The sequence below is a fragment of the Myotis yumanensis genome, unplaced genomic scaffold (genome assembly GCF_028538775.1).
Source record: "Myotis yumanensis isolate MYYU_CA2020_CCGP unplaced genomic scaffold, mMyoYum1.0.hap1 SCAF_9, whole genome shotgun sequence".
In the NCBI taxonomy this organism is placed as follows: domain Eukaryota; kingdom Metazoa; phylum Chordata; class Mammalia; order Chiroptera; family Vespertilionidae; genus Myotis; species Myotis yumanensis.
The window spans coordinates 82092051-82233142 of NW_027223760.1; the positions used below are offsets into that span (position 1 = coordinate 82092051).

Sequence of the window (141092 nt, forward strand, 5' to 3'; positions counted from 1 at the left end):
GGGTGAGGCCACGAGGGTGGGGCCCTGGTGGTGGGATCAGCGCCCTCAGGAGAAGAGACGCCGGAAAGCCCTCACTGTGCCTCTCTCTGTTGCGTGAGGCGGACGTGCCGGGAGGTGGCTCTCTGCCTCCAGCAGGAGGGCCTCCCAGACCCCGAGGCAGCCGAACCATGACCTTGGAGCTCGCCGCCCCCAGGACTGTGGGAAGTCAGTGTCTGTTGTTGTAGCCACGCAGTCGGCAGTATTTTCTCACGGCCAAGCTGACGACCACGGTCTCCCTCCGAGGGCTCTGTTATCCTAGGCCCGTGTGTCCGTCGCCCAAGAACCTGCACACTCAGCCCCGAACGTCCCCGCCCACCACATCCTCCCGCCACCCAGGGGGCCTGACCACAACCTCCTGCCACCGGCACTTTCCCCGAAGGAGCGAGAGGAAACGGAACAGGACGTGGCCCAGCGCTTTGCTGGGTGGGAGCAGAGGGAAAGCCACGCACTGACAGCCAGGACACTGATGCCCAGTATAATTACCAAAGTAATGCCTGCTCTTCCTAAAAACCCAAACGGCATGGGAAGTCAAAAGGACACGAATAAAAGGAAAGATTCCCTCCTGGCCACGTTATCACCTCACGCTCCACTGCCTCTCTCCACAGGTCTCCAGCATGATGAGCTAACAGGCCAGCTCCAGGCCATTGTCCGGTTGTATCTGTGTGTGTACACATGGGGGTACACACATGTAGGCTTTTTTTTTAAAACAACCGTGTTATTCAGCAACTGGCTTGATTTTATTTAAAACTACATGATGGGGACATATCTCCGTAATATTGCTCATGGATTTCTCCCCTCCTCTCTAACAACGGCGCCGAGTTCCATATCACGATGCTCCAAAACTTATTTAATAATTTCCCTTTGGCCCGGCCGGCATGGCTCGGTGGTTGAGCTTTGACCTATGAACCAGGAGGCCACGGTTCGATTCCCGGTCAGGGCACATGCCCGGGTTGCGGGCTTGATTCCCAGTAGGGGGCGTGTGGGAGGCAGCTGATCCATGATTCTCTCTCATTGATGTTTCTAGCTCTCTCTCCCTCTCCCTTCCTCTCTGAAATCAATAAAAAAATATATTTGAAGAAATAATTTCCCTTTGCATGAACATGAAACATTTCCCTTTTGTTTCTGTATTACAGATAATGGTTCAGTGACCATTCTCACTCCTAAGCATTTGTCTAGTTGTCTGAGTATTGGCTGAGTCAGCTCAGGCTGCCAAGACAAAGCGGCATGGACCGGTGGTTTACCCAGCAGCCCTCATTTCCCATGGATGTGGGGCTGGAGTCCGAGCCCCGGGCCCAGCTCGGCCGGGTCCTGGCGAGAGCTCTCGTCCGGCTGGCAGGGGGCTGCCCTCTTCCTGTGTCCTCCCCATGGAGAGAGAGGGGCTCTGGTCTCTTCCTCTTCTTTTTTTTTTTTTTTTTTTAAAATATATTTTTATTGATCTTTTACAGAGAGGAAGGGAGAGAAACAGAGAGTTAGAAACATCAATGAGAGGGAAACATCGATCAGCTGCCTCCTGTACAGCTCCCACTGGGGATGTGCCCGCAACCCAAGCACATGCCCTTGACCGGAATCGAACCCGGGACCCCTCAGTCCGCAGGCCAACGCTCTATCCACTGAGCCAAACCGGCTTTGGCATCTTCCTCTTCTTATAAGGACTCTAACCCCCCCGGGATCCCAGCTCAGGAGCTCATGGAACCCTAATTCCTCCAAAGCCCCACCTCCTAACACCATCACATGGGGGTTCGGGCTTCGACAAATAAATTTAAGGGGAGGCACGTTCAGTCACTGACAACGTCTTACTAGGCGATGTGTCCCAAGGGAACTGCCATGTCCGAGGCACACGTGTTTAACCGTTTGATTGTCATACAAAAAGTCTGTGCCTCTCCCTAGTCCCCCCGAACGTGTGGCAGAAAGGGGTTCTCACTCAGGTTCACTGGTCTCTTCTCGATAGTGAGTGCGGCCGAACACATAGGTTCTAAGTGTGATTAGTCATTTGCGTTTTCCACGATCTGCCCACTGATACGCTTATAAGGTGTTTAACTTCTTTTATGGATCCAATGGGATTCTTCATATTTTAGGACATTAATAATCCTTGATGTATCTCAAAGTTTATCTCCTAATATGAATTTGGACTTAAAAAAAACAACACACCCGTTTAGTTATTTTTTTTTATAATCCCCCCAAATAACGTTGGCGGCCACATTGCCAATCGTCTCCTCTGAGCCTCTGGAGTTTTGTCATCATCAGCAAAGCCTTCCCATCCTCCCATCCAAAAAAGCTCACGTCCATTTTCCCCCAAGACGCGGATGGTTTTGGTTTTTACGCCGAGATCTTTAGTGCACCTGGGATTGGCTTTGGGGTGCGGTGTGAGATAGAGCTCTCACCCACTTGCAAATGTGTAGGCGTTTTCTCCAGAATCGTGTAACGGAGAGCCTCGCACTCCCCCACTTCCCGGAAACTGTCATTACCGCTCGCTGCATTTCCACGCGCACACGTGTCTGCTCCCACCTTCCCCGCTCTCCCATGAGCGGTTCTCCAGGCCGCCAGCGTGCCGCCAGCTCTCACTGCACCCCGGTTTCACTCAGAGCGCGTCACATCCTCGATGTCATTCAGGCAGAAGGTGGCTGTGGCCCACACGCTTTCCCGCTGTCGTGCACTTTCTGCGTCCCAAGTTCTAAGCCTAAAATGACGAGGTGACACTCTCATCGGGATCGCCTGGACTCTGTGCCGTGATGAAGGGAGAGCTGGTATTTCGACCAGGCCCAGGCTCCGTACCTGTGTGTCTCTGACGTCCTCTCTTCCGCCTCTGCCCAGTGTTCGCTGTTCTTTGCGTCCTGTTCACGCACATTTAAGTGGCTCCCTTGCTGCTCTGTAGTTTCGGTTGCTGTTTTAAACGGGATTCTTCCTCCTGACACCGGCCAGTTAACGATGGGGGGTGCGCAGGAAAGCGACCGACTGCGTTGGTATCCGGCCACCCTGCTGATTTCTGTTTTAACACTTTTTTTGACCCGCTGTTTCAGAGTCCGCACAGTGCTGTGGAGGACCAGAGAGGGAGTACTTTCGGCTTTGCAGGTCCTGGGGTCCCTGCGGCCCCCGCTCAGCTCCCCCCTGGACTGTGAGAGCATCACCCGCACACACAGGGGAGGAGAAGGCAGCTCCAGGCACAAAAGCCAGCTGCTGCCTGGGCTTGACCCGGGCACGGGACGGGGGCTGCTGACTATGCTCTAAGCTACAGACACGGACAGACGACACGTTTCCTTGTCTCCGAAGGAGTGGGCTTTGGAGGGCCGGTGGAAGTGGTACCAGGGACTGGGCGAGAGACCGGAGGGTGGGTGGGGCCGAGACTCCCCTGAGCTCTGCTGCGTCCGCACCGTGGGGTGGGTACGGCCCGGAAGCCCGTGCTCGGGCGCAGGGGGCGTAGCTTCCAGGAATGGGGTACAGGGCATGTTGCTGTTTCCTTTGGACTCAGTTTCCAGGATTTCTGGCTCAGTCCCGGGCGGGGAGAGGTTCGAGGCAGAACCTGCAGGATGCCAGCGTGTGGACATGGCTGTACGCCCCCCCCGCCCCCCCACTGATGGGAGCAGAGGGTGAGCCCCACGGCACCCCTTCCTAAGCGATAAATGCACGCCCACAGGCTCTTGGCGTTTCTTGTTGACCGATTCTGAGACCAGGGCGCCATTCGGATGGGACTGTTTGCTTTTCTACCCAAGTGTTTAACGCAGAGGGAGGACCCTGTGGCCTGGGGGAGGAGCCGGGACCCCACGAAGCCTGGAGAACTGCCTGAGGCCGGCACCGGGGGAACCCAGGCCCAGGCAGGAGGAAACCCATCTCCGGCCCAGGCCCCCCCATCCCCTCCATTCTCAGGAATCTCTCTCCTCCCAGTTAGAGTTACTTTGGCAAGATTTGGCCCCGAAGCAACATTTCTTCCAGCCTCGGCCCCTCCGCACGGAGCTGCAGCCGGAGCGATGGGGGCAGAGGGAGGGGAGCAGGGCTGGTGCCTTTGCCTTGAGGTTGGGATCTTTCTCTCTTTTTAAATATATTTGTATTGATTTTAGAGAGGAAAGGAGGGGGGGGAAGAGAGAGAGAGAGAGAGGGAGGGAGAGAGAGAGAGAGAGAGAGAAACATCCATGATGAGAGGGAATCCTGGTTCGGCTGCCTCCTGCACACACCCTATTGGGGATCGAGCCCGCAACCCGGGCATGTGCCCTTGACCGGAATCGAACCCAGGACCCTTCAGCACTTTGGGGGGTCAGTAGTGAAGTGTCTGAAATGAGATGCTACGGAAGAGTTCCCACCCACAGGAATCACTGGTGGGGGAGGGGGTGCAGCCGTCCAGAAGTGAGGGGGGAGGTGGTGACGGGGCCGCAGTGAGTCCGCCGCACCTGCGCACAGGGCCGCAGGCATTAGTCACCCCCGAGCTGAATCCGGGGGGATCTCACCGACACTCCGCTCGCTTGGGGTCTCAGGAAGCAGACCTGTGGTCACAGAACCCCTCTGGGCTCCGTGGAGCCGGAGAAACTCGAAGGAAATCTGAGGAGAGCTTTCGGGAGGTGTGCACAGGTGTGAAATGACCGTAGAATCTAGCGCTTGTATCAGAGTGCACCGCCCACAGCACGGCACCCGGAGGGACCTCCTCTGAGGGACCCCCACTGAGGGACGCGCGTCCTGATCCCACTCCCACACGGAACCTCCGGGCATTCAGCTGCGACCAGGCCGCTGGGGTGTGGGCGGCGATAGGGAGGGAAGGTCGGGGTGGGGGGTGGAGGGTGGGTTGGGAACTTCCTACGTTCTGCCCCGTTTTGCAGTGTTTCAACCCAACAATGCTCTAAAAATAAAGTTTATTAATGAACTTTAAAAAGTCATCAGGAAAGAACATCTACAGGAGGTCAGATAGGATCAATAACGAATATCAACATTGTTAGCCAGGAATACAGTATTATTCGTATAGGTACTTATGCATAGAGACAATGAGCGGTGTACTCCTAATTGCTAAATACTCGACACAGTCCATGAGTCCTGCTCCCACGTGTAAACCATAGCCCGGGAGGCTTGCGTTCCACGTGTACAAATACTGCATTCCTCTCTCCACACTCACAAGGTTAACAACGTACCGTGTCTGCGCGCCGTACGGCTTCGGCTTGATTCGGAAGGAAGGGACTGCTCAGCTACACTGTCACCTCCAACCCACAGGGTCTCCGTGTTTGTCAGAGATTCTATTATTACACAGCAAGATTATTTTGCAGCCAAATTAGGTGGAAGGTCTTCTATATAAAAAACAAAATTAAATGCATGTAAATGTACCGCCAGGCGATAGGGTGGGGACGCGTAGGCCTTCAGAGAGGACAGCCTTGTGCACCGTGCCTGCCGCAGGGAAGAGAGAAGCCATGCGCATCGCCTGTTTTGACCCCAGAAACAGTTTGTGAAAAGGACATACGACATGTTTCTGAAAGCATGGACCCTCTTGTTTCGATAAAACCCATCCGACGGCTCAGACAGTCCTCCTGACGCCTGCCCTCCGAAGGTGACTGGTGAGCCGAGGTTTTCTCTCGCCCTAGAAGCGAAGGTGGCGGGTGGCTGCAGGGCGGGCCGCGCAGGCGGCAGGCGTGCCCGCTGTCTTTAGCGATCCCACAAGAGAGATGGCGATTTGCCATTCCACTTGTTTTTGCATTCACGGTGGATTCTCATATGTGCCCTGACCCGGGATCAAACGCGAAACCCTGATGTATCAGGATGGCACTCTAACCCACTGAGCCACCGGCCAGGGCTGTGAGGTCTTAGTCTGGGGTAGGTGGTGAGAACGCGCTGTTGACTAAAAGGCCTGGGAGCCCGGCCGGCGTTCCCTCCCCGGTCAGGGCACGTGCCCAGGCTGTGGGCTCCATCCCCCGTGAGGGGCGTGCAGGAGGCAGCCGACCAATGATTCTCCCTCATCATGGATGTTTCTCTCTCTCCCTCTCCCTTCCTCTCTGAAATCAATAAAAACGTATTTTAAAAAACATACCTTACAAAGTTCAGTGCTACATAAGAGGCTAAAATTCCTCAAAAAAGTTACAAAAATAGACGTACATGGAAAGTCCTGCCTGTGTGTGTCTGAGAGCACAGAGGTGTATGGCCCCCGCCCCACGGCAGGCGTGTGGGGGAGGCAGGCTTCCTGATGGGTGGGGTTTACAGCCCCGGGCGAGGGAAGGACCAGATGGTGGCCGTGGCCGTGGCCGAGTGCTCCTCCAAAGGAAGGAAGGCGAGGTGGGCACTGAGGGCACGCCCAGCAGCCCTCGCGGTGCGGCCGCCCACGGGCGGAGGAGCCCGTTTCTAGCTCACGCCTGAGAAAACGCATTTGACTGGGCACCTGCCCCTCTCGGGTCAGTTAGCTGCTGGCGACAAGGACTCGAGGCGTTCGGAGCGGCCAGCAGTGACCCCGTCCCAGGCGTGTCAGGGACTGCACGCTGCCCTGTGGGCTGCCTCCGGGGATCCCGACTGAACGCAGGCAGTTTTATCCGGTCCTGACCTGGGGCGCGGCCCGGACCACCGGCTTGTAGGATCCGGGGTGACCGCAGAGAGGGGGGTTCACCTCTGGCTGCCACTCCAGCCACACGGGGAGCCCTGCGATTTCGGTTAAAGGGGCCTGAGGCCCCGCCCTCTTCCTTTTAAGCTCACGGGGGACTCCAGTGGGCAGTGAGGGTGAGCACCGCGAGTGAGCACAGTCCGACAGCCTTGTAGATGCTACGCACCCCGAGGCCCGTGGCCAGGAGCTCAGAGCGGGGAGACCGTCAGCTGGGGGCCCCATCTCCGTCCCCTAGAACTTTCCTTCACTCCAGGGGTCCCCAAGCAGCGGGGCTCACCAGAATCCCCGGGGAGCTGGGAAAAGGCCTGGGCCGGCTGCACCGGAGACAAAGCCCATCAGGACCTTCCCGGTGGGGACCTGGGAGGTTCCCGGGCAGCCACACGGAACCGGTGCCGGTCCCATCCTAGTCCCGTGTCTGCGGGAGAGGGGGCGGGCACAGCTGGGGCGAGAACTTCCAATAAACACTGAGGCCTGGAGGCTTCATCGGTCTCACTGAGGAGGTGACAGTGTTTCCATAGAGGGCGTTCCAGGGCCGCCTTAGGGGTGGTCTGGGACGGATGTGAGGACTGTGGCCCAGTGCGCATGTCAGCTTCCAACTCTCTGGGCCCCGGAGGCCAGGCGGCGGACAAGGCCACGGCCGGGGCGGGGGGAGGGGGCAGGAGCGGCAGGCCCACCCCCTGCCGGGCGGAGGGCACAGCAAGAGCATAGGAGCATTGACATCTGGCCAACAGGGGCCTCAGACGGAAACCCGTTCCCCCTCCCCCGGGGCGCCCCGCTCTCCAGGCTCGGCCGTGTCCACCAGCCCCTGCACCGCCCGGAACAGACGGGAGAATCACTTCGGGAAAAACACAGCCTGAAGCGACCTGGGCAACTAGGTTTCGTGTAGGAAAGCGGAAACCCCAAGGAGCGAGCACTGGAACCGTTTCTGCGGGTTTATTATGTTACATAAACTATTTCAGTTACAAAAATACGGGGACCTAATGGCTACACGTGACCGGCTGCCGCGCCCTCCCCGCGACTCGGACTGTGACCGTGGCTTCCAGTGCGAATACACGGCCCACTGAATTGCTTACGTTCGAGGTGGATCAACAATGAAGGTGGTTTCGTGGCAATGGCTTAACACGGCAGACGCAATGTTGTGCGGCCGCCTCCCTGATCACTCTCCAATTTCTGGGGGGACGCAACCTCCCCAGTGGAGAGCCCGGGGCAAGGCCAGGGACTCCCAGGCTTAAAGGGGCGGCGGGTGGGCCTGGCTCAGCGGGTCCGCTGGCAGGTGCAGGTGGGGTTCCCTCTGCCTGGAGCACACTTTCCACCTGGTGCCTCGGGCCTTCAGCCTCCCATCTCCTTGCCCAGCCTTCCGGGCCTCCTGGAGGCCCCCCCGGCCCCCTCCCCCGCCCCCAGTGCCGCCACAGGGCGTGGCTGCCGCCTCTCGCCTAGCCTTGGCCCTCCTGCTCTAAGTTTAGCGTCTGGGGGTCCATTCCCTTTGCTCTGTTGTGAATTTCTTGGAACCAGGGATTCTGTCTTACGGATTTCTGCACCGTTAGTACCTCTGCTGGGCTGGCCGCCTCAGGAGTACTTGCGAGGGTGATGGCTCTAACGTGAATGGAGCTTATATTTCCATGGAAACAAATTTTTTTGGTAACAAAACGGTGGGGCCCTGATCCATCTGAGTCACTAAATCTTTCAAAAACGAAAGGACAATTTTGCACGTGCGTGTGGCTGAGCACAGCCCGGGCCAGAGAGGCGGGGGGAATGCGTCTTGCTGGGCTGGGTGGGCGGGTGGGCGCAGCTACGGGTGTGTAACGCACCGGGGAGGCTCACCTCGCACAGGGCGGGGTGTCGGCGCCCCACCTCGCTGGGCTCTCCGAGGAGAGAGACTTTTGTTAAAGAAGGAAAAACATTTTCTCTTCTCCTGCACCTGCAGATGCTGCGAAGGCGTTAGCGTCAACGTCAAACTCACGCCTTCCTATTTGCCACCTGAATCCCACCCTCTCCACCCTATCGTCACTCCCCGTGGGGAAGCGGCAGTGCGAGGCTGTGAGTGGGTGCCTGGGTCTATTCACATGGGGGGGGTCCCCCAAAGGGAAGAACAGAGTACCCTTCGAGTAAAAAACGTTTAAGGTGAAAGAAGGAAGGGTTTTTCTACGAGTAGCCTAAGAGAATCTTTTTGGGGGAGACTCAGCGAGTCTCCAGCACAGCTTCCTCTCCGCAGCCTCCAGATCTGCGCTCTCCCCGACATCCCAAGGCCGGATGGACTTCCTCTGAGAACTTCGCATCTTGATTAAAGGCTTCTGGTCTGAATGCTGCTGACTCGACTGGGAGCCAGCCCGGCCTGCTGGCTGTCCGTCTCCTCCTGCTGACGGGGAAACCGTATCGGGTTCCAAAAGGAATGGAATGGAGAACAAACAGGAAGTCTTAAGGCTGGTCACGGGAAGACGCTGGTCAAGGGATGGAGGGCGAGGACCACGGGGACACGGACAGACAAGCGAGTCCGAGGAGGAGTCTGCCTCGGGTCCTCCCTGGCCAGGAAGGGGGCGAAGTGGCTCATCCTCTCGTACCTGCCACGACGGACGCCGTGCCGTGTACCGTCAGCTGCTGGGGTCAGGGAGGGCGCATGTGACCGGGTCTGGGAGAGCAGAGGCAGAGCCGATGGTCCGCGCAGCTCAGGCTGGCCTTGCTCTTGGTCCCAGGTGGGCCCCTGTCCTCAGGGCAGCGCGAGCTCCGGACGGTCAGGCCTCTTCCTCATCAGAGAAGCCCATTCGGAACCGAGCCAGTACCGACCATGAAAACCCCTGGGCCCCCAGCAGTACCTCCTCAGTGTAGGCAGCGTTTTTCTTTCCGAAGGTACCTCATTGCCGGGTGCGCGTCTGCCCCGGGACAGCATTCTTTCCGGTGCCTTCTGAGGAGCCTCAGAGTGCAACCTGCCAGCGCACACCCGAGCAGGGGCGCCGCCCGATCGAAAGGGGGCCGATCAGACGATCTAAGAAGATCCTTGGGTCCGGCCAGACCGGCCCGGGGTGGGGACAGGAGTGGTGGGGCAGGGCGGGTGGCTGGCAGGCCTGGGAGCTGCGTGGCCGGTCCCGGGGGCTGCAGGCTGGCCTGGCGGCCGTGGCCACCTCCTCGGTCACGCGCCGATGGACTCACTGCTCGGCAGGCCCACCCGCAGGTAGTCTGCGTTCTCGGCCGTGGGCCCCGGGAAGAGGCCGTTGGCCTGGGCCTCCTTGGGCAGGAAGTCCTGCTGGTAGTCGGGGTTGTCCAGGCTGATTTGGTGGCTGCCGTTCGGCGCCCAGTGGGCAGGGCCGTCGGGGGCCCCGTGGACGCCGGAGGGGTGGGTGGTGTTGAGATACTCGGGGTTGCCCACGGCGCTGCTGGGGGGGTTCTGGTAGTGCGGGTCCCGGCCGGGCGCTGGGGTCAGGGGCTGGTTGTGGTAGACGGGGTTCTGGACCGAGCCCGCCGGCCTCTTGGGGACCGACTGGTTGATGTATTCTGCACGGAGAGAAAGCACAGGCCGTCAGCAGCCGTGCGGGCAGGCGCCTCCCTGGCTTCCTCTGACCCGGGAGCCTTCCCCAGGGAATGGGTGACGGGGGCGGGAGCCGGAGACAGCGGGCTTCCTGCAGCTCAAACAGGCAGTGCCCGTTCTGTGCCCCCAGAGCAACGGGCACCCTACCTCCCACCCCCTAGAGCTCTCGGAGGACAGCCTGCCTCGGGGGGTGCAGGCAGGTGGGGGGTGTCTGAGGGTAAAGCTTAGATCAGAAAAGTACATGTTCACAGGCCGAGCATGGAGCCAGGAGAGAAAAAGGGGATTGAATCTGTCACACACACACATGCGCGCTCGCACACACACACACACACACACACAATGCTCACACACACTTACAAACTCTCTCTCACACACACACACACGCACTCACACACACACACACACGCGTGCGTGCGCACACACACGATGCTCACACACACTCACACACATCCCCTTACAAACTCTCTCTCTCACACACACACACACAGACTCTCACACACACACACACACACACACACTCTTTCACATACTCACACTCACACACATACACACACACTCTCACATACTCACACTCATGCACTCACATACATACACACACACCCCCACACTCTCTCACACACGTATGTGTGAGCTGTTTGCTCCAACGCCTGGAACACCTGCCGATTCATTCTAAACACTGAGCTCCGACACCCCTGCCCACGCCCTGGGCTCGGGGGAGACGGCGGGCCACGCTGGGCCCGGCTGTGCGCATCTGCCTCTCCCTTCCTCCCCTGTGCCTGCCAATTTGCCCCGTGTCCACCCTGGGTCCGCCCGAAGGCAGCCCCGGCCTGGGCTGGGGGCTGGGGGCTGAGGCTGCCGTGGCTGCCGAGCCTGAGTGTGCAGCCACTCACCTGGCGCGGGCAGGAAGGTGTCGCTGAGGTTGTCCTCGGTCAGGGCGCCAGTGGGGTCCGAGCAGTACCGCTGCAGGAAGCTGTCTTCCTTGTGGGGGCAGCTCTGCGGGGGGAGGGGAAGGAGGCGGGGTCACGGGAGCCGCGCCCCCGCAGACCTGAGCGCCCCAGTCCCTGAGCTCTGCCCCAGGCAGGCTCTCACCCTCCATCTGGGCGGCCTGAGAGTCTGCGTTTCTAACCGCTCCAGGGTTCCCACGCTGCTGGCCCAGACCTGGGCGGGCGGGAGGCCCGGCACCACCGTCCAGCGGGCCGTCCACCCAGCGGGCCGTCCACCCAGCAGGCCACCTGCAAGGGCAGCCACGGCCTCTGCCCTGCGCTCCTGCATGTGCAGCCTCTAGCCATGTGTGAGCAACTGAGTCCTCAACTGTATTTGGTCTTAATTAATGCACATTTATATGTCAGCCATCCCATGTGGCCAGGGGCTTCCCCCTTGGCAAGTGGGGGTCCAGACCAAGGCTGCCTGGCACCGAGTCTCAGCGCCCCCAGAGGGCTGGGTGCCCCCCAGGGATTCGCTTCCTCGGTCCGGGCAGAGGCCCCGCTTTGCATCTGTCACCAGCTGCCCGGTGACGCCGAGGCTAGTGGTCTGGGAGCCACGACAGAATAGATCTTCCGTGAGTGACAGCTCACGCTGGCCTCGGGGCAGGGGGCAGGGAGCCAGGCAGGGGAGGAGCCACGGGGCAGGGAGGCCAGGGGCCTCCGGGTGAATCTGGGCATTGCCCGGTTTCCTAGCGCAGTGCCCAGGGTGCCACTGAGCTCCGGTTTACTGGGCTCCGTACGTACCCCGTTTCTATCGATGCAAGTCACGGCGGAGTTGTTGCTGGTGGCACTCTGCAAGAGAATCGGAGGAGTTTATGGGACACGTATACGCTCTCCCCCACCTCACCGAATGCCCCCGGAGGGGTTTAAAGGCCACGCTGGGCCTGGCTGTGCGCATCTGCCTCTCCCTCCCTCCACTGTGTCTGCCGATTTGCCCCGTGTCCACCCCTGCGTCCGCCCGACGCGGAGGTACTTAAAGGCGCGTCCTCTCCTCTTGACCCATGAGCTGTAGGAAAACTAGGCCTGTATGTGCCTGACTCCTGGTCCTCAGCGAACCTGAGAAAACTACCATCCCGTGGTCCCTACGCCAAAAAAAAAACGTCAACATGCTGAACCGGTTCTTTCTGCCTTTGGCTTGTCACTCGGCTAAACGCACTTCTTTGTCTCTAAGTGCGTTCCACAAGATGGGCATCCTTTTCTCTAAAATTCAAGTCACTCAGCCCGGCCGGCGTGGCTCAGTGGCTGAGTCTCAGCCTGAGAACCAGGAGGTCATGGTTCGATTCCCGGTCAGGGCACAGGCCCGAGTTGTGGGCTCCTTCCCCACTGCGGGGCGTGCAGAGGCAGCCGATCCAGGATTCTCTCTCATCATGGATGTTTTTCTCTCTCTCTCTCCCTTCCTCTCTGAAATCAATAAAAATATATTAAACAACAAACAAACAAACAAACAAAAACCCAACCCCTCCAACCGGGAGCGTGCGAGCAGTGGCGGCCCTCACCAGGGAGTTGAGCAGCGGCGTGCGGGAGGTGGCGGGGCTGTGGAAGAAGCCCTGCTGGGGGATCAGGTACTCGTCCGCGTCCACCACGTCCTCCATGTCCTCTTCGTCCATCAGCGCGCGGTAGAAGTTGGAGTCCGTGGGGCTGGGCAAGTTCATCCTCTCGTCGCCCTGGGAGGGGGGGGATTGGAGGCCGTGAGCAAGGCCCAGGGGGAGGGCACCCCTCCTGGGCTCCCGAGGTCTAGGAGTCCATGGCTGGCAGACGCCGTGTGTTTACGGGTTAGTCACAGTAAAATCGCCCTGATTCCCTTCCGTGTAGCGACTTCCTCCCTCCCCAGGCCGGGAATTAAAACATCAAAAATTGCCCGCTGGCGTGGCTCGGTGGTTGAGCATCGATCTGTGAACCAGGAGGTCGCAGTTCGATTCCCAGTCAGGGCACAGCCCTGGGTTTCGGGCTCGATCCCCAGTAGCGGGTGTGCAGGAGGCAGCCGATCCATGATTCTCTCTCATCATTGATGTTCCTATCTCTCGCCCTCCCTTCCTCTCTGAAATCACTAAAAATATATTTAAAAAAACATTAAAAATTCCTTGATGCTTAAAAGCCCCCTGAATGAAATGCCAGCGCTTAGGGGGAAGAAGAAAGGCATGAAGCAGCAGTGTTTACGGAGTGCGTATCTGCTACTCGTGGCTGAGGTACTGTTTATAATAATACTAGAGGCCCGGAGCATGAAATTCGTGCGCGGATACGGCCCTTAGGCCTGGCCTGCGATCAGGGCCATCCTCCCTGGCTGCCAGCAGCCAGCCCGTCCCCTGCGGTCACGCCCCGCCCCGCCCCCCCTCCCGTTCCCCATTCACCATCGGAGCCTGCCAGCCGGGGGGGTGGGGGGGGGGGCGGAGAGAGGGACCGAGAGATCAGCCGTTTTGCCCGCTTGCGGCCTGGGGGACGGGGCTGGCACAGGGCAGAGTCTCGGACACGGATGCGAGTTATAGGGACAGAGGTCCGGTACCTGGATGACGAGGTAGCGCTGGGGGTCTCGGGCCATTTTGGAGAATTCACTGATCAACTCTCGGAACTTGGGGCGACTGTCTGCATCTATCATCCAGCCTGGAGGAGGGAGGAGGGAACGGGGTCCAGTGAGAGCCCCAACCATCACCCCCAGGACGGCATTGCTCAGGGGAAGGCTTACGGGGCCTCCCGACAAGCAAGTGCTGCGGAAACCTCCTCCCCCTGTCTCGGCAAACCGGTGCTGACGTGGTCCAAGTCGGACATGTGTGTGCATTGTGTCCTCAGACACGTATGTATCGTGTGTCCCTGATAACAGACATGTATGAATTGGAGAGACGTGTCATCTCTGATCGGCCCGCCGGCTCCTCCGAGGCCAGCACTGCGGCGTGACCCTGGGGGGACCCCTGGGAGCTGCTCTGACTGGGGGCGCCCCATGCCCAAGCTCCCAGGTCCTCACTCCACGTGCCCCTCGTCTGCAGCCACTCAGCAGTCTTGCCAACTGGAAACTGGAGCCCGTGTAGGGGAACTTGGGGACTTTCTCTAAGAACCCAGGGGTCTGGGAAGTCTCCGCCCTGGTGTCCTCATGTGCCCATGGGCTGGGGGGCGGGGGCGGGGCGCGCCGGCAGCAGAGGACACCCCTGTTCCCAGGCTGGTGGCCTTGCTTACAACGACCCCGGCCGATGGACGAGCTGCAGGAGCAGCCGGGAGCTGGCCGCCCTCCTGCCTCCGGGCCTCACATCTACTTCCTACCAGCGGGAGTCAGGCTATTTTTAGGCCAGACTGCCGGTGACCTCGGTCCCAGCTTCCTCGGCCCCCAACAAGGACGTTAAAAATAGACGACCCCAGGCTTGGCGTTCAGAGAGGCATCGATGTTTACATCCCCGCTGCTCCCCGCTCCCCGTTTCCTTCTGGGTAGATGCTCAGCAGCCGGCCGTGTCGCCCTCGGGCCGCTGAGCCTGGGATTCTGCTGCCGTAACAGCGTGACCGGCTCACACACACCCTGGCCCCGGCTCAGATGTTTACCGGCCACCCTGCCGTCAGACCGCACGTAAATCCACGGCTGGAAAGATGGAAATCCAGGCAGGCGTGCTGATTCTACCAGCCTCGTGCGGTTACTCATTCCTGGTCTCTCTGGTCACACACTCCCACCCGGGCGGCCCTTCCCTGGAGCCACTCACGCCAGGGAGCCTGGGTGTCGTGGCTCACGGGGGACTTGGATTTTGTTTATTTGCTCGCAGCCACGGGCAGACGCCGGGCCCCGGGGCTCCGTGAGTCAGGCTCGGCTTCCGGAGGAACGTCCGAGGGGCTGACTGACGGGTGTTTCTGGGCTGGACCGCCTGCTGCAGAGACGGGGGCGGCATTTCTCTGGGGAGCCGAGGGCTCCGCTGTGGGGCTACGGCAGCAACGCCTTCCCAGGCGCAGCTGCGCGAGGGCGGGGTCCCGGCGGTCACTCACACTTGACCATGATCATGTAGACGTCGATGGTGCAGATGGGCGGCTGCGGGAGGCGCTCCCCTTTCTCCAGGATGGTCGAGATCTCACTGGCCGGGATCCCGTCGTAGGGCTTGGACCCAAATGTCATCAGCTCCCACACGGTGACCCCTGCAAGGACAAAGTTGCCGCTTTATGAGTCAGGGACCCCAACGCCTTGTCCTTCGTCATCACTATCGATACGGTTTCTTATGCTTAGAAACCTGTGTTTCTGTGGTCCCGGGCAATGGGCTTGCGTGCTGGGAGCCTCAGTGTACCTCTCTGTAAAGTGGGGTGATGACAGTGTCTGTCGAGGATGTCACGAGGGGCCAGTAACATAACTGAGATGTTCAGACAACACCAGGCAAAGAGCGAGCGGCCAATCAATGGTCAACTTTAGTGACAACAGCCGAGACACCACGGCCACGTGAATGAGTCAATGTCAGTCTGCTCTCGGGCGGGAGGGGCCGCGCAGACGGCCGCCCCCAGCGGCTTGGAGGAGGACACATGGGCTTGCAGCAAGGTTACACACTGGGAGTTTTAATAAAAGAAAAATTAGAGGGTGAGAGAGCAACCAAAGGCCTGGTAGGCACGCATACTGGCATAACCAATGGGCAGGGACACTGGGGCGGTGGGGGCTTGACCTGTGGGTGGGAGTGGCAGGGGAGTCAATGGGGAAAAAGGAGACAGATGTAATACTCTAAACAATAAATATATATATGAAAAATTAGAAACAAAGTCCCCCGTGTTCCTTTGATAAACATGAAAACCCTATACTTGTTGTTTCAAAATTAATCATGACTTAAAAATAATCAGCGCAGTCATTTTCAAACGGGTGTTTTTTTCAGACCATGCCCCAGTTCTGATGGTCTTTTTTTCTTTCTTTTTTTTTTTTTAAAAGCATCTGACTTTTTAAAAATATTGATTTTTAGAGAGAGCAGGAGAGGGAGAAAGGGATAGAAACATCATGGTGAGAGAGAATCATGGATCGGCTGCCTCCTGCACGCCCCACACTGGGGATCGAGCCCGCAACCTGGGCAGGTCCTCTGACTGGGCATCGAACCAGCAACCCCTTGGTGCCTGGGACGATGCTCAACCCCTGAGCCACACCGGCCGGGCCCTGACGGTCTTCCCACGTCCATGCCTGCAAGTCTCTGCTCTGGAAACACACGCACACCCGAGGGAGCTAGTCCTCGCCTGCATAGTGAGCGGTCGCTGCTCCCACAGCTGGGGACAGGTGACACGTCACGAGTCACCCCCACTGAGCAGCGAGCAGCGAGCAGCCCTTCAGCAGCTGGCTGGGTGGCAGGGGAGGCGGAGGGGAGGCGTCCCAGTGGTGAACGCCCCAGCACAGCCCTCTGGGAAAATGCCTGAGTGACACTCTGCTCAGGCAGCCCTTTGTGCAAAGGCCAGGCGGCCAGAAGGTGGAAGGTGAGAGGGGACTGCCCGGGGGGGGGGGGGGGCTGGGGGGGGCAAGTGAGCCGGGGTCCTGATGATGTCTAAGAGCAAGAGCGAGCCCCCTATTCCTACCGTCTTCTCCCAAAGACACTTCCTCATGGTGCATTTCTGCCGCCAGCTCCCCGAGACCACGTTCGCCACCATTCACTCCCAGCCCCAGCCCCAGCCCCAGCCCCAGCCCCAGCCCCAGCCCCTGGGTTAGTCCCTCACCAAACCTCCTTTCTCTACCGGAAACTCTGCCCCCCTCACCCCCGCCCCCACCGCCCGGGGAAACCTCACTTGCTACCTCCCTTTAGTTCACTTCAAAGTCACGCAGGAGGTCGAGTTCAGTCTGGTTTTGCAGATGCAGGCATTTCCCAAGGTCAAGTTCTCTTTCCTTGTCGCCCCCCCCCCCCCCACCCCGTTACCCCCTGGACCAGTTCCCCAGCAGCGGTGGCGTTTAGTGTGGGCGCGTCACGCTTTCTTAGTGTCACTGACAGCGGCGGTATTGCTGTCAGCCGCTGTCCCGGGAGGAAACGCCTGGGTGGTGAGCACAGTGCGGCTCAGCGAGCACTCGGAGCGGCTAAGCCCCGGACAACGCCGCCAACGGGCTCGGGATCCGGCTCGACTCACCGTAGCTCCAGACGTCGCTCTGGTGGGTGTAGATTCGATGTAAGATCGATTCCAGGGCCATCCACTTGATGGGCACCTGGGGACACAGGGACAAGGCGATAAGACAACCGCTGGCTTCCCTCTGCTGAAACCATGCCGCACGCCGCCGGGACAAGTGACGGGGACGAGCGTGGGGAGGCCAGCCCCCAGCCCACCCCACCCCAGGCCCAGGGCTCTCCCAGAGGAGGGGCAGGTTTCACATGGGCTGAGAACAGGGCTGCTCTGGGAGGCCCCGAGCTGGCAGCCCAGGCCTGTGTCTGTGCCCCGTGGTCCCATCCACCCTGTGCTTATGGGGGTTGCTGGGGCCACGCAGGCCGGAGAGGAACGTAAGAGGGTCCGGCGGACCCAGAGCATTCTGAAGGCCTCCCCGCTGGGAGAGCCCCCGGGAGCCCCCGACCGGTCCGAGGAGGGCGCCCAGCGTGCGTCACCGTGACCTCGGGGCTCTGACACGTTCTCGCAGCCGCGTGCCACCCACCAGCGGTGACCCTCCCAGCCGCCTCTGCAGGTGCTTTCCCCTGCGGGGGCCGGACCTAATCCTGGGGACCCGGAGATGGAGCAGAACTCACGGGACTGCTTCCTGTCCTCCGTCAGAAACATCCCTGCTCGTTCTCCCAGCAAATCCTGCCCCCCCAGCCAGGCCCCGGTGTGGCGGTGGCCGCCGCCGCTGTGACGTCACCCGGGACGGCCCGAGAGCGTCCCCCACGCCCGTCAGTCAGTGGCCGGCGGGCCGGCGCCGCGGGTCCCCAGCCAGCGCCTCACCTTGCCGCCCTCCGCGTGGTACTCCTTCTCCTCGGCGCCCAGCAGCTTGGCCAGCCCGAAGTCCGTGATCTTGACGTGCTGCGGCGTCTTCACCAGCACGTTCCTGGCCGCCAGGTCCCGGTGCACCAGGCGCCGCTCCTCCAGGTAGTTCATGCCCTGAGACAGGCCCCGCGGTGAGTGTGACGCGGTGGCTCGGTGACTCCTCCCCACCCCTGGCTGGCGTCTCACTCCCACGCGGACCACGCGGAGGAGCCACGGAGCAGGAGCCGCGCCGCCGGGCCCAGACCTGGCTGCTGGGCGGTGGGCCGGCCAGCAGGACGCCCTCCCGGCGCCGGGCACATCTGTGCACCTGCCACCCTCTCTGTCATTTTATTTATGTTTCTAAGGAACAGCTTGCTTATTTATTTATTTGTTGAGAGAGAGGAAGGGACGAGAGAGAAACATGGATGTGAGAGCACAACACGGATGGGCCGTCTCCTGCATGCCCCCAACTGGGGACCGTGCCCACAATACAGGCATGTGCCCTGACCGGGAATCGAACCCCAAACCTCCTGGTGCACCGGGCGACGCCCAACCAACTGAGCCACACCAGCCAGGGCTCTCTCCCGTGTTTCACATGAAAACCACGTGGCTATTGAATTTGCTTCTACAAGCTCTCCCCACCCCCCCCCCCCCCCCCACCCCCTCACGCCCCCGGCTGCCTCTGGAGCCCTGTGCTGGTCGGAGTCCCTGTTGTAAGAGAGTAGGAAACAGCTGAGAAGCACCTGGTCCCTTCACTGTGCAAACCCAGTAAATGAACTGAGCTCGGCCGCCGGGATCCACGCCGCCCCACCCCTCGGCCTTTAAAGGGCCAGAGCAGCTGGGCTGAGCTGCGATGTGCTGTCTGGAGCCGGCGGGGGGAGGGGAGGGGAGGGCAGCTCCCTGTTCTGCAGCCCGCGGCTCATCGGCGGCGGCGGAGTTTGCATCCGAGATAATTCTGGGACGAGGAGATGAGACCCGAGAGCTTAGATCACACGCTATCCCTCGGTCTGGGTCCCACACGCTGAGGCACCGGGGAGGGCCACCCCGTGCCCAGCAGGGCTACGTTTTAACCAGCCACCGACGACAAGCGCCGCGGTCTTGCTGGCGAGCTCCCAGAACTCCGCGGAGACGCGGGTCCTCTGGGGAGCTCGCTTCCGGCCTCGAGAGCCTGGCTTCCATGTCATCAGCATGTTTATTTTTGTGAATGACTGGGGGCCGGCTGGGCTGCGTTCTGAAACACGGAGGTCCCAGGGACTCTGCCGGCCGGCCTAGACCTCACACAGGAGGGGCCCAGGGCCAGGGGGCCCGCGAGGGGAAGGTTTTCCTGGCGGGGTGGCTGCGGGGGACATTTATAGGCTGTTTTCCCACGGCTGCCGCCTCCCACAGCCCTGGGGAGGAGCCCAGGGTGAGGTACCCCGACGTGGAAAATCCGGGTGCGCACTGACGCGTGGACACGGATGAGGCGGGAAGCAGGACATGGGGCCCGTGGTGCGGGCTCCCCACCGCGGACCCTGCCCTCGGAGGAGGCGGACGGTGTAGGGTGTCTGACTCCAGAGCAGGGGCGTGTGGCACTGACATCGACTGGGGACGGGGACGCTCGCTCGCTGGCCTGTGGGCTCTGCCCTGAGCCGGGGGCCCCTGCGGGTGACGGGCGTGGATCTGGGAGCAAGGTCGCCTGGCGTCCAATCCCCAGTTTGCTACTTGCTAGCCTGAGGCCTTGGCACATTCAACACCCCCTGCCTCAGTTTCCCCACAGTGAAGTGCACGTGGAAAACGAATCCTTTGAACTGAATTGTTTTTTGGAAGCGGGTCCTTATTCAGTTTTATCTCCCAGACGGAGCTAAGCAGGCTGCTGCGTGCGAAGCTGTGGTCAGAGAACGGCGGCCGGACCCAAGTCTCTTCCTGAGGCCCTCGCCCGCGCCCTCCTGAGTGCTCTTCTCATGTCTCAGGCTGCTCCTGGCGACCTACGCTTCCCTCATTTGAATGAAAACTCAACTCTGTGAGCTCTTTTTTAGAAATTGATTTTTCGAGAGAGACATCGCTTTGCTGTTCACTTATCGATGCACTCATTGGTTGATTCTTGTCTGTGCTGTGACCAGGGATCAAACCCGCAACCGGTGCATTGGGATGAAGCTCTAACAGACTGAGCCACAGGCCAGGGCTGTGAGGCCTTAGTCTGGGTTAGGTGATGAGAACGCGCTGTTGTCTAGAAGGCTTGGGAGCCCAGCCCGCGTGGCTCAGTGGTTGAGCATCGACCTATGAACCAGGAGGTCACGGTTCGATTCCCAGTCAGGGCACATGCCCGGGTTGGGGGCTCGACCCCCAGTGCGGGGTGTGCAGGAGGCAGCCGATCCATGATTCTCTCTCATCATTGATGTTTCTCTCTCTCTCCTTTCCTCTCTGAAATCAATGAAAATATATTTTAAAAACAGGAAAGGCTTGGGAAAATGCTAGCTTCATCACCGCCCAGACGGCTTCCTCTCCTGCGGACTGTGCAGTAGGAGATGGGCCCCCAGGGGCAGATGGCCCAGCACGATGCCCTTGGGCTGCAGGGATGGGACTCTTTTGGACAAGAAGGCTGTACACGGTGACTATGCCATGCGGTACATTTCGGGGTTCACCACCTGCCTCACAGAGCCAGGAAGAGTGGGCACGCTCTCCGGCCTGTCCGTGACAGCCCCCGTGGCCTCATGGGCCAGGCGTTCAGGAAACGCTGGCCTCCCTGATGGGCGGGCAGGTGAGGTCTGTGAGTCCCGAGCCCCAGACTTTGGTCTGGAGAACAGAAGCCATTTCCACGCCTGCAGCAAGTGGGAGGGGGGGGGGGCTTCCTTCTGCACCCCCTCCCGCCCCTCCCTCCCTCGCCACTCCTATGATTGTGAAATGATTATTTTTCCTTTCGACTGGGCCATACAATTTTATCTGCTGTCTTGGCGGTTTAGCCGGGACAATAAACTGCCTTCCCGACAATATTTAGGCAGTTTCCCAAGACGGCCCAGCCCGGTGCCAGCGCGGGGCGCCTGCAGCTCAGCCAATCCCGCTGCGCCAAGGCCGAGAGTGTAGGTTCTGGTCAGCCACCAAGTGTTTCTGGGTAGTTTCGCTTCAGACTTGTACAAAGAAAACGGTTTAATCCTTAGATAAATAGTCGCTAACCCCGAGCAAATGTCTCCCTTCCTGGCTGAGGAAACCATTTCCTCCCCCTCCCCCGCGTCCCCCGCCCCCCCAGCCCCCAGACGTGGGTCCCGCCGGCTCCTGGAACACAGCGTCCCTTGGGAATCAGAAAATGAATGTGTCACAGGCGGACAGCTCACAGCGCTTGTGAAAGTCTTCCACACCAAGTGCAGCCAAACAGAGCACAGGAGGCAGGCCGGCCGACTTAAATGCGGGTTGATGCCCTGGCTGGTGTTGCTCAGTGGACTGAAGGGTCCCGGGTTCCATCCCTGGTCAGGGCACAGGCCCGGGTTGCAGGCTCGATCCCCAGTAGGGGGCGTGCAGGAGGCAGCCAATCCATGATTCTCTCTCATCATCGATGTTTCTATCTCTCCCCCGTCCCTTCCTCTCTGAAATCAGTAGAAATATATTTTAAAAACATAGCCGGATGACCTGATGCCCAGCGTGCAGTGGGACAGGCACGACTGGAGGCGGAAGATAATTCATTTTCATCCCAAAGAGCGTGGGGCTCCCACGAGTGGCCACACGTCCCAGGAGAGGAGGGACGGGCAGCGGGCTGTGGGCTCGGGCACGTGCCCTCCGACTGACCTTGGCGATCTGCACACACCAGTTGAGCAGGTACTGGGAGCCGATGTTGTCCTTGTGCTCGCGCACGTAGTCCAGGAGGCAGCCGAAGGGCATGAGCTGCGTGATGAGCTGGACCGTGGAGGTCAGGCAGATGCCCAGCAGGCGGCACACGTGGGGGTTGTCCACGCTGGCCATCACATAGGCTTCCTGCGTGGACGAGAGGCGAGGAGGGCGTCAGACGTGCTCCCACGGGGGCTGAGGGGGAGGCAGGCCGACCCCTCCCAGGTCAAAGAGCGACATGATGTGGAGGGACAAGCTAGCCGGGAGGTGGACGTGTCCGCGGGGCCTTTGATGCATCGCGCTGTGAATGCCTAGGCGCAGCGCGAGGCCGGCACCCCCGGGGGCGCGTTGGGACCCCCTTTGCAGGGCGCCCCAGTGGCAGAGACCTGATGTGCCCAGCCTGGCACTGCCAAGGTCTTCACGAAAGACCTCTGCCTCGAAGCTAAGGAGGCTGCAGTTAAGATGTCAGCAGTGGAGGGACCTGGGGAGCATTATGCTGAGCGAAACAAGCCACTCAGAGAAAGACCAGGGTCCATGGTCTCGCTCATCTGTGGAGTCTCGTGAACCAAGTGAACTGATGAACTAAACAGACCCAGAGACACAGACGCATGGACAGACTGTGGAAGCTCAGAGGGAAGGCAGGTGGGTGGGTGGGAAGCGATGAACCGATGAATTTGTGCGCAAATACGCATCACCCGGACACAGACAGTAGGGGGGGAGGGCCTGGGGTGGGGGGAGTGGCTGGGAGAGGTCAATGGGGAAAGGGGCCAAATGTAATACTTTCAACAATAAAGATAAAAAATTAAAAAATAATAAAACGTCGTCAGGGTTCCCAGGCCCGGATAGGGACTCGCCCACGGATGCTGGGCCCTCGAGGGTGGCTGGCCAGGTGTGAGGCGGCAGGGCCAGCAGGGCTCCCCTGAGCTGGCAGGTGGCCCTGAGTCCCCGCTGTGGTCCTGGGGCCACCTATGCAATGGGGAGCCAGAGACCCTGCCAGGGGCCCGTCCGAGGCTGAGAGGCGCGGCGGGCGTGAAATCTACCGAGAGGCGGACTCGTGGCCGCCGGGATTCCCTGTGAGCAGGGCGGTCTGCGTTGCCCTCGCATGAGTCTCGGACGGGAAGCTGCGCTGCTCTGCGCCGCTCTGCACCCGGCGGCCGCACCCCCTCGGCTGCTGGCTGCCAGGCAGGGGCCTTTGTGGGGCACAGACCGGAGCAGAGACGATGTGAACCGCTGCTTTCTCGGGTGGAGGGAGCTGTTATTTATGACCCTGCACACAACGGGGCCCTCTCTTCTGTCTGCGTGAGCATGCGGGAACCCTGACTTTCACCCATAAATCCTTCCTCTCTTCCTCTAACAGACAAAGGGCGGGGGCTCTTCGTGGGGGACCACAGGGCCTGCAGGAGGCAGCTCAGAGGCGCCTTTGTCCATCTCCGCTGCTCCTGTCGGATGAGGGGCAGCCGGGCGCTCCCTGCAGCAGTGAAGGCACCTGGGCCGCTGGGCATGGGAGGTGGCAGACAGGAGATGGAGGTGGGGGGCCTCCCCCTCCCCGGGCCTCACCTTCCAGTCCCGCCCCCACACCCCTCTGGTCCCCCTCCCTGTTCTGTCAGCCCTCCCTCAGGACCCCCCGCAGCCCTCCCCCCGGCCAGGCCCTCTCCTCCTGTCCCTGGGCTGACTCCTCTGCAGGGGAGCCGCCCCAGACCCCGAATCCGAGTTTGATTCTCCTGGCATCTCATTTTTCCCCGGGGGGACGGGCTGGGCACAGCCTGGGAACTTTCTGTGAGAGACGCCAACTCCTGGCCTCCCAGATGCAGGGAGGCGGGCCCAGCCGTCTGTCTGTCTGTGTGTCGGAACAAGAGCTTCAGGCACTCATGGTGATGGCACTTAGGTATTTGTGTGATTCTGAAGTCTTCCCCACCAGGCTCTCTGAGGAAAGGGCTGTAGGTCAGCTCTGGTACATGCCAGAGCCCCGGTACACGCCAGAGCCCCCGTACACGCCAGAGCCCCCGGTACATGCCAGAGCCCCCGGTACACGCCAGAGCCCCCGGTACATGCCAGAGCCCCGGTACACGCCAGAGCCCCCGGTACATGCCAGAGCCCCGGTACACGCCAGAGCCCCCGGTACATGCCAGAGCCCCCGGTACACGCCAGAGCCCCGGTACACACCCAGAGCTCCCAATACATGCCAGAGCTCCCAGTATAAGCCAGAGCCCCAGGTACACATCCAGAGCTCCCAATACACGCCAGAGCCCCAGGTACACGCCAGAGCCCCCGGTACATGCCAGAGCCCCGGTACACGCCAGAGCCCCCGGTACATGCCAGAGCCCCCGGTACACGCCAGAGCCCCGGTACACACCCAGAGCTCCCAATACATGCCAGAGCTCCCAGTATAAGCCAGAGCCCCAGGTACACATCCAGAGCTCCCAATACACGCCAGAGCCCCAGGTACATGCCAGAGCCCCCGGTACATGCCAGAGCCCCGGTACACGCCAGAGCCCCCGGTACATGCCAGAGCCCCCGGTACACGCCAGAGCCCCGGTACACACCCAGAGCTCCCAATACATGCCAGAGCTCCCAGTATAAGCCAGAGCCCCAGGTACACATCCAGAGCTCCCAATACACGCCAGAGCCCCAGGTACATGCCAGAGCCCCCGGTACACGCCAGAGCCCCCGGTACACGCCAGAGCCCCCGGTACATGCCAGAGCCCCGGTACACGCCAGAGCCCCGGTACACACCCAGAGCTCCAGGTACACACCCAGAGCTCCAGGTACACGCCAGAGCCCCCGGTACACACCCAGAGCTCCCTGTACACACCCAGAGCTCCCTGTACACCCAGAGCTCCCAGTACACACCCAGAGCTCCCTGTACACCCAGAGCTCCCTGTACACACCCAGAGCTCCCTGTACACCCAGAGCTCCCAGTACACACCCAGAGCTCCCAGTACACACCCAGAGCTCCCAGTACACCCAGAGCCCCAGGTACACGCCCAGAGCTCCCAGTACACGTCAGGGCTCCCAGTACATGTCCAGAGCTCCCAGTACACCCAGAGCTCCCAGTACACCCAGAGCCCCAGGTACACACACAGAGCTCCCAGTACACCCAGAGCCCCCAGTACACCCAGAGCTCCCAGTACACCCAGAGCTCCCAGTACACGCCCAGAGCTCCCAGTACATGTCCAGAGCTCCCTGTACACCCAGAGCTCCCAGTACACGCCCAGAGCTCCCCGCACTGGACCCGCTGCCAAGCGCTGATTATTTATTGCTCCCCTGCCCCCCGCCCCCGCCCCATGTGCTCCTGCTGACTCAGCAGTGTGGTCAGCACTTGGCGGGTGCGCCCGGATCTTTCCTCCTTCCTTCATTCCAGCGCAGCCGGCCCTACACCCAGGCACTGAGCCGCCTGGGAAATGCCAGGGCTGCACTGCACGGCAATCACACGAAGCCGAAAGGCAAAGCAGAGCAGCAACCCGCCCCCCCCCAACGTCTCTGCACAAGGATCTCGCTGGGGGCCTTCCCGAGCGAGGCGAGGCTCCCCCCTTTAAGGAGCTGCGGTTCTCTTTTTTGCGCCTACAACCCAGCAGGACGCGTGCCCGTGGCAGACCCGGCACATTCCCACGCCCTCATGGGGGAAGGGCCCGTCACAGGAAGTCAGACCTGCAAGAGGCCTGAGCTCCTTTCCTCCGAGGCCATTTCTGTCTAAAAGGGAATCGAGGCGCCGGGAGGCGAAGAGCCCACCCGAGACCACGGTCCCCGGGCGGGAGCTGGCCCGCGGCGGGCGGCTCTCCGGCCCGTGCCGGCTGCAGGTCCACCCAGAGCTCGGACGGGACGCGGTGCACCGGCACGTCCGCAGATCTGTTTTGCACTCCCTTTCCCTGGCCCGCCCTCAACTTAAGCTGGAAAGTCCACGGAAAAATGAACAGGCCCGTGGCTGCCAAAAGCACAAATCACTCTCTCCCCCGAGTCTGGGAATCGGTACAACCACAACACGGAGGCAGGCAGGCAGGCAGGCAGGCCTCCGGCGGCCCCTGCAGCTCAGGCTCCGGGGGTTTGGAAACATGTTGTCCTCATTTCGAGGGAGAAAAATCCGCGCCCAGCACTGAGCGGCCGTCTGTGGCGGGGCCGGAGGGCCTGGCCGGACCGAGTGAGGATGGGGAGCAGCTCGGCGGGGGCGTCGGGCCACACAGAGCCTGGAGCCCCGCCAGGTTCCGCCCCGTTACAATCTGATGGAGCCACAGAACCAGGTCGCCCCTTCCGCCCCCCCGTCCCCCCTCAGGCACAATGGGGACGCTGCTGGGTCACGTGTCCCGTTCATTGTGCGCACCAGCGAGTGAGCTGTGTTCTTCGCTGTTTGTTCTGGAATCTCGGAGGCACAGGGTGACCCACGGCGAGCACGCCTGGTATTCTACTGCCCCGCCCGCCGGCAGGCGGAGTCCGCACTCGGAGCCGCCAGGACAGGGTCCCGGTCACGTGCAGGGTGTCTCTGAGGCCTGGGGACCTTGAAAGTCTGTTACTTTGTCCCAGTTGCCAAAATGAGTTTTTGGATCCTGCCTTCTTGCTTGAGTTCCCATCGAAGACGATTTCATGCTGAGCTCTGGGAAAAGAGCCCCCCCACCCGGCCCCGCTCTCAACCGCCTTCGGCAGAGCCTGTCTCCCCTTAAGAGTAAGGAGTAGGTGCCCTGGCCCGGCCGAGTGGCTCAGTGGTGGAGCATCGACCTAGGAACCAGGAGCTCACGGTTCAATTCCCGTCAGGGCACAGGCCCGGGTTGTGGGCTCCATCCCCAGGGTGGGGTGTACAGGAGGCAGCCGATCAGTGATTTTCCCTCATCTTTGATATTTCTCTCTCTCTCTCTCCCTCCCTCTCTCTTCCTCTCTGAAATCAATAAAAATATATTTTTTAAAAAAGAATGAAGAGTAGGTGCCCAGCATGTGGCCCGCCGGCCGTGAGTTTGACAGGCTTGATGTACACGCTCCCACGAGCCTTCGAAAGAAGGCACTCGGCCCCAAGGGGCTCTATCGTCTACTTCTCTGTCCCCCGAAAGCACATTTCCTCCAATGTCAGGGCTCTGGGGGCCCTTTCCAGGGAACACCGCTTCCTCCCCAAAGCATAGCTGCTGGCTCCCACCGCCCTCCCTCTGCCTGGTGATATGGCGGGAATTCGCGCTTTAGCATCGTTGTGCGAGACCCACGAGGACGTCCGGAAGGAGGCAGTGACGAGTGAAGGGGACGCATCTCCTCCCTTCCTCCTGGTTCCGCTAACAGGAGCGGACACCACGCTAAAGGGGCTTCACACTGATCTGTGAGCCGTGACGGCAAGAGGTAATTGCCTTTGACGAGTATGTCCTCGTGTGGGGGCTGTCACGGCGCTTATGGAGGCGGCGTCTTAGTTCAGGGGGCGTCTGAACTGGTGGAGGCAGGGGGACCCCTGGAGAACTGAAGTGGAGGGGGGCTGCCCCTGGGGGGTCCCCGCTGGCGTGGCTCACTGAGCATCGTCTGTGGGTCGGAGGCCGAGTGGGGATGTCACCGCCGACCGCTGCCCTTCTTGGCTGAAAGGGGAGCCACACCCCAGAGACGCTGGAGTCGCTTTCCCTGACCGTTAACACTGCATCCCCAACCCGCTGCTGACCCCTCCTCCTCCGTGGGCACACCCAGCCTCAGGCTCACCTGACGAGCTCCGGGAGGCCAGCGTGGCGGGCCCCACAGACTCGGAGGCCAAAGGAACCACACAGGATGCTCTGGTCATGAAAACCCCTGAGCAAGAGCAGGTCCTGGTGGCAGTCACGGCCCCGGCCTGTGGCTCCCCCGGCCAAGGCCCATCTTCCGCCACAGCAGGCTGTCCATCGTCTCTGCGTCTAGGATCACGGGCCCTGGCGATGGAGAGCAATCCTCTCTCCTGGGCCTCTCGGGGCACCATCTCCCCGGGAACACGAGCTCAGAGGAGCCTCACGGCTGTCTTGTTCCCCGAATGCCATCTCTACGGGCTGTGGATTGTTCACCACCCCGAACCCACAGGAGACAAGAAGTATGTGTCCCCTCGTTTCACTCTCGGCTCCAATCCCAGAGATTTCCCGGCTGTGCTTTCTCCCGCCCCCTCACCCACCACCCATGGATGTCACGCACCCTCCTGTGCCTCTCCTTCGACTCCCGGCTATAAAACAAGCTGCAAAACTGCCACTCTCCGCAGCATCTTCCCAATCCTTGGGGATTTCGCTTCCCGGCATTGTCGTCAGTTTGGTTCAAGTTAACTCATAACAATTCTCGGGGCGGGGCGGGGAGGGAGAGGTCTGAACATTTCTTACGTCCACCAAAGCAAAAACATCATAACCTGTGGAACATCCCAAACACTCCTCCATAAAGTAAGCATCCAGAGACGCCGAGGAACACTGCAATTATTTGGGGAGCAAGCGCAGAAGGCGGGCGACCGTGTCTAGAGTCGCCAGCTCATCATACTATAAATTCTAGGCATCTTTCAAACGTCATTTCAAAGGTGGGAGAACTCGATGGAGCAAAGTGACCGTGAATCTCCGAGTCAGAGGGACAGTGGGCTGGATCCCTACCCCCCGCGCGCCCCCCGCCCCTCCCCCCCGCCCCAGGAACCTGAGCACGTCTCTTTGGGCCTCCATTTCTTCATCGACACGGTGCTGGGCATCACCCCTACCCCCGAGTTCGCCAGGGGCGACCGCGTGTAAACCTCGCGAGAGTGAGGCCCACCCTCGGAGGGAGAGGAGAGAATGGCGGAGCTGAGTCCTCCCCTCCTCTCAGGAGAAGGCCTGAGAGGGACGCACGCCAACGAGAGGCAGAGGGAAGGAGACCCTTCGAATGTGGAGATGAAGAGAGTGTCCCACGCCAGCGTGCTGCCCGCCCCGAGAAAGGCGGCCCCTGACCGCCAGGCCCGTGGCAGCGAGAGGGCAGACTCACATCGAGGATTTCCTTGTTGGCCTTCGGAGACGTGGCTTCCCGCAATTCCTTGATGGCCACGGGGATTTTAACCTTCTCGCCCTCCGGGATCCAGAGCCCCTGCGAGAGAGAGAGAGAGAGAGAGAGAGAGAGAGAGAGAGAGAGAGAGCAGGCATGAGCTGGCAGGCCTTACACACGCCACGTGGGGCTTCAGGAGTGACGCCGTCCGGAAGGGCCAGGGACAAGGAGCTCAGCCCTGCACGGCAAGGCCACCGGCGCCGGGAGTCCCCAAGTCTTAGCGGCTCTTTGGCGATCACGGTCCACGGATCAGAGTCGTCGGATAAACACCCTACGTTCGCGCCCATGACACAGTCAGAGTGCGCCGTTGCTCCCACAGCTCTAAGGCACCCGGTCCAGGCCTAACCGAGAGCAGGCTTCACGCAAAGAGGACTAGAGACAGACGATGGAGAGGAGGCTGCTCGGACCGGGGCCTGACTCGGAAGCTGACCTCTAGAGTCAATGCCAACTTCTATAAAATGCGTCTGTGGACACGTCTCACGGGACCACTTATTCGGCGCCGTGATTAGAAAAGATTTCCCCTCGACAACTTGGGGAAAATGCTGGAATTTCCCAAACCCTCAGCAATACAAGGAATAAATGACATACACAGACGACAGCCGAGGACTCTGGCTTCGCTCCCCTGGGAGGCGAGGGGCCGCCAGCCCGAGCCCCCGGAGCGTCTGTGCCGTGTCTGGCATCTCACCTTGTACACGGTGCCGAACGCGCCGGAGCCCAGCACCTTGATCTTTTTGAACTCGGTCTCCTTTAGGATCCTCAGGAGGGCCTGGTTGGGCGCCTCCCCGCTGGGGGTCAGGGGCTCCACGAGCTGTGGGAGACGAGGGTGAGCGACGAGTGACGGGGATGCTGGTCAGCCTCCACGCCCCCCGTGGACCAGGCCTGGTCCTGCCTCAGCCCAGAGAACCTGCCGGCTCGCTCAGGCCACACGGCCACCTGCTCTGAGGGACTTCGTGAAGACACGGGCATCCCTGACCGGAACTGGTCCAGTTCAACAAATGTAACTTCCAGCTCTGTTTCCCTTAGTTGACCGGGGAAGTGTGGGTGAGGAAGCTTTTTATGGGGGGGGGGGGTCATTTTGGTCGCCTGCTGAACCTCCTGACACCCAAGTGCCAGGATGCCCCCAGCTTCCCTGGGGACTCCTCCCGGGGACTCCGGCTTCCGACCCTGCTGGGCACAGATGCCGCGCACGGACTGTCCTGGGGAATGGCAGTGCCGGGAACACACTGTGGGAAGCAGAGCTCGGAGAGGGACAGGTGTGGACAGGGGCGCCTTCCAGTTCCGTCTCCCCACCCACGGGGCCTCCCCAGGACTCAGCAGGCACCGCTCAAAGGCTGGCTCCTGCACGTTACACACGTACTGTCCTCTGTTTTTAAAAAATATTAAAAAAAAAAATATCACCCGAGGGTATTTTTCCATTGATTTTCAGAGAGGGTGGAAGGGAGGAGGAGAGATACACAGAGAGAAACGTGGATATATGGGTTGCTTCCCACATGTGCCCCACCGGGGCTGGGGATCAGCCTGCAACTGAGGTACGTGCCCTTGACTGGGATCGAACCTGGGACCCTTCAGTCCACAGGCCGACGCTCCATCCACTGAACCAACCTGGCCGGGGCCCCAGGTCCTGTCCTTTAAGCAGCCCCCTGGTAGCTGTCACTGTGCACTTACCCAGAAACATGTGTGCTTCCCTGGGTAGATGCCTCCCGTGTAGCTAATGGTCACTGGGCGTTCACACGCTTCCCGGCTTTGCCATCACAGGGAAGGAAGCGCAATGACGCAGTGACATCCTCAAACACAGTCTCAGAGGCCCACGCAGAAGGGCCCTGCCCTCTCCCCTGTGTGTGTGTGTGTGTGTCGGGGGGGGGGGGGTGTCCCCAGGGGCTGGGGCGGCGCAGGGGGGCGCTCTCACCTCCCTCTCCTGCAGCAGCCGGCGCAGCGTGCGCTTGCGGACGATGTGGCGCCGACGCAGACACAGGCCCACCACCAGCGCCACAGTCAGCAGCAGGAAGAGGCCGCCCACGATCCCCATGGCGATGGATGGGATCCAGGGCCTGAAGGAGGTGCACACACGGGGGAAGGTCAGGTTGCTGCCAGACGTCATGGCATCTGCGTTTCACCTACGTCCTGCCTGTGCTGGAACGCTGACGCCACTGAACACGCTCAGAGAGGCGCTGCAGCCGCTGAGGGGGTGGGGCTGAGGGTCCCTGCAGCGTCCTCACTCGTCCCCGCCCCCAACCTGGCTGCATTGCACTTTTCAAACCGAGGTGTTATCTGGATCTCTCCATATAGTGGCTATACTACTATATAATTATTTTATGTTATTTTTTTATAAAGAGGGAAGAGAGAGAGAGAGAGAGAGAGAGAAACACCGATTGGCTGCCTCCTGCATGATCCCCACTGGGGATGGAGCCCACAATCTGGGCATGTGTCCTGACCGGGAATTGAACCGGCAACCCAGCCACCTTTGGTGCATAGCACAACGCCCGACCAACTGGGCCACACGGGGCAGGGCAATGGTTCTATTTCAATCTGTTGATTGAGAAAAGACATTAATTCCAAAAGTAACTCAGACTTCAGTTCTGGTTTCCAAGTGAATTTGCATGTCTCTCAGAGTCTCTCTGTGCGTCGGAAGCAGCGCCCTCCGGTCCGTGAGCCCCGCGCTATCTGCTGGCCTGGCTGGGGGAGGGGCCTGTCAGTGATGCCGAGCCTCCTCGAAGGGCCCTTGGCTTTCCAGATGGCACCACAGCCGCGGAAGTGCTTCGAGTGAGCTCGGAGGGGGCTGTGCAATGAGGGGACCGCACACAGAGACCACCCCTGTCCTAGACCAGGGGTGTCACCTTGGAGCCTCGAACCCCCAGGCGAGGTTGTGCCTGATTCCAGAGAGAGCGAAACTCAAACTCAAACTCTAAAGCTCCCTGGGGAGAGAGCCGTCTGAAGCAGAAGATTCCGAATTTGAATATAAAGTTGTTATTCTTAAGTGTCGGTGCCACTTCAGCTTCCGGCAGACTTCCTCGTTCCAGGTAGAAATGTGAACAAACAGCGAAGATTAACCAGCTGCGGCGTTTGGACGCACAATAATGGGACGTCGTCCTTACGAACTTCTCGTAAGTGGGTCACACGCACTTCGTGAAAGTGACAGTTAACCACACGTTCTGCTTAGAGTACACGAGCCATCCCCCGCGTCCGACCGTCTGCCCACCACTGCCGCCAGAGCTCATGGGTTTCCACGGTTTTGGAGGGAACGTGAGAGAGATATAGGAACGAATCGGTTCCTACAGAGGATGTGTCCCACGTCGAGTCATAACGAGAGCGAGTGAATGGAAAAACTTAAAAGAGTAAACACAACAAAGATCAGTGCCAGGCGGGTGCCTGTGGGGCGAGAGGGACCTCACTGGAGGTGCTGACTGTGGACGAGCAGCAGGAGCTGGCTGTGCCCCGGCCCGGGAAGAGGGAGGGCTGAAGGGACCTTTCTCCCCGCAGCGACCTCCTGTGTGCCCTGACGTTCCCCGGAGAGTAGGAAGGATCCGTGACCATGGCTGATTCTGGGGGGAAGCGTCCGAGGCACTGAGACGGGTTCCGTCGACATGACGGGAACCGCAGGGGCTCCCAGCCCGGCTGGGGTGGCTCAGCCGGTTGGGCGTCGACCGGGATGTCACCAGTTTGATCCCCAGTCAGGGCACAGGCCCGGGTTGCAGGCTTGCTCCCCAGTGGGGGGCATGCAGGAGGCAGCCGATGGATGTTTCTCTCTCCTCGACGTTTCGACAGGTGTCTGTATAAATCCGATTCCTCTCTAGACGTTACTCATCGATTACCCCACTCTTCCCTGCTGAGTCCGAACAGGAAGCCCAGCTCTGCTGGTCCCAGGGCCGCGTTTCAGCAACGACGGCAAAGTGACCAGAACTGAACTGCTGAGGAGGTGGCGCTGAGAAAGATCAGGGAGAAACCCCAAGCTGGAGCTTTGTCACCGAGCAGAAAGGTCATTCGAGCACAGGTCTGTGGCAGGGCCAGCTGGGACAGGTCAGGGAGGGAGGAAGAGAAGCTAGGAGAAGCGAAGGGTCCAACCACACAGGTGTGACCAAAGAAGTCAGAGGAAGGACAGAGGAAGGAGTGCTGGGCATCGAGCACGCACTTCCTGCACCCCTCACGGCAGCACCCCACCAGAGCCCGGAGACGGCGGGGTGGGGGGACCAGCAGGTGCTGGCCCAGAGGGAAGAACCTGGCCAGGCAGAGGGGAGCCAGCAATGCAGGGGGCACTGTCTCTGCCCATATTGTGCTGTGTCATTAGACAACGTGGTCACACTTACCTGTTGGTCGTGCAGCCTTCAAGACCTGGCCCTGTGCAGCTGCAGGGAGCAAAAGAGAAATACGTTTTGATGGTGCTCTTCCTGAGCATGTTCTCTGGAAGAGCTGTTGTGAAGTCATGAGCAAGCCTCTTTTTATTCCATCACCAGGCATCCTCTCTCTTCTCTCTTAGGAAGCCGTGGCCCAGAGGGGTTACCAGTGAGTGAGATGCCCAGGGTCGTGATAACGTAAGTGGCAGAGACTGAGGGTCTGGGACTCATAATCTCTGCTCCTCCCCCGATCCCCCCGACTGAGCACAGTTCCAAGTGGAGAAGGATTAAGTTCCTCTCAAAGCGTTAAAACCGCGATGCGCCTCAATCTGGGGGCGGTGGTTAATCATCTATTCTTACGCCTTTATTCACTCGGCAAATATTTTTGAGTGTCTACTCTGCGACAGGGACTGTCCTAGTGCTGAAAGGCAGAGAGTTTCCCGTCTTGTACCGAAGTGTTTCCACGTATTGCTTTGGCACAGGCACAGCTGTCTCACAGCTGTCTCGAGGGTACAAGAGGGCAGAACAGAACCAGGTCCTGGGTCGTGCTGGTCCAAGGGGGAGTGAGGGGGACGCAGGTGAGCAAGGACACGGGCCTCGGGGGCAGGGGACTGGGTGGCGATGAGGACTGCAGGCCCGAAAGCCGGGAGCAGGAGCTGGCTTCCTCCAGGGCCACACGAGCGAGCGTCACAGGAGGCAGGGACAGCGCTTGCCTTACGGTGACTTCGAGCACCGGGCCCCGGGCACCAATGTAATGTCAACAGGAAAACAGACTATGCCAACTAAACGGGAAAGACAGGCACTTTACGGCCTGGGAGAGGGAAGTGCATTCAAGCGTGGGAAGAGGTCTGGGGGCGCTGTGTGACACGCCCGCTGATGACAGACATTTTCTGTCTCCTCTGAGGGCTCTGTTCTCTGGGGACCTGGCAGGACTATGCGCTCATTCCACCCGTCAGGTCTCTGTGTGGTCAGGAGCTGCGGTATCTCAGCACAGACTCCTTCAGGCTGAGCCCTGGAGACTGAGCGGCCTCCCACCACCACAAGCCCCGCCCACTGTGCCCCGCCCACCCCTCCTCCCACCAAGCCCCGCCCCGCCCACTATTCTCCTCCCACTGTGCCCCGCCCACCACGCTCCTCCCACTAAGCCCCGCCCATGCACTCCTCCCACCACGCCCCTCCCACTGTGCCCCACCCACCACGCCCCTCCCACTGCGCCCCACCCACCACGCCCCTCCCACTGTGCCCCGCCCACCACGCTCCTCCCACTGTGCCCCACCCACCACGCCCCTCTGCCAAAGCCCCTCCCACCGTGCTCCACCCACCATGTCCTACCGCTGTGCTCCGCCCACCGTGACTTGCCCATCAGCCTGTTCTGGCTGCTGCCTTGCCCCTGGGCACTACCTGAAGCCCTGACTCCACCCCAAACCTCCGGGAGTGCCGCCTGGAAATTCTGGAGATATTTCCAATCTGCGAACTTGCAAGATAGGAAAGCTTTTGTTCTGGGCGTTTCCTTTCCCAGGGCCCGAGGGGCACTCACCCGTAGGGGCAGTTGGGGTGGCACAGGTGGCAGACGTGACTGGCGTCCGCGAACTTCCAGACCAGCGTGTTGTTCTCGCCCATGATCCCGGCCGGGCAGGTCTTGACGCAGTGCGGGCCATCGACGTAGTGGGCGCACTGCACGCAGCTGTCGGGGCCCTGCAGCGGGAGAGAGGCCGTCACCGGCGAGAGAGGGCTCTCCCCTTTGCCAAAGGGAAGTAGCCTTTTACTTAAATACATGTCTCGAAAAAAAGCCAAACGGTGTAGCAGTTGTCAGAGTGGAAGGCGAGTTTGTCTGTGGTTGTGCTTGAGCCCTGAGCCCTGTTCACAGTGAGCATAAACCCTGTCTGACCTCGCACACGTGTGCTATGTACAAAACACGAGAGACGGTGCTAGTTAGTTTATTACACGTCACTCACACTCTGAGGGCATCTCTCCTTCCCAACACAACCCTGATGGGCCCGCATGTGCATTTACCCCCGGGCTGGTCGGGCGGACTTGCTCACACGTGGGATTTGTGGTTCAGGGAGGCTCGCGGCAGCCAGACCTGCCCAGCAAATTGCCGGAAACCCACCTCCAGCCAGTCCGTGAGCAGGAGGCGGCGGGTTGAGGGCAATGCCGCTGCCCAGTTAACTGAGCAATGGGCTACCTTCCGCCCTGGGATGCTGAGTTCTCCCTGATACTCTTCACCACATCACTACGTCGCTAGGAAACTGGATTTTAAATAGTTTTCTAGGGCTTTCTTTAAGAATTCTCCAAAAATGATACACTCCTGTTGCGTAAGCACTTGATGATGTTTGAGTAAAACTAAAGCAATGATGACCGACGTCAGAAGTGGGGGACATGGGCTGACCCCGTACCGGGCCCTGCGGGCTTCCCGCTTTGTGGGGACCCGGTTAGGTGTGAGGGTGTGGGCAGGAACGGGGGCTGCCTGGGCCGGCGGGGGTGTGAGGGCTTCAGCTCCGTCGGAGCCCCGCCCCAGCCCAAAGGCGCACGGCCTCTCTCTGGGGCGTGGGCTGGGGCGCTGTCCTCAGCAGCCATGGGGACAGTGGGCCGTGGTGGGGGCGACCGCTGGGAGGCCTTTCCCCGTGGCATGTGGGGGAACGGCACGAAGCGAGCTCCTTACGCGTCCCGTGCAGGTCACGTTCATGGGCTGGGGCAGGCACTCCGGGTGGCACTGGATGCACTCGCCGTTCTCCACGAACTCCCTGGGCTCGCTGCAGGGGGTAGGGGGGAAGGACAGTGGTCAGCGCCTCCCTGGGGACCCGCAGCAGGATGCTGGCGGCTGCAGCTGTGAGCCGGTCTGTCTGAAAAGCCCGGTGACACGAACCACCTCTCTCAGCAGTGCACAGCGGTTCCAGGTAAAAGCCACACACGGCCAGGGTCCCGGGCGACCCTGTCATATAATAACCAGACTCTGACCGAACCCTCTGCCGTCTTCCACCAAAGCCAGCCATAACCCTCACCCAGCACCCACACCTCTCCCGGTTCTCCTAGCGACGCCGTGTGCACGTGTCAGCGAGCGAGCCAGCAAGTGAGAGAGAAAGAGCTCCCGCGGACTCCCCGTGTGAGGGGAGCAGGAGAGGATGGCTGTAGAGACCACAGGGGACGGAGGGAGAGCCCTTCCCCCTGCCATGGTCAGGCCCAAACAGTAAGAATGGAGCCCGGGGCGGGGGGCGGGGGAGAGTGAGGACTTTGCTGGTAATATCGTCACCGCTCCTCCAAGATGCACCATCAACGCAGAGCAAGAGGCTGTGTCCCGATCGAGAACCCAGGGGGGGGTGGCGGAGAAGACTGACATCTGCCTGGTGACGCCCAGAGGGGTTACTAGTGAGTGAGATGCCCAGGGTCGTGATAACGTAAGTGGCAGAGGCTGAGGGTCTGGGACTCATAACCTCTGCTCCTCCCCCCATCCCCCCGACTGAGCACAGTTCCAAGTGGAGAAGGGACTCATAACCTCTGCTCATAACCTCTGTTTTTTCATTAATTTGCCTTAAAAAACTTTTATTTTAGCCCTGGCTGGCGTGGCTCAGTGGTTAGAGTGTCAGCCTGTACACCAGACGGTCACAGGTTCGATTCCCGGTCAAGGGCCTGTGCCTGGGTTGCGGGTCCGATGCCCCCTCTGGTCCCCGGGCCAGTTGGGTACATGTGGGAGGCAACCAATCCAGGTGCCTGTCACGTGGATGTTTTTTTCTCTCTCTCTTCCCCCCCCTCTCTCCCTCCACTCTAAAAATCAATGGAAAAAATACTCTCACTCCTCAAGTGAGGATTAAGAATTTTTATTTTATTTTATATTTTTATTGATCTTTAGAGGGAGAGGAAGGGAGAGGGAGAGAGAAAGAGAGAAACATGGATGTGAGAGCAAAACATGAATCGGCTGCCCCCTGCACGCCCTGGACTGGGGATCGAGTCCACCACCCAGACAGGTGCCCTGACCGGGAACTGAACCAGTGACCTTTCTGTGTAGGGGACGGTGCCCGACCCACTGAGCCACACCAGCCAGGGCAATGACCTTGTCTTTTTAAAGAGAAGTGAAAACTGAAAACATGAGCAGAGGCATCAAGGAGTGGGCCAATAGTTCCTACTCTTTAGCATGCAGATCACTCCGCTAGGGGAGGGCCTGTCAGCTAATGGCTCCTACAGAAATGAACTTGACCTTGTCAACCTGCTCCGGAATATTTCTGGATCCACGCTGTGGCCCCGACAGTGAAATAAGAAGGAAGACTTCCTACAGCCATCCAATTCCAGCAGCTCTTTCCTCTCACAAAATTTCCCTTTTTCTTTAAATTTTTAAAAAACTGTCCCTGCCGCCCGACCAGCGTGGCTCAGGAGCGAGTGTTGACCTATGCTTTGATTCCCGGTCAGGGCACATGCCCGGGTTGTGGGCTCGATCCCCAGTAGGGGGTGTGCAGGAGGCAGCTGATCCATGATTCTCTCTCCTCATTGATGTTTCTCTCTCTCTCTCTCCCTTTCCCTTCCTCTCTGAAATCAATAAAATATATATTTAGAAAACTGCCCCGGCTGAGCTCTATTCTTCAATTTTACTTTCTCATTCAAAGATTGGCATCAATGTCAAGATTCTCACAGCACCGACAGGCTGTAACTGGTATTGATGGTAAGTAAACTCAGCAACCGTTAAATGGCTGTCTACTTCTTTGTCCATGGTCCTATTTAATGCTATTTGCACTGCTCAGTGTTTCTTGAACAGAACACAGAAATTAACCAGGGGATGGCATTTGCGTTAACATAGTCTGACACGCCAGGAACGGTGCACCGAGGGACAGACCGCATGGCCACTGTCTTGGCCAGATGAACCGCTGATGAACGATCTATCTTGGGAACTTTGTGCAGCTTAGAAAAATAGAAAGTATGTCCAGAAAAAGAGACTCGATAAATTATTAGGTTGGATTAAGCCAGAAAAATAGTTTGTCCATTTCCGTGTGTGATGAACAGTTGCTAACAAACAAACAACAAAACAAAGGAAAAGAAACAACCGAGAGACAGGTTCACAGGGACGGCGCTGGCCCTGTCCAGCTGCCCTCCCACGGTCGCAGCGCTCACCCCTCCAGCAGGTTGCACCGCTCCATGCACTCCCGCTCGCGGCTGACGTTCTGGCAGGCCACGCAGTCCCCGGGCGCGGGGCCCCAGCAGCCCTCCAGCGGCGAGCACAGCCGGTTGCAGACTTGGCCTTGGGCCTCTGGGGAGACAGTGGGCACCGCAGTCAGGGGAAGAGGAGAGGGACGGCTGGGACAGCGCCCCCAGTGAGGTGCCGGGGTCTTCCGCTGACGCACACGCCGGGGCCCTGAAAGAAGCCAGGACCCAGAACAGCCCCCCAGAGGCCGACTGTGAGGTGCCTTTTCCCTTCGGGGTGCCCAGGACGCCACACTGGGCCTGGCGGGGTTTGCGGATTAACGTCACAGCGAGGGTGACAGTGGGAAGGTGTGCTGTGCTCGATTCCTTGGGCTAGGGAGGCACCGCGCCCAGGGTCTACACTCGGGATTGCACTTCATTCTCTCCGGAGCAGGACGCTGTGGCAATCGCTACCGCCCCCATGGCGTGGATGAGGACGCCGGAGCCCAGAGATGGGGAGGAAGTGGATGAAGGCCTCGGTGCCTGGAAGGACCGGGGCCAGGATGTGGAGGCAGGTCTGCTTCCAGGGGCTGGCTCTCGGCACAGGGGCCGCCAGCTGCCTGGCTTCACAGGCTGGCGATGGCTCTGACGCAGGTAGGAGACGCCACAGTGAAAGGTTCCTTCCACGGCGTGCACACGGGCGCATGCGTTTGTGTGCATGTGTGTGCATTAGCTAGAGCTATCAGAGACTGAAATGAGCAGGGGGACCGATAGCTAAAATGTAATCTAATCGACACTAAGCTTACTCCTGTGCATTGCAAACAACTGACAGCCCGAATCTCAAGGCCAGCGTCTCCTGCGAAAGGAGGATGCACCAGAAGCGATCCTGCTGGGCGCCAGGTGGCAGCGCCGCCATCGGGAGCACAGGGAGCCCCTCTCTGGCTGCGTCAGGGGGAAGGGAGGCGTTCGCGTGCTCGGGGGTGGCCCTGGGGACGTTCCACGTGAACACTCGGGGAGCAGCGGGCCCGCCCTCCGGCCGCGCGCCACTCACTGCAGACTCCGTTGTCCTTGTTGCCTTGGATCTTGGCTTTCTGACTCGCGGTCCCGAAGAGCTTTCTCCAGTTGATGGTGTCTGCGTAGCACAGGTTGCGGTTCCCCGAGATGATCACGTCCCCGTCACTGATCTCCTTGAGGGAGCGCAGCCCCAGGGACGTGATGTCCTGCAGCCCGACCACGGCGAGAGAGAAGCGGCCGCTGCGCCGGAGAGAAGGGAACCAGCCCCGTGAGACGCACAAAAACACGGCGTCGCTGAGCGACGTATTTGGGTTTCCTGGGCCCTTTTAGATTCACGCCCCCCCCCCCCCCCCCGCCGCCCCCCATGACCATTGGTCCCACTGCGCAAGGTTCGTATTGCAACTTGAAATCTGCAAGTGGCCCGGCCGGCGTGGCTCAGCGGTTGAGGGTCAGCCTGTGAGCCAGGAGGTCACGGTTCGATTCCTGGCCAAGGAAGGGCACACGCCGGGGTTGTGGGCTCCATCCCCAGGAGGGAGCGTGCAGGGGGCAGCCGATCCGTGATTCTCTCTCATCATGGATGTTCCTATCTCTCTCTCCCTCTCCCTCCTCCCTGACATCAATGAAAAACATATTAATAAAAAAAAATCTGCAAGTGTTTCCTTGTGAGTTCCTCCAGGAAAAAGCTAGTTTCCTGGCTGCTGAGTCTCTTCAATCCCAGGGGCGAGCCAGGGGCTGAAGGAAGGTCTCAATGCCATTATTTACTCGCTGCCTGTTTACTCTGCCTGGGCATTGAGGTGTTCTAGCCTCTCAAACATCCAAATAGACTTCAAAAGCCACAGGTTTATTTCCCATCCATCTACCCAGCCATGCAGCCGCTGAACAAACACGTGAGGTGACATGTGTCTAATTCTATGTAGGCCGTGTGTACATTTCCTGCTCTCAGGACGGCGCCCCTTTTTTCTAGTGGGGATACAACCACAGGAGATGCTGTTTCCCCAGCACCTGAGTCTGGTGGTAGTGGGGGCAAAGGGCAGGGGCCCTGAACACGCCTGGGGAAGGCTGCGCAGGAGGGGGCCTCCCGGAAGAGGTGATGCCCGATGGGGCGGACCTGGGAGCAGGTGCACCCAGCACTGTGCCGGTCCATCAGGGCGATGAAGAGCCCTCAGGGGGCCGGTGAAGGGACTCAGGTGGGAGGGCGGGAAGCCCAGGGCCAGCTGGAGAAGCAGGAAAGCAAGAAGGCGTGTGGCAGGTGCGGAGAGCCACAGGCCGCTACAGGGGCAGAAAGGTGGCGGCAGGGAGGCCGGAGAGGGGCCTGGGGAGGGGGCGGGGCTAGAGCACAGAAGACCTGACACCACAGAGGAGCTCGGGGTGTCTGCGATGACGGGGAACCACAGGAAGGAGGTCTGCACTCCCTGTCCCCACGGCCCGTGAGCGTCCTGAATTGCAACCCTTCCTCTGGTCTCCCATCAGCGGTGAACAAGCCGGGCTCCTCCTGGTGGGGGGAGGGGGGTGGTGTCCTAGGTTCTCCATTGTTACTGTTCCCACTGACCGTGGACATTCAGTGTTGCTTTGTGTTGGTTTCAGGTGTCCAGCACGTGGTTAGATAATCGCATACTTGCAGCACCCGCCTGGCACCACCCACCGTTCCAACACCACCGACTCTATTCCCTGTGCTGCACGTTACATCCTTCGATCTCTCCCATCACGAGGACACGTCAGCCCTTGTACACAAAGCCTGCGCGGTCCTTCTCCAGCGTGCCCAGGCCGTGACCGGTAAGGAAAGATGGGGACTGTGATAGACACACCTGCAGGGACTAAGGAGACATAGCAACCAAATGCAAGGTGGGCCCTGGCTGGCGTGCCCAGTGGTTAGAGCACGGGCCCATGCACCGAAGGGTCGTGGGTTCGATTCCCAGTCAAGGGCGCGTGCCGAGGTTGTAGGTTCCATCCCTGGCCTGGGTGGGGACACATGTGAGAGGTAACCAATTGATGTGTCTCTCTCACATTAATGTCTCTCTCTCTCTCTCTTTCCCTCTCTCTCTCTCCCCCCTCCCTCCTTTCTGCTCTCTTAAAAAAAAAATCAATGGAAAAGTCTGACTGGGTGAGGATTAACAACAAAAAAGGCAGGATGAAGACCGGATCAGGCACGGAAACAGAAGGCGTTCACGGAGCAGCCGGCGAGCCCCGAATAATGTGTCGCTTTGTTAACGGCACGGGGACCATGCTGACTTCACTGGGACACCAGCACCGCCCGCGAGATGCCAGCCCAGGAGAGAGAGGGTGGAGGGCAGCAAGGCCCTACAGCATCGCGGCCATACTCTGTGCGTCTTATTTCAAAACACGCCCGGCGGCTGCCGGGCCGACACTCACTGCTGCTTGGTCCGGCCCCGGATGATCTCCAGGTTCCGGAAGGCGTGCAGGTCCGTCCTGTTCTCGGGCCAGGCCTGGATCAGCAGGAACCCTGCGGGCGGGCGGGAGGCAGGGCGCTCAGGAACCGCCTTCCCGGCCGAGGGCGAGAACAGGGTTCCCGGAGCCCGCGGCACGAGCAGGACACGGGGCGCTGGATCCGCTTCCCCTCCCGTCCTCCCGGAGCTGCACCCACGGGTGCCGGTGCCGGCCTCGCCCGCCTGCCTCCCCCCAGCCCTGCCCGCCCCGCCCAGCCCGCCCACCCGTGCTGTCCCGAGGGCGCAGCCCCACCTGTGATCTCCTTCACGGTTTTCAGGTTGTCCAGCTCCCTCGGGTCCAGGGGCGGCGTGTGGGTGAAGGAGTCCCTGGAACAAAAGGGACAAAGGTCACTCCTCACCCCTGCCTGCCTGTGGCGGGAGCAGGGCTGTGGCCAGCGGCCCGCCCGGACTCACCCCTCAGAGGCAGCCCCTGCCCCGACTCACCCCTTGAAGGTGACCCCTTGCCCCCGACTCACCCCTAGAAGGTGGCCCCCGCCCCCCGACTCACCCTTCAGAGGCTCCCCCCTCCACTCACCCCTCAGAGGCAGCCCTGCCCCCTGACTCACCCCTAGAAGGTGGCCCCCGCCCCCCGACTCACCCCTTGAAGGCCACGGGCAGGATGTGCAGGTCCCCGCTGATGGTGGTGCAGTTGCGGAAGTGCCTGATGTTGGTGGCGTTGATGGACAGGGTGTCTCTAAACTTCCCGATCCCGATCCCGTTGCACACTGTGGAGAGAGGGACACGCAATCCTGTTCATGCCTGGGGACCTGAGCAGGCGGGGGGCCCAGGCGGAGGGGCGGGGTGGGAGCAAAGCCATGAGACTGTCACTGCCCAACCAGCGCCCATTCACTCAACACACACTGATGGAGGCCCGGAGCCGCGGCGGGTTCCAGGGACCGAGGTTGGAGAAGGACACGCGGTCGCCGTCCTCACTGGATGATGTCCCCTCCTCAGTGTCTCCCACGGGGACCAGGGCCTAACGGCAGGGGATCCCCTTGCCCTCCTTTGTCAGCGCTGACCTGTGTGGGGCTCCCATTGGTACCCTAACCACACCTCCGCCTTCCTACCACCCTGAGCTGGCTGTGGCCTTGTCTTCCATCTTAGAGAAAACACACACACGGTTTTTTAAATCAAAAAGCAAGATGCAGTCCAGCCAGTGTGGCTCAGTGGTTGAGCATTGACCTATGAACCCAGGAGGTCACGGTTCAATTTCTGGTCAGGGCACATGCCCGGGTTGTGGGCTCCATCCCCAGTGTGGGGCGTGCAGGAGGCAGCTAATTAATGATTCTCTGTCCTCATTGATGTTTCTATCTCTCTCTCCCCCTCTCTCTTCCTCTCTGAAATCAATAAAAAAAAAAATAATAAAAAAGATCAGTGAGTTTGTGCGCGGGGCCCATGGATGCCTCCTGTACAATGATGGCACTTTCGGGGGGTGTGTGTGAAAATTTACAGAATAAAAGACAAAGTAGGGGGTCAGCAGGGATAGGTTGGCCTGGAGGGTACTCCAGGGACAGGACACGGAATAAAGGAAGGAAGGGATTGCTGAGCCGGAGAGAGAGTCACCGGAACCTCTCCCAGTGCCGCCGAGGAACCTGGTGGGGCGGGGGCACCCAGCCCAGGACCGGGGAGGCCGTGTCCCCACGCCGCGCCCACGCGGGCTCCTACCTTTGCGACAAGGCCCTTCGCACTTCTTGCACTTGCGGACGCCGTCTTCCTCCACCTCATGGCTGTCGGAGCTGCAGGCCCGCACGCAGGAGCCGTGGTCGGTCACCACGTAGTTCCCTGTGGCGGGGGGGGGGGGGGGGGGGGGCGAGGCAGGTGTGAACTCGGCGCCAGGTGTCTCTGGGGTCGTGTCCTCCTGAATTGCGGCCGATGACAGGGCCCGTCATCCTCTCATTTTGTTTATTTTAAGGACAAAGAAGGGAAGGCTGCAGACTGAAAAGGGATCGCGCTCAAGAGCTTTCATCGCGTCCCAGGCCCTGATGGTAAACAGATCCTCCTCCCAGGTGGAGCAGATGTGCGGGAGCCGCTCCCCCCAGGCTTAGAGCTCTCTTTCCCGCTCTTTTTTTTTTTAGGTTTTACCTCCAGGACTTATGATCAAAACTTGAATCTTTATTAAAAATATGTGAGCCCAGCTGGTGTGACCCAGAGGTTGAGCGTCGACCTATGAACCAGGAGGTCAGGGTTCTATTCCGGTCAGGGCACAGGCCCGGGTTGTGGGCTCGATCCCCAGTGTGGGGCGTGCAGGAGGCAGCCGGTCCATGATTCTCTCTCATCACTGATGTTTCTCTCTCTCTATCCCTCTCCCTTCCTCTCTGAAATCAGTAAAACTATATTTAAAAAAATACACGAGCCTGAACAACGACTCCGCTCCCCTCAACGCGGCCCCGAGGCTGGGTTTACTCCGGGGCTGTGGCCTGCCTCGCGGCCTGTGCCTGGCGGGGCCTCGGCAGCTGGTCCGGCTCCTCCGTCCTCTCCTGGCCCCTCGCCTCATGGTGCACATGGGGCTCGTGTCCACACAGACGCCATTCTCTCCAGGGGCCTCCGCCTGCTTGGGCCCCAAGCCGACCTCACACACCTCCCGTGCTGCTCCTTCTCCTGGGACGCGCCTGCTGCGTCCGGGGCTCTGTGCTTCCTCTGGGTTGTCACCCCCTCGCTGGCCCTCTCTCAGGACCACGTCTGCCACATCGGGACGAGGACTTCCTCATCCCGTCACTCCCTGCCCGTGGCCATCCCTCCATCCCTGTCATTTTCTTCTGCCCAGAAGGTGAACATTCTCATCCCCGCAACCTGCAGAGCTCTCCTTCTGCCGCTGCTTGTAGACGCTTCTCCTCGCTCCCTCTCCCCTGGGAAGTCAAGGCCGGTCCTAAGCGCGTTAACTAGACAACCCTGTGCTTCCGCGATGCGGCCGGGGCTGCTGTCACCACTTCCTAGAGCAGCGGACCAGTCGCTGCATATGCAAATGAGCAAAACCCAGCGAGGGCAACAAAACAGCAGGTGACAGTGCCCCCAAGGGCCCAGGCCCCCTCTATCCACTGAGCAAAGGCAGCTCTGACACCCCCTGCTGGGGCCTATCACACACCTCCCTCCTGGGTGCAGGAGCCCAGTGGCCTTGGGGTTAGGCTCACCAGACAGCTCACTACCCTGGGCCTCAGTTCCAGGGGCAGCCCAACACCTGCGGCAGCGACCTACCCATCCCCTGCGGCATGACCTACCCTCACCTGACCTACCCTCACCTGCGGCATGACCTACCCTCACCCGCGGCATGACCTACCCTCACCCGCGGCATGACCTACCCTCACCTGCGGCATGACCTACCCTCACCTGACCTACCCTCACCCGCAGCATGACCTGCCCTCACTTGCGGCATGACCTGCCCCGTCACCTGCGGCAGCGACCTACCCAGTCACCTGCGGCAGCGACCTACCCATCCCCTGCGGCATGACCTACCCTCACCTGCGGCAGCGACCTACCCATCCCCTGCGGCATGACCTACCCTCACCTGCGGCATGACCTACCCTCACCTGCGGCATGACCTGCCCTCACCTGCGGCATGACCTACCCTCACCTGCGGCATGACCTACCCTCACCTGCGGCATGACCTATCCATCACCCGCATTCGGATGGGCCCTGGCCACATGCCTGACAATGAGGCACACGCCGATCAGACACTGCCTGAGCCGGGGACTCGGGGATCCCGTAGGAGGCGCAGGGAAACGGATGCTGGAGCCTGAAAGGGCGTGGCAGGCGAGGACTCACGGGGACACTTCTTCACACAGGTGGCGCCGAAGCTGTATTTGCCGTCGGGGTTGACGTCCATCTGGTAGGTGGTGGGGTTGTACAGCATGAGCGGCGGGCAGGTGTCCTTGCAGGTGGCGCCGTCCCGGAACCGGCGGCAGACCTGCGAGAGGCATGGACACGGGACATCGGAGGAGCCGCCTCGCTGCCCCGGACCTCGGACCGGGTCATGTTACATGGGCGACCACCTTGGGCCTAAAGGACACTGCTTCCCAGAGCGCTGTGAGCAGACAGCGAGGGAGCAGAGGCTGACAGTGAGGAACAGTGTTAGCGTCCGTGTCACTATGGCAGCTTTTCTGCCAATAGCAAGCCCTCCTGCTCTGGATGCACAAAACCCATGGCTTGGTCTCCTCCTGGGACACTGGGCTTCTGCCTGAATCAGCGCTTCCCAGATCTCGTTCTCCCTCCCTCCCTCTCTCTCTCTCTCTCTCTGCCTCTCACTTTGAAGCCTTTCATTTTTGCTGGCCGGCGCAGGTGAGCGGAGCAGGCCGTTGGGTTCTGTCCGGAGGCCTCGGTTACGCTCCGGTGCTCGTGTAGAGCGGACGACCCAGCGCCGTGCGCGGCACAGCCGGAGAGACCGTCCTCTCAGGAGCGTGGCTTTTCTGAAACACGTGTCCCGACTGCGAGCCTTATGATCGTGGGGAGAGGAAATGCACGTCTCCTTTAGTGGGCAGAACGACACAGAGCTCGCACGCTGGGCGGGAACCTCGAGGGTGTTCTGCTCACACTCCATTCACGCCGGCTGCCTTTACAGAGGACACTGCGGGTGCGGCTCAGGGGTACTGGCCGCCGCAGGGGCCCTCGCCTGGCAGCGTGCCACCTGCAAGGACCAGGCCAAACGGGGCGCTGCCTCGCAGCTCCCTCCGCTCCCGCTGTCGCTGACTGCAGGGCTCACACCAGCCTGGGGCTCAGGACTTCCAAGGTGCTCACCCTCAGGGGCAGCTGCATGGGCCCCTCACCCCCCGGGCAACACGGATTTCGTTAGGGCTTCCTGCAGTCCCGGGACAGACGGGAGCACCCCAAGACCCCCTGCGTGGGGTGCCGGCAACCTCTGAGCCGTGGTGGGAAGAGCAGAGCCCGCGGGGCCCCGGGCCCCCTCTAAGTCTCTGCGGCTCATTCTCCTTAACGATAAACAACACGCATTTAGTCCTCGGTGCTCGTCCTATGCCTGGGGCCTCGTGCGAACGCCACATGTTCTATGTCCCGTGGACCATTTAACAGAGCGGCACTCTACCCGCCACCGTCAGCCGAGGAGACCGGAGCACAGAGGTCACAGCCGCGGCCCAAGGTCACAGAGGGAGGGGGGAGGCAGGATGATGACAGAGGCTCCGGTCCCAGGAAGGGCGGCGTCCTCGCCCGCTACCACAGACGGTAATCCACACACCGCAGCCACGGAAACCACCCACGGGGGCTGGGTGGGGGGCAGTGCCCGGGAGGCTGGGGGCAGCGGGCCTTACCAGGCAGTCGCTCTCGCGGGGCCCCGTGCAGCCGGCGGCACACTGGTTGTGGCAGCAGTCACTCGGAGACTTGCCCCGGCAGCGGCCGGAGCACTGCTGGGCGCAGATGGTCTTGGTCACTGAAAAGGAGCACAGGTTGGTGAGCCGGGAGCGGGGGGGGGGGCGGGGGGGGGCGGGGGCGCCCCCAGGGACACCCTGGAGCAATCGCACACGGGGGGGGGGGTGCGGGGGTGTGGGGTGTGGGAAGTGATTGGGGAGGGACCTCGTTCAAGCTCCCGGACACCCCCGTTCTGCCAGGCTAAACCCAGTCGTGACCGTTCTGACGGTGCCTCAGTCTCCCTTATTTTTTGTTGTTGCTGCTACTCTTCACCCAAGGATAGTTTTCCATGGATTTTTAGAGAGAGTGGGAGAGACAGAGAGAGAAACATCGATGTGACGATGTGAGAGAGACGCATCAATCGGTTGCCTCCTGCACGCCCCTGACCACGGCTGGGGAGTGAGCCTGCAACTGAGGTACGACGTGCCCTTGACTGGAATCGAACCCAGGACCCTTCAGTGCATGGACTGACGCTCTATCTACTGAGCCACACCAGCCAGGGCTTCCTGCTTGCTTTTAATCACTGGGGAGAACTGACCAGGTGAAGTCTAGACCTCTAGAGCCGCTGAGCCAGTGGTTCCCAACCTTCTGGCCCTTTAATACAGTTCCTCATGTTGTGACCCAACCATACAATTATTTTCGTTGCTACTTCATAACTGTAATGTTGCTACTGTGGTGAATCGTCATGTAAATATCTGATATGCAGGATGGTCTTAGGTGACCCCTGTGAAAGGGTCGTTCGACTGCCAAAGGGGTCGCGACCCACAGGTTGAGAACCGCTGCGCTAAGCCATTAGCCACTCGTTGGAACCGAGCTTCTGGTGGCACCAGCGCACATGCAAGTGACCGAAAAGACAGCCAGGGAGCCGTGTGGAAGGATGTAAGACTAGTCACGGTCAGACGGTCTGTGAAGGACGGACGGCCAGGAGGTAGGTGACAGGTCCCCAGACCCCTGGTCATCGGTGCTCCTACACTCGGAGCCCACAGAAAACCCTCCTGAGAAAGTCGCTCGGACTTCTCGGTAGGTGGGTCCCAGAGCCGGGGGTGGGGGGGTGGGGGGGAGAGGGCAGGCCGATCAGCCTCCTGTTCCCAGGAAGCGCCGCCTGGCACTGCTCCCAGGGGATGACTGGCGCCGGCGGCTGACTTTCGCTCATTTATGGCCGCCTGGCCCACATGCCCACAACAGCCGGCACCGGGTTCCCCGCGGGAGGTTGGCAGGATTGGTGTTCACTGGGCTGCTCACGTCTGGCCTTACGACCAAGAGTGACTTATAGGTCTGGCCGGTGTGGCTCAGTGGTTGAATATCAACCTGTGAACCGGGAGGTCACAGTTCAATTCCTGGGCAGGGCACATGCCTGGGTTGTGGGCTCGATCCCCAGGGTGGGGTGTGCAGGAGGCAGCTGATCAATGATTCTCTTTCATCACTGATATTTCTCTCTCCCTCTCCCTTCCTCTCTGAAATAAGTAAAAACATATTTAAAAAATGGCAGAGGCATTACTGAAAAACAAAAACAAACAAAAGTACTGGCTTTGGGGCCTTCACACAAGTCTGGGGGGCGGAGGCGGCCGCACATTCGCCGCCCCACCCCCCCCCACCCCCACCCGCTCGCTCGGGGACTCACGTTGTTGGCAGTTCTCCTTGCCCGCAGCCCAGCAGCTTCCGCTGGGGCAGCTCGGGTCGCACTTCTGGCCTAGACAGAAACGGGAGAGTTAAACGCCATCTCAGCGAAGGGGCGATGAGAAGAGCGGGCGCCTTCCCCGGCCCAGAGCAGAGCAGCGGCCTAGACCAGTGGTCGGCAAACTGCGGCTCGCGAGCCACATGCGGCTCTTTGGCCCCTTGAGTGTGGCTCTTCCACAAAATACCGACTTCTGAGCATGGGCCACGAAGTTTCAATCGCACTCTATGTGCGCGCCTACACGTGGTATTTTGTGGAAAAGCCACACTCATGGGGCCAAAGAGCCGCATGTGGCTCACGAGCCGCAGTTTGCCAACCACAGGCCTAGACTCGAGGAGTAGCCGCCATGTTCCTGATGCTCTGCTGGCTGGTCTGGCTGGTCTGTGAGCAGGTGACTTACAAGGGAAGTAAGACGGCTGCACCTCGCACACCTCCATGTACACCCAGCCTTGACACGGAGGCAGTGTGGGCGCACGCAGGCCCGGACCCTGGGTTCAGTGAGCTCCGGGCCCTGTTTCACGCGGGCTCAGGCAGGAGCAGCCCCAGCTTCCCCCGCTCTGTTAGGGTCATCTACCCCGGGGGGGCAGGAGGTGGGGGGTGGGGGGTGGGGGGTGCTGGCTGCAGCCTCCCCCTGCCCCTCCTGAGTGACGGATGGTCAGCCCCAGGGAGGCGGGTTTGTAAGTGAAAGCTCCCGGACTCTTAGCCAGAGAGGGGGGCACAGAGTCCTCTCCACAGGGAGATGTCCACCGTGTGTATCGCTCTGTTCATCATCTACAGCCTCAGCTGTTCCCTCGCCAGCTACAGTCTCGAAAGTTTGCAGCTGATCAGTCAGTGCTCGTGGCTTTCACAGGCGACGGACAAGCACCCCACAGTGAGAGGGGCCTGCTCTTGTCAGGGGCGCTGTGTTTGGGTCAGCACCCAGGGATCCCAGGGATCTGAGGACCCTGCGTTCCAGCTGCGGGGAGAGGACCCCGCTGGGGTTCCCGCTGCGGCGAGAGCAGGCTGCTCACCGGCTCTGGTCATAGGACATTGGCCCTGCCGCCGTCTGTCCCTGCAGATCACACCCCCGGGGGCTCAGGTGCCCTGTCCCCCCAGCCAGCAGCAGCTTTGTCTCTGGAAGAACTCAGATCTCAGACAGAAGAGCTGGTCACCACACGACCACGACCCAGGACACCCGCTCCTGTGACTGACAGTTTTCACAGCTGCCCCCAGGGGCGGAGGGCATGAGCGCAATGCACCTGCTGCTTAGAGTCAGGGAGGATGGCCAGGCAGCACCCTGAACGCACAGGGCTGCACCCTGTGAGGGGAGAGGGAGGGACCCAGACAGACAGACTGAGGCAGGAGATCCAGACAGAGAGACGGAGGCAGAGAGATCCAGACAGACAGAAGGAGGCAGGAGATCCAGACAGATAGACGGAGGCAGGAAACCCAGACAGACAGACAGAGGCAGAGAGGCCAAGACAGACAGACGGAGGCAGGAAACCCAGACAGACAGACGGAGGCAGAGAGGCCAAGACAGACAGACGGAGGCAGGAGACCCAGACAGACAGATGGAGGCAGAGAGACCGAGAGAGAAGGAACCAGAGAGAAGAAAGAGCCAAAGTAACACACAAATGTCAAGGGTGATCATCGGTTATTTTTACTTTTATCTCTACCTTATTTTTCAAATTTCTATTATAAGCACGCAGCAGGTTTATAAAAGAAAAATACTTAAGTTGAAAATGCTTAAAGGCTTCTTTCTTTCTCCCCTCCCTCCCTCCCTCCCTCCCTTCCTTCCTTTTTGTTAACCCTCACCGGAGGATATTTTCCCATTGATTTTTAGGGAGAGTAGAAGAGAGAGAGAAAGACAGAGAGAAACATCGATGTGAGAGAGACACATCGATTGGTTGCCTCCTGTACTCGCCCTGGCCAGGACCTGGGCTGGGGAGGAGCCTGCAACCGAGGTACATGTCCTTGGCCAGAATCGAACCCGGGACCCTTTGGTCTGCAGGCTGGCGCTCTATCCACTGAGCCACACCGGCCAGGGCTGAAGGCATCTTCCTGTGACAGAGGAGACAGTGCCGACCGACCGGGGAGCTCACCGCCTGCCTCAGTGCTAGTCTGCCCCCAGCAGCCTCCCGGACGCGGGTCCTTTGCGTCCTGCGCTTTAAGGTGAAGGGACCTGCGCCTTAGCCGGCCTCCCTGCCGCCATCCCGGCCCCGCGTCCTTGCCCGGCCCAGAGCGGAGGCCGATGCGCCCGGCACACTCACAGCCGCTGGGCGGGTGGCTCGGAAAGTCCAGCGACATGTTGCTCACGAAGCTGCTGTCCACGATGTCGTGCCACTGGACGGTCTCCATGTTGCAGAGGGTGGGGTTGTTGTTGAAGCGCACGGCGCCCTGCAGGATTTCTGCGGGAGAGAGGACGGTGAGCCCCGCGCCGCCCCGTCTGAGCCCTCACGCAGTGTGCACGCGTTTCTTTCTTTTTATTTTGTTAACCCTCACCCGAGGATATTTTCCCATTGATTTTTAGAGAGAGTGGAAGGGAGAGGGAAAGACAGAGAGAAACATCGATGTGAGAGAAACATGTCGATTGGTTGCCTCCTGCACATGCCCCGATCAGGGCCCCGGCCGGGGAGGAGCCTGCAACCAAGGTACATGCCCTTGACCGAATCGAACCCGGGACAGTTTGGTCCGCAGGCCGATGCTCTTCCACGCTGCATCCTGCTGGACGGACACCAGCAAGCCAAGGAGACTCCCCGTGGAATTCCATGGCAGCAGGTGGACAATGAGTTGAGGCCCTGTCCGTGTGGCTCAGTGGTTAGATCTGTCATTTAGTAACTGCTACGTTTCATGTCCCTGCCACAGAGTGAGGGCATGACCACTGTTATCTTCAGTTTTTAAAAAACAAACTTCCCATCTCTCCTATCACCTTCCAGCTTCCTGTCAGAGGACCCTCACGCGTGACCAGCCACGGAAATTCAGTCCTCCCCTGTCACACCTTCCTTCCTCGGCCTGACTCAGACAACGTGACCCAGGAAACTGTCTCAAATATGCGTTGATTTTGTTGTTGTTGTTAATCCTCTTCCGAGGACACTTTTTTTTTCATTGATTTTTAGAGAGAGTGGAAGGGAGGGAGGGAGGGGAGAGAGAAAGAGAGAGAGAAACATTGATGTGAGAGAGACACGGTGATTGGTTGCCTCCTGCACACATCCCAACTGGGGTGGGGATTAAACCCACAATCCAGGTACGTTCCCTTGACCGGGAATCATACCTGAGACCCCTTGGTGTGCGGGGGTCTGACCACTGTGCACACCAGCCAGGCACAGGGTTGATTTTTAATGCATGTCCCTTACACCTGAGGCCAAGGTCACAAGACTGGCAGCTTATTCGCTCCCTAGGCACAGAAAGTCTGCTACACTCCCTTCTCCCAGAGCCTTCACCATTTCTAACTCTCCGGATGCTTTTCCGTGAACATGGGATAACCTGGCTACATCTCCCCTTCCCATTGCACCGTGTACCACCTTTTCAGTAACCTCCACCGGCTGTATCTCGCACATGAGTGGCACGGGATACAAGAGAAAAGCAGTTAGTTGCCTACAAGGGAGCGCCCATTCGACTGTCAGCTGATTTCTCAACAGAAACTATGCAGGCTAGAAGGGAGTGGCAAGAAATACTCAAAGTGATGAATAGCAAGAACCTACAACCAAGATTACTCTACCCAGCAAAGCTATCATTTAGAATCGAAGGTTAGATAAAGAGCTTCCCAGACAAGAAAAAGCTAAAGGAGTTCATCACCACCAAACCACTATTCCATGAAATGTTGAAGCGTATTCTTTCATAAGAGGAGGAAGAAGAAAAAAGATAAATATTTGAACAATAAAAACTTATCTATCAACAATTGAATCTAAAAATCAAAATAAAGGAACAAGAAATCTAATAAAGTAAACTGATGAATAAAATAGAATCAGAGGCATGGAAGCATGGAATAGACTGACGCATCTCAGAGGGAAAGAGGGAGGCGTGTGTGAAGAGATTAACCAAAGAAATTGTATGCATATATGCATTAGCTATGGACACAGACAACAGGGTGGCGAAGGCCTGGGGTGGGGCAGGAACCAGTGGAGAGAGGCAATGGTAGGGGGTTGGGAGGGAGACATCTGTAATACTCTCAATAATAAAGATTAAAAAACCCACATTTGTTGTGATGAATAAAGTCTTCCCTGAGTGAAATGAAGAAGGGCCAGGTGGGCTGTGTCCCATTTCTGCGCTAGGGCCCCCGGGCCGGCCGCTCACCCTGTAGGTTCCGCATGGGCAGCTCCCGCAGGCCGGTCTTGTTGGCGCCGTAGTTGGACAGGACGGACAAGGCGTGGGTGTTCTCGAAGAGCATGTTCCCCCGGATGATCTGCAGGTTCTCCAGGGGGATCTTCTCCACCACGTTGAGGGCAATGAGGACGTAGCCGGCCACCTCCTGGATGGTCTGAGGAGACAAATCGTGAAGCTGGCCTATCTCCTTCGAGGAGCTCAAGAGCGTGAGGTCTAACACGGGCCCAGGGAACCAGGACGCCCCTCTGAATGATGCACACGCGTGGTGACAGCCACAGAGCATGTGGGTGACTGCACGGAGGGCGTGGCAGGTGACGGGGGCACAGTCATTCCCACTTCGTGCCCCCTGAGCCCACTGACGGCAGGAAAGGACAACGTGATGACTCAGCAAAATGGTGACTCGCTTCCCTTGGCCTTCAACACACTCAGGTGAAGATGGGAATGGCTTTATTAATTTATCTTGCATCTGTCCTGCCTGCTTGCTCATGGAAAAAAAAAACACAGCAACCCGGAAGGAGGCCAATCACACCCAGAGTTCAACTGCTGGCTCCTGCTGGGTCTCTGGAGCCAAGCGAGAAACATGGGGACACTTGTGAAATGCGGTTAAACTCTTGGCGGCTGGAAATCAACCGTGGCGGGAGTGTTTACACCAAGGCAATGGGCAGATGCTACAAAGCAAGGCTTTTCAAAAAGTAAGAGCCAGTTCCCAGGGTGCCACGGCGGAAGCCACGGCGACAAGATACCTCTCGGTGTCTATGATGACCGTGGAGCGCCGGCCGGGCCTGTCCCTCTGGGGCGTCCTTTGGTGACCTGGCACTAGCTGGGAGAGTGGCCTCCTCATGCAACGTGCACCTCACGCTCCCTAGGACTCGGAACTGCCGTGGCCGAAGCCAACACGCGCCCAGGAGAATGCCGCCCGGGCCTGTGCCTGCCTCTCTCCACTCCTGTCCTGTCTGGGCGAGGCACCGAACTCAGGAACCAACCTTTAGGAAGGACAGGTCGTAGTCCCTCTGCATGTAGGTAATCTCCAAGTTCCCAAGGACCACCTCGCAGTTGTTGAGCATCCGCTGGAGGCTCAGGAAGTGGTCGTCGAACGTGCCCAGCTGGGTGAGCTTGTTGTTGGTGCCCTGGCAAACTGGGGGGGAAAAGAAGGCATCTCATGAAATGCCCAGGAAGGCACACAACTAAAATAAAACCACATTCACAAACGCCAACGGACTCTGTGTTCCAGCAACTCAGGACGTCAATTCTGATGGAGGCAGACGTGACAGCACAGGGTTAAGCTTTACAAGGTGCAGGGCAGCGGAAGGAAGAGCTCACTCCTACACGCAGGGACTCGTTCAAACGTGTTCAAAAGTCACGGGGACACAGACGAGATTCTATAAAAACCTCTTGGATGAGACAGTCGGTAAGAACCTCAGCAGGCCAAACAATACGCATCAGAGAGCGTATGAATAATGTGGTTACAACGTCGACTAATAACTGCATCGTGAACTTTTTACTTTGCCAAAAGAGAGCACGCCGCCTTCTGTGTGTCAAAGGATATTTACAAACGTAATTCACACCAGGCGACGTGTGCGGACCACCACGGGGTACAGCCGAGAATCGATGATGAGCGCGTCAAGGCGGGAGATCTAAGATCGTCTTCTAAGCGAATGCTCGGAGACTAAACCCAAGGTCTCATTAGATAAGGTTTAGTGAATAACGAAATGGAAACATACATTCAAAAACTGCCAGTGGGAAACCGACAGCGCTCCGTTCATCCGCCCTCCCTGGGGGCCCCGCCCACACAGGTGCGCTCCCCGGCCGGCCGGCCGGCACCGCCTCGGCGCACTCAGCTCCTTCGTTTGTGAAGCTACCAGACTTCATACCAGACAACATTTCCCATGAGGGGGAGACCCACTCCGCAGTCTGTATTTCAAAGCCAAGGAGAGGGTGATATGAAGTCACATTTACAAGCCCAGCTCTTTAAGGGACACGTTCAGGCAGGCGTAACAGAACAAAGGGGTTCGGGCCTTTGAAGCTGGGAGCTTTGAACCACAATCCCTCTGGACCAGAATGACCCGGCCTCGGTCTCTTGATGGAACAAAGTATAATCTTGGTCCACCTTTCACACCAAATATCTCATGTTATGGAATAAAGCAATGGGAACATTTAAATGTGAGGCCACGAAGCCAGTAAATGTATTAAAAAAAATAAAAATCACAGACCCGCTGGCAGATTTAAGACAAAACCACAGAGAGCGAGTGCCTGTTAATTCATCCAGGAGAACATTCTTGTTCGGCCACTGCCGCATGGTGTGCCCTTGCGGCACCGCCGGCTGCTCCAGATCGGGAGGCGCTCTCCTCCAATGCAGACCCAGGGACACCCCGTCTCCCAGGCTGCCAGGAGGCGGAACAGCAGGAAAGCTTGGAGCTCCTTCCCTTAGAGGGAACGACTGGGAATGTGCGGGATGTGACACGGGTGCATCGGACGGACGTGTGCCTGCCCCGGGCGCTGTCTGTTTCATGGGGAGCGACTGGGTCTGCAGATAGGCTTAGTCAAACGTGGAGTGTTAAGCAGAGTTACTTTGTAGAACCTTCATAAAGAAGAGGGAGAGAGAGAGAGAGAGAGCGAGAGAGAGAGCGATATGTTATACTTTAAAAATGTCCTTAAAATATGCATTTAGGACTAGGTGTTTAAGCAATTAATCCGAAGAGAGAAGAGATTCAATATGACTTCAGTGCTGTATGTTTGACGACCAACAGGTGTGCCCAGCCCCGTGTGCGCTATGCCTGGCTTTACCCCTCGCAAACGTGAGGGCAGATTCCACTGAGTCAAGAGCAGCAGGACCTACTCAGCACTAGTTTTCCTTCCTCAAATCTGGTGACGATTCGGAACCGCAGAGAAAAGCTGAAAGGACCGTACTGCGGACATGCTTCCGTTAGCATGTTGCTATGTTCCCCTCGTCACGTATCTACTCATCTTACTTTAAAAAAAAAAATGTTTTTACTGATTTTAGAGAGAGAGGATGAGAGAGGGAGAGAGTGATAGAAACGTCCATGATGAGAGAGAATCATTGATCAGCTGCCTCCTGCATGCCCTGCACTGGGGATCGAGCCACCAACCCGGGCCTGTGCCCTGACCGGGAATCGAACCGTGACCTCCCGGTTCATGGGTCGACGCTCACCAACTGACCACGCCGGCCGGGGCTGTCTTACTTTCGATGCATTTAAAAGGGGCAGATATCGGTACGCGTCACCCCACGGCCACCGCTTCTGGTTCAATGGCTGTTTCCTCTGCTGTTGGCGGAACATGCAGAGGAAAGTGTGACCTAATCTCTCTGCAGCACCTGGCGAGTTTCCACAAATGCACACGTGCGCACACGCGTGTCACCCACACTCCTCTCACACGAGAGGACACACCATCACCCTAGTGAGCCCTGCATGCCCCTCCCGCGGATCCCTGCCCCCCAGCCTTGCGGGCTTCAGGGCTCGGCACTAGCGGGAGGGCGCCACGCTGTCCCTGTGGGGAGGCGCCCTCCGGAGGGCAGCCAGGCTTCTGGGGGTCCCCACGGCGAGGCCTGGCATCTGCTCAGCCCTGAGCGGCGGGCTCAGGCAAGGGCTTGTGGGAAACTGTCTGCTGTTATCCTTGGACACCGAGGGCTGGCCCACAGCCTGGCCATGTTTTTTCTCGAGCCCTACACCTTATCGTAACCGAGAATAAAACAAAATGCCCCTCCTGTGTGTGTGTGTTGGGGGGGGGTGGGGGGCGGAGCCTGCCCCTCCCCCGTGGCATTAGGGGGTCGGCACCCCTCTTTGCCCACAAGCCCGGGCAAGACATTCAAACCAGTTTCTTCAAGTTTCCCCCAACCCACTTAGACGCTTGGAAGTGCCTGAGTAACCGTGTAATTGCTTTAATTTGTTGTTTTCTCGACGCCACATTAATGGCTGCCCGGGCGGCTGAGCCCTCGTAAGCCCCTCCCTCGGCCTCCTGAGCTGTCTCGGCCCGTTTTCCACGGAGCGCCTCGTTCTGAAGCAGAAACCACGTTTTTCTTATTTCTTCCACATTTTCTTCATTTCTCGAATCTGCTATAGTAACCAGATATGACTTTGTAATAACAAGTAACTGAGGATACAATGTACGAAAATCTGCGGTGCACGAGAGAAGAAGGTGGGTGTGTTAATAAAATACACTTTTTTAAAGAAAAAAATGGAGAAGCCACCACGCCCACGCACACGCACAACTACTGAGATCCTCCACGTTTTCCGTGATTCATGTTAGGAGGCTTCGTGAAACTGCTTTAACAACGAGAAACAATCGGTGAACAATGCAGAACCACCTGCAGACTGTGAGAAGGCAAGCGACGACGCTGCGATTCGTTCCTCGCACTATTTCTCAGAACAGGTGCATAGGGTGGCTCTTGGGAGACACCGGGCATCGTACGGTGACGGTTTCCAGATCTATAAATACATTTTTAAACTTCGGGGACCACAGAGTACATTTACCCACAGAGAAATGTTACAAAGCATGATTATAGTACCAGACTCGCCTATGAAGATTGGTAATAATGGGAACGTAGGAAAATTACGGCTGACTCACATGCAATAACAATTAGGAAAACAGTGGAAGCAAGCACAGAGCAGCACCGACATGTTCGCTGCTCGCTGAACCAAAGGCTTTGGCATGTGGGGGAAGTCTCACTAGAGTGGCGACGATTTTTCTTGATTTTCCAAAACTTTCTCTTTTGTCCACAGTTCCTTGCTGGTCATATTCGGGTTCATGACGAATAATTACCTCGCGGCTTGTAGGCATCCAAAGAGCGTTGACTTTGAATCTGCACGGCAACCAGGAAATGCTCAGGGGACACTCAGAAGTCCTCTCCAACAGCCGGTCACCCGCCCTGTGCACCTGCCCCCGGGCAGCACCTGCCACGCACGCTGTGGCACGGCCAACACACTGCACACCGAGGGACCCTAATAAGTTAGCGAGCAGAAGACTTTAGATCAGTGGTTCTCAACCTCCCTCATGCCGCGACCCTTTAATACAGCTCCTCATGTTGTGGTGACCCCCAACCATAAAATTATTTTCGTTGCTACTTCATAACTGTAATGTTGCTACTGTTATGAATCGTAATGTAAATATCTGATATGCAGGATGTATTTTCATTGTTCACGACCCACAGGTTGAGAACCGCTGTTTTAGAATAACATCTTTCATTTTTGATGTGATGAAGAGAACACAACACTGGTAGGTCTCCATCCCCAGGATTCTCTTCAGAGCCAGTAAAACAATCCCAAGATGCCTGACCGGCGTGGCTCAGTGGTTGAGCTTCAATCTATGAACCAGGAGGTCACGGTTGGATTCCCGGTCAGGGCATATGCCTGGGTTGTGGGCTCCATCCCCAGTGTGTCCCTCCCCAGCTCGCCCACTGCCTCGTGTGTGCGCCAGAGGCACCACGGCCCGTGGCGGCGTCGGGGTGGCTGTGGCCTCGAGGCCGGTGCGTCCCGCTGCCCGGTGGCCCCGGGGGCTGTCTGTGCTGCTCACTCCTCACCCACGAGACACAGTCAGACAACAGAACGGCCGTGGCCGGGACGGCATCGGAAGCAGCGCTGCCGGAAGGAGCACCCAGGCCCTTTGGGAGAGGCCTTTATCCATGAAGTAGCCGCAGGCACCCTCAGCCACGCAAGAGACATGCTCAAGGAACATGGGACGGGGACTCCCTGCTGGTTACCAGGCAACGGACCGGCTCCCCCCGAGGGAGGACCACGCTGCCTGGAGGCCGGGCCGCTGGGAGATGCTAGCACGGCCTCCTGCCGCCCCCCGCCCACCCCCAGGAAACAGCTGCCTTCCCTGTCCTCGCTCCCCTCCCTGGGCCACCGCTGTGCCCCCATGTGGGTACCGGGGGCCCCTCCTGCCCGGTGGCCGGTACCCACAGGAGTCCCTCCCCAGCCGTGAGCACCCTCCGGAGAGGGTGAGTCATGTGCCAGGAAGCCAGGCTTTCCAGCAGCCGGGGGCGAGGCCTGGCTGGCGGCGTTTCCCTGCGGCAGACGCGGCCCGGTTCCGCCCCCTCCCGAGATGGCTGACGTGTTCTTTACAAGTTTTCTTCTGTGATTAACCATCTTTTAAAAAACCTCTCTCTCTCACGCACACTTGTGTTTGCTTCTTTTTTTTTTTTTTTGGTATTCCTCACCCAAGGAGATTTTTCCCACTGAGTTTTAGAGAGAGTGGAAGGGATGGGGAGAGACCGAGCGAGAAGCATCGATGGGAAAGAGACAGCATGCGCCCCGGCCGGGGCTGGGGATGGAGCCTGCACCCGAGGTACGTGCCCTCGACCGGAATCGAACCCTCGGCCCTTCAGTCTGAGGGCTGATGCTCTAACCACTGGGCAACACGGCCGGGCACACCTCAGCTTTGTGGACTCTGGAACCATCAGCAAACTGAGTGGCCCCTGCCAGCGACCAGTGGCCGTGGCTCAGGGGCTGGAGGAGAACGTGGCTCCCCCACCATCAGGCACCATCTCCATCACGGGGGTCTCTTCCCACTTTGTCCATGACGCAGGGGCCCCTGGGGAGGACCCGGGGGTGGGCGGTGGAGACTCTGGTTAAGGCCAATGGCACGTGGCCGACCCCCAATCAATGCCATGTGACTCCAGTCCGCGGGGCCTGGCCAGGTTCCCGGCGGGATGAGCCGCTTCCTACCCCTGGCGCCCGAGGCTGCCCTCTGCCCTCCGCCCTCTGCCCTCCGCTCCCTCCGCTGTGTGCGGCCTGGCGGGCGGCCTGCGCTCGGGCCCCGCGGGAGGGGCAGCTGGAGCCGGCCACGGCCACCTGGCCCGCCTGGTCACAGGGGCGGCCGGGCTCCGAGGACGGCGTGTGGGCCGTGTCCTCCGGCCGCCCCTGGGCACGGGGAGGAGGCCGCAGCCCCGGGGCCTTCAGAGCAGCCCCTGCAGAAGCTGCTCCAGCCCCCGAGCAGCCCCTCCACCCGGCCCTGCGGTGGTTCCCTAAGTGGGGCTGGGGCTGTGGGCGGTGTGTCTGCACGTGTTTTTGTCTGATGCTCGTTTTGAAATGGACATTTTGTTTCCGCTTACTCCTCCTTAAGTATCTCCTCAAGTGGCTTTTCCAAGGGGAAAGCAAGCGGCAGCTCCCAGTCCTCCCGGGCCTGGGCGAGGCCGGACCCGACCCTCTCCCGGGTCAGCTCTGCAAGCACAGCCGCCTCCCGGGCTCGCTGAGCAGGAACACGGACTCGAAAGCCACCAGCAGCCGCCAGGGGAGCGGGCCCAAGCCAAACCCGGCCCCGGGACTCTTCATTAGGCTCAGACACGACTGTCTCTAGAACACGTGAGCCCTCACGGGGAGCGCCAGCCACTAAAAGCAACCGTTCTCCCGGCCCGTGGCGCAGTGGCTGAGCGTCGACCTACGAACCAGGAGGTCACAGTTCGATTCCCGGTACATGCAAGGGTTGCAGGCTCGATGCCCAGTGTGGGCTGTGCAGGAGGCAGCCGATCAGTGTTGCACTCTCACATCAATGTTGCTCTTTCTCTCTCCCCCTGTTCCTTCCTCTTAAATCAATAATGATAATAATAATAATAATAAAGAGTAATATGCTAATTAGACCGGACATCCTTCCGGATGTCCTTCTGGACGACCTTCCAGACGAAGCCGGGGCTGCGAGGGAAGCCCAGGTCCCGGGTGCCAGAGGGAAGCCGGTGCCGGCAGCCGGGGGAAGGAAGGCCTACGCTTGCATGAATTTCGTGCATTGGGCCTCTAGTATGTATATAAAAGCAACAGTTCTCATAGGCAGCCACTTGCTATCAGGCGGGTCCCCTGCCTGGAGAAAGAAGAGACGGTGCTGCCAGCCAGCACGGCCTCTCATCGCCACAGGTCTCCGTCCAGGAAACAGGGCCCGCAGTCTCGTTTCCGACGACCCAGAGCAGGCCGGGCAGACCTCTGAAAAGAGCAGGGACTAGCCCTGGCCGGTGCGGCCCAGTGGGTGGAGCACCGTCCCATGCACCACAAGGTCCCTGGTTCCATTCCTGGTTAGGAGTGGCTTTGTGTGCAGGGTGCTGCCGCTCTGCTCGGCATCTTTACTGTTAGGACTGAACACACAACCCCACGTGTCCCACTACCTCCTGGCTTTCCACGCCCGGGAGATGGTTGTCAGGCCGGCTTGTCCGTCCCGAGGGACTGAGCGTTTTGATCTTGCTCAGAGGGTCTGGCACGGCCCACGCTGTGTCGACAGCTCCGTCACGGAACCCTTCCTCGCCTTGATCTGAAGCTGGCCCACGGCTTGTGTCCTCTGGCTTAACACGGAGGCATCCCACTTCTCCTCCACCTCACAGCCTGCAGGCCCCTGCCCCCCAGGCTGTCCTCCAGCCCTTCTCCCGTCCACGCTCCTGGGGAGGCCGTGCAGTGGCCTCCTGCACAGCCACGCCCCCCAGAAAGACCCTGTGCGGCTCCTCTGCCCAGCTTCCTCTCGGGGTTCGCCTTCGCTCCCGCTGGGGTGATAGAAGCGTTCTGTTGTCTCACAGCACTTTCCGTCTCTTTCACGAACACTATGTCATCCCGAGAACAACAGCAAACATTCTGTTTTCCTTTGCGGTCCCTTTCGTTTATGACCCAGTCGGCAAGCAATAAAAGATGAATAAATATCGCTGAAGTACTTGCATAAACATCATGTATAAGTTTTCAGCGGCCTTGGCTCACTACTTTCTTTTTTTAAGGTTTAATAACGCACACACCAGTTGAGCAATGGAAATGGAATCCCCACGGTGTCTATTAATAGTCGGGCTGCCGGTAAATTCCTCCCCAGCTGGATGAGAAAGTATTTTTCCTTGCTTGGTGTTCAGTTTCTATAGCACCCTACTGACCCCGCAGAATCCGAGCTGCTACAGGCCGCTGATACAGAGCTGGTGCTGGCAGTCCCTTTTCCGATCGAACGTGTCTGGGATTCAAACATAGTGATGCCTTCCCCAAACCACGAGCCCCTTAGAATAACAGACACGAAGACATATCGCGGCCGTCCTGGCTTTGCTATTACTTGTGATCCAAGAGGACAGACACATAAAGATAAGTCACACGGGTGACTCGCAAAACAGATTTCCTACTTTCCTCTAAAAATTGCAACCTTCCGCTTTTCTCCTTGTGTGTTTATCTTGCTTCCAGAAAAGACGTGGCCTCTCTTCTTTGTTAACCTTTCTGTTGCAGCTCTCATGTTTGAAGTGTGACAATGACGGGGAACGGGTCCATCGTTACGGTAATTCGAGGCCAAAGGCTCTGGGAGTGGATTCCCTCATCTCTTAGCAAGAAACTCCTTGCGCCCCCTCTGTGCCTCCCTCCCCCCTCTCCCCGCCAGACACTTAAAGATAATGCCCAGAAACCTCCTCGGCTGCGTTGGGTGATCAGAAGTGTCTTTCAAAACACAGGTGCTCCATTGCGTGGATGTTCCATAGCGTAGATGCGCCGTAGTTTTTTTAATCCACTCATCTGCTGATGGGCACTTAGGCTGTTTCCAGACCTTAGCTGTGGTAAACTGTGCTGCTATGAACATAGGGGTGCATATATTCTTTCTGATCGATGTTTCCGTTTTCTTTCCTAGAAGTGGGATGACTGGGTCAAACCATGGTACATTTACACCATGGAATACTATGCAGCAATAAAAAAGAAAGGACTCTTACCTTTCGCAACAGCGTGGAGGGGCCTGGAGAGCATTCTGCTGAGCGAAATAAACCAGTCAGAGAAAAGACAAGGATCCCATGATCTCACTCATCTGTAGAGTCTCATGAACCAAATGAACTGATGATCAAAATTAGATCCAGAGACCGAGAAGCATGGACAGACCGTTGAACCTCAGAGGGAAGGCGGGGGAGGGTGGGGGGGGGGGGTGGGGAGAGATCAACCGATGAACTTGTCTGCATATATGCATAACCCGGGGACACAGACAATGGGGTAGTGAGGGCCTGGGGGTGGGGGGATGGGAGCGGGCTGGAAGAAGTCAATGGGGGGAAAAGGAGGACCTACGTAATACTTTCAACAATAAAGATTATAAAACATACACAGGCACTGTTATGTGAACCTCCATTGCCTTCCCCAAGATACTCCACGGCAGTGGTTCTCAACCTTCCTAATGCCGTGACCCTTTAATACAGTTCCTCATGTTGTGGTGACCCCCAACCATAAAATTATTTTCGTTGCTACTTCATAACTGTAATTTTGCTACTGTTATGAATCATCATGTAAATATCTGATATGCAGGATGTATTTTCATTGTTACAAATTGAACACAATTAAAGCATAGTGATTAATCACAAAAACAATATGTAATTATAGATGTGTTTTCCAATGGTCTTAGGCGACCCCTATGAAAGGGTCGTTCAACCCCCAAAGGGGTCGCGACCCACAGGTTGAGAACCACTGCTCTATGGTGAGGCCAATCTCCGATGCCTAGAGACTCCCCGTGTTAAGGTGAGGGGTGAAGTGATGGGGCTGGAGCCGCATCTCAGGGTCTAGAAAACCGCTCCCCCGAGAGCCCCTTATCCCACCCCACGCCTGAGGACCAAGCCCAGGCTCCACCCTGCTCGGCAGTGGAACGGTTTGCCTTCACCCCTGAGCCTGCCCTGGCTCCGCCGCTGCCCCTCCATCTGACCGAACACGTCGAGGGAGATAAAGTCATTCCTGGCAGCTGGGCCCTGCGTGCCCCTGCAGGCCAGGGCTGCGCGGGGCGCTGTCCAAAGGCCTTCCGATGGCTGGGGGGCCGGGGCCCTGGGCCATGGACATATTTCAATGGGCCAGTAATCTGTCATCTAAAGCACTTCTCTTGTTTGTTTGTCTTCTGGCTTTTTAAGCTGACGAGCTGGTTATGGAGGCCAGGAAGGAGAGGAGTGGAGGAGCGGCAATGTGCGCCTGATGCCTTAACTGAACTCATCCTCAAGCTGTTTACTCGGGCCCGCGGCCAGATCTTGGAAGCGTAGGGGGGAGCAGAGGGGTGCCTCCCAGTGAGCGGATTCCTACTCTGTTGAACGACCCCTCAAACCAGATCTCCCCCGCCCGGAAGCTGAGAAAGTTTTCTACACAAGCACGTCTTTGTAAGCTCAATTGACTTTTACAATAACTAGTGCTTTGAGTTTAAGAAATACAGATGTTGTGTGGGCGGCGGCGAGGGCGAGGGGGTGGGGGGGAAGGGGAGGATCGAGGGGAGTAAGGTTTAGTTAGATGTCTCCTCCTTCGGAAAATGTGGTAACACTTTCTTTCATGGAAAAAGCACATCGATGTGAAGGATTACTAAAACATGGAAATCGTTTGTAGAAGAGAGAGAGAGAGAAAGAGAGAGAGAGAGCGCGCAAGCGGGCATGCGCCATGGCTGCTGGGTGCAGGGAGGCCCGACTGGGCCATCTCCTTCCCAGGTCCTGGTGGCAGAGTCTCTGGGATTGGAATTTTATGCTCGAAAACAGTCCGAAAGCTGGGGAGCACAACCAGGCCATTCACTCAAATGCTAGTTCAATTTTCCAAACAAACACAAAACCCCAAAGATGAAGGAACAATGAGGAGTAAGTATTGTAAGTACCAGCCAAGGAATAAGGGAGCTCTGATGCACTCGCCAATCCATTCATTTTCATGGGGAAGTGGTTGTTGCCATTAGAAATACACTTGCCTCCCCTCCCCAAATCTCCTCACTCAGCGTTCAGTATTGACTTGAGGTTCAATGGGGGTGTTTGGGCTTGGCTGAAGGTTTGTGGCTGTTTCATAGGACAATTTCAAAAGTAAGTTTTAAGCCCCAAATCCCACAATAGCTTTCACATAATGAATGGCTGGCGCAAAGTACTCCTCCCACCTGAGCCTCCCTATCCTCATCTGTAAGATGAGGCTAAAAAGTGCCCCACAACAGGTCATCTTAAGGATTAAAATTGTTAATATCTGTAAATAGTGTCAGGCTCATGTAAGCTATTGCTATCTTCATTACCACCACCATCACCACCATGACCATCCTCCTCCTCCTCCTCCTCATCTTCTCCATCATCACCATCACTGCCATCATGATCATCATGACCATCATCACCATCATCATCTCCATCATCATCATCATCATCATCATCATCATCATTTTCCCATCATCACCATCACCATCATCGTCTCCATCATCATGATCATCATCACCATCACCACCATCAAGATCATCACCATCTCCATCATCGTCACTATCATCCTCACCACCATCATCACCATCACCACCATTATTGTCTCCATCATCATGATCATCACCATCACCACCAAGATCATCACTATCTCCATCATCATCATCATCTCTATCACTATCGTCACCATGATCATCACCATCATCGCCACCATCACCACCATCATCACCATCATCACCATCTCCATCATCATGACCATCTCCACCATCATGATCATCATCACCATCTCCACCATCATGATCATCATCACCATCTCCACCATCATGTCATCATCACCATCTCCATCATCATGATCATCATCACCATCTCCATCATCATCACTATCATCATCACCATCATCATCTCCGTCACTATCATCACCATGATCATCACCATGATCATCACCAGTGTCATTTTGGTGCCCAGGGTCCAGGGACATGGCAGGGATGGGACTAACACCCTTCCTGCCTCATGAAGCTTACAGTCCCTGTCTCCATGTGGGCATGAGTCAACCGAGTGCACTGCTCACGAGGGGCCCCTCCTCGGAGCTGGTTATCTCCGGCTCAAACCAGTGCATAATGACGGAGATTTCATAACACCCCAAGATCCACGGCATCCACACGGGGTCCCCGCCAGTTTCCAACCGTAGGTTGTACCCAAAGATCCTAAACAACACCGTGATTGTAGAGCTTGAATGTGCAATTTTGAAAAATCCAAAAACTTAACAAGAGCCAAGTGACCTTCCAGAGCCTTCTTGGTCCACACCTGTGCCCTGCACAGCCTCCGCTGGAAGATTCCGTCCGTGTCAAGCCTCACGGGCATCCGAAACTCACCGACACCAATAAAACGTGTTGAAACGAAGCTCTAGGTGCGACGGACGTGGTACGGATGGCACAGGAACACTGCCAATGGCGCAGGGGGGAACGGCAACAAGCCTGGACACTTCAAAACCATGACTGATCCACAAAACAAAAGCTCTTCCTGTAACGTAAACTACAGCTTTCTGCTTCCCAGCTCTATTTGTTCACGGGCTCTCGCTCCCTAATGAGACTTTTTACAACTACACGCGCACACACACGTGCACACGCCGCCTGAGCTGGGAACGGCCAGCGGCTCCTGCTCCTCGGACGCTCCCTCTCACTCAGCGCCCTCTCTGTGCCTCCCCTGCAGGCCTCCTTCCCGGGCTGCACCGAGGGCCTGAGCTGACACGTGTGCTGGTGAGGCGGGCAGCTCCGAGTTCCCCTGACCAGGCCTCATGGAAGCAGCTCGGGCGGAGGGAGAGGAAGCCCGAGGGCGCTGTGTGGCGAGTGCACCGCACGAGGAGGCCCCGCAGCGTGAGCAGGGCCTTTCCCACGGGCTCGCTCCCGAAGGGGAAGGAAAGGCCAACACGCTTGTAGGGAAAACACATCCTCTCTGGGACGCGTCATCCTGCGCAAACATGCAGCGTCTCAGTGTTCCTTATGCATCTTGTACGTAAAGGAATGGTTATGCTAATGACTACGAGTGAACTTACACATCATTATTGTAGTTGCTTCAGCAGATACCCACGTGCCGAAGAGTGCCTCTATTCCCCGGCATTCACCAGCACGTCACCATCATCCCACGAAACTTACTAGGTCCCAGCACTCAGCGTCTACAGCCACACCTCACAGCTATTTTTTTCTGGACAACACGTTTCAGACACAGCCTGGTGGCACGGAGAGACCAAGTCCCCTCAGCATCTCCTACAGGAAGCCAGGAACGGGGTTCGGGACCTGGTCGGTGAGAGTCGCTGAGCCCAGAGCAGCCGGGCCTCGCCGGTGTGCTGCTGTGAGCTCCTGGCAACCGTGCACCATCCGCCCCCCATCCTGACGCGACCAGGGCCCGTGCACCGGCCGAGCCAGAGGGAACCCGTGCGATGGCAGTGGCGGAGGGGCAGGCTGTGAAGCAGCTACAGCAGCAGCTCACACCCTAGTTCCCAGAGAGACAGAGGCACTGAACACACCCCCAACGCCCCCTGAAGGATCTGACGCTTGCGCTGGTCTGTGCAGAAGAAGTTTGAGAGGAGAAAGGGGTAGAAAGCGACAGACTGGGACAACACGAGTGCAGGCAGTAGGAGGACACAGGTACATTTGCTGAGCGCGTCGGGACCGATGCCAGATGCCAGTCGGAACGGCTGCTCACCGGTCACTGATTCGGGGGGGAGGGCGGCACGGAGGGCTGGAAGTGCCGCCAGCTGGGGCAGGAGGCTCTGCAGGGCAGGGGCGGTGAGGGGCGGGAGGGCCGCCAGTGCTGGAGGCGGTGGCATGCAGGCTGGGGCGGCGAGACAGGTGAGGGTTCAGGTTATCCAAGGGCAGGGATGGCAGAGGTCGGGGCGCCAGGAGGGAGGCTGAGAGCGGGAGGAAAGGGCGGGGTGGGTGGGGTGGGGAGAAATGCGGTGTTTGAGGGTTTAGCCAGAAGCTTTCTGGTTCATGGGCAGCTCCGAGGGCGGAGCCTCCTTTGCGAGTTACAGGCTGTTCCACAGAACACCTAACCAGTGGTCCGCAAACCACGGCTCGTGAGCCACATGCGGCTCTTTGGCCCCTTCAGTGTGGCTCTTCCACAAAATACCGACTTCTGCGCACGGGCCACGAAGTTTCAATCCCACTGTATGTGCACGCCCGCATGTGGTATTTTGTGGAAGAGCCACATTGAAAGGGCCAAAGAGCCGCATGTGGCTCGCGAGCCGCAGTCTGCCAACCACGGACCTAACCTGATACCATTTCTCTGGAACGCGGGCTCAGGCCAACCCTCGAAATCTCTTCTGGGTGGTAAGGAACCCCTCGTGTGAGGTAAAGGGACTCTCATGGCCTGAACTGAGATGAAAAACTCCCAATAGACAGGGTGTCTATTGCATCTTAAAAACTCTCCCTGTGCTTGGACACTTGCATGGGACCTGTTCTCCCAGCATCTTCAGCGCAGCACCCAGCGTGACTCCAGGCCGTCGGATGGCAAAGAGCCACCCGCACGGGCAGACCTTGGCCAGATGCACCGCCCCCCCCCCCCCCCAAGGTCGCCCGTCCCACCAGGACGCGCCTGTACCTGCCAGAGAACTCAGTCAGTGACAGCGAACGGCCGACTGCGTCGCCTACATGCCGTTCTGTCCCCCGGGAACTGCCTCCCCTGTGAAGCCCCGTGAACGGACGGACATTATCCAGGACAGCACGGCCATCTCAAACGAGACACAATCGCCATCGAGTGCGGAGCACCGTGTCTCTGACCTGTTCTTAGTGGGAATTCTCGGAACGGAGAGAAAGGCAGCGATGGGGCTGGCGGTGGGGCGGGGAGGTGAGGAGGACGTCGGAGAAGGCACGGCTCCCGCCGGCTGGTTACGGGACAAATGAGATCTCTAGAACCGGGGGGGACTGTTTGCTTCTTCCCATCAAGCAAAACGCGAAGATGCCGGAGACATTTTCCAAACGGCCACGCCATGAGCGGAGGGAGGAGGCCATGCGTGTGGCCGTCGAGGGCGCTCCTCTGACCTGCGTGTTCCGGGAAGGGCAGCCGCCTGCGGGCACCCCCTCCGCTGGAACGCCTCTCAGGGGCAGGGGCACAGGGGGAGGCGGCCTTTCCTGCCGACCCTGCCGGGCAAGGTCCCCCTTTGCTTTGCTCTCACACGTCTATCCCCAGATCCCCTCCCCGCTGCTCCGTCCAAGCGCTCGGAGGCTGGGGTGGGAGGGGTTTGCCAGGAGGACCGCGAGGAGAATGTTGTCTCCACACTCGCCCCGCCCGCCGGACACCGCCCGCCCCGTGTTGTAACACTTGGATCTCGCTCATGGAATCTTCCCCGCTTTCAACACACATGACCTCTCCCCAGAGACTCGGTTATCACTCCTGGCCCCGTAACCCGTCCAGCAAAGCCCCAACTTGCAACAAACAGGCGATTCACGGCCCCAGCAAACAGTTATCTCATCTCCCAGAAACGACACCTGGCAGGCTCCCCCGAAAGGCGCTGGACGCACCTCCAGCCACACCGCTCCCTGCTAGCAGGGTAAACATTAGAGGATAAATGTGCCTTTTAAGTCTGAAGGCGCCGGGACCGTGGAAAATAAAATCATAAAACTAGTCCCAGGGTGTGTCTGAGGGTGTGCAGGCAACCCAAGGAGAGCGAGCAGTTCCCGCTTCGTCCATTAGTTCCTGGGCCCTGTGCTGAGTGCTGGAGGCCCAAGGCAGGTCTGGGCCTCATGGAGCTGGTCGCCCAGGAAGGAGGGAGGGAGGGAGGAAGGGAAGAAGGAGGGAGGGAGGGAGGGAGGGAGGGAAGAAGGAGGGAGGGAGGGAGGGAGGGAAGGAGGGAGGGAGGAAAGGAGGGAGGGAGGGAGGAAGGAAGGGGGAAGGAGGGCCGGGGCCTCATAGAGCTGGCTGCCCAGGAAGGAGGGAGAGAGGAAGGAAGGAAGGAAGGAAGGGAGGGAGGGAGGGAGGGAGGGAGGGAGGAAGGAAGGAAGGAAGGAAGGGAGGGGGAAGGAGGGTCCGGGCCTCATGGAGCTGGCCGCCCAGGAAGGAGTGAGGCAGACCCTGCATCCGGTGTCTGTCCACACCTGCAGGACAGGCTGGGGCGAAGGGAAGTGAGCAGCCGCCTTCTCCGGGCTGATTTCCCCAACCACGTCCTCGTGGCGTCAGACATTCCTTCTCACACAGTGAACAACGTTCAGGTGGGAGAATGGGCCGAGCATCTGTCCAACCCAGAACGGCGACCACGGCGTTGCTCTGCGGCCTCCCTCGCAGGGAGGGGAGTGATGCCCGCGGTCCCAGGAGCCGAGCCCAGGGGTCACTAAGGGCCCCTCTGGCCTCCTCGGTGGAGCAGGCGGGTGAGCAGCAGGGCGGGCCCAGCGTGGTGGGCGGGCTGGGGGGTGTCAGTCCCTGCCCAGTCCTGCTTCTCGTCTCCCCTCTTTTTCTAGGGCTCAGGCTGCCGGGCCTCCCCTCCGCCTCCGGGGCCTCGCATGGAGGCCCTCCTGGTGTCGCCTCCTGGGTTTCCTGTCGGCGGGATCCCACCTGGTGAAACTCCCGAGCCTCCAGCACGTCACCGTGGCTTTCTCCAGCCCCCACCACGCAGTCACCTTCGCAGGGACAAGTGTGGAAACCGTGGGAGACAAGACTTCCCTCTGTGGCGAGGCCATCGGCGGAATGCCCGGGCTGCGTCCGCCAATGGGTGGTGCAGGATGCTCTCCCGGATGCCCGCTGCGCTGCCCGGGCGTCACTGCACAGCTCTGAGGGCAGCGCCAGGGCCTGAGCTGGGCACTGGGATGTCACACCCACTCCGCGCTCACTCAGTGGCCGCCTGCGGATCTGAAAAGGAGGCGAGAGGGCCTCTCACCACGTCCCTGTGCCGCCGGGTGAGCCATCTGAACCCACAGAGCACACCCGCCTCCCTCCGACCTTGCCGAGGAGTCCGGTTACCGGCAGGCGGTGTGGCCAGTGACCTCCGGGCTTCACTGGGGACCGTTGGGAAGTGACAGTCACCGAGAATGTCAGAGGTTATTTCATCCTCCTCACTGCTCAGCGGCAGGCGTGCGTCTCACTGCTGGAGGCGCGAGGGCTGTGCAACGAGCATCGGACCTGGGAGCGGAGGGACGCGTGTGGTCCAGGCGCCTGCGGGGGCCGGGGGCTTGGCTTCTCCGAGGCTCAGCCACGGTCTCAGCGAATCGTTGGGCTGGGTGAGGTCCACACGCTTGTCAGGCCGCCCCTGTGACTTTAGGACTGGCCGGGGGGGGGTGGGGGGGGCGGCGGGGAAACTACGGAAGTTCATAGAGTCCAGGAAGAGAACAAAGCGAGAGACACCATGTGTGGGCTCCTCCTCCTGCTCACAGCCTCCAGTGCGGCTCACGGCCACGCCCAGGCCCACGGCCACGCCCAGGCCCATGCCCCACAGCCACACCCAGGCCCACGCCCAGACCCCACGCCCACGCCCCCACGGTCACACCCAGTCCCATGGCCATGCACAGGCCCCACGGCCACACCCACAGCCACACACAGGCCCCACACTTCACTGGAGGAGGCAAGCTCTTCCATAAAACGTAGATTTGTGTCAAAATAGGAAATTAACAGCAAACCGTATACCCCGGCTTTGCTGTTTTCAGACGGTGTGCCATTTAACCTTCACCCAATCCGGGCCTCCTCCCCATTTTACGAAAGGAGAAACCGAGGTCTGGAGATAAGCTACTCATTTGACCAGGGAAGAGCCACAGTCGAGCCCTCATTCTGAGCCCTGGCTCCGGGCCGCCCGCCTCCTGCACGCCCCGTCCTGGGGATCGAGCCGATACCCGGGCATGTGCCCCGACCGGGAATTGAACCGTGACCTCCTGGTTCATAGGCTGATGATCAACCACTGAGCCACGCCGGCCGGCCATGTCACCATTAGATTCCCAGGAGCACAGGCATCAGAGAGGCTGAGATGAAATAGACAGGCGACCGAGGCCTTCACACATATTTCGGGACGTAGAACAAACTCTCTGAACACTTATATGGAACCAAAGAAGACCCCGAAGAGCCGCAGCAATCTCGAGAAAGGAGAAAAAAATCGGAGGGATCATAAGACCAGAGATGACGTTATCCTACAAAGCCAGTCCCCGAGTGCTTGCCGCCCCCCCCCCCCCCCCCCGCCGCCCCAGTGCCCGGGCCGCTGCAGGAAGGCCCTGTCCTGCTCGAGGTCGGCGGGCACCTGGACGGGACTTGAACTCCTATAAAACATTCCAGAGTCCAATAGCCCTGCTTCCTATCCCACCGCCTGGGTCAGGGTCACAGCCATGGCTTGGGCCGCCGTGCCGGACGGGACGCCGCCTGCGAACTCTCCGAGCTGGGTCCCCCGGCGGTGCTTTCGGATGGACGGGGGACAGAGTGACATTTTCGATGAATTTCCCCTCGCTGGCTCCTCAGAGGAGGAGGCCACTGGAATTCGATGGGGAATGTGCGAGGGGTTTTCTTGTCTCCAGGGCAGACACTCACTGTGCATCCACACCCAGGACTTTTCACACACAGAGGAAGTGCCAAAGCTCCGCCCTCCCCCTCTCCACGGACATGGGAGACCAGGCTCAGGGGCCCAGGCTGCACTGGGGGAGGAGAGGCTGTGTGTGGGGGGGCTGGGGGCCGTGTGATAAAGTGAACGGGGTTACCGAGCGCCCGCTGGACACAGGCACGCACTGGCCCCACTTGTCACCACCGCGGTCGGTGCTATCGGGCGTCCCTGCTGGTCAGACGCTCCGGGAGTGGCTGTTCTGGTCACTGAGTTGCTGTTCAACTGAAGGCAGAGCAACCGAGTCTCTGAAGTGGGGCCTCCCTCCGGCCGGTCCCGTGATCTCCCTCTTTTCACTCTCAAACGTGTCTGGTCTCAGCCCTGCGGTGCGGCTCAGTGGTGGAGCGTCGACCTATGAACCTGGAGGCCATGGTTCAATTCCCAGTCAAGGGCACGTGCCCAGGTTTCGGGCTCCATCTCCAGTAGGGGGCGTGCAGGAGGCCGCCCATCCATGGTTCTCTCATCACTGATGTTTCTCTCTCCTCGCTCCCTCCCTTCCTCTCTGAAATAAAATAAGAAAAAGTGTCCTGGTTTGGCGGGAAATTATAGGGACACCCTGAGTCAAGGGCAGCCCTGGTCTTCCTTCGGTAATATCTCAGGATCCTCAGGATAAAGTGGCCGCCCAGGCGGGCGCGGGCGCGGGCCCGGGTGGCAGCCCAGTGTGCCCGGGGCCGTGTGGTGCCCTGAACAGTGTCCAGGGCTGCGGTGAGGGGACAGAGTCCAGGCGGGGACAGCGCCTCTTGGCGCCTGGGGCTCTCAGCGGGTCAAGGCCCCGTGGCCAGCACTCAGTCTGAGCGAGGCTCGTCACGGCATCAAACTTCACACCGTGCTTCCCCCAGGTCTCCGCTCTTCCAACCCCAACAGGCTCCCTCTCTTGCGAGGCTGCCCGTGCCCAGACGCGGGGCCTGCCCCTCCCGGTCTGGCAGGAAGGCGGCCCCCCCACGCTGCCGTCTGCCCTGGGCCCTGCCAGGGAGCCCGCCGGCCGCTCTGAGGCCACGTCTAGACGACACTGAAGGCCTTGATTGGAAGTGACAGCCCCCAGCTAATCATCTGTTTGTTCAGACCCCAAATTATGGGGCTGAGCCGGGAGCCCTTCCACCAGCTGCCTGTCGCCGGGGGTGGGGGGTGTGCCCACAGGTTGGCCTGGATCCTGTCACCTGCCAGATGCTTTGCTGGCTGCGCCCGGACCAGCGAAGGGCCCTGGGCTGCAGCCATCGGACGTGAGAGCAGAGCTCCCGAGAGCAGCGCCGGGGGGACAGGCCTGGCCTCCCCGCGGGATGGAGCTCGCCTGTGGGGGCTCACGCGGGGGCTGCTGCGGAGCGCAGGGTGCCCGCTCCCGGTCATGGCGTCGGTTTTTCCGAGGCGGAGCCTGTAAAAGGCGGCTTTTCTGCCCCAGGCAGAAGGGGCTTTGCCGCCTGGCTGCCCGCGAATCTGTGCCCCGGGGGAGGGCCTTTAGCACAACGCTGGGCGCAGGGCTGTGCCCTCCCCATGAAACGCCCCCTTCGCCTGGCACCACCCAGGCCCCTGAGTGGGTGTCTGCGTGCCCGCACCCATGGGCTGCCAGCGGCGAGGCCGCCTGTAAGGAGAGCCCTCCACACGGCGCCGCCCCTTCTCTCAGGTCCCCCTCTGCCACGGACGGACTCGTCCACCCTGAGCAAACCAGCTCCTCGCGCTTCAGACCCACTCGGGCCTGTAAACCCGCCCCCCTCCCCCTGCCTCTTACTAAAGAGGGCGGGTCACACCCCTGCCGCCTCCCACCCCAGAGGGGTCGGTCCTGCCCAGAGCCTGCTGACAACAGGCTCGGGAAACTGAAACCCAGGCTAATAAAGAAAAAGGAAGAAAAGGTGTGAGGGTGAAAGAAAATCCCAGCCAGCCAGACTCAGCCTGCCCTGCCCGGCGGCAGCTGCTCCCAAACCGGTTCCTGCGGGTTGCAAATCCCGCCCGCCCTGGCGGGGCGCAGACGCAGCCTCTGAGGACGGGAACACGGGGGACACGCTGTCCTCCCGGCGGCTGGGCCAGTGGAGCGGAGGGCGGGCCGCCCAGAGCGGCCACCACGTGGTCCCCGGCTGGCAGGGCCGCTGGGGAAGAGAGCAGCCAGCTGTCGCGCGCATTCAGCGAGTCCAAATCTGATTTCTATGCCCTCTGACTCAGTTCCTGGGCCATCAATGGAAGGGGAAGCAACAATGATGCCTCCGAGAATAAGAGCTCGGGGCCTGGAAGCCCCCCAGCACCCCTCCCGGGAGGAAGCGCTCTTGGAGGCGCTGCGCCCCTCGATTCTGCAGCCGCCCCGGGAGTGTGAACGCACCCCCTTCTTGGCCTGGAAACGCTCTCCAGCTACTCACACCTGGGCCGCGGGCTGCCAGGCCAGCTGGGCACGGCGCAGGCCGGTGGCGGGGGGCCAGCGAGAGGCAGGAGAGAGGAGAGCGGCGGAAACTCGTCCCCATGAAGTCTGAAAAGCAGGATTTGGACTTCCACTTCCGGACAGGGGCCCAGGGCGGCGTGGAAACCCAGGGATCGCAAGGCAGAGCGCGGCCTGGCCCCTGAGGGCCGTGGAGAAGTTCCTCTCCTGAATTTGTTCTCAGGCATAGATTTTGAGTTGAGCTGCAACTAAGTTAATCATCTCGAAACAGTTACGATTCAGAACAAAGGCCGTCGATCAGTGAGGTTGGCGCCACCTGGGCGGTGCCCAGCCTCTGCCTGGCCTGGTGGGGGTGGGGCTGGGGCACGCAGAAGGCCCGGCCGGGCAGGCCACAGGCGCGGCGGCTGAGAGCAGGTGCACCTGGCTGTCTTCTCGTCTGCTGGGCTGGTTGGGGAGCAGGTCACAGAGACCCTCTCCGCCCCCTTTGGCTACATCCCTATGAAGGTTTCAAGCTTCTCTCTTTGGAAATTCTCCTAAGAGTCACATGCACCTTCTCCCCCACCTCCTTCTCCAACAGAATCCTGTAATGACAGCGTCACGCCTCTCAGCCATCCATGCGTGTGTCACGGCCCCTCAGAACCTTCTCTCCTTCCGGGCCCAGCCCGCCTCCCGTCTGGCTGGCTCAAGAACTGAGTTTGAACACTTTGTGTTGTGAAAGCACAGCCAGGACCCGGGCTGGACCCCTGAGGAGCTGCACGGAGGAACTACTTTGGTGCCACTCAAAAAGAGGATGGCTGGCCTGGCCGGTGTTGCTCAGTGGATAGAGCGCCGGCCTGCGGACTGAAGGGTCCCAGGTTTGATTCCTGGTCAGGGCACATGCCTGGGTTGCGGGCTCGATCCCCAGTAGGGGGCGTGCAGGAGGCAGCCGATCATTGATTCTCATCATTGATGTTTCTCTCTCTCTCCCTCTCCCTTTCTACAATCAATAATAAATACCTTAAAAAAAAAAAGAGGATGGCTTTCAGGCTGTTTTTGCTTTTGTTTTTGAAATGCCAAACAGGCTCTTTAAACTTTCTCTTTTTTTTATTCACTTCAGAGAGGCAGGGAGAGGGAGAGGGAGACAGAAACATGAATGATGAGAGAGAACCATGGATCGGCTGCCTCCTGCACGCCCCACACTGGGGACCGAGCCCACAACCCGGGCCTGTGCCCTGACCAGAATCCAACCGTGACCTCCAGGTTCATAGGTCGATGCTCAACCACTGAGCCACACCGGCCGGGCCCAAACAGGCTGTTTGTCAGGCAAATAAGCCCATTCCCACAGTCCTGGGCCCCAAGGATCCTTAGGTTCTGTCCTTGGAGGCCAAGGTTGCACCTGAAGGAGGAGGCGGCCCTTCGAGGTCTCGGGTGGGACACAGCCGTGGGCAGGGGCGATGCCCCGACGCACAGCGACTCATGGGAAAGAGGAGGCCCTGGTCGCTGCCTCCCAACGGGCCTCGTCTTGCTTCCCGCTTGGGCTCCTGCATTAGGACCCCCCACCGTCCAGCAAGCGTGATGCTCCGAGCCTTGATTTCTATTTCTTTTGAAGACGGCCGCGAGGCTGCACCTCTGGCTGCACGCAGCCCGAGTCCCGTCCCCGGGAACACCGCCCAGCCCCGTCCCTGCACTCCCTGAGCTCCTTGTGGAGCTTCTGCCGGGAACAGCCCCAGGTCATCGGCAGGAGGATGTGATCCGTGGAAAGAATGAGCCACCCTGGACGGCGTGCGCTCGGATCACATCCATATTTTATGTGGAAGGGACTTTAAGTAACTTCGCAGACGCCGTCATTTAATCCCCTGCACATGCCGGCTTCCAGGCTGCGGATCCGCTGCCTAATAAGGCCGCCTGTTCTCCGTTCGGGTTTCTGCATTCACCCTGCCCCACGCCGCCCCTCTCCCGCCTTCCTTCCAGGCTCCCTCTATCACATGACCCTGTTCTTTCTCCAGGAGCATTGAGCATCGTCGAAATTTCCTTGTTTTATAAAACTATATTCCTATTGATTTCAGACAGGAAGGGAGAGGGAGAGAGAAACATCAATGATGAGAGAGAAACATCAATAGGCTGCCTCCTGCACACCCCGCACTGGGAATCGAGCCTGCAACCCGGGCTCGTGCCCTGACCGGGAATCGAACGTGACCTCCTGGTTCATAGGTTGACGCTCGGGCTGCGGGCTCAGGAGGCACCGGCTTCCCTGCCAGGCAGCCCAGCTGGCTTGTCACTTCGTCAAAGTGACGGGAACGGCCAGCTGGCCGCAAGGAGGGGCTGCTCGGCCCGGGAGGAGGGAATCGCTGCCTTTACACCGAGCTGAACACGTTCGCGTGCGGCTCAGAGGGCCCAGCTGAAGGTGAGGCGGGGACACAGATCTGGTATTAATAACAAGTTAGAAAACGCTGTGAGAGCTATCAAAAAAAAAAAAAAAAAAAAAAAAAAAAGGGACGCAGATTGTCCCGTGGTGGGAAGTTCCATGTCACTGGACGTACCATGTGGCTTTAGCGGCCCCAGCGCCGGTGCCAAGGTGGCCGCTGGCTTCAGCCGTGCGTCCCTGCGAAGGGGATGAGGAGGTGCCCACGTGCGAGGGTGAAAGCCTCACGCCGCCCCAGCCGTGAGCGGTCACTGGGCAGGAGACAGGGAAACAGCCAGCGAGGGGGGATTCACGCACACGGTCCCCTCTGGAGGGCCCGCCGCCCGCCTCCGACCTCGCCCGCACCCGGGGGACCTGGCCAGGGCGCTGTGTGCGAGATGCGCTCACACAGCTGTTTACACGGAACATCTGGCACAGAGGGGGCTGTGTGAGGCCGCAGCTGGACGTGGTGCCCCAGGGAGCGCTGTCCTGAGGAGCTCTCGGCATCCTGAAAGCACGCCGAGCCGGCCGGCCGGGCGGAGGGAAGGCTTGGCCATCTTCCGGAAACCTCCACGGCACGGCCAGGCATCCCGGGAGCAGAGGACGCTCTGGGGGCCCCTGAGACGCCGCCAGCCACGCGCTGGGCCCCAAGCCCGCATGGACGCCGACCTGTTTCCCACACACCCGGCGACGGCACGGGGCTCCCAGCCGTGTCTTAGAAACAACGAGGAAAAGGCAGGCACCGCCGATGGGCGCCGCCCACCGTGACCGCTGAACAAGGCGGCACGGTCCACGCACCTGCTCTGGCTCCGAGAGCAAACAGCACCGTCCACCCTCCCCCAGAAACGCCCCAGCGACCACAGTGAGGAAACGGAGGCCTCTGTCTTTTTTATTTGGTTTTTTTTTTTTGATTCCACATCTGTTCGCAGAAGTTGGCAGAAGCCTTGAGAGCGGCTGTGAAATCCACACCCACTTTCTCACGGGTCGGACCTGGGGACAGGGCCCAGCACTGGCAGCACAGGATGCCTGCCCCCCCTCCCAGCCCCCAGCCCGGGGAGGCCGCAGCCGGGCACCCCTCAGCAGGAGGCTGGGCAGCAGGGGGTCCTGCGGGGTCTGACCAGCTGCCGGGGCTCCCGGCACCAAGTGCTCCCTAAAGCGGGAGTCTGTGGATTGGTGTGACCGCGAGTCATGGTGTTCACGGTCCAACATGCTAACTCGGCCGAGGCTGTTCTAATACTTCAAAGACACCAGCTTCCTGTGCAGGGGCCGGGCTGTCCGGAGCCTGTGGCACAGCACACGTAGCGCTCGCCGCGTTCCCGTCTCCTGCCCCGGCTTCCCCCACCCCTGAGACCGGGCATCGTCAGCAGGATGCGAGCGGGGAAGGGAAATGTGAGGCTGGATCAACGCCTCCTCCCGAGATCATCTGGGTTCTTGGTGGGAAACTATGAGCAGGTATCGGCCTCCAACCTAAGGATGCTCCCAGCACGGTCCATCGACGGCCCAAAGCTCCACCCTCGCACCTTCTGTGCCTGGGCCTCCGACGGGCAGGCCAGCCGGTCCTCGGACGATCGCCGGGCTGTAGGAGGGCGCCCATCTCCGAGGCCCACTGTGCTGTGCGGACCCGCAGTCTGGAGGCCTCACCATGGCCGGGAGCCCTCTTCCCCGAGGACAAGGGCGGGAGGCTGGGCCCATTCATTCTCTCCTCCTGCTCAATGGAAACTCGCCTCTAAGACGAACTTCTTCCAAACGGATAAATGTGATCAGCAGATGCCGGCGTCTGGGGAGCACGCTGCCCCTGCAGTGGGGAAAACACGCCGTCCAGGGCCCAGGGCCAGCTCTGGACAGGAAGTCCCCCTTCCGTGCCCCACACGCCCACACAGCCCGGCTGGGAGCTGTGGGTGCATGTCCATCCCGGATGGTTTTGCCATCACCGGCCCTGGAGCCAAGGTTTGATGAAGCTGCTGCTTCCTCGCTCAGAGACCTGCTTCCTCCCGGGACCTGATGGGGTGGAGCCGCCCGCCGCCACTGCCTTGGGCTGGACTCCACGGGAGGCAGACACGGCGCCGGCGGAGAGAGGCCTGGGCCTCGGTGCTCAGAGCAGACCCAGGTGCCTCCGGCCCTGCACCAGGCAACCTCACAGATGCCAAACCAAACCACACCGAGCAGACAACGCCTGGCCTGGGCAGCGAGTCCCGCAGAGGCGCCTGCACACAGGCCGGCTGCGAGTGGACGGCTACCAAGCCCCCGCAGGCCCCGTGCCCGGCACAGCCACACCCCACAGGCTGCTCTGCACTCACCGCCCCGGAAAGCTCGCAGGTGAAATGAAGGTTAAAGATAAAGCGGCAGAACACGGGGCCTGACACGCACGCCTTTGTATAAAAACAGAAGCGAAACCTCACGACCTATTTCTACTTGTACCTGCATTTGCACGTCAAATGCAGGAGCGAGTTCTGGAAGCTTCTCTCCCACTCCTGCCCATGTCCATGGGGGCTGGAGGCGTGGCCCTTCCTTCCCCTCACTCTCAGCGTCCGTACCTTCGATGTCTCACAGAGGCAGCATTTGTATCTTGTCAGCAAAGCCCAGCCCAACAAACAAACAAATAAATAAACAAATACAGGGAGACAGAGAGGAATGGTGGACAGGCAGGTGACGAGGGAAAGGCAGGAGGGAGGGAGGGAGGAGCAGCGCTGCACAAGCCAGAGCCGGGCATTTTTCTCTCTCTTTTTTAAAAAAAACAAAATATTTTTATTGATTTCAGAGAGAAAGGGAGCAGGAGAGAGAGAGAGAGAGAGAAATATCAATGATGAGAGAGAATCATGGATCGCTCTCCTGCACGCCCCCCACTGGGGATCGAGCCCACAACCCAGGCATGTGCCCTTGACCGGAATCGAACCCGGGACCTGTCAGTCTGCAGGCTGACGCACTATCCACTGAGCCACACCGGCCAGGGCCAGAGCACAACCCTTTCAAATGCCAGTGAGAACCTTCCTGGAAGGAGCACACGGTGCGGACACGGGGGCCTGCGGGCAGCGGGGCAGCTCTGTGGACTGTGGACGGAGCTGGCGGGGGAGCGGCCGGGCTCCGAGCCAGTCCCCGCTTCAAGTGGGCAGTGGGCGCGGGGAGCTGAGTAAACGCTGGCCGCAGATAACGGGCCATTATGGCCTGGACGACTTCCTGAATGGCCCACAGCTCGCTGCTCGTTTCCTGCCCCGGGGCGGGGGGGGGCACATGTGAGGAGAGTGTCAGCGCAAAGAATGCAGCGTGGGGGACGTGGGCAGAGCGGGACGGACGGACATCAATTCACGGCTCAGAAGGCGGAACAAGAGGAAGAGGAAAATGTTCTGGTCTCTTGTGGGTCATCCAACCCACACCCCACGTGTCTGTGTCTCCCGCCGGGGCTGCCGGCTGCTCGATCCCCGCCGTCCCCAGCGGAGCAGAAGCCGGTGGCCTGGGAGCCGGGACCGGTGACCCGAGCAGCAGTGGGGCAGTGAGGGCAGAGTGAACGCGGCACAAGGAAGGGCGGAGAGAGGAGCCTGAGAGAGAGAAGGGCTCCCGCAGCTCCTCTCCAGCGGGAGCTCGGTGGTGGTCGGCCAGGAAACCACGGCTCGGGGACCGCAGCTCCCTCCCTCCTGCCCCCGCCCCCCGCCCCCCCAGCGTCTTCCCAGCCCCTGTCCTCCGAGGCCAAGGGACAGTGTCGCTCTGCCGGGCAACCACAGGCTGCCTCTGTGTGTGTGAATCTGACAACCTGTCATCATTGGTTTTAAAACAAACACAATAAAAACAGACTCTCAGATACAGACAACAGACTGACAGCTGTCAGAGGGGAGGGGATGGGAGGTGGGGGGAAGGGGGAGGGACTGAGAAAGAAGAGGAGACATGGCACAGACAGGAGCAGGTGGTGACCAGAGGGAGGGGTGGGAGGTGGAAGAGGTAAGGGGGGTGGATGGTGACGGAAGGAGACGTGAGTGGGGAACACACAGCACAGTATGCAGATGAGGCACCACAGGCCTGTGCACCTGAAACTGCTCTTTTATTACCAAGTGTCCCCCCAACAAATTCCATTTAAAAAGACGAGGTGTGTAGAGACGGGGTCCGTGAGAGCTAGGAGGCGATCTCCTCAGCTGCTCGCCTTCCGACACGCCGGAGAACTGTGCGCACAGCCGCTCCTGCTCCAGGCCGGGGGCGACCGGGACCCCGCCTGCTTGCCCAGGGAGCTCCCCTTCACCCCGGGGACCCCAGGCGCCCAGTGGCCGGAGGCTGCCCCCCCTCTGCAGGACAGGAGGTGGCCGAGGGCAGGCGCGCTCAGGACAGCGCCTCAGTTTCTCCCAGACCACAGCTCCCTGAGGACCTGGCCTTGTCGGTCTGCAAGCCACGCCGGGAGAAGGCGGGGCGCGGTGGACACAGGGCCGCTCTGAGCGGCAGCAGGAATGACCTGGACCAGGTGTGCGTCCCCTGCTCAGCACGGCGTCCCCATGGCCCCTGCGCTACGAGGAAGGAGACCATCCGAAGAGCTGAGCACCCGGGGGCGTGCCCCGCGCCCGCACTGCGTCTGTCAACAGGCTGCTCCCTGGGCTGCGGAGAGTCCGGCCATAACCCTGGTTAATCATTCATTCCCTCTCCCTCTCTGTGGGGGGCCCTGCCAGAAGCAGGTTTCGCAACGCTTCCTGCTCCCATCAGTTTACTGCGGAAAACCTACCTGCGAACCTGCGGGACGCACACGGGCCGTCGGGGCATAAACAGCTGCTCAGCTCGAACACGCACGATTGAGCTCCCGTCTTCGCCGTGCGCCTTCTCAGGGCGCTTATCTGAGCAAGCAGTGGCTGGAAATGGGGGTGGGAGCTTCACGTCCTCACCCCCCACCTCCCGATAGATAAATAGATAAATGATCGAGGCCACTGGGTCGCCCTGAGGCCATAGATCAACAGGGCACCACATCCAGGCTCAGTGACTGACTTGCTTAGAAAACAGAAGGAAAAGAAATGAGCTCCCGGTTACCGTAGCAACCTAGGCCAGTGATGGCGAACCTTTTGAGCTCGGTGTGTCAGCATTTTGAAAAACCCTAACTTAACTCTGGTGCCGTGTCACATAGAGAAATTTTTTGATATTTTCAACCATAGTAAAACAAAGACTTATATTTTTTATATTTATTTTACATATTTAAATGCCATTTAACAAAGAAAAATCAACCAAAAAAATGAGTTTGCGTGTCACCTCTGACACCTGTGTCATAGGTTCGCCATCACTGAGAAACGCTGAGGGTCCCTTCAGGCCAGTGGACCCTCTCCACCCAGGAGCAGAGCGACCACATCAGAGGCAGAACAACAGCCCAAACACCGTCACCCCCACCTCCCCCATCAGACACACATTCACTCAGGACGGGCCACAGCCTGGAGTCTGAGACACAAAACCACTGAACTTTCAGGAGAGAACAGGAAAAGCTGCAGGATTCCGACTGCGGTGCGAGTTTGTGGACAGACACTGAAAGCACGGCCCGTGAAGAAAAGACGTGGTAAACGTCCTAATGACAGGCTGTGCTCGGCCAAAGGCCATGTCACAGGAAGGGTCACAGAGATAAGCTGCCAGGGGAGTAAATATTTGCGAGCCCAGGTGTGACGAAGGCCCAGAACGCGGAAGGCCCTCTCCAGTGCGGGAGGCTGGCTCTGGCCAGGGCCGCAGGGCGTCGCCTCTGCTAAGACCCTGGCGGGCAGGGGCTGCTCTCTACCCACCGGTCTGTCCTCGGGTTCAAGGCCTGCCTGGGGCCCCTCCGCCACACTCTTCCCCGCCCTGCCTGGATACCGGGGTCCCCGTCTCCCGCCCCGGCTGTCCCTGGGTCACTGGCACGGTCCCCAGCTCGGCTGACTGGGTTCCTGCAGGGCCCCGCTCCCCACTTCCAGGCCCGAGAGCCACTGCACTCACTGTGCACCTGGGAAGTGCTCCTGCGAGGTTTCCTCTTTATGGGCGCGGCCATCTCTCGCACCCGAGGGTGCCTGCGGCCTCCGGGTCCCCATCATCCCCGAGGGACCCCAGGCCCTGCTCCGGCCTGCCTTCGGCTCCACACGCGCACTCGCTGGGGTCGCCGGGTCAGCTCCCGGTGGAGGTCAGCATCCCTGTCATTTAATCGCATCATAATCTCAGGGAGGATGGAGCCTAGAGAGAGAGCAGCCCGGCCCGTGAAACGGCACAGGCGCAAACAGGTGCATCTTCACGGTCAGGGAAAACCATACGGAGGACAAACCTTTACTTTCTGTGCGAATGACCAGACCGAGACAGAAGGTGCAGCGACGAGACAGCGCTGCGATATAAGCCGCGCAAGCCAGGCGGCTCGTTCGTTACCGTGTGAACCCCCAGGAACAGGAACTCAGGTCGCCACGCACCTCGCGGGCAGTGTGGGTACCAGGTCCACCCTAACGCCCCGAGTTCCCTGGGATGCCCGCGTCTCGGTGAGGAAACTGTCCCGGCTACTGCCCCTTCGGCTACAGAAACCCCCAAGTCTTTCCGGGGCTTAAGGGTATTGAACATTGGTTCTCACGTCCGTTGATCCAACCAGTGATGAGAATTATACTTCAGTTTAGAGTTTCAGCCAGGCAGGCCCCTGAGAAACGAATCAACACACGTCGTTTGGGCTTGAATGACTTTGGCGGACGAAACGGTGACGCGGGATCGTCACAGTGAGCAGGGCAGGGTCTGGCAGGAGACGTCTGAACACCGAGCGTCCCCTCAATCACTCACTACCCGTGCCCCAGTGCGAACTGGACAATGAACCGGCACACGGGCGCGGCCGTGCCCAGTCGAATGGAAAGGATCACGCCATGGGCTTGCTCGTCTCCTGTTTAAAGATCTGCTCAGCGCTTCTACGATGCCCCCGCCCCGCTGAAAGCCAGCCCATCGAATTTAACGGCCTTTTTAGCTCAGCAGATTCTGATGTGGAGAGGCGATTTGCATGGCTTTCTGCACAATCCCATTGACAGACGCACTGAAAGGAAGAAAGAGCTCCAGGGCTGAGTACATCGTGCAGCCCGGAGCTTGCCAGGGAAGGCAGCTGTGGTCGCCGACAGCCCGCGGCGCGTCCTCCCCTCCGCTCCGCCCTCAGCCCTGAGGCGGCCACGGCTCAGGACCCGGAGCCTCAGGTAGCCAGCCCCCTGCTATCAAGTTCAAGAAGACCTGTTCCAAGATGCGGAGGGACACGGCTGTGTGTCAGCTGGGACCACACCTGGGGAAAACCTCAGACGGACGAATGCGTTCAGAAATACGGCGGGGTTTTTGTTGTCTGCGTGTGTGCGTGTGTGCGTGTGTGCATGTGTGTGTGCGCGCGCATGTGTGTATGTGTGTGTGCATGTGTGTGAGCCTGGCGTTGCTCAGTGCACGGCTCGGTGAGTGGCTCTGAAATTCCACAAGAACCGTTTCTCTCCTAAAAGCCCCAAGATAAGCACCTCTGTCTTCGTGTCTGCGACGCAGTGGATAACGCGACCCCCACATGAAGAGCGGAGCCCAGGGGACGAGGCTGCGGGTGAGGGAGCGGGGCTTCACCCCCCCAAGAAAGGAAGAGGCGCCAAGGCCAGGGACCCAGCCTGGCAGAGAGGCGGCCGCGGCCCGAGAAACTGTTCAATGCCCTGTTTCTCTTCGCTCCATCGCTACCGCACCAGCCTGCCCTCCCTCAGAAGAAAGAAGACTCGACCCTCGCCACCTGCCCTGGCCCAGATGATGGTCCCAGCTCCCTACCTGCTCCACCTCCTCTGTACTCACACAGGCTCTTTAAGCGCTTTGAGAAATGACACCTTTCCACATCTGAGGGCACGACCCTCCCCACCGTGCGGGCACTGCCGCCTGGAGTCTGAGCTCCAGCATGATGAGAAATACATTTTTGTTGTTTATAAGCTAAAACACAGGCTTTAAGAAGGTGAATAAGTGATTTTATGATACTGTGAGATGTTTTCTTATTTAAAAAAAATTTGTAATTGATTTTGAGAGGGAGAGGGGAAGGGATAGAGAGAGAGAACAGCTGCTCCCTGCTTGCCCCGCACTGGGGATCAAGCCTGCAGCCCAGGCATGTGCCCTGACCGGGAATCGAACCGTGACCTCCCGGTGCCAACCAGCGGGATCACACGGTGAGGGCGAGATGCTGTCTTTACGCTGTTCTTCTATTGATTTCCCATTCAGGGGCTCTCCGGGCCAGAACCTTCACCAAAGATGCCGAAAATAGGTTTCGAAAACACTTCACAGTCTCAAGGTTCAAACTCCGATGAAAATGCCCTTCTAAAGAAAGCTCTTCACTGTCATCAGAAGGCGATGAGCCATCGCTCCTCAGCTACCGTAAAACCACAGTCGTGACTGCCACCTTGTCAGCTTACAGATCGCGGTTACCATGTCTCTGGCTTCGGGGAACAGGTCAGCTGGGAGCAGCGGTTCACAGCAGGAAAGCATGCGTTCCCGAACGCCAGATGTTCTATAGTAACAAAGTCGTCCTCGGGAATATAATTCCTGCCGCGGGGACAGGCAAGAAAAGGTTTAAAAGAATTAGGTGGACAAAGCAGCTCAGAGACGATGCCATGATGCAAATTCAAAACTGAGCTCAGCCCAGCCCGTGGCTCAGTGGCTGAGCGTTGACCTAGGAACCAGGAGGTCCCGGTTCGATTCCTGCTCAGGGCACAGGCCCGGGTTGCAGGCTCAAGGGGCAGCCGATCCATGATTCTCTCTCACCAAGGATGTTTCTCTCTCTCTCCCCCTTCCCCTTTGGAATCAATAAAAATATCTTTAAAAACTAAATAAAAGCATCTGTCAGTGTTTCTCCAAACAGGACTGAGCGATCGATGGATGGGGGTGCGGCGGGCACTGGGGAGGCGCCTGGAGAACCGCTCCTGAAACGGATACGTGAGCTGACGCGAACCGGTCCCCAGGCGGCAGGGCCTTCGCAGGGAAGAGTCCTCCCTGAAACGGGGAACAGCGCCTGATCCCCCGCGGCAGCAGCCCAAGGCCCCGTGTCGCCCACGGCTCCCCTCCCGACCCCGGCCCTGGGCCCCACTCCCCACCCAGCCCTGGGCAGGGATGCTGCCACCAGCTCTGGTCCCCACAGGAAAGCGCGGGCACAGATGGCCCAGGAACCTACCCCCGCCCCCCCCCCCCCCCCCCCCGGGCTGGCAGCGGGAGAGCTGGGATTTGCACCTCGCTCGCCCGACTCGGACCGACGCGCTTTTCCCACGGGGACACATGCCACGGATGAAGCTGTAAAGCCCACCAGACTCAGTCCCACGGGCACAGACCGGCGACGCTCCTCGAGGAGGAAGTCGGTCCCCGGTTGCTGTGCTAAGAGCAGCTCTGACACGTGCAGGGACGGCTGTCAACAGCTCAGGACAGAGGTGAGCGGACGTGACGTCAGCACGGGGACTCTGATCAAGTACACGCTCCAGCTCCCGCAGGCCACCTGCAGAACGCGAGCTGCCTGCGCCGTCCAGGCGGGGCTTGGTAACGCGTGTGCCTTTGGGGGTGACCCTGATGGGAACCCCACAGGCCGCGCCGACGGCACGAGTCTGTGGGGTTGGCCTCCGCCGTCTTCTCCGGGCCCTCCAATCCCCCGCGAGACAGGAATGTGCTGAGAGCTGCCCTGCCCTGTGGATGCTGCTAAGTGACCGCATTTCCTGGCCTGGCCCACAGAGCCGTGTCCATCGGCTTTAAAGAGACACACCCCACCCCGCAGCGTCTGCGTAGACGAGACCTAAATGGACCTCGCGTATTTCTGTCATAAACGTTGTGGGTGTTTTTCTCTCCACACATAATTGGGAGAGAGAGTCGTGTGGTTCTGCACTGATTTGAAAGGAAGATTCCAAATTTGTTAGTATTTTAGCGGAACTATCTCTACGCAGAGTCCTTGCGGATACGCACATGCGCTCACACACACACGCATGTTGGTAAACCTGCTTAGAAAGAATGTTCTCTCTCTAAAGCAGCGGTTCTCAACCTGTGGGTCGCGACCCCTTTGGCGGTCGAACGACCCTTTCACAGGGGTCGCCTAAGACCATCCTGCATATCAGATATTTACATGACGATTCATAACAGTAGCAACATGACAGTTATGACGTAGCAACGAAAATAATTGTATGGTTGGGTCACAGCATGAGGAGCCGTATTTGAAGGGCCAGAAGCCTGAGAACCACTGGTCTAGAGAGACGATGGGATGGAACAAAGCCTGCGAATTCCCATGATCCGCCAATGCACACAGGACGGCGGAGAGCCAACAGCCTGGCCCTAGTTTACTGTATTTTTTATATTTATTTACTTATCTTCCATCATCATCTATCCCTCAATGGCCTCTCTCGGCCCCGTGTCTTAAAAGACACAGGCTATCTGTTGTCAACTCTTTTTAAAAAAATCTGAGAAAAGTTCTCATTTATTTTTTAATGATTCCGAATTTTTTTTTTTTAAAAAGGGGAAACACGATGATGCATAAGGGAAGGCCCGTGGAAGCCCAGACTCCAAGCGGCTGCTTCTTCCTCCCGGCCCGGGAGCCTTCGCACAAGAACGAACGAGGCCCGTTCTGGAAATAGGCCTGTGACTGTATCTGAGTTCTCCATCATCGAGTGAATTAATGGAATTCTTCCTGCTTTTGAACATAACACAGATGCTCCGAATTCCTTCCTGCTTCCTTCCTAGCAGTGCGGGGGGCGGGGGGGGGGGGGCGGCCTGCAGTGTCAGCCGGCTGTAGGGCTGAGGGGCAGGGAGCTCCTCTCGTCCCGAAGCCCCCAAAGCTGAGGCCCAGACCCCCCGAAGGACGGGAGGCGGCCCTGGGCTCGGGGCCGGGCCCCACACTGCCTCCTGCTGGGGGGCTCCGGCCGGCCCTCGCCTGCCCCCAGCGATGGAAGGCGCGGCATGGGCACGGCCAGGCTGCTGTGGCACAAAGCGCGACTATAACGCTGGGGTTCAGGAAGACTCTTCGTTCGTGTCTTTTCCTTTTCTTCCTGTGAACGGGCAAGGGGCACTGAGAGACCTGGACCAGCCCATCACGAGGCCTATCCAGGGACCGGACATCGTGAGGAGACACACAGTGGTGTGTGCGCTTCCCTCCTGCACATGCGTGTGCGCGCTCCTGGACCCGGCGCCAGCTGGGAATCAGGACACGGCTGGGCGTAACTGGGTCATCTGTGCCGCCGTCTGCATGGCCGCCGTCCTCTCGTCCGCCACGGGGACCACTGGGCTGGCGACGGCAGGTCCCGTGCCAACACAGCCCCGCAGCGGGTTTTCTGTCCGTGTATTTCTGCGTGTGTGTGTATGCATGTGTGTGCGCGTGTGTGTTGTGTGCGCGCACGTGCATTTAAATCCCAGAACCCCACAGGGAAATTTGATAAAAAGTCGGACACTTTGGTCCTTTTCCTGCTCTGGCTACAGCGGTTACTCAGGAAAGGGTCCCCTTGCGCATGAAGCCGGCGAGCTGGTGATTCTTATGAACGCCCAGCGGTAGGAGGGCAGGTCGATGGTATCGGGGGGCTCGGAAGAGAACATGTCAGTTGTCAGAAGCTGCGCTGTCCCCCAGAAATAAGGAAGGTGGGGGCACCGGGAGGCAGGGAAACGGAGCCTGAACAGACTTCCCCACAGAGGACACGCAGGAGCCGACAGACTAGTCACCAGAGAGACGCACGTTAAAACCACAGCGGTACCACCTCACACCCATCAGGACGGCTGCCATCAACAAGTCAACAAACACGCGCTGGGAGGATGCGGAGAAAAGGGAGCCTCGCGCGCCGCTGGTGGGACTGCAGCTGGGGCGGCCGCTGCGGAGAACAGTGTGAAGTTTCCTCAAAAAAACGAAAAATGGAACTGCCATCTGACCCAGTGACCTCACTTCTGGGAATACATCCAATGAAACCTGAAACGCTGATTCGAAAGAATGGATGCAGCCTGCGTCCACTGCAGCGTTATTTACAATAGCCGAGGTCTGGAAGCTGCCCAAGTGCCCATCGCAGACGAGTGGACAAAAAGCTGTGGGACATTTACACCAGGGAACGCTACTCAGGAGGAGAGAGGAAGGAAGTCTAACCCTTTGTGACAGCACAGAGGGGCCTGGAGAGCATTACGCTCAGTGCAGTAAGCCACTCAGAGAAAGACAAGTCCCACGTGATCTCACTCATAGGTGGAATCTAACGAACAAGATACACTAACAGAATAGAAACAGACTCACAGACACAGCGAACAGACTGACAGCTGTCAGAGGGGAGGGCGTTGGGAGCTGGTTGAAGAAAGTGAAAGAACTAAGCAAAACAATAACAAAAAACTCACGGGCGCAGACGGCAACACGGTGGTTACGGGGGGTGGGGGGCAGGTACAGGGGGATGAATGGTGAGGGGGGGAGACTTAATGTGGGTGGTGGACACACAGTTGGGAGGACGGGAAGAGAGAAACCAAAGAAGGTATACACTTCCAGGCACAGCCACAGCCAAGGGCAACAGGGTGGGGGTTGGGAGGAGGGGGAAAGAGGGGAAATAGGCGATATCTGTAAAAAAAAAAAAATTTGATGTTTTATTCCTCCTCTTTCCTCCCCCACACCTGGGCTTCTCATCTTAGACACACACACTCAGCGCCTCCGCAATCCTCCCGCTGGCCTGAGGATTCCGGAATGTTCCGACGGTCTTGGTGCATGGGGTTCCTGCTAAGTGGAGGACCAGAGTGAAATAAAAGCCGGGGCCTTGATGACTTCGCCAGGGAAGAAGAGGTTCAGCAAGACCAAGGAGGAAATGAGGGGGAGAGGCACGCGGCCAGAAGGCAGAAAAGGATGGAGATGCGGGAGGTGGGAGGCCGATTTCTGGGCATCGAGTCCTTCATTCATCTCATTGTTGGAAACTGGACCCCCTTCTGCTCTTCCCATCAGATCGGACTGAGGAGGGTGGGGACGTGGTGGGGGCTGTGGAGCAGACGGCGCGAGCAGCACACGGCGCGGGCAGCACACAGGGTGGGCAGCACACGGCGCGGGCAGCACACAGGGTGGGCAGCACACGGCTCGGGCAGCACACAGGGCGGGCAGCACACGGCGCGGGCATGGGCCAGGGCAGCACACGGCGCGGGCAGCACACAGGGCGGGCAGCACACGGCGCGGGCATGGGCCAGGGCAGCACACGGCGCGGGCAGCACACAGGGCGGGCAGCACAGGCACGGGCTGGGCCCAGGGAGTTTGGACACATCGCTGAGCCTCTCTGGCCTCCGTCTCCCCACAGTGAGGAGGACTCGGGGTGTCGCTCTCCCAGGCTCATGTGAGCACTGGAAGGAGGGGGCGGGGGAGGAGCCCGGGGCTGGCTCGGAGCAAGCACCCAGGACGGGGGAGAGTCCTCTCGTCTGAGCAGCGTGGGCTCCGCACACGTTGGGTGGAAAGCGGTTTCGAGTCCAGAGCAGAGCACCCCGTTTTAAGTAGTTTTTCCAAATTCGGCCAATAGGTATTCCCAGGTGGTCGGATATTGGCAAGGAAAGACGGCGAGCGGGATGCAGAACAACACCCCCCCCCCCCCCCCCGGCCCCTCCGCGGTGAGACAGGGTGTGAGCCACAGGTTCACGAGGCCACTGGCCTGCCCATCAGACACCTCCAAGCGGCACAGGCATCCTGGGAAGAACAGCACCAGCTTCTACTTGGAAACCACGCCCACATTTCCACGCACATGAGCAGCGACGGTGGAGAAAACACTCGTCCATACAAGCAGGAGGGACCCAGCCAAACGGCCCACAGCTGTTTGTAAACCACACCCAGGGCTGGGAGGGCTCTGACCTGAGCTCCAGGGTTAAGAGGAGGGTCCTGGGGGTGTGGGGCCTCCACGTTTCTGTCTCCCTCTCCTCTCCTCACCTCACTCCGACTCTTACTCCTACGCCTCTCGCACAGGGATCACATGCAGGAGATGATGTGGCCAAATACCCTGCCGTGTCTGTGCAGACTAATCTCAATTCAGAAACGGTTTCCTTCTCCACTGCGTCCAGGGAGCGGCCGATGCTGGGCCCAGGCCCGGCTCTGGAGCAGCCCCCCTCCCTTCCCCAGCACGGCTCCCCTCGCTTCTAGCCTCCAGGGTCCCTTGCTCTGAAGTCTGGATTTTTGACTTTCCACAGATCCCCCAGTGTGTCTCCTCTCCTGGTTAATGGGGTCCCTTAGTTCCTCCTCCAGGTCCCCAAATTCCCCCGGAGCTGAGATTGGCGTGTATGACGCCGGCCAGTCAGACCCGCCTCCCCCATGGCAGCCCAGAGGGCCCAGGATCCCCTGATGACCAGTCGTCGGGCCATTCATCTCCAACAACCGGACCCACTGAGCGACTTGGGTGTTTGCGACGCTTCATTCTTTGGGGGCCGCAGAAAATATGTCAATCAAGTGATGAACCGCCTGGTGGGCCAAGGAGATGAGCTCATAGCTGGTCTACCTCTTTCAGCCTCTTGGCGAAGTGCCATTTGTCTCGCGGCCAAAAATCCACATATGCAGAACGAGTTTCACACGGAGATGCCGAGACTCACGCAGTGATTTATGTGTGACAGACATCCTTCCAGACCATCGACCGCGGGCGGGCAGGGCTTGTCTCACAGTCCCTCTGGCCCAGGAAGCTCGCCTTCGACCCGAGCCACACGGGGAGAGCTGTGCTGTGACAACACGGCCAGCGGGCCTGCCCCTGTGGCTGACGCTCGCACGGACATGGGAGAATGATCCTGGTCAAGACACAGCGCCATGGACGCTGGTCTAATTGGAAGCAGCTGAGGACGGTGGGAAGCAGCGCTCTCGCCCCTGGGACGCTCTCCTTCCTGGGGCGGCCAGTGGGCGGGCCTGCAGCCTCCTGGGCCTGGACTGAGAGCCACCCCCCCCACGCTCCACAGAAAAGACAGCACCCCACCCGCACGGAGACCGCCATGCCCCTCGCGTGGCCTGTGCGAGACCATGAACAAGATCCACTGGATTTACTTCACACGACTCACGGAGGGACGGGGCATGTTGTTTTCCACTCGAACATTGCTGGTGGAAACGCCAATCCAGAGCACCCGCAGGGGCACCTGGGCTGGAGACGGCACCCCGATTAACAGCACAGGGAGCGCCTCCCAACTCAGAGTGCACCTTCTGGAGGGTCGCTCTGGAAGACAGGTACAGGCAGAGGACAGGTGTGAGGCAGGGGACAGGTGTGAGGCAGGGGACAGGTGTGAGGCAGGGGACAGGTGTGAGGTAGGGGACAGGTGTGAGGCAGGGGACAGGTGTGAGGTAGGGGAAGGTGTGAGGCAGGGGACAGGTGTGAGGTAGGGGACAGGTGTGAGGCAGGGGACAGGTGTGAGCCAGAGGATGGTGTGGCACAAGCTGGCATGGAGATCTGGCCACGCCCGTGCAGCATAATTAAAAACAACGTGCGCGCTCTTGTGCCCGCTGACCAGGCAGACACTTGGCTCTCAGGCTCACGTGGTCGCAGGTGGCAGCTGGTGGACTTGGGCCTGAGCTGGGCCTCTTGGCTCCAAGGCCCAGGCTTCTCTCTCCAGGCCACACGGCGCCCCTGACTGGTCAGAGGGAACCGCGCTGCTCCTCTGGGAACAGGCCCCAGCGGCCTTTTCCGTTAGAGTCTCCAGCACACGGCCAGCCCCTGCCCAGAGCCGCCGACGGCTCCCAAAACACGAGGAAGAGTTAGAAAATGGTTTCCTGAAATGAAGGCAAAACCAGGAAGAACCCACGAGGCTGTGCTTATGAAGGGACGTTTGTAGGTCTTGGGTTCTTGAAATTATTGGGTGTTCTATGCACAACGATGGACTAAAACGATACCGAGGAGAGGTCAGTGTGAGCAGGCTGTTCTGTCCCTGGATGGGTAACGTGGTCGGCGGGAGCGCTGTCCCTATACACCAAGGTGGCGGGTTCAATCCCCCGTCAGGGCGTGTACGAGAATCAACCAATGAACGCATCACTACGTGGAACAACAAACCAACGTTTCTCTCTCTCCTCTCCTCTCTCTCTCTAAAGTCAACAAATAAAAATGTCAAGAAACGTTTTTCGCGCCTCATTACACTCTCCTTGCAGAAGGTGGGACTTTGGAAAATCAGCTTTCCTATGACGCTCCCGTGAACACCGGAACATCGGGAACCCACGCAGGCCGGCCCAGGAGGAGGAGTGGCCACACCGACCCGAGTCCCTTCAGTTAAAGAAAGACAGTCCCCTGACTCTCAATGACCATCTGTGACGAAAAGCACATGAAACAGCTCCCTGGGAAAGGTGAGAAAACGTCAAACAAGAACCATAGATTAGAACAGTGCTGTTCTTGCTCAGAACCACTGCGTGTCTTCCTCGGGGTGGACAGGGGTGAGCCCGCCGCCCCCTGAAGCCTCCCCCTGCTCCCAGGCCCTCTCTGCTGCCTAGGTCCAGCCGTGCCCAGCACTTGGCACTTGGCACTGGGCGCCGGCCTCCGTCTCCACCTCCACCTCCACCTCCACCTCCACCCCGACCCGGACATTATCTGGGTCAAGCACACGGCCAGTGTCCACTCAGCACATCGCTGGGAGATGGCTGTTTTCTCACGCGATGATGTAATGGGTAAGCAATCACGCGAAGCTCTGATGATCCACGCAAATGTTTTCTCAACAAATACGGATGGAGCGCCTACTGCAGACTAAGGAGTTTCCATCGGCACCAGGCGGGGAGTGCGCAGGGATGCAGGGCGTCAGAGCCAACACGGCTGGCGAGAGGGCGGGGTGGCCGGCACAGGGAGCTGGGGGACAGGCGGAGCCCAGGGGCGTTCGGGGCCGTGAAACCAACTCGGTGTGACACTGCGGTGGGGGACATGGGGCTTCATTCCTTTGTCAAAACCCATGCAACTTCCGGCCAACATTCAAGTGGGTGTCTGCCTGGTACGTGGCTGGAGTTAGCAGGCCAGCACGGGAAGTGGAAATGGGGCGATGTTCTGTTCGGGAAGCGATGTGGAGCGCGAACACAGCACTTCTCACACCCCTTCCCACACGCCCTACAAGGAGACGGCGAAATGTGGTCTTTAACTGAGCGGCTCTGGGCCCTGCTCAGGCTCTGAAAACAGGCATCGGATTCTATCGCACAAAGCAAGGAGGCGGAGTGAAGTCCAGGGGGAGGCAGCTACTGCCATCACACGTCTCGTATGTTCTGTGTCGTGGATCCCCACACATTCTTCACCAGGCGGCGTCCCCACAAAACACAGTCCTGACGGGGGTGGGGGGCACCTCCTCACTTCTCGGGGACGCCCAGCCCTCCTCAGCCACTGATCGGGCATCGAACCGTGAGCTCCTGGTACATAGGTCGATGCTCAGCCCCTGAGCCGTCTGCCTGTCTCTAACTCACACCATTGGTCTTAGTTCTGACAATGGAGCCAGAAGCGTAAGTCACGCTCCCTGTCCGCCTCGCAGACGTGCGGACAGCTGGCTGAGCCTGGCCGTCCACCCCGCTCAGCACACCTGGGCCTTCACCTGCCCCTGCGTGGTTTCTCACTCCCTGTCCTGTTGGCTCCAGTCCACCCACAAACTCCAGCTCACAGCGGTCCCTTTACCCTGTGCCCGGAATGACACACCCCGCCCCCCACGCCTTCTGACGGGCACAGGGCACGGCCAGACCATTACCTCCCGAGTTCAGGACACTGCGCTCTTATTAACCAGCCCGGCCAGCCGTGTCACGTGGCTGTTGGCTCATGTGGAACCCGCCGCCAATGAAAACACCCAGATCCCTTTTCACACTTAGGCAACTGGTGTGCTGTCGCATTCCGTCAGTCACTCGACACATACTGCCTTCAAGAAAATTATTTCCACACCCACAGCTGACGGTTCTCCAAGCGAGGGCCGGAGAGACGGGGAAGCGCAGACTCTGACCTACGGTTGAACCTGAAGTTGAAATCTTCCACGTGAATCTCAACGGTAACCGCAGTCTGCAGCAGCGAGTTGTTAAAGACACGCAACCACGCAGAGGCCCAGGGACACGTCAAGCGGGAACCTCGACAGACGAAGGAGGTAGAATCCCATCACGCCCACCTCCCCTGTTCAAGGGAGTTGGTTCAGAGAGGCCCGGAGGCGTTTTCTGACAAAGAGGCCGGTCATGACTGTCCCCAGTTTGAAAATCAGTGCAAATCAAGTCTTCAGGTCAGAAATGTTGTTCTTAGGAATCATGGAAAAGTACTGGGAGCCACTGCCCTGACACATCTCACAAGTCCCTTCATGTCCCAGGTGCCACCTTCCACACAAACACACATGCTTTCCTGAGAGATGGAAAATACTCGGGAGTTTTCCAGAAAACTCTGAAGCCGCCCTAACTGCTCTAGAATCACAAGATGCCTTTGTCACACCTGCCCTGGCCTCGCTGGTTTCCCGCGTGTTGTGAACTACCTGTGGCGGCCAAGGACCGAGCTCACCTTGTGCATTTGGTTTCCAGGCCGCAGATGCGAGACCTGGGCAGGTGGTGGGTCCCAGGACATGGGGAGGAGCCCTGAGAGCCAGGAGGAGGGGAGACGGAGGAGGGAGCTGAGCCGGGGGACCGAGGTTCATGCCCCAGGGAAGCTGCCAGGACTCACGACCAGGCTGTGGGGAGTGTCAGTGCAGAGGCCCAGGCTGCCCGCGGCCCCGAGCGCGCCCAGGGCCTGGCCACCAGGTGCTCAGACTCCCTGCGCGGATCTCACACATCCGGGCTGTCGTCAGGCACAGTCCCAGCGAGTGCCCCCATTCTGAGGACAAAAGGCGCCGTGTGTCTAATAGCCCAGAGCACTCCAGTGGCCGCCCCACCCGGAGCAGGGGGAGCTCTCCGGCTCCGAGCGGGTCCCACGGGGGAGCCCAGGAAGTGCGGGCCCTACAGGACCTCCCTGTGCGGCAGGCCTAGGGCCACGTCCGCCCGACCCACGCCACCCCTGTCCAGACAAGCACGGCTTTCCCTGCCGTCTTCAAAATGGTTACCCGCCGCCCGGCGACGCAGCTCAACGGTTGAGCATCAACCTATGAACCAGGAGGTCACGGTTTGATTCCCGGCCGGCCACATGCCCAGGTTGCAGGCTCGATCCCCAGCAGGGGGCGTGCAGAAGGCAGCCGATCCATGATTCTCTCTCATCATTAATGTTTCTCTCTCTCTCTCCCTCTCCCTTCCTCTCTGAAATCAATAAAATATATATTTAAAAACAAACCAAAAAATGGTTTCCAGTCCTCAGGTGCAGCTTCCCACCCGATGCTACTTAGTCCCGCACCACCACAGGGAGGACCGCATGGGGGCGGATTCTGAGAACCCGCTCAAGGTCACCCGATGTCGGGCTGCGGGTGGAGCTAGAAGGGCCAGGTTCTTGCTACTGTCGGGCGGGGCACTCCATCCTTTCATAGAGAGAGGGCTTGGCTCGGGGACCGAGGGTCCGGGCTGGGCATCAGAGGGGAACAGCGTCCAGGACCACTGTGACTGGCCATGTTTAGTCCTTCCAGAGCCGGGCGGGCTGGGGCTCCAGGGGGAGGGGAGCATGAACCGGCCCGGCCCGCTGCGGGGTGGCCCTTCCCTCATCCGGGGCCGAGAGGTCCCAACAGCCGCCCTGGGAGGGAGGAGCCGCCTTGTTCACAGATTGGAATGAAAGCTCTTTCGCGAGGCCCAGGCCAGGGCTGTGCTGGGGAATCTGGTTTGTCTGCTTCAGACAAAACTAGTTCATTGTGAAGCAGATCAGTTAAGAGCTTCCAAAAAAAAAAAAAAAGTGAGCTCCTGTGAGTCACGTGGAGGGAAGGCTGGGGATCCAATGTCCTCCTAGAAATGGGCCCCGCAGAGGGGACCTGGCCAGGCGGGCTGTGGACAGGCGGGGCGGCCTGCGGTCCCCCACCCTCCGTTTTAATTGTAACCTTGGCTTTCAGGCCTGGGCAGCCCACAAGGATTAGATAAGCCACATCCTCCCAGGCCCACCGCCTGGACAGGGAGCGCGCGGGACAGGGAGCGCCCGGGATAGGGACCGCCCGGACAGGGACCGCCCGGACAGGGACCGCCCGGGACAGGGACCGCCCGGACAGGGACCGCCCGGACAGGGACCGCCCGGGACAGGGACCGCCCGGGACAGGGACCGCCCGGACAGGGACCGCCCGGACAGGGACAGCCGGGGATGCCTTCTGAGGACTCCCACCTGCCCTTGTCCCCGCCCTGCCCCGCCGGCTGCTGTGGCCTCTGGATGGAAACTGTGTCAGAGGAGCGCCAGAAGGAGTGGGAGCAGCTCAGAATCGCTCTGTGAACTCCCGGGAACAGGAGACCCGCCCGCGGCAGCGGCTACAGGCACCCTCGCTGAGACCCGGACACTTTCAGAGACGCCACGAGACACCCAGTCGCAGCGCGGTCCAGGCGAGAGCCGTGAGCCGGCCCCGCCCGCGGAGCACACAGCCACTGGGCGCCGCCTCGGAGACCACGCGGGGCCCACTGCGGTGGCTGCCCTGCAGGTGGCCTGTGTCCCGGTGCCTCCCCGCCCAGTGCTCACGGGGCCTCCCAGACTCCACCTGGGAAGCAAGTGCCGCGGACTCGGCGAGAGGTCTCCCTGACTCAGACGTGGAGGGACGCCCTTGAAGAGCGGACACTGGGGTTCCCTCCATAAGCAACACCCCCAGGAGCTGGGAGTCACCGAGGCGGTGGCCTGAGGGCACAGCCAGCTGGCCGCCCCTCCTCTGACCAACGGCAAGCAAGCCTGGAGGCAGCGCGAGGACGCGTCCTTCTCACCAGCAGTGACCTCCGAGGTCTGACCTCAGTGTGTGTGTGACGCCGGGAGGAGGAAAGGGGGGGACCCAGACCAAAGGACAACAGAGCGGCTGAACTTCGTCCTCACGTGGCCGCCTGACCAGGTCCCCTCGGGACACAGCACCGGTTCCGTAAGGGCCGCCCGTCTGGACCAACTGCTTCCACACACCACTCAGCGCTGGAACTGCTGACAATTCTTTCCGTCTGACGAGCAAAAGAATTCTCAACTGCTCCTCAGACTTGTCATTCTTGCCAAAGTGTGAGTGTGAGTGAGAATGAGTGTGTAAGCATGCGTGTGAGTGTGAGTGCGTGTGGGGCGTATGTGTGTGTGTGTTTGTGTGTGTGTGTGTGTGTGTGTCATGGCTGGGACTTGTTGAATCTCTCATATTGCAAACGTGACCACGATTGCTTACTTTCAAAACCGTGGGGAACGAGGTGGATACGGCGTAGACACAACACACATGCATAACAGAGTGTTTTCTTATTTTAAAAAAATACTGGAGATTAAGGTCTGCAGAAAGGCCTGCCCGCTAAAGCCGAGGACACAGCAAGCGCTGGGAAACACGCAGCCCGACGCCTGGGAAATGTAAACTCGGGAACCACGTCAGCATCGGAGGAGCTCAAGCCTAGCCGGGCCCTCACCCCGGACTGTCCCGCCGTGTGACCGAGGTGCCTTGGCAGACGCGGAGGACAGCGTGCCCGGGTGATTTCTAATGTGCTGCATGCGTCCCAGGCTGGGCTCTGGCAGCCACATGACAGCAGCCGGGACAGCCGGCGGCAATGAACTTGCGGAAAAGTCCTGACCGCAGCGGCTCCAAGTGCAGGCAATTCTGTTGACGATTTTACTTCTGCTTCATACTATGACCCAACCCCCCGGGCCCCACCCAGGATGTCCCGCCCGGTCCGGGGAGCTAGAAAGGACATATTCCCGCAGCGGCACCCACCAGGCTACCTGTGCCTGCACCAGGGACCGGAGCGGGGGGCGGGGACGGCTGACCCACAGGCACAGGAGAGCCGCTGGCCCGCACACGGACGGCTTGCTCACAGCCTGGATTTCCTCCGTTAAGAGGCAGCGTGTGTGATGGACAGCTTCCTGGGAACCGCCATGTGCGAGGCTATTGGAATGCTTAGTCATTCAGAAGAAGAAACTCCGTCCCAGGTCATTCGGTTTATTTTTCTGTTTGATTTCGGAGTCTGCTGCCACTAACCGTGCCGGGGACGGGGCCAGGTCATCTGTCCTGAGCCGCACACTGTTCCTCCAGGGCTACCCTCCTTCCCGAGCTGAGGAATCTGACCTTGGATCCCGCCCAAGGTCACACGCCAGGGAGAGCGTCGGCCCCAGCATGAACCCAGCCTGTCCTAGAGGCGCATAAGCCTCTCGATTCTACTGGCTCCATGAAAACCTGTGAACGAGAAAACAGACAAAACCACCGAAAGGCACCGTGGCAGGTCCACCACATGGCGGACTCTGCCTCTCCGAGGGTGAATGACAGCTGCGGTCAGGTCACCCGCGGGCCATGGGGCAGTCCCAGCTGTGTTTACCTAACTCTGCTGACGTCATCAGTGCTTACAGTCCACAGTCCACGCAGGGCCCTGCACCAGCTCTCACAGCTGGTCACTACTGGCCGCAGAGCACCCAGCGCCCAGCATGGGGCCCTCACACGGATGGAGAGCTGGTGACAAGACTAGGACGGCAGGAGCTAGATAGTGCTGACCATCATCCCTGCTAGGAAAAGGCATTTTATTTTACTTTAAAATTTTCTTAATTGATTTTTAGAGAGACAAGAAGGGAGAGGGAGAGAGAGAAACATCGATGGGCTGCCTCCTGCATGCCTCCGCCCCGGGAATCGAATCCCAGCCTTTCGGTGCACGGGACGATGCCCAACCAACCGAGCCACACCAGCCAGGGCAGCAATAGACATTTTAAAAACATCCCCCTGTAGCTGATCTGTTACTGAATTATGACGTACTCAGAGAGTCTACTGGTTGCTCCGTGTTATGCATTTAGAAATAGACGATGATGAGCTGGAAGTTTCTGTGCCCCAATGGAGCGTTTTCCGAGATAACGAACATGTTAATAAACTTTTGCTTGACTTAGGACTTCCTAGCCGTGTCGTCGTATGTGTTTAGGTGATAAGAGCACACAGATCTTTTTTAAAACCCACCTGTCACCACACAGTCACCTTTGCGTGTTGTGCGTGCACGCGTGTGTGTGTGCTGAGAACTATGACCTCCTCTCTTGGCAAATCCCAAGCCTGCGTATTGGCAGCGTTATTAACGACAGTCGCTGTGCTGTGCATTCGACCACCAGGAATCGCTCAGCCTCCAACTGCGAGTCTGTGCCCTTTGACCCTCTCCCCACTCCCCTCACCCCCGGCTCCTGGCAACCAGCACCCCACTCTGTGCCTACAAGCTCAACTTTGTAAATTTTTTGGAAGTTTCCACACATAGGTGAGATCATACAGTATTTGTCATTCTACGTCTGGCTTATTTCACTGAGAATAACGTTCTCCAGGCCCGTCCATGTCGCTGCAAATGGCAGGAATGCCTTCTTGTCTCACTGGGTGACATTCACTGCATCTCACCTTCCTCCTCCGCTCCCCCACCGGCGGGCACGCAGGCGCTTCCATGTCCTGGCTTTCAGGAGCTGTGGTGCCAGGGGTGTGAAGGGCAGCGACTCCAGGAGATACTGGTTTCGTTCCTTCGGGGTCCCCTGCGTCAGCACATGGCGCTCGGGCCACGCACAGCCTATGTGCAGCCTTGCTCTTGGCCACAGCAGGACCTTGAGTCTCCTCCTGTGCGAAGTGAGAGCTGGACCACGGTCCCTCCCTCAGCAAGTGCTCATGGGGCGCCAGCTGCACCGGGCACTGTCAGTGTGGCTCTACCGTTCAAGAAATCGCTGCATTTTATGACGCACGGTCCTTCTGGGGGAAACGTGTTTCTGGACCCACACGCAACCACGCTGCTTTGCTTACAGGCCCCCGATTCCAGCAGGCCCCGCGCCCGTCCCCGGCCCTGCCCACGCGCCACGGGACGCCCCGGGTGTGCGCGGCTCCAAGGCTCTGGTACCGTCCTCGGGCCCGGCTGAAGGCACCGTGACGCGCCAGTCCGCGGGGAGGTTGCGGGTGACGCGGGCTGCCTGGCCCTCTGCCAGACCATCAGGCGCAACCACGTGACACCTGAGCCCAACACCACGGTCCCAGAGAACCACGCGGCAGACACGCCACCGTTCGCCGCCCGCTCTGCCATTCCAACGCCTGGGCACAGGGCTACCCGCGGGCAGGCCGCTGCCGTCGGAGAGGGAGGGTTCCGAACAGAGCGGACGCCTCCTGTCCCCCCAAAGCCCGGCTCGGGCAGCTGGGCTTCCTGCTGGTTTGCAGGGAGCAGAGCGGTGAGGGGTATCTTAGCTCAGTCCCGCCCGGCACCCCCAGGAGGGGAGAGAGGGCAGGGAAGACGGGGTGCTTCTTGTGAAGTGCGGGTGCTTCCCCAGCAGCGAGGGAGCCCGTTCCCACCCGGGCCCCAGGCTCCGCTGGGCAGGTGCCAGGTGGGGTGGCGAAGGCGCCTCGCATGCCTCCTGCTTTCACTTGGGGAGCGCTCAGGGCGGACAGGCCAGGGCAGGTGAACCTGGAATGTGGGCCCCAGTGCACCTCGCAGGAATGCCGCCTCCCTGCCGGCGCTGCGCTTGGCACGCAGAACCCGGGCGCGGGCCGGTGATCTCAGAGCAGGAGGAATGGAGGATCCGCGTGCACGCCGTGTCTCACCTTCAGCGCGGCTGACGTGGCGGGTGGGCTGTCCTGGGCGTGAGCAATGTTCTGTGCGTCCCTGGCCCCTACCCACTCGATGCCAGTACCACACTACAGTGTGAAAACCATAAATGACTCCAGACCTTGCCAACTGCCCTGGGGGTTCGGGGATGCCCACAAAAGTGTCCCCCGGGGAGAGTCACTGGCCCAGACTCCACATCCTGCTGTTGTCACTGCATTGGTGCCTCCGGTCCTAGGCCGTCCTCAAGTCCTAAGTCTGAAGGTAACGCCTTGTGTGTAGGTGACAGTCATTACGCTTGGAGGACAGACGCCACTCAATTCGAAATGGGTAGAACACACCAGCAGAGCCGTGCTTTCTCTTCCTAAAAGACGCCAGTTTACCATCCGGACACGTAGATGCCACAGTCTATTTTAACAACAACAAAAGGGGCTATAGACAGCCCTCCACCCCAGGAAAGCCACGGGCAACGCCAATTCCCATTTCCCGGGGTAAGACGGGAAGAGAGATTTTGTGAAATGTTTACAAGCAAAATCAAGCCCACTTCTCTCCTCAGCCAGGCAGACCTGCGTCGTTGCCCTGTTTTGATTTCTTCTGGTCCCCTCTATTTTATGTCTTCCGGTGGGAGGGTTCAAAAATCACCTTGTTGCTGGTTCAAAATGTTCCCCGTGCACTTACATAGAGTGCACTGCGTGAACCCCCTCCGTGAAGGAGACTGTCCCCCACGTCCACGCCCCGAGGGAGGATGGATGGGAATCGGGGGGTTGGGGGGGGAAGGCGTGCACGGAGTGTTGAAGACCATGTGATGCTTGAGACATGAGTCGGGGAATTAAGTGAACGTTGCTTTCCCTGCCCTTGACGTTCCATTTCATTTCACTGACAACCCGTCTTCTCACCACGGTGCCAACTCGGGCAGATCCAGACACACAGACGGACAGGACACGGCTCTGCCTGTGGTCACGGACTGTCCAGCATCTCCTGAGGTTCCAGTCCCTGGTTACTTCCCGGCTAACTGAGAGTCCAGCTGACTTTCCTTTGACGTAATATTTAAGCGTTGCCATGGCTGTGACGGCCATCATGGCCTCATCCTGTGCACGCAGAGTCATCAGCTGTCTCTTCATCACTACGGGGCCTGCGCCGAGCATCTATGACTCTGAACCGCCCGCCCATGTCTACGGATTTGAGTTTTTTAGAGAAAATAGAAATCCAGGCCCCTGTGCGGTTCGGATGATGGCGGGCGCTGCAGAGAACTCTTAGACCCTGTGCACGCAGGCATCAGGTCACGGTTGTGTGAGGTCAGGCAAGGCTTTCCCCTGATCATCCCATGTTAATCCAACTGCTGATTCAGCGAAAGGACTTTGGAACCCATGGGTGTTGTTTACTTAAGAGGTGATTCTACGGGAAGTAAATAAGTAAGAAAGCTCACGTCACGCTCCTGGAGACAGGCCTGTTTGCCTGCACCTCAATCCAGGAAGGTCCAGTGAGAAAATTCCTGAGTGAAGGCCACTCCAACCAAATCCTTTGCTGGTTTCAACCAAGTCCTTTCCCCCACTTTTTTTTAATACACTCATGCTTGTCAGCGACTAAGGGGGTTAAGATTTCAGGAGTCTGTATGGAATGCAAGCCCCTCAGTGAGGTTCGGAGCACGCAGAACGTGATTACGTGGCACCACTGAGTCCGTGGCTGAATGGACCACATGCTGTCTTTTCGCACAGAGCGTGTGCCTAGCGAGGGGCTACGCCAACACTTATCCCCCCCCCCCCCTTCCCCCTGCGCTCACGCCATGTAGATGCCACAGCAGAAGCCCGGGCGCCTCGGCCCACGGCTCACTCTGATGGCTCACATCTACGCACAGTCAGCGACGCTGCCATCAGCTGTGCAGGCACCACATTCACCGCAACAGAGGCCCCGGCTGCACTGGGTCAGGGCTGCCCACTGCTGTGGACTCAGGGGCGGACCGGGAAGGGGCCAGGGTCTCGGTCACAGCTTTCTCAGAGGTTTCCTCGGAGAAAGCAAACACACCCCTTCTCACCCAGCGGATGCAACTCCTCGATGAGTAATTGCAGCATCTTCTGCTGCGGGGCCGCCGCCTTCACCTGGCCGTGGGCGCTGTTTACCGTGGAATTCCCCGTGTCCCCGTGACCCTCACCCGGCCGGCGGCGTAAAGGAGACACGGAGGCCACGGAGTCTCTCCTGCTCCCGTAAACAAGATGAGATAAACAGCCAGGGCCGACGTTTTGTTAACCCGAGGTTTTCTGGGAAGAGGCCTGCTGTCCCCACAACGCGGTCGGTGGAAACCCAGATTTTACCGAAAAGCAAAACCCAAGCCCGACCCCCCCCAGGACTCGCCGTGCGGCCTGGAACGCAGAGTGAACGCCAGCTCAGGAGGCGCGTTCACAGGTCGCTCTGCAGCATTTCAAACCAGTTCTGACACAGAGCAGCGACGGGTGAGGTCATCGCCAAGGCCTGCTCCTCCCATTTCTTTATTTACTGAATCTCCGACCCAGTGGACTTTTTTTTTTTTTTTCGGTTTTATCAGGGAATTCACATGATTACGCAAACCTTCCAAGCCCACCTCTCCTTAAAAAAAATATTTTTATTGATTTCAGAGAGGAAGAGAGAGGGACAGCGAGATAGAGACATCAATGATGAGAGAGTTTCATTGATCGGCTGCCTCCTGCACGCCCCACACTGGGGATATCGAGCCGCAACCTGGGAATCGAACCCGGGACCCTTCAGTCTGCAGCTGATGCTCTATCCACTGAGCCAAGCCGGCCAGGGCCCACCTTTTCTTAACCGCGTCTGAATTCTACCCGACTTCCGCCCTGGGTCCCAGGATTGCTATGTCTTTGAAGAAAGGCGGTGGTTCCGAAGAAAGTTTACAGGCAAATAATCCACTTTTCATATTTTCCTGGGGTAAAAAGAAAGCCTTGCTTCTGACCGGATCCCAAGGCCGGTGCAGAAAACTCACAGAAATCTCAGCCACGACGTGGGGAAACACACAACGACAGCGTTCCTTTTCTCCTCCTCATTTCTCTAAGGGCCACGTGACTGTTCACAACGGTAACTTCGTTAGGTGGAACCTGCACACAGTGACTGCGACTTTTTGCTAGAAAATGGCTCAGTCTGTGCAGACGTTCCAAAGAATTTAGCTTATCCTCAAAAAGGGTAAATAAAGCCGTAAAAAGAAAAAAAAAATCTTAGGAAATTCTCCGGCAGAGCGGCATCGTAATTGCCCCCCTCCTGCCCAGTGGCCTCCCGAGTGGGGCCGGGGAGCCACAGGGACACTGGCGTCCCAGAAGCCGCTCAGGTGGGGCACCGAGTCCTGCTCAGCCCCAGGTGGGTGGGTGAGGGTGCCCGCGGGTGATGTCACCCCCCAGGCGGCGGGCCCTGGGCGTGGGTTTTCATTGCTGCCGACGGGTCCCAGGCTCCAGGCGGGTGTGCTTCCTCCTGGTTCCGGCCAGCTGAGTCATGAGACTCAAGTTCTCAGTCCCGACACCAGGGAGGTGTCCCCTGGGGTCCACAGGACACCCCCCCGGGGAGGGGGCCCCACATGGCCTCGCAGGCTGTGTCCTTTCCTCACGCTGACCCACCCCGAATGCGTCCTGGCTCTGGGTCCCCCTCCCCACCGCCCTCTCCCTATCACCCTCCTCGCTTAGCCTTAGGCCTCAGTGCAGACCCCTCGAGGGCCACACAAGGGGCAGCTGCGTGTCCGGCTCAGGTGGGAGGGCCCAGCTGGGGGCGCGCCTCCCCGCCCATCCTCCCATCCAGGCATCCAGACGTCCACCTTAGCATCGGCATTTGGAACCCACGGGTCTTTTCAGGAAAGCAGGAGCCACTCTCCTGATCGGAAAAGAGAAGCGTGGTGGTGGGGGGGCGCGCGGTGGGGGTGGGCGCGCGGTGGGGGTGGGCGCGCGGTGGGGGGGCGGGCGCGCGGTGGGGGGCGGGGCGCGCGGTGGGGGGCGGGCGCGCGGTGGGGGGCGGGCGTGTGGGGATGGGCGTGTGGGGGGGGGCGCGCGCGCGGTGGGGGGCGGGCGCGCGGTGGGGGGCGGGCGCGCGGTGGGGGGGCGGGCGCGCGGTGGGGGGGCGGGCGCGGGGGGGGGGGCGGGCGTGCGGTGGGGGTGGGCGTGTGGGGGTGGGCGCGCGCGGTGGGGGGCGGGCGTGTGGGGGTGGGCGCGCGCGGTGGGGGGCGGGCGTGGGGGGGGCGGGCGTGCGGTGGGGGTGGGCGCGCGCGGTGGGGGGCGGGCGCGCAGTGGGGGCGGACGTGCGCTGCCGGCTGCCACACCCCACGGTGAAAGGCTCTCCCTTCCGAGCATCAGACAAGAGCTGGGAAAGAGCTGGACGTTCAGGGCGGATCTGTCCTGTGAGCACAGCGCCCTGCGGCTGGTGACCCACTGCCCCGCCCGACCCGGAGAGGGAAAGGGGAATGGGGCGATGCCCACAGGGCCATGCAAATGAGACAGGCGAGCCGCTCCCTGTCCGGGAAGGCGGGAGTGCCGCCCTGCTGAGCACACGGCTGTCCTGGGCCGTCCGGGCTGCCGTGGGCCTGGCGCAGGCTGAAGTGCCCACTTCCACCCCGGGTGACAGCCTCACCTCCCGCCACGGGTGGACTGAACGGGGCTCCGGCCGCGGGCTCCCTGGGCAGAGGCTGCACTGTCCCGGGGCCAGTCCCTGCAGCTTTTGGGGGCAGGAAGGCAGCCAGCAAGTCGGGCTCGCCTGCAGGGCTGCACGGAGCCGAGGAGTGACCACGAAAGACGCACATGGGGCTCTGCCCAATGAGACCAACGCACCAAAACACATGTCCCCTCTGGTGCTGCCCGCCCACCGAGTTCATGGCCGTGCAAGGGCATCTGTGTGAGTCGGGATCCAAGGCTGAGAGCTGGCGGTTCGAGACACTCCCCCAGGAGGACCCGGGGAGTGAGGCCGCGCCTGCCCTGTTGTGGGAGCCGCCGGTACCAGGGGGCTGATGGCCTCTTCTCTGTCCCAGGGCATCTGCAGAGCCTGACGCTGGATTCGGGGAGGTGACAGGGAAGGAGGCGTGGCTCCCCCCAAGGACCCCGTCTTCCCGCAGGGTCTGCAGGTGGCGAGAACCTGCCACGGCCCTTCCTGGGGGGTTTGTGTCGGTGGGAAGGAGGAGGAGGAGGGCCTCACTGCGTGTCTACCCTTTTCAACCTCCTCTAAAAACAATCTGCCATCGCCGGCTGCGTGGCTCAGTGGCTGAGCATCGACCTAGGAACCAGGAGGTCACGGTTCAATTCCCGGTCAGGGCACAGGCCAGGGGTGCGGGCTCCATGCCCAATAGGGGGCATGCAGGAGGCAGCCGATCCATGATTTTCTCTCATCATTGATGTTTCTCTCTCTCTCCCTTCCTCTCTGAAAGCAATAAAAATATATTTAAAAACCAAAAAGCAATTTGTAATCATTGTAGAGTAAATTGAAGTAACAGAGTCCCACTTGGAGGCTGAGAAGTCGTTTTGCCCTTGAGACCAGAGGAGGGAATCGATGCGGGGCCTCTGAGACCCGGAATTTTCTAGTAAAACCTCGGCTCTCCCTGCAGGTTTCTGCCATTTCCATCCAGTGACCACGAGCCCAGGATGGAACGCTTTTGCTGCAAGACAACCAACACGTAGAAAAGTGTGCGAGTGGAAAACGCACAACTTCGTGGATTCTTCCCCAAATGCGTCCTTCTGTGTCATCAGCACCGACACCGAGAAATGCGGCGAGGCCCGCTTTTCAGGCCGCTGTCCTTCAACCAAAGGCGGCAGAGCAGACCAGGGAGACGAAGCCGAACACGGGAGGGGAAGCGGACCTCCGGCCGCCTGGGACTTGAACAGAATATACGCAGCACACGCACATGGATCTGAAGACTACAGGAGGGCGCTGGTTTGTCTAATTAACCAACCCCTCTCTACTCTCCGTCTGTGTGTCTGCCTCTCCCTCCACCCTCATTCCCTTTTCCTCCTCCTGCCTTCGTGGCCCTCCAATGTTACGGACAGAAACATTTCATTTAGAAGAAAAATTAACTTCTAAGCATGCCAGACTCGCAGCCGGCGGGCTCATGTGTGACCTGCTTGTGAAGGCTGCGACATCTGTCCTGTCACCTCCCTCGCCGACTAACACGGTGAGCGTTCATCCTAGGTGAACACTGGATAGGATGGCAAACCAAGTATTGAGCCCTTCGCTCTAGCATGTGACCCTGGAAAGAGGGGACACCGGGGCGCCCTGAGCCTGTCCCACCACTTCCTGCGAATCTGTGATTCTTTAAAAATAAGAAGTTACCAACAAAAAGCTTCGCTACCGCAGCAAGCCACTGCGCTGTTTACACAGGGTGGTCACGCTTTGTGTACAGTATGGCTTTTGTCTAGGAACTAGAATTTTTAAAAAAGCCTTAACTTCTCTCTTAAGTAAAAGGACATTATTGAAAGAAATGAGGTCACCGTATGAAGTTCACACAAATACCTACTCTAACGTGTTCTGACGGTGAGCTCAATGCTTAAACACATCACCCAGAGGCCACACAACAGTTAACATCCTTAATCCCTCCTTCCTAACCATGTTTTTTCTTCCCTTCTTAACATTAAAAAAAGAAAAAGCTAACCGTAAAGTTAACATTCAGAGAAAGTAAATGTTTGCCTTGCAGAGCCTTACAGGTCAGGAGCGACGGCCGCTGCCCGCGGTGTCGCCTGTTTGTCAGCGGACCCCCGGCCCCGCTGCCCAGCCCCGCGTGGCTCCGGGACCTCCCAGGGGAGAACCAGCCGAAGGCGGGTCCACCTTCACACCCGCTGTGAGCACGTCCTATAAATCCTCTCGTGTTTAAAGCAACTACGCCATCAGCAATGCCCGTCAGATAAATGATCATCTTTGAACTGTTAGCTTTTCCATTTTTGGTGTTTCTTGCAGCAAAAGCAATTTATTTTTACTCACAGATTTAAAACAACTTTAAAAATAACTTTTATATGCTGCTGCGAGGAACCAGCGTGTCTCCAGCACATGCTAATTCACGACCAGCCTGTTCTTTGCCAATGTGAGAACGAAGATAGAGAGAGAGATCGGCACTGTGTTTTCATGGTCCCACATAGCCACCTGCAGGCCTCCTTAGCGCACGAGGTGAAGAACGGGAGAGCTACGGCGATCGAGGCTGGGCCCAGGCGGACACGTGGGCCCCGTGCCTCAGAGCCACACGAGTGCACCACACAGGCCACGGCACAGCTCATTTCAGATCAACAGCACTAGAGGGATGACACATCAATCTCTTCTCTCTTCGTGATTTTTTTTTAGAGAGAGAGAGGGAGAGGGGTCGAAACATCAATGAGAGAGAAACATCATCGATGGGCTGCCTCCTGCACGCCCCCCCCCCCCCCCCCGCCCGACAGGGAACGGAGCCCACAACCTGGCCTGTGCCCCGACCAGGAATCGAACCGTGACCTCCTGGTTCCTGGGTGTTGAGCGACACCCGCCTGCTGAAGGGGCCCAGGCACCAGGGCAGAAAGGACGGCAGAGGAGACATGAGGACTGGGGCCTCCGTAGCCGCACAGGCGGCTTTCTGACCCCTGGCTCGGCGAGCCCCCAGCCCGCGCGTCCTGCCGAGGAAGTATCACCTTTCCTTCTCTGAGTCAAGAATGCGGGGACATTTCCCGCATTTTTCATAAATGACGCACACATTCCACTTCACGGCCAGAAAAACCCAAGGAGACAGAGACTCTGGGGAGAGCGATCCGCACGGAGCGGCAGGCGCCTCCCTCCACCGTGTTTAAGTTCGTGTCTCGCCTGCGTTTGTGTTCACCCTCAATGCCGAGGACCCGCCAGATGCCAGGGGCCTTGGCACCGTCTAGTTTACCCTCTGGAAGCTACTAGTAAACCCAGAAGGCAGGTTATCTCCTATCGTAACCGACCACTCATACAGGGGAAGCTCCATTCAGCTGTGTCCTGGGAAAATACCTTTAGCAGCGGCACTTTGCAAGGTATGAGACTTGCACGTGCATGTTTGTATTAGAAATAATCCCAGGGAAGGGAAGGAGGGAGGAGGGGGGGAGGGAGGGTAGACTGAGGCCCTACATTATTCTCACTCATAAATGGTTCCATGCACAACGTCCATTCAAGTCCCAGGAAGTGGCAGCCCGACGTAAAGACACGAAGAGGTAACTAGAAAGTCTCGGGTTATCCATTAACTTGGCAGCAGAGCCCAGCCAAGGGCAAGTTCTCATTCGACGCATTTCAAAGCCCCTGAAGTCAGCACCGTAAACACCAGCAGGTGCCAGGACGCTTCTTCAACAGCCACCGTGCGTGTGGCTGTGGCTCATCTGGCCTCAATCAAAAGCGAAAGAGAGGACAGTGGTTTCCTTGTCTAACTCTATTCAAATGCACGGAGTGAGAAAGAAAACGGGTTTTGCAAATTAGCACCGGAGCAAACTTGAGAGAGTTTGCCTGAAGGCGGGTCTCGCTCAGACGCTGCAGAAGCTGCGGTGGGTTATGAAGTGTCAGAACGGACGGGGCGATACTGACAGGGGGCCCTGAACCCTGCAGCTTCCAGAGTCAGTGCTGCTGACGGGTGAGCAGCACCAGGTTTCTGACCCGGAAAACAAACCTCCCCGGAGAACTTGCTCAGATCCCGTTTACGATGGGAATTTCCCGGGTACCTTGCTGTCCCCAAGGCCCTGCACAGATTCGGTGACTGGTTTCCGTCCCAGACGCCACAACACGGATGCGTTTAGGAAAACATGCGGTTTGCACATGCAAATGCCGGCTGTCACCTGGGAGAGACTCTGCAGCACATGGGCTTCCCCCAGAGCAGTGGGTCCCAGCGGGGCACACCCACAGGGGGCAATTGGACTTTTAAGGGGGGCAATTCGAGTGAGTTATTCACAGGGAAATTTCTGCATTCCTTATGGTTCTAGGGGCCTCATAGACAATATGCAAATATATGCTGCGGCATATTTATGCACTTCAGTTCTCTATGATGTTTTGAAACTTTATTTGCTGTTTTTTCCTATCACTTCGTATTATTTTTTTAAAGAAGTCCTTAGGACTTGCACTGTCCTTTCCTTCTTTTATTTTCCTCTTTCATGGATGCCATGTTCTTTGGAAGCTTGTTTAGACCAAGTGAATGGCCTTTTAGGCTTCCTCCACGTGAACAGGAGCTCGCTGTTTGAATAATAAGAATTCTATGTCACGGGTGGGGGATCAGGATTTTAGAGATGTTTGGGGGGGGGCGTGGCCAAAAGAAGGCTGGGAAGCAGTGCCCTAGAGCAGCCGTGGGCAAACTACAGCCTGTGGGCCGGATCCAGCCCGTTTGAAATGAATAAAACTAAAAAAAAAAAAAAGACCGTACCCTTTTATGTAATGATGTTTACTTTGAATTTATATTAGTTCACACAAACACTCCATCCATGCTTTTGTTCCGGCCCTCCGGTCCAGTTTAAGAACCTATTGTGGCCCTCGAGTCAAAAAGTTTGCCCACCCCCGGCCCTAGAGCCTGGAGCGAGAGAAAGGAGCTTGAGCGAGCGGCCCCAGTGACGTAATGCCGGAGGAAGCCCAGCCGCCAAAGCACGTGAAGTCCCGCACGGACAGGAAAACCTGCAGGTATCGCATTTCTGCCTTTGGAACAAAACCCTTCATGAACGCTCTGCAAACAAGTGCTCAGAGCACAGAGGTCTAGGGGCTCTCTACTTCCGTGTGGCCGACCGCGCCTGGGAGCTCACAGCCCCGCCACACGCTGTCCTTTGGCAGGAATCTACCTGTTTGCGTCCAGATGCTCTCTGCACCCACACAGGCGGGGCTCCGCGCCTCCCAACGGTGACTCAGGAAGTGGGGATCTTCGAGCTCACAAGCAACTGGGGCCCAATCCTCCGGAAAAGCATTTTCCGAGTTCGAGTGACTCAACGCCGATGACTGAGCCGGGGATCACGCCGGCGTTCGCCTCCTTTCTCTGGGTCCTCGGTGGTAGGCGTCCCATGGAGGGCGTGAGGTCGGTGTTTGCTTATTCATAACAAGTTTTAGGGACAAATCACGGGATCGGGGAGACATGTTAAAACTGTCAACTGTAATCCAGGCTCTTGTTCTATTCTTTACATCTGGCCGTTACTTTAAAAACACCCACAAAGAAGCCAAATGACCGTTTTGATTTTTAAACGTAAAGCGTGTCACCTGGCGGGCATTTTCCTTTGGATGAGGTCAGTTTCCTCGGGCCGTTTAGAGAAATAAAGCAGGGAATTCTGGGGGCTGTCCCCAGCCCACAGGTCTCTCTCTTCTTCTTTTCTTGTTTGCGGTCCAGCGGACGGTTCTCCTTCGGAGAAGCTGCCCCCGCCCAGGAGATGGAATCAGCCCCCCTGGTGGCTCCCACGGAGCCCCCAGATCACACCTGGGATAAGCCATCGCACCCAGGTGAGCTCAGCTCCTCCAGGAGGGGTTCCTTTGGGAACCTTGTTCTTTTAGGGTAAACCCAGGGCCCAGCAGGTCGGCACGGAGAGCGTCCCTGCTCCTCCGGCCCTGGCTGCCCCCCTGTCGTCTGTGCTCACAGACGGTGGGTCCCACCCCGTAGGCCTCTCAGAGCCCAGGCTGGGGCTCCAAGCATGTGCCCTCTTCTATTATCAGGTTCCAGGTGCTCCTGCTGCTGTCCTGGGAGACACTGTGAGCTGCCGGAGGAGACTTCTGATGGATGAATTCGTGGAAATAGAGCAGCTTCGAGGCTGAGGTACTGGTGAGATCCACACGGCCCCTGGTCCGCGAGGAAGCGCGTGCGCCGAGTCCGACCCCCAGGGGAGTCGGGGAACAAAGACCAGTTCTTCTCCGCCACAGAGGCACCCGCTGCGCACCACCCATCGGAGTCGCCGGGGACTCGTCAGGAAGGACCACGGGGCCTGGGTGCAGTGAGGCACCCTCTCTCGGAAGCACCTTGGGTGGCCCGAAGGGACGTTTGAGGTCCGAGAGCTCCTGCTTGGGGAGAAGAACCCCCCCACCCCAGTCTTTTCCACTCAGTCACTGACGTCTAAACCACGGGCTCGGGCGCGTCTCAGATGAGAACGGGGGTCCTCTCTGCGGACTGGCAGCCGTGGACACACACGGTCCGCAGTGCACTGACAGGCACTATTGATTATTGATCAGTTGCCGATCACCGCCATGAGCAGGCTGCTGGCCACAGCTGCCCAGAACCCAGCCTCGCTCCATCCCATCGGGGTGATGACAGGGCGTGTGACAGGCTGGGGGCGGGCTGTTCCCCAGCCAAAGGCAATATCTGCAAGGGGACTCCCCAGTGAACAATAGTTCAAGGCCATGCTCTCCTGGGCTCCAGACCCTCCCGCTAGCGCCCCCTGGACCTTCCCATCTGAGCCCCTCGAATCCGCCCAGGGACTCGGGTCGTCCTAAGAATGCACAGCCCCCAGGTGGACTCAGTCTACCCAGGCTTCCCACCAGAAGCCTGCGTGCCCCCTGGGTCTACATCTCTCACTCGTTACACACAGTTCACCCTCCCACCGGCCTGAGCGAGCGGCTCCTTCTGCACTCCCATCGCTCCTGCATCTCCATCTTTGCTCTGCGGCCTGCACTGCCCTCCCCAGCTCCATGCCGCCCCACACCCACTCCCCACATCTCATCCCCGGTTCCTAGCTCAGAGCCCTGCGGCCACCCGCTCTCACACCCGGACAGCGGAGCTCTGGGAACTGCAGCCTCACCACCAGTCCCCTCTGTCTCTCCTGTCGCGGCACCGAGCTCCGGGCCTCGGCAGCGCTGGCTGCTCCTGGCGCGGCTCTGAGAATGGCCTTCGTGTCGCCTTCCCCGGCAAACACCCAGCGCTCTGCAGGCTCCAGTGAGAGACCCTCCCCTGCGGGCTCCACCTGCCCCGGTCCAGGCAGAACTAAAAGCAAAGACCAGCCCTGGCTGGTGTGGTTGGAGGCTCAGCCTACAGACCAAAGGGCCTGGCTTCGGTTCCTGGTCAAGCCATGTACTTTGGTTGCAGGTCCGATCCCAGGCCCCAGCTGGGGAGCATTTGGGAGGCAATCGGTGTGTCTCTCTCACATCAATGTTTCTCTCTCTTCCTCTCTCTCTCATCCCCTCCCTAAAAAAAAAAAAAAAAAAAAAAAATGGGAAAAATATCCTCAGGTGAGGATTAACAAAAATAAAAATAAAATAAAGCAAAGGATAATCCCAGAAGGCTGCCCGGTGCCGTCAGACCTGCCGCTGCCTCTGCCAGGGTCTCAGCCTTGCTACCTGCAGCTCTCTCTTCCCCTAACTGACTGCCGGACACTTGAGAGCAAGTCCCCCGTGTGACTCACCCGCAGCTCAGACCGTGGACAGAACGGCCCAAGTCCCTCCCTGTGGTTCGAACACGAGGAAAAGAATGCAAACAAAGCCCGAGCCGTCATAGGTAGCGATGCGTGTCCTCACGCTGAAGGACAAACAGCCGCGGCCCCTTACGTAACTGTTTACCCCAGCCCAGGGCCATGTGCAGGCGCAGGAGAAGCCGTGTGCGTGGCGGGAGCATTTTGGGCTGTGGACAAGGCCTTCCCCTCCAACCGCCAGGCCCCGAAACTGCAATTCCAGGTCTCGCTCATGAGACGTTCCAGATGGCGTCGTCGGAAAGGACGCTTGGGCTGTGGGGCTTCCTGGGAGAGCCTGCCAGGACAGGACGCAGCGCGGAACCCAGAGGGAAGCCCTCCCCTCCCTGCTCGCCGCACACAGGCCCTCTGAGCGCGCTGCTGGCACCGGCAGGAGGGAAGTAGGTTTTAAACACACGCAGTGCACAGAGGCCTCATCGGTAACAGCCAGCCGGCTGATATTCCACCGTGGAGGCTCCCAGACCGCGTGTCCACCCCAGCCCTCCGCCGCCAGCAGGCCTGGGGCACAGCTCCCGGCCCCCGGCCCCCGCCACCTCTCCTGCTCCCGGCGGCTCGGGGAACTTTCTGGACACCTGAATGGAGTGTGCCTACCTAAATGCGTAGGAAGAACATGGACTTAATGGTTCCGACGAAGCGAGAACTTCAGTCAAACTGGTTATCTGACATGAGGGGGTGACGCCTGGATCCTGGCCCGAATCCCAACTGACCTGCCTACACCCGGGGCCAGAGGGCAGACCCCCCTCAACTGCTGTGCAAAGAGCCAACTGTTGCGATTTTCTGAGAAAGGGCAACCTTTTGGGGGGAAAGTGAGAAAGAAGGTGTGAGCAGGCCCGATGTCACATGGGAGCGCCCCCGTGACGAGCCTCCTCCGCTACCCCGCGTGTGTTCATCGTTCAAGAATAAACCTGTCGAAATGCACCGAGACCAAAGCTGCTTCTCGTCACAACTTCAAATGTCCACAAAGGACAGAAGGAGACAAAACCAAAAGCCTTCCGCGGCGATCTGAGCGGCCCCGCCCAGTTTTCTCATAACCGTACCTTTTCTCAGAGCGGGCGCCTGTGAGTAAACCTCACTCCGAGGAAGCCCATGTCTGCTGTGCTAGGTCTCAATTCAAACAGAGCCGCAAACATGACCTTCAGGGCAGGCCACGGGGCGCACGAAGGCCACGTGATTCCCCCCGCGGGGCCTTCAACCCGCTGAGTGTCCCCGACACTCTGACCCCACTGCCCATTCCAGGGCCGGGGTCCCCACGTGGGGTGCTTCCCTTCAACACCCACAATCACCCAGGTAAGACGAGCGCTGGCTGCCACTCCTGTCGCTAACCTCCAGACACTATCTTCGGGTCCCAGAGCTGAGATCAAAGCAAAAACAAGAGAGTATTTTCTCTCTAAACAGGGCGGGACCCTTCATCGTGGCTGACATGGCCTCTACAAACATCTCAGAAGGCGTCAAGTGCTGGCAGGGCCCTTAGGAAGGGAGCGCGATGGAGCTCTGCAGAGTATGTGACACAGCGCAACTCTGACACTAAATATGTGAAGCCAGAAATATACGAAGACGGTCAAAAGTCAGGAATGTGTTCGGAGGCGGGGCTGCAAATGCCTGCCTTTCTCGGAATACCGCCCAGTCTTCACCTAGGCGTTCTGCAAGAGCCAGGGGCTTGCTCAGCAATCGATAGATCTCCACAGATCGCCCGAGGGATGGAGCGAGGCCCAGATTAGTGCTGACTGGGCGGCTGAGATGCCTCCGGGACAGGAGGCCGCCCGCCCGCAGAGTGACTGTGAGCAGGAGTCTAGACCAGGGACCGGGCACCCGGGAGTCCTCCCCAGGGACCACCCTGAGGAACCCAGTCCCTGGTCCTGTCCCTCCCTGGCATCGGCGCTCTCCTAAGGCCAGAACTCACAGGCAGCAAGGCAGAGGCGGGAGGTGACTGAGGGGGGGCTCTGGGGCAAGAAGGCCTGAGTGCGAACCCTGGTTCCGCCTCTTCCCAGCTGCCGGGAACTCACTTTACTTCTCCGACCCCCGTTTCCCCAGACATCAGGAGAGCACCAGCTTCCTGTGCCCGATGCGAGGGTTAAAAGGACCGAGAGGACCGGCGAGTCCATCTCTCAGGACCAGGCCAGCCTTTTCTCTAAAACAAGGACATTTCTTGAACAAAACTGGCCGCACTTGTTTGACATGGGTCTTTACCACTCTCTGTCAAAAGCCACAGCTTGTATTTTTTAGACTTTGCCCCTGAAATGTTGGTCTTTTTCTGTGACTCTAACTGAACGACGCTGGCCCGCCTACTCCCGCTGCTGGTTTTTTGTTTTTTTCCAGGAGCATCCTGTTTTAAGCGAATACAGAACTAACAGGCAAATTAAGTGGTATTTATATTTTTTTTCCAAAACAAATCTCCCTGCACTAATCGTCGTGTTCGAAGGGATAACAGGAGGAGCTGGGGGGTGTTTCTGGAGAAAAGGGGTGAGTTAAGGTGCCCCAAGAGTTTAATGTCACTCAAGACAGGGTCCGGGCAGCAGACTGGGAGGCGCACCCCCTCCCAGCCCCTGTGGCTGGGGATTCAGGAGCCGGAAGGACCAGACCCTGGGGGGCGGGGGGGGGGGGGGGGGGACAGTGGCGGGATGGCCCAGCAGGGAGTAGACGCCCATCCCTCTCGCAGGAGCACAGCTCTCAGTGAGCAGAGGAGCCCACGGTTATGGAAATCACCCCCAGCTCCTGTTCCCACATTTTGCAAGAGGCTTCAAACTCCAGATGTTCCCAAAGAGCCCTTTCTGTCGCCAGCTAATCTTTCCGGAGTCTGTACCAATCGCTCTCCTCTGTGCCAACGATTGCCCGCACCTGGCAGCCGATGCCCGCACCTGGCAGCCGGGCAGAATCACCTGAGGAGCTCTGAGCAACCCCCGCCGCCCCGTCTCACCCGGGACAGACGGAGGAAGCCGGCCTGTCTGGGGGTGGGAGGCAGGCTTTGGGTTTTATCTGCTTTGCTTTGGTCTAAAATCCCCAGGGATTCCCATTTGCAACCAAGTGCGGCAACCGAAGCTTTAGCCCATGGAACGCGCTGGGCCCCAGCCCCCACTCCCCGCGCCAATGACCTCAGCGGCAAGCAGGGACCTGACTCCTGCGACCGGCTGCGCGATGTTGAAATCGCGCAATTAAACCTTCCGAGGCATGTTTCTTGTTTCTCACGTTGGGGGGGGGGGGGGGGGGGGAGGGGGAATGGCCGGCAGCCACGGGGCCAGACCCGCTCAGGTCCGCGGTGGACGCTGGGCCCACGGGAGGGAGCCACAGACACCCATCCGCTTTGGCCAAAAATTAACTCGAGTATTTTGGTTGGCTCAATGTCAGAATCTTCCGAAAGCGAAAAGAAACCTCCCCAAGAGAAACTCAGGATCCTGAGGAGGAAAGTTTGCTAAGAATAAAAAAGGCCGGGACCCGATCCCCAGGAAATTAGGCACCAGGACCCCGCGGTCCACCTGGCTGGTCGCAGCCCTCCAGCTCCACCACGAACCCAGAGCCGCGACCCGGGCCTGCAGGTGGGGGCACGTCTGGGGGTCCCCGGAAGCGACCACTGCACCAGACCCCACGGGCCCTGGGGACGCGGGAGACCTGGAGGGAGCTCGGGGGTCTGCGCTCCCCACTTTTGACCGAAGAGGACACCACGTCCCTCCCAGGCAGCCACAGGGAGTCAGCGGCCGAGACCCGCACGCGGCCTCCCGGTCCGGCTGCAGCTGCACCCCGGGAAGGGACCCGCGAGCCGGTTCCGGGGGGACGGCGCGGTCAGGAGGCCCCGGGGTCCCCGAGGGGAGGCGCGCACTCCCGCCGCCCTTCCCGAGGCCCCGGGACCTGGGACGCACGTGCTGGGACGCCCGCCGCCCTGCGCGCGAGGGCAGGAAAGTAAGAAAGTTGCGAGCGCTTCGGGAAGTCCCGATCCCCGCACCCCGCACCCTGGTCCCCGCAGCCCGCGCCCGCCGTCCCCTCCTCCGGCCGCCGCGGGCTCGCCCGGCGCCGACACGCAGCGGCACGTCCCCCCGCGGTCCCGGCCGAGGCGCCCGTCCCGGGGCAGCGCAGCGCGGGCGGCGGGCACGCCCTTACCTTTCTTTTCCTCCAGCGCCGGGCGCGCCGGGAACTGCGCCGCCAGGAGCACCAGGAGCGCGGCTCCCGCCGTCCGGGAGGGTCGCATCGCCGCCGGGAGCCCGCAACGAGTCCGGGAGGGAAGCGGCGGCCGTGCGCTCCGGCGGCGGCGGCGGCGAGGCGAGGGCTCCGGGGTGGCCTGTGGTCCGGCGGGGAGGCGGCGGCCGCGGGCTGCTCGGGACTCGCCGGGGACGCGGTCCGCCCTGGCCGGGGTGTGCGCACCGAGCGGGGGGCGGAGGCTGCTGCGCCCGCGCCGCGCCGGGGCTGCCCGGACGTCTAGCGCGCGGGGCGGGGGCGCGGGAGGCTGGGCCGGGAGGAGGAGGGACCAGCCAGGAGGAGGGATCGCGGAGCCCAAGGCGAGGCGGAGGGAGGAGGAACCAGCGGCGGAGTTGGCGGCCCGCAGCGGCACGGAGGTGGCGGACAGAGGTGGACCCGCGGGCCCGGGCGCTCGAGAAGGGCGGGCGGGAGGGGGCGGCGCGCGGGAGCCCAGCGGGCGCCCTACTTAGTCTCCGAGAGGGCGTTCCCTGCCCTGTGGGCCAGGACTCGGCCTGGGAACTAGGTGACCCAGCCTGCGTGCAGCCAAATGGTGCCAGGGTCGCCGTGTCCCCCTCCCTCCCACCTGCCGAGCAAACTGGGACCAGCTCCCTGTGAGCTGGCCCAGCCAGGGCCCAGGCCGGGCAATGGCACGGATGGGGCAGCGCCCTTGATCTCGCCCATCGCCTGCGCAGCACCGGGAGCCTCGTGGGGACAGAGGACCGCCTGGCAGCCTCGTTGTCCCGCGCGGGGTCGGGGGACAGGAGTGCCCGGTGACTGAGTTGGAGCTCTCAGGTCCGAAGGGCCCTTCACGTCCCGCCAAGCATCCGCCACATCGTCTGAACGGGGACAGCCCGCTCCTGGCCCGGAGCCGGGCCTGCGAAGTGTTAACTGAATGAATGCAGGAGGCCCCGAGCCCACAGCCCTCAGAGGCCGGCACCAGCCACGGTGCTTGAGAGCAAATGCCTGTGGTCAGTTATTGCGCAAAAGTCAAGCGCTTCGAATACAGGCTGGACATCAACCCAAGTGGGGTGCTTTTCCAGGAGAGCTGGCCGGAGGCAGCCGCACGGGGCCAGGCAGGAGCGCCCACCTGGGCAGCTCCCTGAGGATAGGCCAGAGGAATGAGGCTCCCGGGCTGCACCAACCTGGGCTGCGCCATGTCTGCAACGCGCTCCTTCCCCACTGGACAGGTGTCCTCGCACCCCTTCTGCACCCAGATCCCAGCTGCCCTCACCAGACCCCCTGCCTGCCCCCAGGGCACTGGGCCCACCCCGGGAATGGAGGAATGGTCATCCCCAATCCCCCTGGACACTGATGTGAAGTTTGGTTCCTCCCTGAACTGGTGACATGGGCGCGACACTCGTGACTTGGTACTCTTCGGCAGTTAAGTGGAGAGTCCGGATCGGAGCGGTCGGATAACCGTGGAGCTTGTTAGGTACAAAACCGTGGGAGCGGCCTCCACATACTTCAGCCCCGTCTTCTCGAGGGGCATCTGACCACCTGTTTCTCTGGCCTTGGAGGTCACAGCGAGAAGGGACAAGGAAAAACATCAAAGCCTGCCTTTCAGAATTTAAAAAAGGATCTTGGGTAAACTGGGAGCCTTCTCCACGTGGGATGAGGTGCCTCCGAGTGGGACGGGGCTCCCCATCCTGAGAGAGGGGTGCCTGCAGGGGCGTCGGGGACCAGGGGAAGCGGAGCCAGGGATGGGACTAGGTCCCTTCCGACCCTACAATTCCGCAGGAACATGCGTTTCTAAAACAGGCTTCCAGTTGGATGGACATGCACCCGACGGCTCCTCTGAAGATATTTTGAGACACAGAACTGTGCTGACTGCCTTCTCCCCGCCTCCCGGGGACAGCGAGGGAGCTGGGGACCGGGGCTGGGGGGAGACTTATTGTTTTACCGTCTGTCCTCTCAGGCCACTGTGGGCAGCAGCACCGGCTCCTGTAAGGGAAGGGCCGTGGCTCCAGGCCCCTGCTGAGGCTCCTGGGCACTCCGGTGTGGGCTTCCTTGGTTTCCTCGGCCACACACTCTCTCCCGTTGAGTCTGGTTGTTCGTGGGGCCGTGTGGGCAGTGCCTGGAGGAGGCGGTGTCTTTCTCAGGGACCTCGAGCTGGCACAGCTGCTGACGCACCCACCTGTCATTAGCGGCCTCGTTAGTATCGTGTGTGGTTGGGATTCTCGGTATCTCCAGGGCTCGGGGTCAGGAGGTGCTAAGAAGCAGAGCCGCATTTTTGGATGCTGGTTTCTTCATTCCTTTGCACAGGTGTCTAGTAGGAAGTTTCTGGACCCTGCACAGTGCTTTGCCCATGTGAAGGTTTAAAACTGGGATGAAGCCTGGCCCGCGTGGCATCAAGCTATAAACCAGGAGGTCACGTTTCAATTCCGGTCAAGAGCACAGGCCTGGGTTTCGGGCTTCATCCCCAGTAGGGGTGTGCAGGAGGCAGCCAATCCGTGATTCTCTCTCATCATGGATGTTTCTCTCTCTCTCTCCCTCTCCCTTCCTCTCTGAGATCAATACACATATATTTTTAAAACAATAAACAAAAGGGAGATGAACTTTGCCTAGGTGTCACTACCTGTCTCAGGGAGAGTTCCAACTGGACGCGTGAGCCCTGGGCGGCAGCCGGTGGCCTGCAGAGCATGGTCAGGGTGCCGGTGTGGTTTTCTGAGGCCCCTTCAATATTTGTTTTACTTGAACTTTTGGCCACATTTTTAAAAATCAAGAGATTTCCATATTTAAAATGTGAACTCTCTGTTTCTCTTGAAAAACATGGTGACGTGCTGGCCAGTGGGGTCTGCTTTGGTGGGGGAGGGGGTTTGATAACTGTCCCCCTGGGAAAGAGTGAAGTTGGCAGCTCACTCAACCCACCAAACCTGCTTCGCCAGTTCAGGGCTGCCGCTGAGGCTGGTGTTTCAGCCTGCAGCCCCGCCCTTCCTGGTTCAGCGGCTCTTACCTCTTTACAGCTCCTTCCCTCCTGCCCTTATCTTCCTTTCTCCCTCCAGCTCCTTCTGGCTCATCGTGTGTGTGAGTGTGTGTGTGTGTGTGTGTGTGTGCATGCATCTCTGTGTGAGTGTGTGTGTGTGTGCCTGTGTGTGAGTGTGTGTGTGTGGCTGTGTGTGCGTGTGCCTGTGTGTGAGTGTGTCTGTGTGCGCACGTGTGTGTGTGCATGCGTCTGTGTGTGCCTGTGTGTGAGTGTGTCTGTGTGTGCGCGCGCGTGTGTGTATGTGTGCATGCAAACACGCGTATCTGTATTTGTTGATACATTTTTGTCCAGAGGTCAGCTCATAATACTTTATATACCACACTAGACCTCACTTTAAATTTGCATAATTCAAATATGGAATAATATAAAAATCACAGCTCATACTGATACCGTATCATTGTTGTTGACTATATATATATGAATATATATAAATCATATATATATAAATATAAACATATATTTACATATACATATTTATATATATATAAATCATATGAATATATGTATATATATATATCAGGAGCAGAGAGTGCAGGTTACGGGGTTGGCGGGACCCAGTATCATTGTTTATCTTGCAGATCAGCAAGCTTTGCCTGGCTTAATGGTCGATATAAACTGTAACAGATGATAGAACGTGAGCTTCATAGGGAACAAGTGCGGAGGCATTCTGAGGCTTCGTAGCTACTTGCAGCATAATTATTATAATTCTGTCTCACCGCTGTAATGGAGGTCACGCTGCGAGGACCCACAGCCCAGCGTATGTTCTCCAACAGGGACGCAGGCCCTTCGCCCCGGAGAGGCCACGGGCCACGGGCCACGGGCCACGGGCCATGGCAGCGTTATCACGGAGGATACCAGGCAGGGAGCGTGTTCGGAAACCTTAAATGTTCTCTGTGTTTCAGCTGAGGCGTTTTCCCATTAAAACATAAACTGACACTGTGTATAAAGAATTCACACTCACACACACACACACACACACTCATACACACACTCATACACACACTTATACATACACACACTCATACACACACTCATACATACACACTTATACACACACACTCATACACACACCCAGACACACACTCATACACACACACTCATACACACACACTCACACACATACTCATACACACACACACTCATACACACACACATTTAAAGGGACAGAGGTAACCAAATGAACAGAGATCTAAAAACCGCCATGAACTCAGGGTGGCCTTGAGTATGTCTTATACAGTTTCGATCTTTCAACCTAAAGCGCTGGTGTGTTCTCTGTGACTGTCAGGAGTGGGTGCTCCTCGGACAGCAATACCCGGAACCCACACAGGTAAGCACTCCGTGTGCTGTGCCTGGGAGCCGGGTGTAGCGACAACGTTCTCTCTCTTCCCGGGAGGTTGTCGAAGGAGACAGAGCAGCAAGCCCAGCTCACGGCTCAGCCCTGGGCCCTCGGCAAGTCCTTCGTCAGCCTCACGGTCACGGAACCATCAGAACATACAAGGAATCACGCCACAGTCAGAGAGAAGCCCCTCGGCCTCCCACCCACAGGCCAACAGCCATTTCCCCCGGGCCGGTGAGGGGTCCAGTCCTCAGCGCCGAGGCCCTCCTGGCTCCTTACCTTCTAAAGAGCTGCTGTGTGTGTGGCAGCTGCAAGAAGAAAAGGGCAGTGAATGGCCACGGCGCTGGCGCCGCCGCCCGTGCCCACGCGGCCTGCAGATGCTCGGCGAATAGGGGCCCTGACGTCTGTCAACGGGCACTTGGCTCCCTGCGGGCTTTGCACAGCCGCCCTCCCTCCGCACAATAGCTCCCCATGGCCTTTCTTCCCAGGGCAGCCGCTCGGAGCCCTGCGTGGGGAGGGGTGGGAGAAGGCGCTGATTTCAACAGAGACTGGGGTCTCGGAGCAGCTGGGGAGGCGCACTGGGGTTTGGAGGCCAAGTGCAGAGCTCGGTGGGCGGAGGCCCCCACTGCTCTGCGGGGACCAGAGGCAGCGCTCGGAGAACCGGCCTTCAGATCCCGGCTGGACTGTCCTTCCTCCTGAGCCCGCAGGAGCTGGCACTGGCTCTGGGCCCAGCCGGGACCTGTGCTTGGTGAGGTGCTCACCTCTGACTTTTCCAGGCCCTTCTCTGGGATTTCGCTGAGAAGGATTTGTTTGTAACGGCTTCTTTTTACTCGTTTTGACCCCCCCCCCCCCAACTCTGTTGTTTGTGTGTGTGTTTTGTGATCTTTATCTTTTAAATGAGGACTCGGAGGCTGGTCCAGACCCGGAGGACCGAGTTTCCGATGTCACAGGAGGAGGGCGGGGAAGATGGCCTCCTCTTGCCCCTCCTTCCTGGGGACTCTGAGGTGTTGCTAAAGCGTGCGATACACAGATCTGCAACACATGAAGCCTATATGTTTATGTTGACCTACGTCACCCCAATCAATTTAATAAAAAAGAATTAAAGTGCGTTTTTCAAATCACTAGTTAGATTTCCTGCAGTGTCTTTGCCCCAGAAAAGGGAGGTCCTGAAAGTCTCCAGGGAAACTGGTGGGGAGGGGGTTTGTGGGTGGGTGGGTGGGTTGGGGTGGGGGAGTCCTCTCTGTTGGAGCAGGGGTTGGAGCTCCCAGCCCCACCAAGGGGATCCTGACCCTCTGCCTTCTAGGTCATGTCCTGAGGTGACAGGGGCTACAGGGCCTAGGCAGGGGTTCAGCTTCTGCTAGAAATTAGGGGGGGATATTACAAGATTGAACAGAGATATGATTGACTTAGGTCCTTCGTGGGCCCTCTCACAGCTGTGTCCACATTGGAATGAAGGCAGGTAAGAGGCCATTACAACAGGCTGGTGAGACGTGGGCCTGGCTTGGAGCTCTGGAGGTGGTGGGTCGGGGTCCGATTCCAGATGTACAAGGTATTGAATGTGGTGTGTGAGAGAGAGACGAGAGCGGGGATGACCTTGATCAGCATGTTGGCTGTGGCAGTCTTCATAGACACCAATACAGGAAAGGGTATATGGAAGGGAGAAGGCAAGGGTCTGGTTTTGACTTGCTGCGTTTCATATGAAGATTGTGCACAGCTCGTTGGACTGGAGTTTGACCTTCAGGAGAGAGGTCAGGCAGGCGATAACAGCTGGGATCATCAGTGAGCAGATGCTGCTTGGAATTGAATGGGATTGCGAAGTGATTAGAAGAGTTGACATAGAGAGAGAGAATAAAGACAGAAAGACAGAAGATAGGAAATCTCACCGTGATCTTGAAAACCCTCACATTTATCGTCAAAGTGGAGGAGAATCAAATGGCAAATGTGACTGAGATAGAGCAGACAGATAGGTGAGAGGAAGAGCAGGAGAGAGCTCGGGGTGGGCGGGAAGCCAGGGCTAAACAATGATTCACGAAGGAGGAAGTGAATGGTCAGATGTCAGATGCTACTGAGGAGCCAGGCACGATCAAGCATAAATGGATCTGCCAATGTCAAAGTCATTGGTGACATTAGTGGGAGCTGTTTTGGGAAAGTCTGAGGGGGGTAGGGGTAGGGGGGTGGAAGCCAGACTTAAGTGGGCTGGAGACTGACTCAGATCCTGTTTTCAAAGGACTCCTGACTTTTGATTCTTTTATAATTCCAGGCCTGCCCTTTGAACCTGGTCTCCCTGTCTTGATTCTCAGACTTGACTCAGCCCTAATCTGCATGACCTTCCTCCCTGCCTCATGAGTCCCTTTGGAATGCAGCTCTTGGTTCAGGCCTGTGCAGCACCCAGACAAGGCATGTGCTCCTCAGCAAGGGAAGAGGATTGAAGCTGTGCCCATCCAAGCAATGAGATGCGGGCCTCGGGCTTGCATCCACACTTGGCCACGAATTGCATACAATTGGAAAGTTGCTTAACTTCAGTTTCCTCATCAGTGAAGCGAGGACTAATCATCTACTGGACTGTGTCATTGCGAGGATTATCCTTCCTGGTACCTGATGGTTTCCCAGTAAATGGTGGTTACTAAATGTCCTGTCTTCTCAAAATACAACATCCCTTTAGTCATCTTTCTAAGGTGGATTCCTAAATCTAAATACAAGTTTCTAAAGGGATATGTCATCACCAAGGAATGTAGCTGCTTCCCTGTTGACATTTCTTGACTCATCCATCATTTACTGATTCAGCACCTTTCATGGGACACGCACAGAGCCGGGCTTCAGGCAGTCGGTGATGATCAGGAAGAGCATGGCCCTCAAAATTCACTGCAGCTGGCAGACAGCTGTAACAAAAAAGTCAAATCATAAATAATGTGATTGTAAATTGCAGCAGGTGCTGGGCAGGAGACATAAAGGGCGAGGAGAAGCAGAGCGATAGGTTAGGGCTGCTTCCAGAAGAGTCCATGGAGGAAGGTCTTTCTGAGACGTGGAGGTGTAAGCCGCCATCCGAAGGGCATGAAGGAACAAGGTCACGCACCCTTCCTGACATTCATTGAGAGACTGGGCAGTATAACGAGGTGTGTTGGTGTCCTAGCCTCTTCACCAAATCCATACCTTGGTGACTATGCATTTGTTAACTTCTATGAACGTTGAGTATTTTTATTTCTCCTTCACCGTCTTTCAGTGGATCCAGTCAACCATCTTTAAGCATTTGCTGTTTCTAATCTCTGTGCGGGAGGAGAAATCATAGGTTCGTGCAGGTTAGAGAAACATAAAGATGAAAGCGAATTGACTCTGGAGGAGGCTTCTCCCATGAACCAAGTCCCTAAACTTCACACCAGCTCATCGAGTTTCTTGGGGGCCACGTTGGCTCCTGGGTTCTTGTCGAAGCTCCGACAAGTGGGGGTGGGGTAAGTGACTTCGGGACAAGAGAGGTGATGCTGTGCACTCCTCACAGGTCCGACGGGTTATCTTCGTGAATTCAGTGGCCAGCTGAGTCTGCTTCGTGCCCTCTGAGCCAAAGGATTACCTGTCAACCTGGGAGGGAGCCTCGACAAACAGACCAGACCGACTCGTGCCCTCGTGGAGGTGGTGGTTCTCCGTCTGGCTACTGAAGGCTGTCACCTGTGCCACAGAATAAGCTGTCCCCTCACTAGGACCGCCACCTCTGCACTCCTCTGCACACACAGTTTAATCTGGGTTAGAACCGTGTTTGGAGTAAGAAGCAGGGCGGGAGGGTTGCCCACGTGCCTCCCACCTGCGTCAGGTTTATGGCCGCTCTCAAAGGGTTGTCTTTGAAACACAGAGCTACCGTCTGTGGATTTGAATTTGAAGCTGACTAGGCCCATGGAAGAGAGACTGGGAGGAGTGTACGCGTGGCAACCTCTCTTCCGGGGTCTCCACAGCTTCCCCCGGGATGAACATCCTCTCCTCAGGAGAGCTTGGCGACGGGAGGCGAGTGAAAAGGGAAGCACATCCTCAAACGATTTTCCGTCTTTAACGAGAAGTGGGAATTAGGCTGCGCCTTGCCCCTTTGTTGCAATATCTTGTTCGCAGGGTAATTTTTTCTTATTCCTGGATTGTTTCCCCGACTCCAAGAAGAGCAGCCCTGATTCCGGGAACTCCACATCAGGGCCAACCGGACAGACAGGGGCAAAGGATGGATTCGAGTTTGAGATTTTATTTTTGCTACTGAAATGCTCTCCTCAGTGGTACAGAGGAATTGCAAAATATGTCTCCCTCTTCAGAAGATGAAGAGTTCGGGCGCAGAGAGGGCTCAAGAGTCGTAGGACAGGTTTGCAGGAAGCATCCAAACAGGCGGTATTCACACACTCGTTCTGTCCTTGCTTTCCAAACCAGCAGCCGCACGAGAACCGAGAAAGAGGGGGAGGGGCTGGGAGAGCTCAGAGAGCCTCCCCCACTGGATACTAATTTTGGTGACAGATGATTGACAGGCAGTGGGTGTTGTGGACAGCCCCAGAGAGCCACCAGGCAGCCCATGGGCAATGGGTGACCCTGAGACGAATTCACTGTGTGACTCTGAGCAAATCACATCACTTATTCTGGGTCCCGACTTCCTCATTTTAAAAATGCAGTTGCACTCTAATAACTGCTATGGGTGCTCTTCCAACCTGGCTGTGCTGCTTTGGGGGATGAATAAGGCATTTCCAGGGCCAACTACATCTACAGTGAACCAGCTAAGGTCCTAAAAATCCCCTTAGGTTTTTATACGGGGCTGCATCGAGCAGGCCGGAGGGTCAGGTGGATGAGAGGTGGTGTGTGCCCGTGTGTGACTGTTACGGGAAGATGTTCCCCACTGTGGTCACTGTCATTGTGTTTATGATCTAAATGATTATAATTGAAATGAGAGTGTTTCATATAAAATCATAACAATTTATGCACAAAGTCGATGATGACTGGAAACACAGTCCCTTCATACGCAGGTTAAAGACTGGGAAGGGATGGGATGCACTCCTTGGAAAACGTAGTTGTGTGTGGATGATGGAATTAAGGTGTGTTTTACCTATTTCTCTGCATTTTTATGTTTTCCTTCGAGTATTAACCATTTCATCATCACTATAGTGAACAGTAGTTTTATTTTGAACTGTTTCGTACCTAAACACAAGATGAACTTCTTTTATGTCCAACAATAATAGTGGTGAAATCATTACCGCACTTTGGCCAATCCAACAAATCTTGAGAAATGCTTCCCACTTATACATGAGGTTTTGACTTTCTCTGCAAAAACTTGCTTTTCACAGAACAATCTGAGGCAAAGACAGCACTCGGGTTTGCAGAGATGTTTTCATTTAGGTTCTTGTGTGAATTCCATCGGCCCCTGTGGTAACAGGGAGAGAAAGCAGGAAAAGTCTTTGACTTAGCAGAATGTCGGAAATACCAGCCTTTTGGAAAATAAATCCTCACACTCAGGAAACTCAGCAGTTAAGACAATTTGCTGGCATTTCGGTGTCAGGCGTTCCACACCCTGGTTTCTTCTGTAGGATGAGAAATTGGAAAAAGGACACAGCTCTTTCTAGCAATAAAAGGCTCACTAAACCCTCCTCTTGGTTTGAAATTCCTCAGCTTTTCTTGCTATTTACATTGGTTCTTATTCAACACTTCTCTCACTCTATATTTCAGATAGAGTCAGCTCTTTGATTCTATTTTTAGTTCAAACCCTTTTTCCTGCCCCTGCCCCCACCGCCCCCAAAACGTGAAGATCCAATTTCAGGTCCAAGGCGGATCGCTGCGGAGCCCACGGAGGTCTTCTCGGGCCTGGTTTCTGGTGGGAAAATGTGTTCTCCCTCTCTCTCTCTCTCTCTCTCTCTCTCTCTCTCTCTCTCTCCTGACCATGTGGATGGGGATGGCAGAGAAGACGCCTTTGGGGGGCAGAGGGCCTTGCTCTCAGCAGCGACGCGGCCCAGCTGGCCCGTTGCGCTCCTCATGGAAACTCCGTGATGCGAGCTGGCAGCGGGCGCTGTCACCAGCTCCCACCCAGCAGGGCCTCTGGGCACTTCTCACAGTTGCAGCTGTTGCCCAGCGAGTGCCATGCCTGCTTCTGCGTCGACAGTTCCCATTGGCTCCTGGCGGCATGAGTCCCCAGAGGCTCTGGCTCCAGTGCTCTGGTGGGGCGCCCAGCGCTGTCCTCAGGGGGACATGGGAGGGTCTCAGGGCTCTTCGGCACTTGGACATTGGTCATGTGTGAGCTCGGGCTGCTCCGCAGGGCCCCTCAGCCTGTCCCTGCCCAGACTGTGGCGATGGGCACCTTGTTGTCAGGCTCTTCTGATGAACATCATTCGTTGGTTCGTTCGTTCATTCATTCAACAGCTGTTCACCGAATCTCAGAAATGTGCCAGCCACTGCCAGGCAGCAGGAACTTCCAAAGGAATTTACGAACTGGCTGAGCCTCTGAAGAGAAGACTAGTACGAAAGATCCAGCATAAAAGCGAAGCGAACCAACCATGAAGTCGGTTAGGCCACGCCAGGAATGTGCCGGGTGAACCATGGAGTGGGGAGAAGCAGAGCTGAGCCTCCTCCGAGACCCTCTCGGTGTGGGTGTGCGCGGAGGGGTGAGCACCAGCCCCGCGTTGGGAACGGGCTGGGGGGAGCGAGAAGAGCCTGCTCCGGGCCCAGATGCAGGGGGAGGCCCGCGAGCTTCAGCATCGCAGCACCAAGTTTCCAGGCACAGACATGGTGGGAGCCAGAGCCAGACAGGGAGACAGGGTCGTGTCGTGATGGGCATGGTGCGTCCCCTGCTAAGGAACTTGTATGTATTCTCTGAGTATTGTCTCTGCAAGCGAGAGAGAGAAATACCGACTCTAACTCAGAACTGTAATTCTAAAAGGCAATTCCCTGGCGGTGTGGGGGGCGGCTGGAGAAGACGCCTGACATGCGTGTAGAGCAGCGGTTCTCAACCTGTGGGTCGGGACCCCTTTGGGGGTCGAACGACCCTTTCACAGGGGTCGCCTAAGACCATCGGAAAACACCTATATAATTACATATTGTTTTGTGATGAATCACTATGCTTTAATTATGTTCAATTTGTAACAATGAAAATACATCCTGCATGTCAGATATTTACATTACGATTCATAACAGTAGCAAAATTACAGTTATGAAGTAGAACGAAAATAATGTTATGGTTGGGGGTCACCACAACATGAGGAACTGTATTAAAGGGTCGCGGCATTAGGCAGGTTGAGAACCACTCGTGTAGAGGGTTGGGTGTATTGAGAGTCTGCCCATTGGAAGTCCTGGGGAAATGTCCCGGGTGGGGCCACCTTCTTTCAGAGGGACAGGCGCTGAGGGCCAGTGGACCTGTGACACCCAGGGAGATGGGGCGTAAGTGAAGCCCAGGGCAACCGTGGAGGTGGCCATGGGCATGTGAAGGCTGGCATCCGGGTGGCACGTGCTTGGTCCTGAGAGTTGGATGCCCCTGCGGCCTCCCTGAGTTAGTTGGGTGGGAGTGAGTAGGGATGTGTTGGTAGCTGAGATCCCATGTGAGATATTGAGCCATTGTACCTTGATTTTTAAATCCTATCTGCAGGTGGGTGAACATTTGGGGAACAGTTGGATTTGTGTTCTAGGGTCCAGACACGGTGTACTAGTCAGTGAAAGTGTTTGTCACACAGGAGAGTATTTCACTCTTCAGAGTGAATGTTTATTTCTTCCTGACAAAGAAAGTACAACTCGGAGAGGCTGAGCAATCCCCCCCACCTCACACCTCACACCTCACACTCGCTGCTGGTTGGGGAGAGAACCCCAGCATCTTGGATTAGTTTCCAAGTCTGTCTCCTAACTAAGAAGCCATTGAATTTCTCCTGGGAGCACAGTAGTCACTTGGGATGACGAAATTCAAATATTGTTCCTATTGAACAAACACAGCAAGTTTCTGTAATAATATTTGTATAAAAATGTGGTTTTCAGCCGCCAGTCACTTCAGGGTGAGACAGGTCCCTGGTTCTGTTCCCACCCCACTCTATTTATTTTTCAAAACCATAAAAAAAGCGCAAGCATATAAGTTCTAAAACACAGATGCATTCACACACACACACACATACACACACACACCAGGAAACACAACATGAGGTTTTCATAAACAGTACTTGGCCACGGGGTGTGTCTTCTGGATTAAGTACTCCACAAACATCATCCCATATCGTCTTCAGAATGATATTTCTTTTATGTGGTGTGTGGGCAATTTCGCAATTATATAATGCTCGTGTGTTATTAGCTTGTGAGAGTGGTTCAAACCGTATTTCATTGTCATAAAAAATGGCATTAAGTGCCCACATGTGTGGTGTGTCATTGTGGACCCTGGGGAAGAGCCACAGCGCTAATACAGGCATTGCCCGTGGGCAGCTCACAAGCAACCAATAGTCCATGAGGCGACAGTGGGAAAGAGAAAATTAATGGAGTGAGAAAGATTAAAGGTATCCCAGTAGATCCTCTAGTGGGAATACACTGAGGTTTCCTTCCCACTTCTCTTCCCACGGAACTCCTACCTCTCACTGGGTACTCACTGTGCAACCACCAGCTTCCCGGAGGCTGGTGAACTCTTGAAAAATCTCCCTGTTTCATTTGAACTGAAACGAGAGAAATGTGCAGTCAGTTGGGGGTTGATGGTTGTGCCGCAGAGAGGAAGAGAGAGGAAGACCCGTAAGTCCCTAATGTCGAGGTCCAGGAAGCAGCAAAAACCCCAAGGACCGTTTTCATGTGACTTGGCGGTGGCAGTATTTCCTGGGTTCTACCATTTATTTCGGCATCCCTCCCACGAAGAGCCCCCAGGACTCCCTCTCCATACACGTGATCAAGATAGACTTTGTCATTCGCAACCTCACAAGTGACTTGAACACAAAGAAGTGATTAGCATACAATATACACGGTATGCCTATAGAGCAGCGAGATCAATCCATAACCTTCTGTTTAGATTGCAAAGAACCTGGCAATCATGGGGAATAGACCACCTGGCGATGGAGACCTACCTGAAGCTGGAGGTGCCTCTGCAGGAACCCAGCGACCATACACCAGGATGGCTCGGACTGTGGGCAAGACTGGGGTGGTGGGTGCCAACTCCAGGACTCTGTGATGGTCAGTTATGTTATTACACAATTAAGCCATGTAAATAGATGGTGACACGCAGGTCAACTGTACAAATATTAGACATAGATTCAATGAAAGATGTAGATTAGGTATCCCTGCTAATACAAGAGCATTTGGTGTGGCGCCAAGTCCAGAGTGAAAATATATGAGTTTGTATGCACAGAGATTAAGATAAGGTGAGAAATTAATGTCTGCTTCTTAATGACCAGGAAAATTTCCAACTACTCATAGAAATTAAACATCTCTGTGCTCTTATTTGATACATAAATGAAAACCTAGGTTACTAGCACCCTGCAGTGTTTGACTTCAATAGCATCTTTTACAAAGACGTAAAGAAAATGACTATTGATCCCTGACCGGTTTGGCTCAGTGGATAGAGCATCGGCCTGCAGACTCAAGGGTTCCAGGTTCGATTCCGGTCAAGGGCATGTACCTTGGTTGCGGGCACATCCCCAGTAGGGAGTGTGCAGGAGGCAGCTGATGGATGATTCTCTCTTATCGATTTTTTCTAACTCTCTATCCCTCTCCCTTCCTCTCTGTAAAAAAAAAATCAATAAAATATATTTTAAGAAATGACTGTTGAATTGATGAAAATGAATTGAGTAAGGTTCTATTTATTAAAACCATTTTTCATTAAAATAAATACCATCTTGGTCACCAGGTCCATATTATTCCACTTTTCACCTTTCACAAAGGGGTTACATGTCCTGGGCAATAACATTTATATCTTTTCCGTTAATCACTATTTACTACAATGATTTCTTCCCATAGTTATATACTTAAAATAAATGGGATACTCAACACCAGTGAATGCCATATTTAGATTGGTAGATGGATTTCATTAAGCACTTTTGTTGTGTGCCTTTTGTTTAACCATCTTATTTAAGATATCTTATTGGTGAAATAGTCTCTAGATTCTGACCTGGTTGAGACTATTCTTGGCCTTTTATTTGAAGGACAACCTGAGTGTGTATCAGTTCTGATGGCCTTTGGTCCACTGTCTTTGGCATTTCTTGTTATTGTAGATAACCCAACTCTCCACCCGCCACCCCCTCAGAAAGGTAACTTGTTTTCCTACCTGGATTTTTCATGATTCCTTATCTGGAAGTACAGCAATTTCACTGGCCGTGTCTTGCTGTGCATTTTCTTGAATGTGTTTATTCTGGGACAACCTGCATAATCAAGTATTTCTTTATTTCAGAAAAGCTTTGCTGAACCATGAGTATTGCCTGTTACTTCTTCCTGGTCTGTTCTTAAGAGACAACAATCCACCCCCCCTGCCACCCTCACCCTCGCAGGCTCTCTCTACGGGAGCCAATAGCGATGGCCAGTTGATAGTCTTTCTCCCCCAATGGTCCCCTACGTTGAGGTGGGTCTTCATGGGGACCCACATTTGAGCCCAGACTGTGTAGGACTCAGCAGGTATGTGTCAGTGCTTGCCATATGGGATTTGGAAATTACTTTGACTCATAAAATGGTGTTTTCCCCTTTCCCTTTCATCTTGTTGTGGTGGCTTTTGAAGGGTCTGAGGCAGGAGAAGCGAGCAAAATGCCAGGCACTTTCTTCTTTAATAGAAAGTGCCCATGACCTCGTCATTGCCTTGCCCTCCTGCTCTGGCAGGGTGCTGACACAGAGTTGGATGACAAATAATAACGCCCCGTACAAGGCGGAAGTCATCGGACATGACTGCGGCCACAATCAGCTGGAAGAAGTGACCGAGGCTGGCTCGGACCACCTTGATGGAGTGGCCACGAAGAACTTATTGGATAGTTGCCACTGTTTCCTGAACTGCCCACACACAACTCAAGTGAAGGCATCATAAACAACCCATTCCCACTGGGAAGATGGCTGACATACAAGGGTCGTTACAGTCCGGTGATTTTGGTTGTAAGAAGATAGCTATTTGCATTAAGCTTCCAGGGTCTGTCAGGTTTTCTTGTAATTACTCTTACATTTCATGGGGAAAAGAAGTAAAAGGACTTCCAGGATAATGTTGGGGTTTTTCTCACTGATCTTGTTCTTTGTATTCAACACAGAACTGGGCACCCAAGGTATGATATGTGGGCCCTTCTTTTCTGAGGATACTGGTAAAATCATAGCAAATTATTGTGAAGTTTAGAATTCTGAAATCCTTTTGTCTTAGGTACAAATATTCAAACAAGACTTTGTTCAACTTGACAAATGCTAAGCAAAAGAATAGGCAAACGAAACAGGGGACTGCTTTTGTGCGCTGCTGGTGGGAATCAGCGAGGTACAGCCGTTGCGAGTGGGAGCTATCTGTTAACGTTGAAAGGGCATTTCCCGTGAACCCGTAATTTAACTTCCCGAGTTAGACCTGACAGAAACTCATGCCCAGGTGCACAAGACACAAAGTATTTGCAGCAACACCGCAATAGCTCCAGATTAGGAACAACCAAACGCCTGCCGTCGAGAGCAGATGGATGAACAAATCGCGGTAATTCACAGGAGGACGTGCGTGGGTAGGTCGGCTAGCGGGGACTGTGGCTTCCCTCTGGCGTTCTTTCCCAACCAGCTATGGCGGCGTTGGCTTTTGCTCACTGTAGCACCTGTTCCAGGGGTAAGCTTCTGCAGGGACTGACAGGGCCCTGCCTCCCTTAATTTCCCTTAGATCCTGTTCCTTCTCTCACAGATTGTAGAGTTGTCCTTCTGCAGTTTGATACTCAGTTTTATTTCTCTGATGTTCCTTGAATTATCTGTCACATTGTTCATTTCTCACTTGCTTTTTTTTTATTTTAGGGCTTTTTCAAGGGTGGGAGTGCTGGCACCGCTGACTTGCAAATCATGAGACTATCCTATATAATAAAAGGTTAATATGCAAATCGATCAAACATCAGAACAACCAGTTGCTATGACAGGCACTGACCACTAGGGGGCATATGCTCAGCCAGAAGCCAGGCTCACAGCTGGCGAGGGCAGCAGTGGTGTGGGAACCTCTCCCACTTTCGTGGCAGTGCTAGGGATGTCCGATTGACAGCTTAGGCCCACTCCCCTGAGCCGGCAGTCAGATCCCTGAGGGCTCCCGGACTGTGAGAGGGTGAAGGCTGGGTTGAGGGACCGCTTCTCCCCACCCCCAGTGCACAAATGTCATGCACGGAGATTCTAGTAAAACAATAATTAAACATACAAGCAAAATAATTGACAAAAGAGTAAATAAGTTGGAAAATGTTTTGAGGTTCTGTGGGAAATGTATTTGTTATTTAAACTAAGGAGGGTCCAATGGGGTCTCCAAACTTCACTGTAGAAATTTTTCCCAGAAGAAAATATTTTTCCTAGGCAAGCATTGGACGATGGTCAACATCGGTATTCCCAAATAAAATTTCACATAAAAGACCGATGAGATGCCTTTTATGCTTCGTGGGATGGTACAACAGCTGGCGTGTTGGAGACGAAGGGCCCACTCACCCATATCAGGTCATGCAAGTCAACACAGTGCTTCCTGCAATTAATTCAGCAGCATCGATCATGGCGGACATAACAGACAGACATGCACACTGACAGACACAGTTACCTTTTGCTCAGAACTCTGCTCCTGGGAATTTAAATTGAGGCCTTTATTTAAAAGTAAAAAGATGATTATTGTAGTATTTGTATAATAGCAACATTTTGCTATCAACCTCACTATTTGAAAAAAAATTAAAATGGAAATAAGTTATAGGATGCAGAACTTAATAATTGTGGAGTTTATGCAACATGCAAGTGCTTGAGCTACAAGCAAATGCCATACTCATTTCTGCCTCAGGAATATAACTCTGTAGAAGTTATATTCTTTTCTGCAACAAAACAATGGAACTCGTTTGCCATATTGGGATAGTAGCATCAATTTAACTGAACAACAACGAAAGAAGCATTCATTGTCAATGTGCTGTTATGGAATGTTGCATTGGTAATACTGAAATACTTATGACTGACATGGGTGGTATTAAAGGGCTTTGCCAATGTCAGTCCCAGTCTCTCCCAACCCCAAACTGTCACCTGCACTCCCCACCCCTCTGAGCCTGTGAGACTCACACATTCTGCCTGTGTGGGGGGCAGGGTCTACTTTGCCGCGTCCACTGGGTAAGTGTAGGCTTTTGGGACTCATTGGCCTCCTTATGAAGAGGCCCAGTTACTGCTCCGTCTGCCATTTCTAAAAACCCCAGCCCGGACGCGGTGGCTTCTGGGTGTGTAATTCGCAGCCCTCCGCCTGACTCACCCTGTTTGCAGGTGTTCGCCGCCCGACCCGAGACGGAGCAGGATGTCCTGAGAGCGGAGGTTCCCGGGCGTGTGTCCCGCCCTGGGACCGGGCGGCGTGGGTTCGCGCTGGCGAGGAGAGCCGTGTGCTGAACGCGGAGACACAGCTGGAATGGTTGGCATCTGCCCGTGGGTCGGCGCATTCCAAGGACACGCTCAGGTGTGCAGTCACCTGCGCTGTCGCAACCCATGGAAACGGGATGGGAACAATCTGGAGCAGTGCAAACACAGGCACCTCACGAACCCCTTTCCCCTGGACGCCCCGCTTAGCTAACGAATGTGCCCAACCCTCTGCCCCCCAAGTGAATGACTAATCAGGGTTCTAGATGAGCCACCCTGATCGGACTTGTCTCATTTATTCTTTTAATCTTAGAACAACCGCTGTGAGCGTGGGCCAGACGCTGAGCTGAGCAATTCACTTCATTTCACCCCCGGGACACAGTTCCGATGTCTATGCGCGTCAGTTACAGCCTGGGGAAGGGAGACGGGAAGGGCCTGGGGCCTGGCCCTGTACAGAGAGGCCTGAGGAAGGGCCGGGCTTGGTCAGTTGCACGGCTCCACCGTGACCCCAGACAGCTTCCTTCCAGAGCCCACGCGTGTCCTTAACCCCCGCGCTGTGTGCTGTATGACCAACGTGGACAAACGAAACCTGGAAAAGTCCAAGCAGACGGCCCGGCATCCTAGCGCTGACGTACCCTCTTCTCAGAGCGCCGTCCCTGGGTCTCGCCCACCTGCCTCCGCTGCCTGGTAGGGAAGCTGCCACTCCAGGGCCAGGCGGGTGTGGGCGGGCAGCGGCTGGGTGGCATTGCTCAGATGCCAGGTGAGATTTTTCCCAGACGCATCTTCTCCACCTGCCTCGTATCTGTCCCGATGCTGGCATGTCCCCATCGTGTCTCATGAGGTAGAGGACTCGGTTGACGCCATGGTCCTGGGGGCCCCGGCCTTCCTGAGTCAGTGAGGGGAGCCCAGGGCAGGCCAGGTCTCCAGACCAGATTTACTTATTTTAAAAAATAGATATTTTCATTGATTTCAGAGAGAAAGGGAGAGAGAGATAGAAACATCAATGATGAGAGAGAATCATGAATCGGCTGCCTCCTGCACGCCCCACAGTGTGGATGGAGCCCACAACCCAGGCATGTGCCCTGACCAGGAATTGAACCGTGACCTCCTGGTTCATAGGTCGACGCTCAACCACTGAGCCACGCCGGCTGCACTATCTGGAATTCTTTAAGGAGGTGGTTCCCCTAGCTTGCCGACACCAGCAGGTGCAAAGTGACTGCAGCTCTGAGCTGAAGTGCCATCAGGTGACTGTCAGGTTATTGCCTCTCTCTCTTTGGCGCTGGAAAAGCAGAGACCAGAGAGGTGGCTCCACGCCCCCAACACCCCCGGCATTTTATCCGAAGGGCCCATGTTTTAACACTGCTGGCTGTTTTATCACACCCCCCCCGCCCCCCACCCTGTACAGGAAGAGAGAAACCCCAGGTGAGTTAATAGGCAAGAAACTAAAAGGACCACTCATCGAGGAGTCTCCACTGAACAGGACGAGGGGAAGGGACAGGAGGGAGCTTCTAGGATAGAAACCTAACAAAATGCCACATAACCTACAGGAGTGAGCGAGTTTAAGGAGCCGCACCAAATGTCACCCCCATTTTGAAAAACGGGATGTGTCCTTTCCTGACTGACCTGCAGTTCTCCGTATGTTGTGGATGCGAGCTCTCCGTTGGAAATATGTGATACAAGCATCTCTTCTCTGTAGCTTCTGTGTCATTCCCCTAATGGCACCTCGAAGAATAGATTTTCTTTTTTTAAATTTTATTTTTCAATTACAGTTGACACTCAATATGATTTTGTAAGCGTGTCCGGTGCACAGCACGGAGCTGAGACAATCACCTGCGTCACAAAGTGGTCCCCCGACATGTCAAGTACCCGCCTGGCACCACATGTCGTTATTACACGGTTATTGACCATGTTCCCTGCGCTGTGCTGTGCATCCCCGGGACTATTGTGTAATTACCAATCCGTGCTTCTCAATCCCTAGCAATAGATTGTCTTAAGGCAATGTGGTCCAATTTGTTGTTTGTGTGTGCGTGTCCCGTGTAAGAGATATTTGCCTCCATAAATCTTGAGGATGTCCTACGAGATTCATGGTTTCGCCCTCCACACTTCTCCGCGAGACATCTGGGACTGATCTTCGTTCTGTGAGATGTGAGGTCGGAGCCAAGATGACATGTTTCTGTGAGGGTCAGCACTGACCCCGCCCTGGTGGCTGTGTTCGTGGGGTCTGTTTCTGGGCTCTCGGCTCACCCGCTGGCCGGCTGCCCGTCTTTATCACGTCCGCGTTATCTTTGTTGTGAGCTGCGTCCTGGGCCTTGACCACGGGCAGCGCCACGCCTCCGTCCCTGCTTTCCCCGTCAAGGTTGCCTTCCCCGCTCCTGACCTTCTGTATTTCCAAGTAAACTTTAGAATCAACTTGTCAACGTCCACACACGCTCCCACACCTGCTGGGCTTCTGCGGGGATTTCATTGCTGCGATGGATCGCCTGGAGGAAAACGGTGACATATTTACAATATTTCATCTTCTGGTCCACGGATACCATAAATCACTCTTTATGACAACAACGCTTTGCAGCTTTTTCTGTAGAGGCATTGCACATATTTTGTTTGACTTATTTGGGTATTTGACGTTTTTCAATGCCTTTGCAGACGGTATCTTGTTAAATTTTTCATTGGTTGCTTTTGCATAAAGATGCGATTTTTTCTAACACCTTATGAAAGCAGTTACGCATACAGAAAATGTAAACAAGTGCACAGCGAGCGCTCCCATGCAGCCACCTGGCTGGAGTGTGAGAGTCACCTCGTTTACTTTTGCACAGTCATCCATGAGTGAGATCATGTGATACTTGTCTTTCTCTGACTGGCTGTTTCTCTTAGCATAACACTCTCCAGGTCCCTCCACGCTGTCTCAAATGGTAAGAGACCTCTCTTTTTCACTGCTGCATAGTATTCCACGGTGTGAATGTGCCACAGCTTTTTTATCCACTCGTCCGCTGATGGGCACGTGGGCTGTTTCCAGGTCTTACCTCTTGTAAATTGGGTTCCACCACTTTGGGGCTGTCTTTGTCTGACTCTGAACCTACGTCCTGGTAAAAGGCACAGGGAGACTTTCCAGGAGAGAGCGTGGCTTCCGAGAACAACACGAGCACCGATGGGACTCTGCCCGCAGTCCTGTTGGGCCACTTTCTGGTGGGAGATTCTACATGACCTTCCGCTGACGAGGGAGAGGCTGGGCGACAGGAAGAAGACATGTCCCTTGTGTCGTTGGTCCTTCATCCGTGCGTCTCTTAGAGCTCCAGGCTGCTCAGGGCTCTGTTTCCGCAGCTCACTGTCCAGCTGGCAGAGATGCTGCCACGGCCCCGGGGAGTTGCCGGAGGGGGAGCGGACAGTTTCTGTGTCTGTGCCCTGCACGCTGAGCCCAGGGCAGGGGGCAGCGTGAGAGGGAGGGGACTGAGGAGGAGGGGGCTGAGGGGAAGGGGGCTGAGAGGGAGGGGGCTGAGGAGGAGGGGGCTGAGGAGGAGGGGGCTGAGGGGAAGGGGGCTGAGAGGGAGGGGGCTGAGAGGGAGGGGGCTGAGGAGGAGGGGGCTGAGGGGAAGGGGGCTGAGAGGGAGGGGGCTGAGAGGGAGGGGGCTGAGGAGGAGGGGGCTGAGGAGGAGGGGGCTGAGGGGGAGGGGACTGAGGAGGAGGGGGCTGAGAGGGAGGGGGCTGAGAGGGAGGGGGCTGAGAGGGAGGGGGCTGAGGGGGAGGGGACTGAGGAGGAGGGGGCTGAGAGGGAGGGGGCTGAGAGGGAGGGGGCTGAGAGGGAGGGGGCTGAGGGGAAGGGGGCTGAGAGGGAGGGGGCTGAGGGGAAGGGGGCTGAGAGGGAGGGGGCTGAGGAGGAGGGGGCTGAGAGGGAGGGGGCTGAGAGGGAGGGGGCTGAGAGGGAGGGGGCTGAGGGGAAGGGGGCTGAGAGGGAGGGGGCTGAGAGGGAGGGGGCTGAGAGGGAGGGGGCTGAGGAGGAGGGGGCTGAGAGGGAGGGGGCTGAGGGGAAGGGGGCTGAGAGGGAGGGGGCTGAGGAGGAGGGGGCTGAGAGGGAGGGGGCTGAGAGGGAGGGGGCTGAGAGGGAGGGGGCTGAGGAGGAGGGGGCTGAGAGGGAGGGGGCTGAGAGGGAGGGGGCTGAGAGGGAGGGGGCTGAGGGGAAGGGGGCTGAGAGGGAGGGGGCTGAGAGGGAGGGGGCTGAGAGGGAGGGGGCTGAGGAGGAGGGGGCTGAGAGGGAGGGGGCTGAGGGGAAGGGGGCTGAGAGGGAGGGGGCTGAGAGGGAGGGGGCTGAGAGGGAGGGGGCTGAGAGGGAGGGGACTGAGGAGGAGGGGGCTGAGAGGGAGGGGGCTGAGAGGGAGGGGGCTGAGAGGGAGGGGGCTGAGGGGAAGGGGGCTGAGAGGGAGGGGGCTGAGAGGGAGGGGGCTGAGAGGGAGGGGGCTGAGGAGGAGGGGGCTGAGAGGGAGGGGGCTGAGGGGAAGGGGGCTGAGAGGGAGGGGGCTGAGAGGGAGGGGGCTGAGAGGGAGGGGGCTGAGAGGGAGGGGACTGAGGAGGAGGGGGCTGAGGAGGAGGGGGCTGAGGGGGAGGGGGCTGAGAGGGAGGGGGCTGAGGAGGAGGGGGCTGAGAGGGAGGGGGCTGAGAGGGAGGGGGCTGAGAGGGAGGGGGCTGAGGAGGAGGGGGCTGAGAGGGAGGGGGCTGAGGGGAAGGGGGCTGAGAGGGAGGGGGCTGAGAGGGAGGGGGCTGAGAGGGAGGGGGCTGAGAGGGAGGGGACTGAGGAGGAGGGGGCTGAGGAGGAGGGGGCTGAGGGGGAGGGGGCTGAGAGGGAGGGGGCTGAGGGGGAGGGGCTCGGGGCCAGGACGGTTACTCGGAGCTGAGCGGACTCACTGCCCAGCCGCCACCCGGCTATGACCTTTGGACTGGTTGTTTAAACTTCTAAAAACTCTAGGATTAGAGCGTTCATTTCGGATGTGGTTCTTTGATCGTTTTTAAAAAAATAGCTATTTTTTCCCAACACAAACTCTGAGATGGGAAATGCCATCTCTACTGTACAGGTCTTATGCAAATGATAATAATTAATAATCAATGATAACAGCTCAGGGTCTTACGTCATTTGCCTTACGTTCATCCACTTGGCAGGCGCAGGGCTGGGGCTGGGCTCTCTCCGTCCTTGTCATGCGGAAGCAGGTTCACGTTGTTGTCTTACCGTAACTGACGAGAAAGGGAATGGCAGTTTTCTTATCACCTTTGCTCCTTTCTGCTGCACAACCACTCCTTCCGCAGCAGTTTTCACACCGCCCGGCATCGCCCGTGCTGACTTCCAGGGGCTCACCTGTCCCACATGGAGACTGGCCCGCCGTCCTGGCCATGGGTCCATCACGGGACAGCGAGAACCCACTGCCCACGGCTCCTTCCACCTGGACGGCAGCCCTCCGGGCAGGACACACCGGCCCTGCCCAGCAGCCCACAGTCAGCTTCCCTGAGGCAGCCAGGAGGCAGCCAGGAGGCAGCCAGGAGGCGGCAGGTGGCACATCAGGGGTAAATGAACATGAATTCCGTTC

The 141092-nt window shown here is 58.2% G+C and overlaps 1 protein-coding gene and 1 long non-coding RNA gene across 2 annotated transcripts in view; one reads left to right on the top strand and one right to left on the bottom strand.

Moving 5' to 3' along the window:
- Positions 1-4856: 4856 nt before the first annotated feature.
- Positions 4857-117963, bottom strand: EGFR (epidermal growth factor receptor). Its single transcript, XM_070424819.1, has 28 exons — positions 117683-117963; positions 53922-54073; positions 52909-53092; positions 50886-51023; positions 48583-48651; positions 46865-46983; positions 45369-45510; positions 43275-43391; positions 42208-42334; positions 41863-41936; positions 41536-41626; positions 39203-39405; positions 38143-38278; positions 35708-35798; positions 34583-34740; positions 33019-33057; positions 30624-30765; positions 29403-29525; positions 28661-28759; positions 21713-21898; positions 17936-18091; positions 17138-17213; positions 15053-15199; positions 13599-13696; positions 12595-12762; positions 11843-11890; positions 11006-11108; positions 4857-10081 (listed from the first exon to the last, which is right to left on the bottom strand). The coding sequence occupies exons 1-28, from the start codon at positions 117768-117770 to the stop codon at positions 9720-9722; spliced, it is 3636 nt and encodes a 1211-aa protein (XP_070280920.1). The 5' UTR covers positions 117771-117963; the 3' UTR covers positions 4857-9719.
- A 22775-nt stretch (positions 117964-140738) lies between these two features.
- The window catches only part of LOC139017046 (uncharacterized), an 866-nt gene continuing 512 nt past the window's right edge, over positions 140739-141092 (top strand). The window contains exon 1 of the long non-coding RNA XR_011472750.1: positions 140739-141069. This is a non-coding gene — a long non-coding RNA (uncharacterized lncRNA). The remainder of the gene's footprint in view (positions 141070-141092) is intronic.

Coding starts and splice junctions, on each gene's coding strand:
- EGFR (XM_070424819.1), bottom strand. CDS start 117,770: ATGCGACCCTCCCGGACGGCGGGAGCCGCGCTCCTGGTGCTCCTGGCG. Junction 53,093..53,921: donor ACGACCTGTCCTTCCTAAAG/GTTGGTTCCTGA, acceptor TTGTCTCCTCAG/ACCATCCAGGAGGTGGCCGG. Junction 48,652..50,885: donor GAGCCACCCGCCCAGCGGCT/GTGAGTGTGCCG, acceptor GTTTCTGTCTAG/GCCAGAAGTGCGACCCGAGC.